General features: G+C 36.8%; 7 protein-coding genes and 1 pseudogene across 10 annotated transcripts; 5 read left to right on the forward strand and 3 right to left on the reverse strand.

Moving 5' to 3' along the window:
• Positions 1-3,237: 3,237 nt before the first annotated feature.
• On the forward strand, positions 3,238-19,438 carry LOC109096824 (phospholipid phosphatase 1-like). 2 transcript variants are annotated; one of them, XM_042764811.1, is made up of 6 exons: positions 3,238-3,612; positions 8,693-8,847; positions 14,359-14,639; positions 16,371-16,428; positions 17,843-18,019; positions 18,922-19,438. In XM_042764811.1, exons 1-6 carry the CDS (start codon positions 3,555-3,557, stop codon positions 19,039-19,041), a joined length of 849 nt encoding a protein of 282 aa, XP_042620745.1. In that variant the 5' UTR covers positions 3,238-3,554; the 3' UTR covers positions 19,042-19,438. The 2 variants fall into 2 exon arrangements, with proteins under 2 accessions (XP_042620745.1, XP_042620746.1); XM_042764812.1 differs by lacking the exon at positions 8,693-8,847 and adding an exon at positions 11,712-11,863 and having other exon boundaries at positions 3,239-3,612.
• LOC109096825 (Mtr4 exosome RNA helicase) lies at positions 19,146-44,339 on the reverse strand. Its single transcript, XM_042764813.1, is given in 26 exon segments — positions 19,146-19,556; positions 20,334-20,438; positions 21,246-21,408; positions 21,960-22,016; positions 24,259-24,364; positions 25,922-26,085; positions 28,794-28,904; positions 30,915-31,043; positions 31,400-31,468; positions 31,604-31,776; positions 31,863-32,013; positions 32,525-32,650; positions 34,656-34,757; positions 35,344-35,454; positions 36,660-36,739; positions 38,735-38,866; positions 39,829-39,946; positions 40,283-40,381; positions 40,559-40,683; positions 41,280-41,370; positions 41,460-41,638; positions 41,703-41,808; positions 41,887-41,949; positions 42,019-42,085; positions 43,018-43,155; positions 44,219-44,339. Coding segments are annotated over 26 exon segments (2,916 nt in total). The 5' UTR covers positions 44,317-44,339; the 3' UTR covers positions 19,146-19,503.
• A 475-nt stretch (positions 44,340-44,814) lies between these two features.
• On the forward strand, positions 44,815-58,175 carry LOC109096376 (DEAH (Asp-Glu-Ala-His) box polypeptide 29). The gene is made up of 27 exons (XM_042764810.1): positions 44,815-45,078; positions 45,303-45,376; positions 45,869-45,982; positions 46,088-46,217; positions 46,307-46,449; positions 46,567-46,707; positions 46,780-46,906; positions 47,015-47,170; positions 48,007-48,178; positions 48,263-48,383; positions 48,475-49,074; positions 50,337-50,480; positions 50,567-50,743; positions 50,962-51,102; positions 51,215-51,359; positions 51,553-51,673; positions 52,603-52,687; positions 52,805-52,893; positions 52,984-53,112; positions 53,570-53,645; positions 55,052-55,276; positions 55,429-55,565; positions 55,642-55,732; positions 57,083-57,400; positions 57,514-57,645; positions 57,816-57,912; positions 57,998-58,175. Exons 1-27 carry the CDS (start codon positions 44,970-44,972, stop codon positions 58,051-58,053), a joined length of 4,050 nt encoding a protein of 1,349 aa, XP_042620744.1. The 5' UTR covers positions 44,815-44,969; the 3' UTR covers positions 58,054-58,175.
• Positions 58,176-63,086: 4,911 nt separating this feature from the next.
• On the reverse strand, positions 63,087-72,826 carry LOC109096821 (proline-serine-threonine phosphatase-interacting protein 2-like). Its single transcript, XM_019110479.2, has 15 exons — positions 72,577-72,826; positions 71,801-71,901; positions 70,790-70,864; positions 69,995-70,029; positions 69,809-69,915; positions 69,117-69,179; positions 68,253-68,351; positions 66,677-66,722; positions 65,980-66,059; positions 65,596-65,694; positions 65,425-65,521; positions 64,313-64,385; positions 64,166-64,200; positions 63,999-64,069; positions 63,087-63,850 (listed from the first exon to the last, which is right to left on the reverse strand). Exons 1-14 carry the CDS (start codon positions 72,607-72,609, stop codon positions 64,014-64,016), a joined length of 999 nt encoding a protein of 332 aa, XP_018966024.1. The 5' UTR covers positions 72,610-72,826; the 3' UTR covers positions 63,087-63,850; positions 63,999-64,013.
• A 5,159-nt stretch (positions 72,827-77,985) lies between these two features.
• LOC109096830 (activated RNA polymerase II transcriptional coactivator p15-like) lies at positions 77,986-80,978 on the reverse strand. 2 transcript variants are annotated; one of them, XM_042764814.1, is made up of 5 exons: positions 80,827-80,978; positions 80,300-80,369; positions 79,981-80,103; positions 78,936-79,044; positions 77,986-78,433 (listed from the first exon to the last, which is right to left on the reverse strand). In XM_042764814.1, the coding sequence occupies exons 2-5, from the start codon at positions 80,366-80,368 to the stop codon at positions 78,354-78,356; spliced, it is 381 nt and encodes a 126-aa protein (XP_042620748.1). In that variant the 5' UTR covers position 80,369; positions 80,827-80,978; the 3' UTR covers positions 77,986-78,353. The 2 variants fall into 2 exon arrangements, with proteins under 2 accessions (XP_042620748.1, XP_042620749.1); XM_042764815.1 differs by lacking the exon at positions 80,827-80,978 and adding an exon at positions 80,575-80,724.
• A 3,584-nt stretch (positions 80,979-84,562) lies between these two features.
• Positions 84,563-91,874, forward strand: LOC109096377 (annotated as a pseudogene).
• A 9,242-nt stretch (positions 91,875-101,116) lies between these two features.
• LOC109101521 (fish-egg lectin-like) lies at positions 101,117-113,877 on the forward strand. 2 transcript variants are annotated; one of them, XM_042764816.1, is made up of 7 exons: positions 101,117-101,225; positions 101,310-101,397; positions 101,485-101,712; positions 101,859-102,070; positions 102,244-102,371; positions 102,500-102,639; positions 113,740-113,877. In XM_042764816.1, exons 2-7 carry the CDS (start codon positions 101,340-101,342, stop codon positions 113,781-113,783), a joined length of 810 nt encoding a protein of 269 aa, XP_042620750.1. In that variant the 5' UTR covers positions 101,117-101,225; positions 101,310-101,339; the 3' UTR covers positions 113,784-113,877. The 2 variants fall into 2 exon arrangements, with proteins under 2 accessions (XP_042620750.1, XP_018970428.1); XM_019114883.2 differs by lacking the exon at positions 113,740-113,877 and having other exon boundaries at positions 101,118-101,225; positions 102,500-102,806.
• Positions 111,973-113,877, forward strand: LOC109101845 (fish-egg lectin). Its single transcript, XM_019115226.2, has 6 exons — positions 111,973-112,133; positions 112,425-112,512; positions 112,622-112,849; positions 112,983-113,194; positions 113,368-113,495; positions 113,596-113,877. The coding sequence occupies exons 2-6, from the start codon at positions 112,455-112,457 to the stop codon at positions 113,744-113,746; spliced, it is 777 nt and encodes a 258-aa protein (XP_018970771.2). The 5' UTR covers positions 111,973-112,133; positions 112,425-112,454; the 3' UTR covers positions 113,747-113,877.
• Positions 113,878-123,892: the final 10,015 nt, after the last annotated feature.

Here is a 123,892-nt window from a genome sequence, read left to right on the forward strand (position 1 = left end):
ATATTTTTATATTTTTAATATAATCTTTTATTGATTATATATGACATTGTTTGTGAAGAACGCCTCTTAACAAACTAAAGATGTGTGTTGTGATTTTAGACTAAGACTTAAAAGAGTAACGATACAGCTGTATAATTTTGACAGCACACTCAGGTTGTGTTATGAATGCCATTTGAGTGTTCATGATTAGCATTTTTAATTTAAAAATTACATATGCTCAATAGCCTATATAAATTACTTTTCCTGTTATCCTGTTATTAAATCATCACTACATTATTTATTGTTCCATACTTTAAACATTGTAAACATAAGATCTTACTGCTCGCTATTTATATTTCTTACAAACTTTTACACTCGTTACAATAAACTAGAGAGACACGCGATTGGCTGTAATGAGCCTCAGCTGATGTCCATCATGACCGTCAGCAGGAGCTCATCAGTGTGTGGTCCGAAGACACTCGAGTCTACATCGTAGGCTATTCTGGTATTACGAGATTTTCTGTTTCAGTGGGTTTCAGATCATTCATGAATACAAACAAATGCACAAACTACATTTGTTTATCATTTTGCAACCATTTATAATGTTTTAATTAGTTTACAGTGCAGTCGCACCTGACTGAATGATTGCAGACATTCTTTGTGTAATGTTAGGATAAAGCACAGCAAACTTCAGCTAGTTGTATAGCTACATTGATTTCAGTTCTTTGTGCTCTTCATTTGTAGCTTTTGATGTTTTAAAACTGTCTGTTATTAGTTGTTATTACATGAATTACTATATTACTATATGAATAAACGAATACATCACTGCCTGCAACAAATGAAATAAACCCAGCCTATATAAACGTATCTGTAGGCATGTTTTGTACACTTGTGTGATGTCTTAATTTACCCTGTTCAACATTCTCCATGCTGTCTGGTGGTGAATTGTCTGCTGTCTGGTCGTAAACTCTTATAAAATCATACACTGCTGCAAAAACATGTTGCTAATTTATTTATTTATTTTTCCTGATTCTAGTGTTAATTGTTAAACATTTTTACAAACAAATATAAATTTACAAATTAAGATTATCACAAGGTTCAAGGTTCCATCCTCACAGTGAAACCAAAAATCCCAGGACACCTGGATGATTACAGCTACAGGTTTCCAATAGTAGTGCAGATCCAACTACCATTTCAATTGTTTATTTTTATGCTCTTCTGTTACCTTTTAAGTTTTAAAACTGGCATCTGGCAATGAATGAAATAACGTTCACCACCATATCAGTGGTCTAATAAACATTTTGCAACATACACTGATGTTATTCTCTGTCATCTGTTCTTGCATGTGTTGCACTGTACCTGTATGATACACAATGATCATTGATATAAATCTATAGGCTAAGTCATAAAGTTTCATGAAAGTATATGTTCTTAATTAGGTTTCTTTTCTTTCTTTTTTACATAAACTGTTCCCTTTTGGTGGAATGACCTGCCCAACTCAGTTCGAGCAGCTGAGTCCTTGGCCATCTTCCATCTTTATTTAACCCTCTAACTACTCGCTATTCTAATTCTATTTTATCTATTTGTTGACTTGACCCCCGAACACTTGCACTCTCTATTCATTTTCCAACTGCTTGTTTTCTTTTTTTTAAAGGCCACTAACACTTGCTTTCTCTGTTCTTTTTCTATTCTACCTTCTTGTTTTTATGTGTAAAGCATCTGCTAAATGACTACAAACATACATAATTAAATAAAAAAATAAAATAAAAAGGGCCTCTAATTATAAAAAAAGAAAAGTGGAATAAAGATTTGATTGTGGCCTTGATTAGCTTTTGGTTGGTTTAGATGTTGGTAAAATGTGTGTTGGTGTGGATGTTTGATATTATGTGAGACAGTGGCATTTTGTTTTTAAAATATGAATTCAATAGTCATTCACACTCAAAATCCAGGAAAATGATAGTCATGGAGGATGCGATTAATAAAGTTAAGTATTCCTGAAATTTGAGCATTAATCACTATTGAATACTTGTTACAAACTAAAAACATTTATGCACCAAAACAACACCGGAGACAAGAGAGTGTGATGTTAACGTCCTTGTAGAATCTGCAGTATAAAAATATGACATAAAGCTTAAAAAAAAGACATTTCTTAACTTGATTCTGGCATTTGATACATGATATTACCATTCAAAAGTTTGGGATTACTATGACTTTTTTTAAGAAATGTATACTTTTGTTCTTCAATGATGCATTAATTTAATAAAAATGACAGTAAAGATTTATATTTCAAATAAATGTTGTTCTTCTGAACTTTCTATTCGTCGCTGTATAATGATTTCCACACTTCATTAAGCAGTACAACCATTTTCCACACTGATAATAATCAGAAATGTATCTTGTCCAGCAAATCAACATATTAGAATGATTTCGGAAGGATCACGAGACACCGAAGAGAAGCTGAGATCTGACATCACATGGGGGAAAAAAATGTAAAATTATTTCACAATATTAATGTTTTCCAATATTTTAATCTGATCATGAACAAATCTTTTTAATCACATTTTTAATCTGAACATGAACAAAGAACATTACTAATACAAATCCTTATTATCCAAATTATTTTTTAACATGAAGTTGCTTATTCCATTCCATAAAATGCAGTGAAGTATTTGTTTTCTCATTTACAGTGTACCAAATGTAAGCTACTTTTAAACTTTTGTCCATACAATTTTGTTTAATCCAAAATGTTACTTATTACAGGAACACTTTCGTCCTAGTGTGTGTGTGTGTGTGTGTGTGTGTGTGTGTGGCCTTAGATTCCTATTCATTTTGTAAATATATCCTAAACCTAACAGTTTAAGAACAATCACACCAGCATAGATAAAAAAGTGATTAGTCCTCAAATACAAGTTTATTTAAGCTGTTGTACTCAAATGATAAAAACTCACAACATACATAGTTTTAAAGCATTGCAAGCTACAGCACAGCAAACTGAAATCAAAGTAATTTAAACAACTAGCTTAAGTGTGCTGAATGTCTTAAATCGTTCAGTGACGACTGCACTAATAAAAACATTATAACCTGTTACAAAATGATGAACAAATGTAGTTTAGGCAGAGGTTTGTGCAACGCTGTAAATATAGTTACTTTTTTTTTATTATTTTTCCATTAAACCTGCTGAAATACAAGAAGCGTGAACTGAAATTCTCAGTTCATCTTGGTTGCACGCGCATGTCCGGGAAACTCATGAATATTCATATATGCTCCGCCCACTGAAACAGAAAATCTCGAAACACCGGATCGCTAATTCTTAACCTCGTGCGTTGAAATGGTGATCTTATCTAAGGAGCTACAACCAAGCGGCTCGCTCCGTCTCCTCTCCGGCTGATTATTAGTTGTCATTACGCGGTCAATGTTATTAAGAGTGTTTGCGCTCGCGTTGGTGCGCGTCTCTGCAGCTCATTTCTCTTCCAGTACACCACTAGAGGTGGACGCTCCCTCCGTCTGTTTACACTGAGGACGCCTTAAATAAAGCCTTTATCTCCGTTACTGACCCACAGAAGGACACTGGCACGATGTTTGAAAGCAGAGGAATCCCCTTTATATTGCTTGACATCGCTTGCCTAATACTCGGTAAGCATTATTTTCAGTAACGAGTCTCGCTTGTATTTAAGAATTGTTATAAATAGATGTTGCCTTGATTGTGATGAGTCTTAAAACGAAGTGAGAGTCGTTTATAAGGCAGGCGTTAATAAGTGTTATACAGAGAGCTATTAATATATAAACCTAGACTTGTCAGTTGTTTTAGATACATGTTGCCATGCACGTTATTTAATTGCATGGGATTCAACATTGCAACAATGGTATACACATATTAACCTCATACGACACCCATATAGTGTGCGTCATAGTACGTACTGGAGGCGACTTTGAAATCATCATGCGTTATCAAAATTTCCGTAATAACAGGGCGTTACCTTTATGCAGAGAGATTATAAGGCAAAACAATGAATCTCGGTATAAGGGAAAATCATTAAAAATCCCACGAGAAACACACACACATATATACATACATATACATATATCGTTTTCTTTTTATTTATTATACGTTTTAAAAAATAATTGCTACGTGTACTGCATTAAAGCTAAGACTTGTTATAGCACTTGCATATTATTGCTCTTTTGTGGATTTCGATTGCTTCCATTGTCCTCATTTGTAAGTCGTTTTGGATAAAAGTGTCTGCTAAATGATTAAATGTGTGTGTATATATATATATATATATATATATATATAGTACGTGGGGCTAGTTGTTACAGTTTGTAACCCAACAATTCTTTTTAGAATTGATTTATTTATATAAAATGTGTTTCTGTATAATGTCATAAATTAAAGACTTGGTTTACAGAATTATTGTCTAGAACAAAGATACAATTCATTGAACACACACCTGCTGTGACAACATGCCCCGACAGCAGAGCATGTTTTCTCACTATAATGGGGTAAGTTGTCACAATGCACCCTAACAGATTGAAAAAATATAAAAGGTAACAAAATAATGATACATTCAAAATGATGATATAATTGTTTTAGCTTACAGATATTATAGTCAGAATTTCTAACATTTAAAATACTTGTGACAACTTCCTTGGGGCATTTACGAAAATATCCCCATGTGACAACTAGCCCCACTCTCCTTTATAATGCATAATAATGTGATTTATTCCTGTGAAATAATAATAATAATAATAATAATAATTATTATTATTATTATTATTATTATTATTATTATTATATAAATCCTCATCCAAATAATGACTGAAGAAGTCATGGAAATTTCACTTATGATGAAAGTTTTGATCTGTATTTATCTAGGAATTTTTCCGTACACTGGGGGAATGTTTTTAATGTTTTCATGTTTTTACACGGGGAACAAACAGATTGGACTTTCCACAAAGTAACCATCTGAGTCACTTTCATATGATGGCTATTTGTTCTTGTTCTTTGATAAATGTGCCAAGATGGTGGAATTATTTTACCGGAATTTTAGCGTTTTAGAAGTATTTTAAGTGTAATGAAGTATATTATCCTAAATAAAATAGTAGTATAGTATAGTAGTATTGACAACATGCTGGTAATTTCTCTCATATTCAAAAGTAATTCACAACCATGACTGTCAAGCAGATACTCATATGTCACTTGCCTTTCTGTATTTTACTGAGATGCCATTCTTGTTTTTCATTCGCAAATGCATATTTACATGATACTGATACCATCTAAAATCAAACTATGAGAATATAAAGAAGAGTAGAGCCATACTGATGGTTTGAACCCTTCCTGATTGTGTTTGTTTTGCCATTTGAATTACAACGGGGCTTCATTGGAGCAAAGAGCAATTCAGCGTCGCCTCAGCACAGCTCTTCCTACTTTCAGGCTTGAGCAGCCAGCTTTAACTATATGTGACCCATGGTCTTTTCCTGGGAGAAGAGCCTCAGGCTCTATGAATGAGGGTTTTTGTTGTTTTTCCATAATGCTTTGCAACAGCAGCAACAATAGGCTAAGGCTATAGAGGATTCAAAGTTTACATACAAGCTCTCATGTTAGACTTTAAACCATCATTAGTGCAATATGGGATAGATAAAGACACATTAGGGTCAGCTAAAATTTAAGAGGCTTTATGAGACAAAACCATTGCGTCTGTTATGAGCACTAAGAAAGGATGACAATAAGTATAATTAAGTGTTTGAAGCGTGATTAATTTGGGGAGATGGATGATGATAGTGCTCATTTCTTTAGTCCTGTCTATTAGTTTTCAAAATTCAAAAATACATAAAACAATATCATTTATAATGACTTAAAGACACCCCTTCTGAATTAAAATTAATTTTGATATTTTTCGAGTGGCATGAAGAAGAAAAAAGTAAGAGTGACAATTGTTTTGATATTGTAATTTACAAAAAAAAAAAGCATAAACTTTAATCATTTTTATTATGGGAGACATTTAAGGTTGTAATAAGGGGAGAAACAATATCGTACTCTGCCTTACGTAATAAAGACAGAAAGAAAAAACCCCGGAGAAACTCATTGAGTCTATACAGAAAACTGACCGTCAGTACGGGAGAACTATATAAAAAAAAACTTAGTCTTAAGACAAAATATGATTTACTATCAACAGAAAAAAACAGAACGGACTTGGTTTTTGCCCGTGCCAGGTTTTACGAACATGGTGCAAAGGCAGGCTGTCTTCTTGCTAAACAGTTAAAAAGTAAATCAACATCCCGGCTTATTCCAAAGATTAGGAAAACATCGCAAGAAATTACAGTAGATCCCCAGGAAATTAATTCTTTTTTCCATAAATATTATTCAGATCTGTACAATTCAGAATTTCCACATGATGACTCTTTCCTGTCAATATTTTTGGCTAATGTTAACCTGCCCACAGTTAATATAGACCAAAAGAATGATCTTGATAAACCTCTACAACTTAAAGAGATAGAGGATTCAATCAGAGCCATGCAAAGTGGTAAAGCCTTTGTCTTTAACTGGTAAAATCAATTGTGTTAAAATGAATGTTACCCAGATTATTGTATTCATTTCAGAGCCTTCCAGTTTTCTTGCCAAAGCCCTTTTTTCAGTCAGATTCAGATTCAGATTGGTTTCAGTCCCCACGTATAGAATGGTGTAAAGCGGAGGCTAAATCTTGCAAATCAACATCACTGTCGGTGCTGATTACAATGAAGTCGCCATTCTCACCATTGCAGTTTTCCTCAAATCCAGTTGTAATTTCGACTCTCAAAATATATAATCAGTTTAGACAAGGATTTCAACTCACAGACTTTTCCTTGGAAACCCCATATGTAATAATCATCTTTTCCCAGCTGCCAAGCTAGATGCTACTTTCAAGCAATGGCAGGACTTGGGCATAGTTAAAAGCAGTGACTTTTTCGTTGACAATATTTTTGCTAATTATAATGATCTGTTTCAAAAATGTAAACTTCAAAAGTCCGATTTTTTTCGTTATCTCCAGGTTTGACACTTTATTCAGGCCCATTGCTCTGTGTTTCCTCAAATGCCCACTGAATCAGGGTTAGACTTAGTTCTTAAAGGGATACTCCACCCCAAAATGAAAATTTTGTCATTAATCACTTACCCCCATGTCGTTCCAAACCCGTAAAAGCTTTGTTTGTCTTCGGAACACAATTTAAGATATTTTGGATGAAAACCGGGAGGCCTGTCACTGTCCCATTGACTGCCAAGTAAATAACAGTGTCAAGGTCCATAAAAGATATGAAAGTCATCATCAGAATACTCCATCTGCCATCAGACGTGCAATCTGGGTTATATGAAGTGAGGTTTTATAGGTTTTGGGGTAAGTTTTGGGGTAAGTGATTAATGACAAAATTTTCATTTTGGGGTGGAGTATCCCTTTAAGACCCCTACACACCTCAAGGGCCTCATTTCCAAAATATATAACTTAATTATGACATTCCAAAATAGATCACTAGATAAAGTCAAAATAGAATGGATAGGAGAGTTGGGAATTGACATATCTGAAGACACTTGGGACAAAGCTGTTGACAGAATAAATAGGACTTCATCTTGTGCATGACTCAATCTGATTCAGATGAAAGTTCTCTACCGTATTCACTACAGTAAAACCAAACTGACTAAACTATACCCAAATATAGATGAAACGTGATCGTTGCAATGCATTTAAGGCAGATCTAACCCATATGTTCTGGTCATGTACTAAACTGAGACAATTTTGGTCTTCAATATTTGACATTTTAAACTCAGCATTTAATTTAAGAATTCAGCCTAACCCAATAATGGCTTTGTTTGGAGTTACAGGTGACAACATTCACATAACTAAAGATAAAGAGAATGCCTTGGCATTTGCAACATTAATAGCTAGAAGAAGAATTCTTTTAGAGTGGAAATCACCAATGCCACCTAAATTGTCACTATGGCTTAGTGATAATGTTTTTTCTAAAAACTGAAAAAAATATAATATTTTCTCAGAGGATCAACCAGAACATTTTTCAAAACATGGGATCCTTTAATAATCTATATCGAGAAGAATGTACTCCTCCAACTTTGAGCCAACTCACTCCACCCCACATCCTCTCCCCTTTTTTTTTTGGTTTTGTTTTGTTTTATGTTGTGGGTAGAAAAAGTAAAAATTAATGCCTTTGAAAGTGCCTCTGTCACTGAATAATTTCAATGTACCTTGTTCTGATAAAAATATAATAATATTTATATATATATATATATTTATGTTTTTAAAATGTTATTTTACCTGATGATTACTCCACATGAGTCATTAAACTTTTTCTGGGTTTTTCAAAACCACATAAAAGCAACATGAAAACAGAGTACATTTCTAAGAACTCGACACATTTTAAACTAGATTTTTCCTTCTCTTTATCACGGACACTCACGTGTCATGGACCCTTTGTAAAACTGTCATCAGACACCGTACACTTTACATACGTCACTTTAAAGTAACAATTAATTCTATAATTCTATGGCACCACCTATCAGGTGTCCTTTCTAAACAAGCTTTGTCATTATAAACCCACAGCAGTTATGTAATTTTTATCTCTTAGGTGGCAGCAGCCATTCATCAACATTGGAAATCAGCCCTTGCATTTGATTGGTTGGTAGACCCTTTATCAAGTTGTTAACCCATTGTTAACCCTTCTTCACCTACAGCTGGCCTCCCGCTTGCAGCGTTTAACCTGGGTAAAATCAAACCGTATCAGCGGGGATTTTTTTGTAATGATGAGAGCATCAGCTATCCCTTCCACACCAGCACAGTCACCTCCACTGTGCTCTACACAGTGGGCTTCACACTTCCCATATGTAGTGTAAGTAATCCTAGAGAGCATCCATACAAGACATGCCCAGCGTCTTCCCTCACAAGTCTGTAGTGCGCTCAAGCTTGTTTTAAAGGATATTTGGCAATTCATCTTGAGAGTTTAATGGGCTGTTGCAGTCACAGTAAGTGACATTTCATTTTGAATGAACGAACAGACAAATTAACACAGAAAAGCAGCTGTTTCAACATGCCTCCTGACCACTGAACAGGTGCAAAATGCAGTTTCAATAGAGCTTTATTAGGTGGATAGAAAGCAGCTGTCCAAGTCCCTCATCTGGGATCACATTAGGCGATCTAACATTGTCTACACTGTCGCCCCAGGAATAGTACACCCAAAAATGAAAATTGCCATCATTTACACACCCTAATGTTTCACACCCATAAGATTTTTGTTAATCCTCAAAAAACAAATTAACTTTTTTAATAAAACATTTCAGTGGAGGGACCGTTTCTGTCTAGGTAACCAAAGATCAAAGAAGATCTAAAAAGGTCATAAAGGCACTTTAAAATGAGTCCATATAAGTTAAGTGGTTTAATCAAAATCTTGTGAAGAGATATGATCGTGTTACATGATGAATGTTAAATTTAGTCTTTTATTTACATCTAAACAATGATCGAAACATAAACATAGAGCACATCAGGTCGACTTTAAACCATTTCATCGCAAGAAGAGTTGAAATAACTTGTGTGCAGTTTCCTGCGCGCACACAGAGGTGCGTTTCTGACAGCTCGCATACACACAGTTCAGTCCTTGTGTATTTGTTCTTGTTTTTTTTACTGACCTATTGACTTTGTTTGAACTTAGGCTAGTAGTTTTTGCTGTGTTTTTGAAGAAGTACATAAAGTGTGCTTTAAGTAATAAATGGAAAGCAAAGTTACATTGATATAAAATATCTATTTTTATATTTTAGATACGAAAAACGATCCAATCCTGCTATATTATCCAAACATACAGTATATATATAGCTCTGTGGCATGCCAAAAATAGAAACCATCCCTCGACTGAAAATGTGATAAGACGCTTTCTTTACAGACTACAGTCCAGCTGTGCAGATGGGGATGCACTGCATCTGTTTGATTTCGGCAGCTCTGTTGCACCCAGGCAGTGTTTTTGTTCCTTTGTGTAGGGATACTCTGGGCATGTTGCTTCTTCAGAAAGGATGTCCACCAAGTACAAGAAATGTCCTCAATAGCTGTTTTAGATTAGCTCAGATTTGAGGTATTTCAGGCTGGAAATGTATTTAAACGCACCCTCCTTCAATCTGCTCCTGCTGCTTTTTTTAGAAGCAAACTGCAAATTGGGCAGAGTTTGTTGTTTTCATCATGAGAGGATTGTTGGGTTTACCAACTAAACCACAGAAACTTCCTGAATATGTTTAGGAAGGGTCACTGATTGGTCACATCTCAAGTACCCATGTTCATGCGGCTTGATTATTGACATTGTTAACTGCATAAATATTTGTGTCAAAACTGTTTTAACAAAATTCTGCAAAAAAAGAAATCTAGACCTGATGGAAGGCGTATCTAGGATATTGTGATCCGCCTGGAATGTGATAAGAGTGGATAGTTGATATCTTCTGGAGCACAGATGGCATACTCTCTCCAAAAGTTTTAGCATTCCTTACCATGGATAACCCTGTATGACTTCTATCCCATAACCTACAGGCCTGAAAAAAGCTAAATTTTCCCATAGTGCGTTTGAACACTATGTAAGCAACCCCTAGCTTCCACTTGCCTGTCCAGTCCAGGCATCGTGCAAGTGATGATCGAAATGACCAATCCATGCGGCGTTAACGTTACACTAGTGTCCCCGACGTCTCTGAAATCCCATACGTTCAGTCAGCACATCACAGACCATGACAATGCAGCTTTCACTGGAGATAGAGAGAAGATACGGTGTCATTGTAGGGGACTTCGATTGGTGCTGGGTAACCTGCTTTGATCCACATGGCAGATATCAGCTCTTAGCGGATTGACCGGTTCATGGACTTTACACACACAAACATCTCAGCAGAGCATATTCACTGCATGTTGGGTAAACGTCTTAATCCCTACCACATGCTTTGCTGCCTCGCTTGAGTAACCTTTTTCTCCCCAACAGGCTTTTTTTGCTGGTGGCATTTTACAACAGTTACCTTTCCTACACCTTTGTGATGTTTATATTGACACTTTAATGTTTCAAACTGTGGCGAAGATCTCTTTTATAACATAACGGTGTGATAAAAACCACGGAAAATGCATTTTTTAGAAACTATAAAGCCTTGTTCACACAGACCAAAATCAATGAGAGTTGACTATCCAGTATGGATGTGTTCAGCAAATGTGGCGTCTACCAATGGGGGACAGTGGAGTTTCCTGAAAAAATAGTATTACTGTGAGTGTTTACAGTGTTCTATATGATTCCCAGATACAATGATAAAATAAAATGACGCAAAACCAGATGGAAAAAATTATGGTAAACCATGTCAGCAATAAGATTGTTGTCAATTGTGAACGGGGCTTGAAAGGCAGGGAGAAAAAAAAAAGGAATTCACACCATCTTCCCTTGTTGACCTCAAAACCACTGGAGAATGAAAACAAAGCAATAAAATGCACTTTAACAAGAATATCCTACATTTATCTTTTAGCTAAATTCAGACAGGGCTGCCTTACCACCTAATTGCTAACCCTTCATTCATTATGTGTTAAAGAAGAAGATTGAACGTCTGTCTATCGCACAGCTTTTCTTTCTGTATGAACACCTTCCAGTGGAGAACAACCTTTACTTGAATTGGGGAGAATAGGGTATGAGACACTTTGCTAACCTCTATTTTTTTTTTTCTTTTTTTTCCCTCTCACTGCTTTTTTTGCTAGTTGGACTCCCATTTGCAATACTCACAATACAACACAAATCATTCAAACGAGGATTTTTCTGTAATGATGACTCTATCAACTACCCATATAAAGAAGACACCATTTCTTATCCGTTATTAGGAGGAGTAATGATTCCTGTCACTGTGCTTACTGTAAGTGCCCATCTGTTTGTTACACTAGCAGCTCTCACCCCCTTCCTGTAACTCTTTCCTTCTCTCATTATGTCTATGTTTGTCACGTGCTTCTCTGGTCAGTACGTCTGTTCTCATGCCAGCTTGAGAAACAGGACTTTGAGATCTAATCACAGTTCAAAGGAGATACTGTCCTGTAGATACATGTTTAAAGGGATAGTTCATTCAAATCAAATCTGAACGTTCTGTCATTAATTATGCACCTTTATGCTGTTCCAGACCTGTATGATGTACTTTCTTCTGTTAAACACAAAAGGAGATGCCATGAAAAAAATTTCATACAGTCATTACTGTCAAATCTCTTTTGAACTTCCACTTATTCCAACTGCTGGACACATTTGTAATGAGAAGTTGTTATGCGCAAATTAAAATCATAGTCATATGGACTTCTTTTATGGTACTTTTTGAGTCTTGCCAGTTTCCATGTGCTTTTAGTGTGGGAAAAGATTAACAAATATTCTTGAAAATTTCTCAAATTGTGTTCCTTAAAAGAAAAAAAGTTAAATGTGTTGAAATGACATTGAAAATTATGTTTTTGGGTGAACTATTCCTTAAAAATGAACATTTTGCTAGTATTTGAACGATTTTGAACAGCAGTCAACTCTTACAGAGAGTTTTAAGAGACAAAGCCAACCAATAGAGTGGAAACAATGTCTTCTGGTCTTCTACCCACATATATTTTCCCATAAAAGTCCATATACCACAGACAGTCTTGTGGTGAGACGTTTTGACTAGGAGTCTCTCTCTGTGGTTACATCTCATAACTGTTTCTTTACTGCAGGGTTTTTATCTTGTGTGATAGCATCTACAATTCACGACTATCCTTTCAAGAGCATTAGAAACATCATTTCATTTAAAATGTTTAAAATGAGCTTACCCATTATGGATAACATTTCCTATCAGAGCTGGGTAGTAACGGATTACATGTAATCTGGATTACGTAATCAGATTCCAGATTCCAAGTACTTGTAATTAGAGTAAACTACTTTTTAAAATACTCGTAATCAGACTACAGTTACTTTTTTATGGATTACATGATTACATATTATTTACACAATGGTAATAAGTTGTTTACAAATCATTGATTCTCCTAAATTTCCTTATTTTTAACGTTTATATTTTTTCATAATAAACCTGCCGCTAAAATACGTTCGTGATTCTTCGAAAATTGGAAAAATGTCACTGTTCAGTGTAAGATCTGCCTACCAAGGATTAATTTGCTGTTCACTGAAATCTTTGACCTAGCAAAGTTATTGCTGGGAATTTCATGTTCTTTAATATATTTTTTGTAATGTTGATTTTTCTTCATTGTTACTACCTTATGCACTTCAGGTGTTTTGAGATGAAATATTTGACTTAGAAATGGTCCATACATTGCACTTGAAAAAGAAGCTATTGTGGCTCTTGTTGGTGAATTAAATATATTTTTTCTTTGTATTTGTCAAAATAGTACAATATTAGGCTAATTCAATTTATGTGATATCAAATAAGGGTTAGCACAAATGTAATCTAAATGTAATCCAAAAGTAATCAGATTACGTTACCAAAAATGTGTAATCTAAGAGATTATATTACTGACTACAAATTTTGTCATGTAATCTGTAATCAGTAACTTATTACAATTCATAAGTAATCTACCCAGCTCTGTTTCCTATATATATATATATATATATATATATATATATATAAATATACACACACACACACACAGACATACACATCTATATAACCTCACAGTCACCCATGTGAGCTCAAAGCACATATACCTCTGCCTAAATGTTATTAAAATGCTTGATTTAGGTTACTGCTAATGTATATTTGAAAATATACAGCATTTTATGCATTTTAACTTGCATATTTTATTAAAGCAAAAGTAAAAAGTAAGAATTGTATCATTTTAATATACATTACCCAAGCTTTATAATTGATAATTGAGAGAGAGAGAAGGTAATACAGTATTGTAGTCACTACTAGTCAGTGTAAACACATTATGAGATTAGAAATGGAAGTACAGTCCATTCAGTATGTTGTACTGGTGTGTACTTAATTCTTGATTGTTCAGTTGAAATAAAAAGTCATCAGAAGGAAAAAAAAAACAAGTAAAACATAAACCAGGGATCCTATACGACTTGTAGAATGAACTGTAGTTAATGTCAAAATATGGAGTCTACTCTGATGAAGGCCATTAGGGGTACTCTCTAAAGGAGGTAATGCTAACATGGTTAACTGTGATGTTAGGGACATTTCAGGGAAATCCTTGTGATGGCTGCATTGTTAAGTGCTTTTACTGTTTGATCTTGTCTTCTATACTTGTACTTGTGGACATCCTTATTAGATTCAGAAACAGTCCTCAGATATTTTCATATCACAAACACATGACTGGCTGTAACAAATGTTTTGACCATCTTACCAGAAAAAAGAAAAGTAATGATTCTTTGCTTCCTCTTCCATCACAGATGATCATAGGGGAGTGCCTTTCAGTCTATCTAAACCGCATCAAATCAAAGTCTTTCTGTAACAGTTATGTGGCCAGTGTCTATAAGGCCATTGGCACCTTCTTGTTTGGTGCCGGCATGAGCCAATCGCTCACTGACATTGCCAAGTATTCCATCGGCCGGCTGCGGCCACACTTCCTGGAAGTGTGCAAACCGGACTGGAAGCAGATCAACTGCACAGGAGGGGCTTACATTGAGGACTTCATCTGCACTGGGGATCCAGACATGGTCAATGAGGGAAGGTAGGTAAAACTCCCTTATAGGTCACCAGTTGTTACTCTTTAACTTAACACGGAGGTGTCCAACCTAGATTCTGGAGGGCCACCGTCCTGCAGAGTTTAGCTCTAGTCCTAAATCAGGGCCTTCAGGTTCACTCAAAACTTCTAGTTAGGTGTAGCGCTAAACACTGCAGGTGCTCAAGGAGCAGAACTGGACACCCCTGCACTACTGGGTGTCCTGCTCTGGATGGATGGAAGAGTTGCAAGAAAGGTTTTTTCCTTGGGATGGGAAATAGGAATCCCTCAGATTTGTTCTTTAATGTGGTTCCATCCTGGAAACTTCCTACCCAGTCGAACCTGCATCTGCATTCATTATTAGACAAGCCTGTGCCTCGAAATAACTTTGCTTCTGAACCTTTTCAGATGAATGATTTACAGGAAAGTGTCCAATTAGCAGAACCAGTTCTATTGTGACCATAAGTATGTTATATCTGGCATTGACACAGGAAACTCCATAATTAAAACTGAAATGAATGCTTCTTCCAATGGGAACCCTTTTTTGGATCAGTTGTCCACACTGCTGGCCACCCAAGCTCTTGGTGGCAATCTGTGGTTCACACGCAGTAGTGGTCTCTAATCCTGTGGTTAGCCGTTTAGGTTTTCGGGCCAGACTCAAGGCCAGCAGTATCCCATGCCCTCTCAGAATGCTCTCATTTAACATAGGTGTGGTTCCCATCTGTCTCTCTGAGAAGAGCACCTCTTTGGTGGTGGTCTAGTGTTCACCTAGGAGACGATGCCATTTATAGAACAAATAAGAGCAGTTGGGGGTTTGAGCCCAGAATAACCCAGATAACCTTTCACACGAGTGATCTCCTCAGGAAAATGGAGTCTTTTTGATAGGCAAGCAAGTGTATTTGCTTGTTAAAGGGTGAGAGAGTCATCCAGGTCTAGTTCAAACAGTCCAGTCATAAATCATTTAAACATCTGAAGTAGGTCTTCATTTCTTTGAGTCCGTGTTGCCCTTTCATTCAGTTTTATCCTCATGGAGTTCAGGCACACTTAGAATATGCATCTGCAGTGTTTTATTTGAGCTGCTCCACCTCACAGATAATTCACGGTAGCTCTGCTTGGTCTCGTCTCATGACCGGATCTGTAATTCAATCAGCAAACAATGACATGAAGATCTAGGCCTCATTATAATTTGCACACTGCCCAGATCTGGTTAAACTCTGCTTTTAAGTAGATTGATATCAAAGGAACATGTTCGCAGTGGTTGAGTGTATGGCAGTTGTGCTACTTGAATGATTCAAGTTTTATTTGGCATCAGTCACTAGGCGGATGCTCCTTGTCGACAAGTGGCCAAAGCTTAAGTAAACAGGAACACAAAAGCCTGCCGGATAGCCAGACCACCCTCCCTCTCTGGCGCTTTCCGTGCTTCCCCTATCCCGACCCCCGCCGGTCAGCACGCGTCTCCCCCGAGCATGCCTTCACCATCCGGAAAAGGGTGTGTGTTTGTGCTTTTTAAAGGGAGTGTTTAATGGGAGCAAATGGGACAATGCAAATCTTTGCCTTGCGTGGGGTTGAGTGTTACGATTCCATCCTGCCAATTTGTCCAAGTAATTCTTAGTTTGTTTACAGATTTGCAAAACAAATATCAGCTTTAACTGAAGGCTTAATTACATGTCTGAAGGTAGTAAGTAATTTAGCAGCCCTTCTGTGTTGCCCACATTGATTCTTCAATTGTTTTTGTTGCAGACTCTCATTCTACTCGGGACACACGTCATTCTCCATGTACTGTATGCTGTTCCTGGCAGTAAGTGGGTTTTATTTATGCTTTACCCCATTTGTTAAGGGGATAGCCCACCTGAAATACAATATTCTTTTGTCATTTACTTACCCTCATGTCATTCCAAACCTGACTTACTTTTTGGTACTGTATACAGTACTGATGTTCTTGAATAATAAGTTAACAAAGTAACTACAATCAGCATTACATAAACTAATAACATACCAGAACCAAACTGGTCTGGTGAATACAACCAATGTTTCTAAGTGATAAGGAAAAGGGATAAATGTCTGTAGATTTATACAATTTACTTAATTGATTTTTCCATTAGCAAATACCCATTATCTGTCACGCTGAGGTATATTGACTCAGCAGCAGAGTAATCTTAAGGAGTCTTATGTCATTCCAGTCTTGTTAGCAAACACAACCTACCATAATCTTATCATGAGGGCACAAACTTTAAGGACATGCGGCTAAAGTTCACAGCACATTTGGACCCTGAAATAAACACGTCAGATACGGAGTCAGTGTTCAGCAAAACTCAAAGACAACACTGAATTATTTTATTTAACTGCTACCCTATCAAAATTATTTGACTCCTGATTCTGAAAAAAACTGTTCAATTCAGATTCAGATAAGAGTACAAGCATTAACCAGATAAATTTAACCTAGCAATGATTCTTAAGTTTGTGTGCTTTTAGAGGGGGTATTTTTAGGGACTCCCAATGATTTCTGGGAATCTTTGCCCAGCGTGGGGTTGAGTGTTAGGATTTCTTCCCATTAGCTTGCCAAAGTAATTCTTTGTGTTTACAGAGATTCAAAACAAATGTCAGCTTTGATTTTAGGGTTGCATACTGTTGCACAAGCACACGTCTAACATGCAGTGGAAGTTAAACAGAACTTGTTTTGCCCACATTGATTCCTTGTTGGAAACTATCTTTCTACTCGGGTCACTCTATCAAACCTTTAAATAAGTAATGATTTGACAACAAGACCTGTAAGGTGATAGCGTGATGATTAATATTTTAAGCATAATTTAGATTTCTCAGAGGCTCAGCAGAGTGCCGGCTAAATGAACTTCAGTCGGTTGCTGTAAAAGGAAGTCTCTACATTGTTGGGAATGTGGAGCGGTTGCCTGTGGGGGCTTTGACGCATCAAGCCAAAATTGTTAAAATATTTTTGGTGCATTTCCTCAGGCATGAGATAACATGAAAAACGAGCCACTTTGTAAACAGGAAGAATAAACTACAAATACACCCATATCAACATGAAAACCCTGTAGACACAAATCAGAGTGTAGTGAAGCCAACATCACTGTGTGTTCGTGAGATCATCATGTGAGGATCAGCTGAGTCACATGTGCGGTACGAGTTCAGCAGGCAGCATATTTTAAACCTCTCTCACATACAATGAGTTTGAACAGGTTTTTCCTTTTTCAAAGCTTTATCTTCAAGCACGAATGCAAGCTGAATGGGCAAGGCTCCTTCGCCCCATGCTCCAATTCTTCCTGATCGCCGCCTCCATCTATACAGGACTGTCCCGTGTCTCAGACTATAAACACCACTGGAGTGATGTACTCACAGGACTAATACAAGGAGCCATCGTGGCTTTACTAGTGGTGAGTTATGCATTCAAAAGCACACAGATCATGTATGCTTGCAGAAAGTCAGAAGAAAAGGAATTTCACCCAAAAAGAAGTCATTTACATCTCATTACTTCCTGTTCATTCCAAACCCATATGACTGTCTGATGTTCATGGAATAATAGAATCAGTATGATTTTAACTATATAGTGTTCATCAGGATTACCTTTAGAACTAAAATTTAAAAAAAAAAATTTAAGTGCATAGGTTTTTAGTTAATGCATCATTTCCTATTTTCTTTAAGATTAACTTGAAGTACTAAAATTGAAATAAAAATAAGAACTTTATCTATAGACATTTTTTTTAAACAAAAACCACAATTATATAATTTTAATGTTTTTAATGTTTAATGTTAGTCAAACTAATAGTATATCAAATGATACTAAACGAACACTGCTAAATATATAGCAAATAGCAAATTTTGTTTTTATTTTTAAGAATTCCATTAATTTTTTATTTCAGTTTTAATTTGTTTTTAATTTTTTAGCTTTATTATTTACATTTAAAAAAAAATGTTTAATAGTTTTAGCTAACAGCACTCAATAGAATTGTGAACAGAATATTTTAAATTGAAAAAGCATTGTCAGTCTGAAATTCTTCAGCTAAACTAACATTTCATTAACACCCAAAACAACATCAAAATCTTTTAAAAATCTGTCACATTTCTGGATTTTTCCCCTCCCATCAGCCCCAGCCCCTTTTAATGCACATTTGTTTATGTTCCACATGAGAAATAAGTAGGGGTTTGAGTGACTTATATTTTCTACTGTACAGTATAAGCACTGAAGTAAGTTGCTAAATATGAAAAACACTGACATTTCAGGCCGGCCCCTGTGACTATAAACTTCCAATATATTACTTCCTCTCACACAATACAGGTTTTCTGTGTGTCGGGTTTCTTCAAAAAGAAAGTTGAACCACAGAGAGATGCAGAGATCCCACACACCACCTTTCAAGAGACACCCACGAATGGAAATCATTATGGAAACCCAAACTGAACTGTCATGAGCCTCTGTGGATGGAAGGGGTTTCAGCGTGCACCCACTACGAGGGCAGACCACTACGGTGGGAACCTGTGAATGTAACCTTGCTTTCTATGTTCTCCAGACTCTCTATGGATGCAGTCCCACGTGCCTTGGCTGGACTGCCTCTGCTGCTACCACAGCTTCCTCTGTATCTCCAAAAACTAATATAAGTGTACCTCTATTAAGCCACAAAAGAAAAACTTTTTTTATCTGTATAAAAAAAAAAAATCGCTATACAGACTGTTTTAAAAAAAACATTTTTTTGTAATTAAAATTGTTAAAACTATGTGCAAAATGTTGCGCTTTTATGATGGAAACCAAAACCCATTATGCTCGTTGACAAACAAATAAAAATAATGTTTCATTTAAATTCTGTCCTTCAGTGTTTTGATGCAAAATGGAAAAAATAGCAAACAAATATATAAACCTCTGGATTCACAGGTAAAGACTGGCAGCAAACACGATATCCCTCTTAATCTTCGTTATACCTGTAAATAACAAGAAAATGTGTTTGAGTAATAAAACAAAACCCTGTCAACCTCAAAGCTGTGTTTCAAAATCTAGTGTGCTGCCTATCCATGTAGATCCATGTATTTGTTAGCTAATCTAATACTGTGTAATTAGCTTAGCAACATGCTAAAGAGTCTCCCATGTGCTTCACGTGTGGAAATGCTGATGCTTCTAGATTCACAAGCTTTGTTTTATGCATTGTTTCATTACAAAAAGTGTCAGCTGTCAAGTCGTAATGTAACAAGTGTACGATGGAATGAGACAAACGTTAACTCTATGGTTTTCCCCCTGTGTGGTAATTATGAGCAATTTAGTTGAAACGCACATTTCGAAACTAGTTACTTGAATAACACCGCATCTGATTTAAGGGAACAGACATTTGAACGGAACTATAGCGCCCCCTTGAGTACGGAGGTCTGTAATAACAACATTAATGGAAAACACAATCATTCAGACCACATACTACTTTCTGGCCTTAGAAGGCAGCTCGCTGGGTTTTAAATGGGGATAAAACAAATCAACTGTTGTACTGTAATTTAAATCACGAGTCAAAATACAGAACTGCAAAAATACGACTGAGATATTAAGATACTGGGACACTGGATTATGGATTTGTTTGTTATCTTACATCTCACATCCACAGCTTCTCAGAATGTTTACCAGTCAAGTGCTCAACGCTTCCCACAATAAAAACTCTTTGCACGTGGCTCTCTTCAGCTGAATGAGTCACACCACGAGTCTAGAGCATGTCCTACCCGTGGCAAACTTGTTCTCCAGCTCTGTGTTTCCAATGGCCTTGGCTGCCTGGCACATCTGCCTCAAGAGCTCCTCCAATCTACGCATGCAGCGGATAATACTGCCTGAGAAAGAGAGAGAGAGTTAGTCGTCCTCGCACTTACTGCATACCAACCACATAAGGTCATTTTCAGTGCTTGTAACCCTTAGTTTCAATGTCCAGTTGTATTAGTGATGTTTATGAAACTTTTCTTGGCACATGTGGTTTTGCTGGCATGATGATCTAAGATCGTCACGGAGACCGATTCAGTTTTAGGTGAAAGAGAATAGGGGAACTTCTCCCTTTTTCATAACATCTCTCCCTCACTGCAATTTATCACTGTTTGCTAATGCACATGAACGCAGCCAAAATCTCACTCAGGAGCCGGAGCACGGACAGATGGGGGATTTTCTTGACAAGACATGAGATCTGCGTTACAAAAACACACGTCATGCTGCGGACAAGGCCAAATCTCAGAGCAGAGGCTTCTGGGAGAAGATGTGCTGAAAATACATTTCAAATCCTTTTATTTCACAACAGGCCCCATGCTGCACTTGTGAAGTCAGTTCCTAATAGTTTCACAAACTAACTACATTTGGTCAGTTCTGGGAAACAGGAATTATATGAAAATAGTCATTTTTATAGTAGAATTAAATAGAAGCCAGTGTCGGGATTTAGGGCTGGGCGATACGGGGAAAAAACCATCAATCAACCATCTATCATGTAAGCAAGTGCATTAAATGTAATGTATTGCCCCTCCTCAATCAGAGGAGCCATAACATGAACTAAACAACCACTATTAGATTGCAGATTCAAAATCTTTAAAGTGTAAGATAAATCTGATACATCAATTTGCAGCGTGATATGATATTTATTGCGAGAGAACTAGTACCTTCAAACACGTCTGTCATTTAGCATATCTGAGAAAATGAGGAGCCGTTGGCCCAGGTGTAGACCACATCCATCAGGTGCGGGCGGAACTGGTTCAGGTAAGTGTCCTCATCCACGTCCAGCTTGGCCTCCGCAGACACCTTAGCAATACGCTTGGCACATTCCTACAACCACAGCAGAGCGCGAGTCATTCGTGACGATACGGGATCAGTTAAGACACGATTCTAGATGCTTTGAGAGCTGACATTTCTCAGACAACATCACTTCAGAAGACTTATGGGGAGCAAGATAAAGAAAAGGGCACCTTGGACATTCTGTAAAATATCTTCTTTTGTGCTTTACAGGCTCAAAAATATGTATTAAAAAAAAAAAAAAAAAAAATTGTGAGCAGACTATTTCTTCTTAGTTTTATGCTTTAGTAGTGGTTTGTTCTAACTGTGAACAGTTTACCATCACGGCACCTGAAGCTGTGAAATGAGGCCATCAAACTGACCTACATGTGCCCACACACAAACACTTCACACAGAGCTAAAACACAGTCAAACTGTTCCAAACCGCGTCTTTGGAGGATCAGACTGACCTATCCGCTTAACACAAGAATGGAAACAGAGGCGGGAGTTGAAGTGTTATTTGGTAAATAGTGCATGTAATAGTGAGCCTGTAATCTGAAGAATTTCAAGGTGGCTGAGTGAGTCTTCCCTCCCGAACATTGTACCTGCATCTGTCGCAGCGGTCCGGCCAGCTGCTCCGTCAGTTTGGGCATCTCGTTAGCCTGTGGATGGAGAGAAGCTGATAAAACAACACACAACTGAACACCTTGCACTTTCACTTTCTAAACCATGCGTAAAGGGAATAAATTCTGCCAGGCTTCGTGGAAGAGGCTTTAAAGTCAGCATGGATGACGTCAAATAACTGTTAAAAATGTGGTCTGACTTCTCAACAAAAGTGCAACCAGTATTTTCTGGTAATGATGCACAATTATTGACATTGTTGGCAACCATAAACAGATAAAACTCTGCATCATGTGACAAAAATGTACTTTTGTTATTAATGCATTAATGACAAATAAAAGTCATGTAAAAAAATTTCCTGTGAATGCTTTTGTAAGTTTTTTTTTTTTTTTCAGCATGTTTCTGTATGATGGTTGTACCATGTGAGGCAAAAAGTTATTAAAAAATTAATAAGCAGTAAAGCATTTGTTGTAATATTATTTTGTCATAATTAAGAGGATTATGCCAAACTATAGTTTTCTTTTCAAGAATTCCATCCTTTTTTAAATGATTATGATTTCAGGACACTTGTAGTAGATTTCTGACAGTGCAAAAAAAATAAAAATAATAATAATAATAATAATTTGGAAATAAAAGGGGTGTATTTTCATTTTATGAACTGAATTTTTAATGTATTTAATTAACAGACCTGGACCAAAAAAAAAAAAAAAACACTTTCAAAACCTTTACCATCACACAGTATTTACAATCATATTACTCCAGCCCTGAACACTAACTAAAGATGACTCACTAGTTCAATCATTATCATATCTATATTTTTACATGCAAAATCTCTAATAGTTTGAAAACTGCATTATCCAAACCACATGACTCTTTTAACATCCATATTTTAATGATTTTGGATTATGAAAGTGTCTGTTTTTAATCTATACGGGGGTTCATGGCCCGAGGCGACACTCTTTCACCCAGTTTCACGGCTCTAAACTGACAGTTGACTAAAGAGAAGAAACAGCTGAACTATGACAAACACAATCCATGCACAACACAAACAGCATGACACAGATGGCACAACGGGGTCAGACATAACACTGGGTCAACAAATGGTCTGTTTCTACAGAATATGGCCACTAAGGTGAAGTATATAACGCCTGTGCCAACAAAAAGTGTGAGTAAAATGCCATTAGTCATATAAACAGATAGTCTCACCCAAACACACCATTTGGCAATATGACTAAAAATTTTATCAATTTTTTTCCATATCATATAAATATTTATTACTATATTAATTTTCCATTAATGGGGAAAGAAATGCATTCTACATGTTTGTTAAAGCTTAAAAAAAATTAATGAACAACTTGTTTGTTCACGATTAAACTCGTGTTTAATCGTACCTAATAATAATTTAGGGCCCCTATGAAATCAAGTTTATTTTTTCCTGTATTATGTTTTCCATTTAGTTTTTTCTGGATTGTGTGTTTTATGATTTAATACCAATTAATCATCTAAAACTGTGTCTAATGACATGAATTCATCAACCTTCTCAAAGGAAAACAATATAATTAAACAATTATTTACAGCTAATTGTTTGCATTTTGTCCGTCTAAATATATAAACTAATATAAACTGAAACATATTATAAAATGGATGTATAGATTTAAACTCAAAATATTTTTTATCATATTTTTATTTTTTATTTATTTTGTTATTATTATCATTTGAGAGGTACATTTATTATAATAGTAATATATATGTCATAATTTCTTCAAGTTAAATCGAACTTTAATTTTGGTGGTTTGTCATTAAGATCTTTGAGTTTGATTGTATATTTTTTGGTAGTTTTTCCTCAAATTGTGAAGTGACTCTGTATGTAAATGACCTCTTCTGATTGGCTAAACTAATTTCTCAAAAGCATTCAGATATTTTTACACCACAGCATTGTTTAACTTTTGATTCTGACTCCGTATGAAATTGGAAAGCGTCTAAATTAATGAAACTTTTCTTACAAAATGGCTTTCAATATTTATAGTATCAAATGTATGGCATATTACTGATATTCATTTTTGCTGACTAATTTGCATGTACGATTGAATGAGCATGGCACATGCGTCACAAGTCTCAAATAGAAGCTGGGCCTTTGAATAACCTCATTCCCTGCATTCATGACCATTTCAAGCCAAACACAACAGGTTATTTCGGCCCATAACTGTCATAAGCCATAGACATTCCTCTTATATTACATCCCAACCACATTTCAGCAAGTGCATGACGACATTTTGGCCTTACGTTTTCCTGGAAGACAAAGCAGCTGAGAAGCGCGGTGGCCTGCTCCGCCGTCAGGTCGTTGAACAGCCCGTTAAACACCATCTCTGTCAGCAGCAGCTCATCTGCACTGTGAACACACAACAACACCACATGGTTTAGAAACGAGCCCGAGTGTTGAAAATAAGAGCTGTTTGAGAGTAAGATTTTGTTTTCTTTGTTTTTAATCAGGGATTCCCATTTTTTCATGAACAGCAGATTCAAGGACTTTTTAAAGCAGCATTTATTTTATATCAAGCACCTATCAAATTCACACCCCAGCATATGAAAGACCTCTTACATTACTTAACACTTCACTTACACTTAACATGTACATGAAACATTTCAGAGTAATGAGGTTTTGAATGTGTAGGTTTCATAAGTTTAGACCATGTTGAGCAGTCACGTTTAAAGGAATTTTGAATTTCTCATATATTGATAAAAATATAAATTCTTGCATCAAACTGGTTTTTGCTGTAAGATGATATTTGACTCCTTAAAGTGATTTACAGGGAATTTTGATTTTACCTTTGTAATGGAGTTTTTCTAACTTTATTAAAAGTGCCATCTTTTGTCAAATTCAAAAAATTATATTTATAAGCTTATTTATAATTATATTTATAAATTTCTAATTAAAACAACAGAATAAAAACAAGTGGAATAAGTTACCAATCAAATGAAACCAGTATTAAAAAAAATTATTTGTACTACAGAAGTGGCACAGAAGAAAATAACACAAAAGTGGACTGTCGGTGTATTTTCATGAGTGCAGTTAAATTCATAACTTCATGCTGAGTTAAATGTTTTAAATCTAAAATTTTGAATATAGAAATATTAAATGATTAAATAACAGATTTTTTTTTTACTATTCTAACCATAGTTTATTAGTTACTTTATTATTAGTGTAAAAATGGTATTTTTACAACTGTGGTTATACAAATGTAATCAATAAGCCAAAAAAAAAAAAAAAAAAACATGGTTAATTTTTTGTTTTGTTGGAGTAATTTTGTTTGTGTTGTGAGTATTTGCAGCACGTGTGCTGTCAAAATGATGATGTTTTCTTAATTTGTGTTTTGTGAAGTTGCAGCGCGTTGAGCTCACCTTAAAAAACACATTGTAAGTATGTTAGAAACCTTAGACGTTCCCTTCAGTGCAAACACAAATATGCTGATTGGGTCATTTGCACTGGTGCTTACTGCTCCTAAATATTTTTTCATAGTCACACGCAGTAGTGTTCAGTCGCAAATGCACTGCTTCTCCATAGGTTCATGCAGGGCTGCGCATCAGCTCACATGCTAAGATTTTTTCTCACGCTACCCCATCTCCACTCCAATCATTACAGCGGTTTCGTTTCTTCTTTGACAGCGCATATAGGAAAAATTTTGAAATAGCACCATCCTACTAAACAAAATTTATTTCAAATTAATTTCAAGCACTTTCAAGGACTTATATTTCTTTTCAAGTGCTTTCCAGGCCTTGAATCCATGTGTCTGATATTCAAGTACTTTCAAGTGTTTCAAGAAGCGTGGGAACCCTGTTTAATGCATGTCTGTTACCTAGAATTCTTCAGAACAAGGACAAGAGTCATGAACACAAAATAGAAGTGAACGACCTTCGTGCTTATTTTTGGTATTTTTTGGTAACCGACCTGCTGATCTCACAGGCCACACGGCCTTTCATCTCGATGACATCAGAGGAAGTGGCGAATCCCAGGCGCCGTAGCACACGCTTCCTGCACTTCAGCTCATCCATCTGCAGCACGGTGCGTGCTTTCTTTAGCTCGTGCTTCGCCGCTTTAATGTCACCTGCAATCTGAATCACACAAGCACACTGACTGTGAGAAAAGACACACTTCCTGTTTTAAATGTCGCACACACATGTGTACACACTTTAGGGTCTCAACATACAAACCACATGTAAAAATGCACTTGAAAGTGTTTTCATAATCATATTTAAATAGTTTGTGTGTAACGCATCAATAAACTTGATGAAGGCATCACATAGAAAACATGCCTTAAGCGTAATGTATTAACACACTGAATTTAGTCACAACACCATACAAAACCAGTGTATGCAGAGCGCGACCATCTGTCTAAAGTGCACAAAACATGGCAAAAATTAGTCTAATTTAGGAATAACTTAGCCAAGTCATGTGACTTTGTTCAATGTATTTCTTGGGACTGCAGAACACTGTTTTTACTCAAGATCATTCATTATCCTTAATGAATTTTAATGAAAAACAAATTAATTTAGAATAGATCACGTGAAATTACTACTCTTTCTTTAAATGAAAAAAAAACTTAACTGGTCTTATTGTATAACAGCTCTGGCAATTTCATTTGGATGTTTATGGAGATGATAATGACAAACAGGAAGTGGGTATCCATTTCGAAAACACTCAAAACATTTGTCATTAGTATTTAGTGGTGTTATTTTAGTATTATTTATATAAAATTCTAGTATTTAATACTTTAATGTTTATTTTTAGATTTTCAGTTTTCATTCAATCCTTTTCAATAAATGTTTTCATTAATTTCAATAATTTATGTGCTTGTCATTTTCATTAGTTTGTCTTAAAAAAAATCACTTTAGCTTTTATTTCAGTTTTAGTAATTTTATTATTTCAACTTAAGCTTAAAAATGAAATTTTCATCCTATATTTTTTTAACTTCAGCTTTAAATTAAATCAAAGTAAATTCAAATTAAATAAATAATGGTTTTAGTAAACAATAACACTGAAAATGCCACTCACACACTTGATTGCAGCATTACGTACTACTCAAAAGTTATAAATGCTGTATTAAATCAGTCTCCAAAACCACTTAATCCCATTACCATTGGTGTGCTATATTTTTTCATTCCTTTAACTACTAGAGTAACGACAATCGCATTATTCAGAATGACACCACTGACCTGTAATGATAGAGAGGATTACATAGCTCATTGTCTGAGTGGCTCTAATGCCATTATCCACTTTAAGGCTTATCTGAGATCTTTCTAAAGTGATTCAGACACAGACTGAAAACAGGACACTGAGAAGAGCTGAATTGTTTTCGTGCAAAAAAGGCAAGAATCTCTCACTCCTCCAGAAACCACATCCAACGATCAACAATACATACTTCAGCATTAAATAATCATGCTGTATTGTACATTACTAAAGCTAATGTGTGGTCTAAATGGCATGACCTACATTCATGCAAACGAGGGCATGAGCTCAATGAACACAAACCAGAAACTATTTTCATATCCTGCAAAAGACTCAAATGCATTCAAATCAAAAGCATTTCGTTTTACAATAGACGACAAATATTAGGCTATATTTTAAATGATTTAATTACATTCTAAAAATTCAGTACATAATCCCAGCATAAAATATTTTGGTAACAATTTAGAGTAAGGTCTCATTTGTTAACATTTGTTAATGTATTAAGTAACATGAACTAATAATGAGCAATACATTTGTTACAGTATTTATTAATCTTTGTTAATGTTAATGAAAATACAGTTATTCATTGTTTGTTCATGTTAGTTCACAGTACAATATCTAATCTTAATACAACTTTTGATTTTAATAATGTAGTAGTAAATGTTGAAATTAACATTAACTAAGATCATTAAATGCTGTAGAAGTATTGTTCATGTTAACTAATACAGCTAACTACTGTTAACTAATGAACCTTATTTGTAAAGTGTTACCAATATTTTAAATAAAGCAAATTATTAAGGATAATTTAAGGAATAAACTGAATTGTTGCTAATAAAGACACATTTAGAGACCATACTGACATAGTGTTCCACTCTTAGTATAAACAGCAATTTAGAATAGATCAAGTACTTTATAATTAATTTTACAGGGAAAAAAATTAAAATAAAATATATATTAGGCATGTAACAATGCATATATGTGGGGGTAGGAGTTTATATGAATGTATCTCTATGTTTATATGTATACAGTGGTTGCCTCTAACTGAATGGAATGAGCACAAAGCCTTAGTTTGTGTTTATGAAGAGGTTTATTTTTATGTGTTATTTATTTGATTTGGGGTTTGTTTTAAAATTTCATATTTCAGTTTCACAAAGAAACGTTCAGCATGTTGTCCAAGCAATAATAAAGGGACATCTTTTATGAAAAAAAAAAAAGCATGTGGGACAGAGGTTGCATAAGAACATTTATTCAGCAACCACAATCGCAAACAACATAATCAAGATGTTTAGACTTATTACAGTTTGTCACGGAGAAGGTTTGATGGCAGATTTACACGAAAGGCAGGTCATGTGAAGGAACACAGACTGACAGTAATACACATTCAAGCAGAAGATCACTAAACTTAGATGTTTGTTGATGTCTTCTGATCATCAGCGCTAGCAGGAAGGTTGTGAAGACAGATGTTGGGGAGGTGATCACATTTTTAATTGACTTATGTAATTATAAAAACATAACTTGTGACATTTTTTTTTTTAAATAAGTAGTATGAATAGTATATCATTACAAATCTACCATTGTGTGTGTGTGTGCTGACCTGTATGGATTTGAGCATGCTCTGCCGGTTTTCATACGGCCGCAGGTCTTTGGGGATGTAGAGGCGCACAGAGCTAATGGAGGTGATGAGATGAAGAATCACAGGAACAACCTGAAAGACAAACAAACAGTTCTGATTGGACAAACCTCCTTTGGCTGCCTCTGCATGAAGGACTTATATGACCAAAACCACAGCGAGAAGTTGAAGGGTCGATCTAAACACATTTAGCAGGACCGGCATCGACATAAAGCAGAGTTTACAAGCCCACAGAGATGAGGAAGAAAAACAAGTCATCCAGCCTCAAACCTCTGGAGCTCCAGCTAAATCGCTTAACGTTTGAGGAAAGGAACAAGGACAAAAACACTGCAATCACAGTTGTAACAAGGTGCTTTGTGACACAGACAAATTTCTCTAGTAGATCATGCTGTAAAAATGCAATAAGAACCATAATTTTGAGCTCCGGCCAACTGACATCTGTTCAAAAAAAAAAAAAAAACAAGCTGGTGGAGGAAGTCCCCATATTCCACAAATCAGGGTCAGTCTGCTGAATTTGAATTAAACTAAGACTGTCAACATGATTACAGGCCTCCCAAAAAATTAATATTCCCTGGTAGCCCTTCAGGAAGGCATTCTTAAGATTTTGGTAGACCAAAATTAATTTAACCACCAGAATAAAATATTAAAAAAAAAAAAACCTTTATCTAAGATTATTATCTAAACATTATCTAAGAACACTTTACTTCCACACCACAGCAAACACTAGTAGCATACAGGGATGTAACGATTCATTCAACTCATAATGTGATATGATTCATGACACTGATTTCACTATATAATTTTCTCACAAATGTTTTTTTTCAACAAAATGAGATTTAAGAAAAATTATAAATGGAAAGGTGTACTTTTATTATTTCAGACAAAATGCCACATAATTCTATGTGAAATTGAAATGTATACTAATAAAACTAACTTGAAATTTTAACCCTTTAACTGTCACCCCCCATTTTTAAAAGTGCACTATCCAAACTTAAATTGTTGTAATTTATGAACCCTTTGGAATATAGACCTAAGGTTGGTCTCTTTTTAAAGAAGAAAATTTTGGCAAAAGTGGAATTTTTTCAAAAAAATTTAAGTATCAAAAAGTTATAGAAGTTTAAATGTACTGTTATTATATTTTATTTATTATAAATATTTTACATAAGTTTTACTCTAAAACTGGTATAGAATTAAAGCCTTGTGTCTAAATAAGTTATGTTCCAAATTTGAAGTTGATATGAAAAAAATTGAGGTTCCTGTGAGATTTTATTTAGGGGCGTCATACCACAAACAGCCACTGGGAGCCATCAAAACTCCTTTGAATTTTGTTTAATGAATTTAGGAAATGAGCGCCAAGCGTCCCACAGGTGGGACGGTGAAATAAATAATACAAATAAAAGAAATCTCTTCATAAAAACAAAGGCTATGCCTGTGCTCTTTCCATTTAAAATCATAGGCAACCACTGCATTTTAATTACAATCCAAACAAAGATGCTGAATACATGTCATTTCGATAGTAATTAGATCATAAAATTGCGAAGTGGAGGGTAAGTAAATAATGACAGAATTTTCATTCTGGAAGTGAACTACTCATTTAACAAAAAAATAAATAATAATATATTTTAAATGAAGCTGAAATAAAGTAATATTAGGTGAAAAACTTACATTTGAAATGTTACCTAGGCAATCAAGTGAAAATTAGAAGCACATGACATGTACATCTCATAACATTACAAAAACTGAAATAAAAATAAGGCTATATAGAAAAAACAATCACATAAGCACAAAACACAATTAATTACAAAAAAGTTTCATGGCCATTAGATTTTCTTAACATCAGCGGTATGTGTGGCACAAAGTTAATAGTGGACGTCATTAAAACACAAATTAAACTGCCTACATATATATGTGTGTGTGTGTGTGTGTGTGTGTGTTCAGATGGCATGTTTTATATCTCTGGTCTCTGATCTGTCTACTTTGGTGGTTTCCTGTACATGAGTTAAGCTATGTTTCTACATAAAATCTAAGCTGGAGTGGCGTTTCAGGGTCATGTTTGCTATCAAGTTCCCAGTGTCACTCTCTCACCTGCATCTCGCCCTTTTCTCCTGGGCCTGGCGGTTTGGCTGCCTCCGTGGCCGCGTTCTTCACACTGTCTTTGCTGCAGTGAAGCAGAACCTCCACCACAAACAATGGGTCAGCATCACCACCTGCAGCCTACAACAACACAGACATTACACAGTTTTTCTCCACCAAACACTCTATCTATGATGTTTATAAAGAAAGTATTTCAGGGTTTTTTGTTTTGTTTAGTTTTTTTGCTGCTAGCCATTTAAGAAACAAGCGTTGATGTATTTATATGTCATCATGACTGATGTCAGAAAGCTGCAGGAGAAGGCATTTTTGCAGCTTAGTTTCAGAAAACTTTTTTTTTTCTCACTTGGCAATCAGGAGTTCTCAAAGTCACAATGTTTATATAGGAACATCTATCTCATAAGATCAAGTCAAATCTGATTCCTCATGATTTATGACCTCTTGTATTAGAGTTGGGGAGTATGAGCATACGGCAATACCTTGACATTTGTCTTCTTGTGGAAACTGACGACTATACCCCAACCAAAATCCAGATCTTCTTTTTTCACCTGGATATGAAAAACCCAGCATTTTCAGCGTCTCAACAAATCAACAAATGCAAGTCTGTGACCGCTACAATTTGTTTGAACTGGATGAAACATTAACTGTATTTGCGTGTACAGCGAGAGCCGTTGGACTTTTACCATGACCAGTCTGCCCGGCTGCAGGAAGGGCAGGCAATATCTAGGTTTGTGAATAAACTCCTCGATTTCTTTGCTTAGTTTGGCAAGCTGTTGACGGATCTTGTAGTAGGTCACCATGCTCTCTTCGTTAGGGATTCGTATTGCATTATACTCCTCCTCCAGCTTTTTCATCTCTGTGGGAATCACAAAAAACAGTAATGAAGAAAGGAGTTCTATTTTAACTATGAGAAACATTCCTTTAAATCATAATAGTTCTTACTCTCCACAACACCAGGCACAGCTCTATAGTGCTGGAACTGGTAGAAGGATTTCTCCAGCATGTACTCGGGGTTGATCTCCTCCACACGCAGTAGATTGAGCACCATGTTGTAGGTCAGGTGGAACGCACTGTTCAGAGGATCCGCCGAACCCTACAAGAATAAAAGATGCTACTGAATAAATCATGAATATGACATGAATCCAACACAATCCACTGACACCCATGAAAACAGAGAAGGCACTACTGGGGTGCCAGTCTATTCATTTTAATGCCACTGCTTTCCTAGTATACTCCTGGAAGCTTTACAGCAGAACTATGATGAAATGCAATTCGAATTCAGTCAGGAAGCATTGAGCAATACTTCAGTGGACCGCAAACAGAGATGGGATGTGGCAATGCAAGCTTCAGAGGGGGGATCGGGAGTCCGCAGGGATGAATCTTGGCAGGCCGGAGTGTGAGACCAACAGCGCTTATGGACTTCAAGTTAAAGAGTGTATTAATGACAGCCCCTTACAGAGAGTGCCAAGGCTTAGAGGGGGATAAGGGAGTTTTAGGATCAGAGAGTTTTTGCGTAAGTGTGTTGGCCGTCACCTGAACAAAACGTCTGGAGGAATGCTTTACTCATGCAGCTCACCCACAATTTAAATCAATCAGTGTGATACCTTTAGTAACTGTTTGCCCACCGCAGGGCTCATCTTCTCATCCACCATGAATATGACTATTCCCCTCTCGTCCATTCCTCTTCTGCCAGCACGTCCTGACATCTGGATATACTCTCCAGAGGTGATCTAATGTGGAGGGTTGGAAAAAAAATCACTTTACTGTAGTGTTAGGAAAAAAATAAAGAAAGAAAAACTGTTTGTACTTTTAATAGAATGTAAAAAAAAAAAAAAAACGCAAAAACATGTTAATTAGTTAAACATTTTTTTTTTTTTTTAACAGTATAGTATGCATAATTTTACAGTAAACACTATTTTTGAACATTATCTACAAAAATCTATTAAATTATACTGAACAAGGCAATATATGCAGTTAACAGTAAGATTGAGTTATTTACAGTAAACCAACAGTAAAAGAACAAACCCAAGTGTGGCGCATCACATTTATTAGATTTTATTTAAATATTGTTTCTTATTTTTGTTATCGGTTATTCCTGGCTTGTTCCATTTTATGTTTAATGTTTATAGAAATCTTGTAGTTAATGAAATATATGGTTATGAAACTCTAAAATTACCAGGGATGAGTATTAAAAAAAAAAAAAATGTCATGTCATGTCATGCATTTCAAGTCACTCTCCCTACATTTAAAAAAAAATGTTTTTAAAAGATGTCTCCTGACTGCAATTAGATCAAAAATACATTAAAAGGGTATTAGTGAAGTATAATTACATGTTTTCCAGTTTTCAGTGTCACACGATCCTCCAGAAATCATTCTAATATGCTGATTTGCTGCTCAATTATTATACAGGGTTTCCCACACATTGATTTATTTGTGGCGGGCCGCCACAATATCAAAACTGACCGCCACAAATAGATTTTCCAAAAGGCTTTGACTTCATTGAATAAACATGAGCACTGCACGTTTCAAAATCAAAAACCAATGCGGGTGTTTTTATATCACTGTATTTCAGAAGGAAACCGACTGTATTTAGAAAAATTTCGATTTCATTTTCATTTCATTTCATAAGGCAGCGTTTGTGAGCTCAGCGCTGCTTTGCAGCCGTCACCGGAGAATCCTGTATCTCTCCCGCTCTTAAAGCGCCTCCTGCTGGCAGAAAATTAATTTGCATATATATGTATATATGGGGGCGGGGGAGTGCCGCCACAAATAGAGTGTAACGCTGTGGGAAACACTGTATCATTGTTGAAAACAGTTGTGCTGCTTAATATTTTTATGGAAACTGTGATACCCTTTTGCTGACTCATGAATATAAAGTTCAAAAGAAAAGCATATTTGAACTATAATTTTTTTGCAACAAGCATTTACTGTCATTTCTGATCAATTTAATACATCCTTTCTGGAAAAAAAAAGTTTTTTTTTGTTTTTTTTTTTTTAATCTTACCGAGCCTAAACTTTTAAACATCATGTATAATTCATCTTCTATGTTTCTCTGTATTGATTTTCATGTTTTCCATTGATCAGGACGTTGGCCGCTCTGTTGACATGCATGATGGTGGTAAAATCACCACAAGATGTGGTTGTTAATAGATTTTGCTCTGGGGAAACATCTGCAGTTGCCCAAACGATAAGGTTTCCATCTGAAAGTTTCTTACTGGTATGGCTCTGATAAATCACAGTCTGGAACCAGCCTCAAACAATGTACATTATCAGCACATTCGTTTCGCAAACATTGTTTTTGCCTGATAACCCCTCCTAACGTCCCGCCACTATTTTACAGCAACCCGCCGCTGACCCCAAATCAGTTTTATCTGCTATTAACTGCTAAACGTCCCAGAGAGGGGTTCAGTGCCTGCGAACAGTTAACCAAAACCTCGAGTGTTCGTTTTCTGGCAGACTCATGCATACCAGATGTTTCTTACAAAATGTTTTAGATGGCAGCTTCCATCGCTCACTCGCTCTCTGCCGAAGTATAAAAGCCAAGGGCCTCTTTTATTCACAACAGCTTGAGTCATTGCCTCACACTCACGCAATACGTGGCAGCTTGGACAGCACTGTTGCTCGACCCCGTGTCCTCTCTATGCAACGATGGACGAAGAGGCAAGGACATGCATTTGGAAATTTGATTAGTGATTACTGTGAGAAGCAGGACAGAGGATAACATTTGAGATTTACCCAGCGGAAGTCTTTGCCGTCAAATTTGCGTGCACTGGTGAAGAGTACGGTTCTCGCAGGCATGTTGATTCCCATGGCAAACGTTTCTGTAGCAAACAAGGCCTAAAGAACGACAGAGAGACAGATGTTGAAAATGTTGAAGATGATGAAAACTTTGGCAAAGATACCAGTGAGGTGTCTTAAAGATGCAGTTCACCCAAAAACCAAAACGTTTTTATAATAACTTATATGACTTTTTCTTCCATGAATCACAAAACAACTTTTTTGAAGAATCACCTGGATGCTCTTAGGTGGCCAGTATAACCTAAATCTTTTACCACAGCAAATGATTATAATGCAAACTCAACCATAATGTATTTAAATACACATATCTGAAGCCAAGCGATCAATTTGTGTGGGGAACACAAATATTCACTGTATTGAATAAATTTGATGTCAATGATGTCTGGACAAAAAATATGCAAACCCCTAATCAAATAACATTAAAATGGCATTTTTCATGGAGCTTCTGCAGAGTAAATAATGACTTTATTTTCTTGCTCCTCACACAAAGCTGACATGCGACGCAAGAAGACTTGGAATATAGATCATGAGTTGTATGGACTATATTTATTGGTTTTCAGTGTCTGCTTCATTCCTCATTTACCTTAAATAAATGTAAACAGGAATGAGGGTGAGTGAATCTCACCTTTATCAGCCCCTCAGAGAACAGGATCTCAATGGTCTCTTTCAGGATCGGGAGGAGGCCGCCATGATGAATTCCAATTCCTCTCTTCAGCAACGGCAGAACATGCTCCACCTGTTGAGAAACAATCCCAATTAATCACACACGGCTTCAGGACTCTTCCAGGTCATGCTGTGTCACGTTATCACTGCGTTTAATCACAGCTCAGTCAGATAAGCATAGTGTAGCTAATCAAGACCTGCTTGAAGCCCTATTAACACCAAGACCTGAATTTTTCAAGGCATGAACAAAAAGTACAACGTAGTACCCAGGAATGGGTCACCTAAAAATGACAACTCAGAAGCATAAGGAGCCCAGAATAAGCTTGCAAAATATATAATTGAGAACAAACAGACAGAGGTCAAGTTGAAGGATGGTCTGTTCCTCATAAAGGCAGCATTAACACAAATGGCATATTTGAACTAACAGCAGCAGGATTTCTGATGGAGGATCGGTTTATCTTCACACTGACAGAGCAGCGTCCATGAAGACCATCTGACCTGAGATCAGCTCCTCTACTACATGAGTACGAGCCAAATACTGCTCTCCTGCAATGTGAGAATGGATGGCAGCATTGTTGAGATGTAGAAGTGGAGGAAATATGGAGTAGGAGTAACAGGACTCGAAGAGAGAGTGGAAAGTTTTACAAGCCTCTTTAAACCATTTTGGGATTTGTTGGTGAAAACACCCAGTCACCTCAAACAAGTTTAACACTTTCTGCCTGACTTTACTGTGGTTTGTGCGGCAGACCTTCAATTACCAAAGCAACAGCTTACATGTGAGAAACAATTTAGGGTATTCAACTAGATGAAAATAGATTTATAAGCAATTTTATGTTTGGTGTAATTTACTACCATTTCATTTAAAAATGTCACCCAAAAATTTCAATTCTTATTAATATATCTGGCTTGTTAAAATACATCCCACTGGACAATGACTTGCATTCCACAGTGTCCCTGTGCTGCTGTTAAAAGACGTAAAACTTTTTCATAGTTCATTTTTCTTTTAAAGGAAAGCATGGGCTGTTGAAGTTAGCTTGTTTTAAAAACATTTATGGAATGACTATAAATTAATATTTTATATAAAAAATTACTTAATGTTAATTTGAGCAATCCACAACCAACTTTTGTTGAAATACTCACCATGCAATGATATTCAGGGAACCAAGTAAAGTTATCAGCTTATGTTGGTAACTTAAATAAATTAGGTAATTTATATTAACATAGACAAAGACACTTAATACAACATTGTACAGAACAGAAGTCTATGCCAAGAATTACCTGAGGCAGCTTTTTGTCTTCGTCAGACAGGCAGTCTGTGGCGTTGTTGAACACTTCTTCCACCAGTTTCTTCTCGTCATCTGGAGTTAGATAGAGAAGTTAGAAATCAAACATCAGATTCACACTGAAGTACTTCAGACTAAATATAAAGCAGCAGTTCTCAACTGGCTTTGCTTTAGGACATCAAATGGTGATCCAACACAATGCCAAAATTGTCAACAATGGAAAAAAAGGCTTTAAAATAAATTGAAGTTTAATAAAACCATGGCAATAACAGCTGACAAATTTTATGCAATTAAATAAATGTATTTAACTTTTTTAACAATATTAATGCATATATTCCAAGGTTATTAGACTTGTTATTTTGTTATTTAAAATAAAATTAAACATAAAACTTTTATTTATTTTATAAAGCAACATTTCTCATTTTAATTCAGTTTAAATTGATTTACTAATTTAAAACAGAATATTTAATAAAAAAGTGGCATATAAAAAAAATTTACAAAACAAAAAATGAATTATTCAAAATATTAATAAAGATATAGTATCTGAATGACACCAAACACTGATATGTTCATTTTCACAATATAATAATTGCATTCGGTCCAGTGTGACATTACTTAAAAATTGATCATTAATAAATCAAACACTGCCAGACGTTTAACACAAGTTGACTTGCATTCTAGGCAGTGAAATTAACCATAAAAGTCTTAAGATGTTATGTTTTATATACAACAAATATTTTTTAGCAAAATTCATGAATTAACATATGTATTAAATATTAACTGACAAATAATACATTTTTGCGAAGTCATACCAAATGACATTTTTTAAACCTGACTTAGCCTTTCCAAGTCACAAAGTAACGAAGTCAAACTGTCTGATATTTTAAGAGACTGAATAAGCTCATGAGGGTCTGCAGGGCTCCTGTTTTTTCCTTTTGTTTCTGCATATTGGTTGCACCACATGACACACTGACATTTCTTTACTTCATTCTCCATCCAAGTTTATTTAACTATCTTATACATGACCATGGTGCTTTTTTATTTGCATTTAGCATTGTTCCATCAACAAAATAGCAGACCAACCAGTTGAGATCCTACATATAGACCAATACAAGAGTCTGAATATCCCAACATGGCCACAACATTACTTCAGACCACAATATCTCTGCATAAGCAACTCCTCAAAAGATTAGAAAACCATCTCCACTTGTGCATGCTGGAAATGATGAAAATGTTCTGGAAACCCTCTATAAAATCACACTTGAGCTGGAACGCACTTATGATGACATGTGCTCCGATAGAGCCAATGAAAACACTCTCCCCACCTCAAGAAAGACTCGCAAAACAGTAACAGCTGTGCGGATGACTGCTAGTGCGGTCCGAAGTGCTCACCCATACACCATCAAAGGCCAAAGACTTCAGGTCTTAAGTGCACGCTATTTCAAAACATGCTTAAAAATCCAAAATAATGCAACACTTCTGTGTGCACCAAATCAGTCACTTTAAAAACAAAATCTAATTAGGCCTTGCAAATCGAAGCAGTATGGGAAGTGGTGACCCTTTTGAAGATCGTTAAAGGTTGTGCATGCTGTCCGTTTCCCACAAGAGAGAACAGAAGACTTGACACGTCAATAGGGCCACGTTCATGCGTTTGGCTCTGTAACAAATTCTGTTTCAAACAAACGAATACTTGATGAACTCCCGGTAACCGTTTCAGAAATGAAAAATTCTCCAAAAGCAGCCCAAAGCTGAGCTCATTTCTTTTACGGACGTTTTTTGGCCATGATTTGCATTCTCTCTTTGTAATTAATATGAGAGATAAATCATCATTGCGTCCATATTTGAGCAATAAGAGTGAGATAACCTATTCTAAAATGAAAAACAAGCAAATATTTCTACAAAGAAGAAAAATGACATTGCTCCTCTTTTCAAGGATTAGTTTAAGCTAAGAATCAGTACTTGCAAGTGTGACTCAAAGATAAAAAGATAGCCATTTAGAACCTTAACTCAAGTAAGAACAACAGTAATAGTCTAAGCAAGAAGCATTATTAATTATTATAACATTAATACCTGTGTTGAAATCCAGTTTGGCCACCTGCAGTGCGTAAGCCTCACATTCTTTCTTACTGAAGCTAAAGATGATCACCGGCTGGAAGTTCCTTTCCATGATCATCTTCACAATCTTAAAGACATTGGATGGACCTAAGAGAAAAAACAAACAAACAATTATTAAATACATCAGCCTGCATGTTCCCAACACTTAATATTAATATCCATCATGCAAGTGGACAGTGCCAAAAATAAAAAGCATAAATGTGTGCCACTGAACACTAATAGTTTATTAACAGTTAAATGTAATCTCAAAAGGAATGTGCCTTTTAAATACTGCACATAAATTCATGTTGCATTTAAAATAACTTTCATTTAAAATGCTTTTATGTGTTTTTTTTTTTACATCCACTGTGAATCCCCAACTGTTGATATGCCTGACCGCAAAATCCAGAAGAGGAAGTTCATTTAAATCAAGCTGAACTTCAGTTTCAGCATAACCTCAAATTGCAGTGATAGGAAGTTCATTTAATTTTAATCAAGATGAACTTCAGCTTGATTGAAATAATGAGAGTTATGCTCAGAACATCATATTTGTGGTGAGTTAAGATGAAGTTTGGGAGTAATTGCTTCAGACTGTTTTGTGCGGTTTATTTTAGCACAAGCGGTCAACAACAATCTGTCTCAGCTGACTATTTGTGACCAGCTCACACAAAACGGATGTTAATATTTGGTGTAAACCGTGCCATATTGATGATGCGGATCAGTCAATATGCAAGATTCACAGCAAATCAATGGAAGTCCATTTGAGGTTAACCGTTTATCTGAACTAGTGACCGAATTGTGGGTTTGGGGGCAGTCACTGCACAATATTACACAATATAACCTTAAAATGAACAAGAATAATATCAGATTACTTACATAACATGATTTCATTTCCATGTAAAACAGGATATTAAACAAATTAAAAGAACAAAATGTTGGATCAAATTTACTTTTAATCCTCAGAAATGGATTGGATCTTGAAAGTGGGTGTCAGATGCTGGACTTTTTTCCTTGGAAATCACTGTTATTTTTGATTTATTTTGATTTCATGTTGACTGTTGAATACTAACCTTTGGTTCCACCCTTTCTGCCTTTGGGGTCCCATTTGCCCCCAGCATTGCCTCCCGTGTCCCCCGCGTCCCTCAGGACCTGCATTGCCGTGTTAAAATTGTCTTCTCTGAACTCTCCCTGACAAGAAAAAACAAAAAAATTATTACATAACTGCAATGATAATGGGAATATTTTCTTAAACTTGATCAGCTTGTTGCGTGTTTGTGGCTTGGAAGTTATGCAACACACACACAGATAGTCCAACTTTCATTATCAGTGTTGAATTACATCTAGATGTGCCACTCTTGAAATGACAGCTCCAACACCACACCCATGACAGATAATAGAACACAAATTCCATTCAGTAGCACAGAGGAGGGCACACACCCGAAATCATTCAAGTGTGCATAACTTTCATCTCTGATGACGCAATAAAGGTGTTAATGCAGCTACACAAAGCATTCAGCTACTTACGTTCTCATCCACAACAAGGTGGAGTCCATCGCCCCCTGCTGGAAAGATGTAGTGCTGCAGTGGAGTGGGGCGGTAGTCTGTGTACACCACGTGGCAGGGCTGCAAGTAAACACAAGCAACTCACAATCATCCTGCAGGAATTATGGATGCATTATAGCAGTGACATTAGATCTACCTTTAAACCGAGCATTTAAACTGAGCATTTGCTAAGGCATTCTAGGCTGTTGTTAGGTGGTCACTAAAGTGTTCTGAGTGGTTGCTAAGGTGATGATCCACCTGTTTGTGGAGGTGACAAATCCACTCAGCGAACTGTCGAGCGTTGGGAATGGTGGCAGACAGGAAGACATGATGCACGTTGTCTGGCAGTAAGATGATGGTTTCCTCCCAGACCACTCCACGCTCTGTGGGTCATGTGACCAGAAAGACACAAAGTCAATGACAGCTGAATGAAATCGCAACATTTTTCCATCTTCAGTGTTTGGTACCTGCTATTATTAACCAAAGTAATGTTAAAGCAATCAAACAGAGCCATCGTGTTTTGTTTATGTTTGGAAGGCTGCTTGGCAGAGCGTGCTCTTGAAGGGTTGCCATGTCCACCTGTTAGAAGCAACACTTTTTAAGCGTCTTTGGGCTTGTTGTTTAGGCTCATCTCATAAAGCGATCCAATAAAGAAGAAGTATTTCCAAGATAACGTATTTGGATTTAAGTTTATTATGGGTTTGATCTTATTTGCAGATTTTTTTGTAGCAAGATCTGGCAACACCAATGAGTCAAACTGTAACTGATTCACTGTGATTTCTTGCACCGCACATACAGAAGACAGACACATCTGATAAGCATTTAAATACATCATTAACAACTAGTTGGTCCATTCAGTTCTGTACACACTGCGTAGAATTTCTGCAAACGCCTGATTGAAAATAATGAGATCTGATTTTTTCGGGAGTCATTACGGTTATAGAATGCGGTTGCCAATATAACATTAACTACATCCCACCTGAGTCTCTCATGTAATGGATCTCATCAAAGATGACCCATGCCACCTCCCTCATAACCTCTGACCCTCTGTATAGCATGCTCCTCAAAATCTGAAAGAAAAAAAAACCACCCAACAAAACAATAAATGACTAAAGAACCAGTCGTTGGTGTTCCAGCGGATAACAGGCTGCGGTCTCACCTCGGTGGTCATAACCAGGCAGGAAGCCGTGGGGTTAATGGTGACATCACCGGTCATCAGACCCACATCCTGGAACTCTTCGTACATCTCTCTGTACTTCTGATTGCTCAGAGCTTTGATGGGGCTGGTGAAGATCACTCGCTGCTTTTCTCGGAGAGCCAGAGCAATGGCGTACCTGCGTGCAGAAGAAAAAAGTCTCAAATTTCAGCACAAACTCACTTGGATCAAAATAATCGACCATATATATGGTCTTTCCTGCCGATGTGTGGGCCGACACAAGCACAGACTGGTTGTTATCGAGGCACAGGATGGCCTCACGCTGGAAAGAGTCGAGTATGAAGGGGTACTCCTGCAAAGCAAAACCTGTTTAAACGAAGGCAAAGCATCGATGGTGTCTGAGGATGTTCAGTAAGCTTGATCAGATTACCTTAGCTGCCTTTCCAACGCGTGGTTTCAGTGGCGTGTATTCCTCGTCTGCAGGAAGAACCACCTGAGAAAGGAAGATGGGGTCACAACATGGACATTACACAGAGATGTATTTTATCCTCTGTGTGTTTACCTCATGAGTGCAGCCCTCCACCGTCTCCACCTGCTCCGCCTTCACTTTAGGCATGAGCTCTGACAGACTGAAGGACGACGCAGACGCAAATGATATGAATTACTACAGGTCAACCAAGAGTGGACTGTGTCCATAGAGACAACTAAGCATGGAAAACCCAAAACTCGGCTGATAAGTTTAATAAATAAATTGTAAAATATTCCATTCAATCTTTATTACAAAATTAACAACAATAATAATAACAATGATGATGATGATGACCAAAAAAAAAAGTTTTAGTAATTGTTAAATATATTAAAATAAATAAAAATAGCTGTTTCATGAACAACTGACAGATCATTTATTATTTTATAATATTTTTATATTTTATATTTGCTTCTTAAAGTAAAATAATAATAATTTTCAGAAGTAACAATAATGATTATGGAAATGTTTTGTAAATATTAAATAAAATGTATTAAAATAAATAAAAACAGCTTTGCTTGTACTCCTGACAAAGACCTTTTTTAATTATATTTTACAATTGTTATTTTTATTTTCTGAAAAACTGAAACAGGCTGTTCTTGTGGATTGTAAATTCTTCCTGCCAAATGAATATATACACACACATATTTTGTTTAAATAATAATGAAAAATGTACAATAAATACTTATAAATTAATATTTTATGATATTTGTAAATAAAAATGCCTGTCAGTTACTGACAAATTTATTATTTTTATTTTATTACACTTTTATATTTTACCATGCTATTATTTTTCTTTTAGCTTCAAAAAGTTCAGTTAAAAAAAACTATAAAACAGACATAACATATATATATATATATATATATATATATATATATATATATATATATCTTAATATATATATTTTTTTAATTGCCAACTATTGGTGCAAATGAATCTGTAAAACCAATATATCAATCCACCTGTTCAGGCACACTGAGAAGTATTTCAGACATTCATCAGAAGCAGTATGAAGGCAAAAGTAGAGATCTTACTTGATCTCCTCAGCTGACACTGTTTCCAGCTTCTGTCTCTTCCCAAGCAGCAGCTCATCTGGAGCATCACTGTCAGCATCTCTTTTGCGGCCAGCTGCTGAATCAGCCTGCTGTTTCCCTGCTTGATCAGGACTCTTACTGCTACAGGGAAAGACAACACGACTCACTCGCCATCTGGACATTCCCAGAACAACATCAGGTGGTCTCCAGGGCAGTGTTAAGGCTGATTTATACTTCTGCGTCGGACCTACGCCGTAGCCTTTACGCCGTAGGCTATGCGTCAGTTTTAATTTATACTTCTGCGTCGTTGTCCGCGTCGACGTGCAGTACACATGCAAACCGCTAGTCTGCGGTGTCCACGGGCATGTTGCTGGTGTAACCCGCAGTACCATGACAAAAGCCGAAGAAGAAGCGGCTCGGCGGAGAAAGCATTATTATAGCCATGACGGCGACAAATAAATATTAAATCAGTATTTAAAACGACAAAAGGAGACAACAACGGAACAGGAGAAGATGGCATTCTTTCAATCTCCACAAGGACTTGTACCACATCAGATCATTGTTTGTCGCGGACAACTACTGATGTATTATGCTATGTAGTATAATAAATGATAAGACACTTGTTCTTTGCTGTGTTTTATTTTATATAAGAAGGTGCAACAATAAAATATATTAAAGTGCACATTATAAACACACACCAAACTCAAGTACATACGGAGGAAGGGGTTCTAGCAGACCAATCACAGCGCTTGCGGTCCGCGTAGAATTGACGCGCTGTTAGATTTTTTTGGAGAGGTGCACGTCAGGTCACGGCGTTGGCTACGGCGTAGGGTGTGTGTCTATGCGTAGGCTACGGCGTAGGTCCGACGCAGAAGTATAAATCAGCCTTTAGTGTGATCAGACAGACAGAACAACAAAGGCAGTGTGTGTGTGTGTTTTTACACGAGTTTTTTGAACATATATAAGTCTATGGGATCTTAGTGAGGCAAGCTCGTTTATTACATCCTGCACAAAAAAAACCGCAGCATCGGTGCACGTCATGAAGGACTGACGCGGCGTCATCACTGAGTTTCTGTGAGCGCGCATCACGTGTGTTCAGTGCAGCCCTGTTTTTATACAGTCTATGGTGCAGCCAGACAAACACTGCAGTATCTGCAGATCAGTGGTGCGAAACAATCCAATATCCGGTGCGTTTACCCACCCTGCCTGAGCGGCCGACTTTGGAGCAGCTTTTTTGCTAGAACCGGCCTGTTCTTCATCAAACACGCTGAACAAATCGTCTCCAAAGGCGTCCGCCATGACTTCAAACAAACACGGCGGAAATGACGTGCGGCGCCTCAAACGTGTGAAATGAGCGACGGTAAAAGACAGACAAACAAAAGACTTTTCTCTAAAATAATCATAATAATAAAAATAAAAAAATCCATAATTTAAGTAAATTGACGTAGTTTGAGTTAGGTTTAAACACTTTTCAATCGAGAGATTTTAATAAATAAAACCACACAGTTTTTTCTTAGTACTGTTAGTCTTCGTAAATAAGGAACTTTAATATTGTTATTTATTAAATGTTTGTACATTTACTTTGTATGTAAAACGAATAGTTCAGTCATTCTTAATAATTCAACAATTATTTTGTCTAAATAGTGTTTAAAGAAATCGTCTTAACAATCTATTGTTATTTCCAAAATAAATCCTAATCGATTTAAAAGTCATTATATTCTCACCATTTACATAAACATAGCACTGTACTCGTGCATAAAGTAAAAATCCGACGTTTTCAAGAGTATCCGCTGAACTTTTATTTTGAAAGACGCTTCAGTAGTTTCAGTCTTCACAGACTCTTAGCTGAGTCTTCTTCATTTCCCCGCTACAAACGTTTACGTTATACGTGTTTTTGTTTTATAGCCATGTGGATTATTTTGTGTGTTGATCAGTAACACACACTTGAACTGATGGGTGGGAAGAAGAAGAAGAAGTCTGCAGCAGGTCTCGCTGTTACTGCAGCGTCTGAATCCACCGGCAAACACAAACCACACCACGAGAAGGAAAACAAACCCAGGGGTCAGGCTTTATTTTAAAGGTTGCTTCTAATGTGTGAAAAGAAACGTTATGTGATTAAATATGACAATATACGAATACAAAAAAAAATATTTATTTGAATTCAGATGCACGGTGTAATGTAATGTAATAATCAATGAATTATTATTCAGTAAGTGTTGCATATGTTTCACGTCTTGAGAGCTGAGCTGCAACTGTCTTTAATATTTGATTTTTTTTTCTTTTAGTTCCCAAAACATACAGTCTTAACACTAATGCACAGACTGACTCCAGCAGTGTGTCTGATAAATCAATACTGAAGGTGAGTCAGTAAAAACATACTCTATCTTCCAGTCTAAAATAACATTTGTGAAAATGGATCTACATAAACCACTTTTAATTTATGTGGTTATGTAACTTTCTGACATGCGAATGCACACATAAATGCTCAAATGTACACTACCATTGAGAAAAGATTAGCACGGACTCATTCAATTGATCAAATGTGACAATAAACACATTTATAATATTGCAAACGATTTATATTTTAAATAAATGCTGTTCTTTTGAACTGAAAAATTGAGAAATTGTGTTTGTAACACTGATAATATTAAGAATTGTTTCTTGAGCTGTGAATCAGAAACTATCATTTTAATTTAATATTTGAAAAATGATATTTCAGTGTATTTCTTGGTTTAGTAGAAGAGACTTACTGACCCCGAATTTTGAACATTTGTGTAAACATCAACGTCTTTTATTGACAATATCTGTCTTCGCCTTGCCTTACTAAACTAATTGTTTTTTGCATGTTTGGGTTGTTATCCAACCAGAACTGGAGAAGAAGGTGATCAAGTTGATTAATGATTACAGACAAGAACATGCTGATAAAGGACCGATATCTGGCAGACTCACCTCCAAAAAGCTGCTGGTAAGTCTTTTCTGTTTCCTCTTTAATTGCACAAAATAAATAATATACTTTGTTATTTATAATCGAAGATTATCTAAAGGCCATCTATCATATATTGTTTGGCAGGATCTGTATACAGCTCTGCAGATGTTCCGGTTTAAGACCGAGCACATCGAGGAGGCCATGAAGAGCAGTATGCTGTATGGAGGCGACCTGCACTCGGCGCTCGACTGGCTCTGTCTGAACCTCAGAGACGGTAAAAGGTTCAGATTGTAGTCAGAAAACCTAAGTTCTGCTCCTCAAGCATAAACCCTGGTTTTGTTTTTCGCTTTTCCATCATTAAAGATGAGCTACCGGAAGGATTCAGCCAAAAGATGCAGGAGGAGAAACAGAAGACTCGCCCCAAGTTTCAGGCTCCTAAAGAGGACGAGAAACAAACAGTGGCCAAGAAAGAGGCATCTAAAGAGGACGAGAAACCAAAGGCAAAGGTGTGTTAAAGTGTCATGAGAATCTCATTCTCCTGAAAGGAGTAGTTCACCTAAAAATGAAACTTCACTTAATCTTTTGAGATTTCAGAAAGTTAAAAAACATTTTTTTAATGCCAGACTTGTGTAAAAGACAGCGGTGGCAGTATGAAGGAGTGGATACTGCGCTACGCTGAACAGTCTGAAGATCAGAGCAGTGAAGACGATGAAATCAAGGACTCGAGTGTGATTAACCCAGAGCTGGAGGAGAAGTTTGATCCTGTGAGTCTGGTCTCCACATTACTTCACTATTACATCAGCAGCTTCCCGTAAGTTCTCATGCTGTTCCTGCAGAATGACAGATACCTGCTGCTGAGCGCTCAGCTGTATGACGCGAAGGAGATGGCTGCAGAATCTAAAGCCAAGAAAGACAAAGCAGGGCAGAGGACAGCGCAGGACCGGATCAGAGTCATCCAGCAAGGTCTCCGTGCCTGCAGTGTTTTCTATCTTTCAGGGTATCTGTTCATTGTAGATCATGAGAAAATGTTATCATGAATTTGTTTCTCAACGGTGTTTGTTTACATTGCAGAAATGAAGTCTTTGGAGAGTCATCCGATGTTTAACTCGGCTATCAAAGTTAAAGACACTCCCAAAGAGGAAAAGAAGCCAGTTACACTCACTGATGGCAAGGAGGACCTCAACTTCAACATCTTTGAGCAAGCAGACACACCGCCAGCAGAAAAAAGTAAGAGAACTTTTGTAAAATAATTACAATGTATCATTTAAAAAAAAAAAAAAAAATTACATTTTTTATGATGTTTATTTTTATTTTATGATATTTATGATATATGTGTTGCTTTGTTTCTTTACGTTGTTTTTAATGCTTTGTTATGCTGTTATATTTTTTTATTTTATTGTTTGTGACAATATAACAATATAAAATAATATATTGTTATTTTGCATGATTTTTTTATTTATTTTTAATTTTATTGAATGTTATGTTATTATTTTAATGTTTGACATTTTTTTTTTTTTATGCTGATATTTTCAGTTTACTTTATTTTATGTCATTGTTTTTTATTTTTTTATACATTTTTATAAAACAAATAAAACATTTTTATAACATTTGTTTTTTTTTTAATATTTTTATATGATTCTATTTTGTTATTTTACATTATTGTTTGTGTAGGGTTTTATTTATATTTTATTCTGTTACTTTATATTGTTACATTTTTGTATTCAGTTTTTTTTTTTTTTTTTTTTTGTGCTGTTGTACTATTTTATGTTTTGTTATATTGTGATTTTTTTTTACAGCATTTTAATGTACATTTATTATGTTACTTTAATATTTTACTTCTTTGTTTAGTTTATTTCTTTATGCTATATGTCATGATTTTTAATGTTTTTTAATTAATTATTTATTTATTTATTTTTATATATCATTAAATTTAATAATTGTTTTGTGCTGTGCTGTGATTGTGCCTATGTAGTGCGGTGTCAGATATGAGTGTTTTTATTTTCTAATGTCTTGACAGTTATTTTTAACCGTGTCATTCTGATTTGTCATTGTTGATGCTGTAGCTGAGAAACAGGAGAACGAGCCCAAAGATATTCGTAACTTTGACTACACGTCAAGGAGCTGGACTGGCAAGTCTCCAAAACAGTTTCTGATTGATTGGTGCAGGAAGAACCTCCCGAAGAGCCCTCCGCCATCCTTCCAGAAAGTTGCAGTCGGAAGATATTGGAAATGCAGGTATGTTGCGTTAAAATTGCATCTTGATTCTGGTTGTATAGTGAATGCAGATTTGATTGTCCCATTATGTGTCATTCCTGTCAGAGTTCGGATTCAGAGGCCTAATGATGTTTTGGAGGTTTGTCCCACTATCCTGACTGAGGACGGCATGCAGGCCCAGCACTTAGGAGCCACGCTTGCCCTTTTTAACCTAGTCAAAGGACAGGTGAGTTTTAAAGCACTACATTCACATATTAGACAAATGGTTGCTTGCTTTATGTATTTCATTCATTTTATCCACCTTTGTTCTCCATTAGTCGGTGCATCAGCTTCTGCCGCTCACCTACCGTGAGGTGTGGCTTGAGTGGAGAGACAGCGAACAAAAAGAAGAGGAGCAAACCCGCTCCGCCATCAACAAACCACGTGACCAGTTCATCGCACATCTTCTCACCCGCCTCAAACAGCAACAGACCCTTCAACCGCAGGCCGAGCAGCAGGGTCTTCAGGATGCTGAACTGGAAGACTCCTGGGAAAACCTAGACATGCAGGAGGACCACGAGCCCCAGTGCAAAGGAGGCTTCATGGCGGAGGAGATGTCCCGGAGACTGTTCCTCAAACTGCGGAGCTCGGCTCTGGCTCGCAGGCTGCTAGTCGAGAGGGAGCAGCTGCCAGTCTTCCAGCAGCGTCAGATGGTGCTCGAGGCTCTGCGGTGTCACCGTGTGCTGGTGATCGCTGGGGAGACGGGGAGCGGGAAGAGCACACAGATTCCTCAGTTGATCCTGGAGGAGCTCCTGGCTAATGGGGAGGCCGCGCAGCCTTGCAATGTGGTGGTGACGCAGCCCAGAAGGATTTCAGCCATGAGTCTGGCCAGCAGGGTGTCGCAGGAGCTGGGGTGCGAGGACGGACCGGGAGCCAAGGTTAGATCTCAGGAAGTTAACTTTTGAAACAGTTTATGTGGAAAAACATAAACCTTGTTTTTAATGGTGTTCATCCTAATATGTGAGGAGGTATAAGATGCAAGTTAAACTTCTGGGCTGATAACCACAAAAGAGACACATGAGACTTACGCTAACACTCTTTAAGGCTCAAAAAAAAAATTTTTTTTTGAAAAAAAGAAAAGGAAAAAAATCTATGTATTAAGTTTTTTTTTTTTTTTTTTTTGAATAAATGTAAAGTTAAGTATTAATAATATATGTATTATTAATTTGTATTAAGTAATCATTTCATGAAATGGGTCAGTGACTACGCTCATTATTTTTGTCTGGATCTATTAATTTATTCAACAATGCAGTTACATGCATATAATGACTTGAATACCCCTCTTGAACTGTCCTCATTATAATAAAGAAATAAAACTCATTAAAAGGATGAAATTCTTGAAAAGCTTAATTTTTATCAAATTAATCCTTTTTAAACATTTGGACATTATTATTTATTATTTCTTCTTATTATTATTTTTATATAAATATTATATATTTTATACAAAATATATATATATATATATATATATATATATATATATATATACATATACATATATATATATATATATATATATATATATACATATATATATATATATATATATATATATATATATATATATATATATATATATATAATAAAAGATAATTATATCCAAACCAATTATATTCACCAAATCAAAATCATGACATGGTGTGTGACCACCCCCCAAAAAAAAGTACATTATATGGAGTTTATACAGAATTAAATATGAAACTATATCACAGACTATCAAGGTCAGATAGAATCTAAAAATTTCTTCTTCTTTTTTCTTTTTTTTGGGGGGGTGTAAAATGTCATGTGGTGCGACTCTCCAAAAACGTAATGATATTTTTGAATTAATAATTAATGATATTTGGGAACATAAAATTTAGAGTGTAAGTAAAAAAAAAAATTATATCTATCTATCTATCTATCTATCTATATATATATATATATATATATATATATATATATATATATATATATATATATATATATATATATATAACTTTAGTTAAATTTAGAGTTATTAAAATTAGATTTTTCTTTTTGGTTTTTCAAAATCATTTCTAAGAACTTGAAAAATGTCAAAAGAACTGCAGTAAAAGTGTCATAATGGTAGTTTAAGGCAGAGACACCATAGTAATAATATCATGGAATATTTGCATTACAGAGTTCACTGTGTGGATACCAAATCCGGATGGAGAACCGCTCTGGGGACGCCACACGACTGCTGTACTGCACCACTGGAGTCCTGCTGCGCAAACTACAGCAGGACCGGCTCCTCAGCTCCCTCACACACATCATCGTGGACGAGGTGAAGCTCACATATAACTATGAATACACTTACAGTGCACACTTAACGCTGGACCGTTTAACCCCAAAATCGTCTCAATATTGTAGGTTCATGAGCGGAGCGTACAGTCAGATTTTCTCCTCACCATACTGAAAGAAGTGGTTCATAAGCGCTCAGATCTGCATTTGATATTGATGAGCGCTACAGTGGACTGTCAAAAGTTTGCCAACTACTTCAACCGCTGTCCTGTGGTCACCATACCTGGCAGAACTTTCCCTGTGGAGGCAAGATCATATCTCAATATATATTAACAAACTGTAACTATATATATATATATATATATATATATATATATATATATATATATATATATATATATATATATATATATACTAATATTAGTATTTTCATTACTTGATTTTTGTATATGCATCATTTGTCATAAATTATTTTATTTTATGTAATGCAAATAAGTAAAAATAATGACAAATTGTGGTGGCAGGTGTTTCACCTGGAGGATATTGTGGAGGAGACGGGTTACGTTCTGGAGAAGGACTCGGAGTACAGTCAGAAGTTTGTGGAGGAGGAAGAGGAAGTCAGCATCAACATCACACAGAAAGGAGGAAAGACTTTTCAGCACCAGGTTAGGACAGAAATCCAGAAGAATCTGTCTGTATCATGCGTAAGGCTGTTCTGGGGCGGTTCATTGCAGGCGTGTATTGTTTTGTAAATGTGTGTTCTTTTGTTGTGTTCAGGAGCTGATCATGAGGGACTCCGGCTCAGGCTTGGATCTGGGCCCTGAGCTGGATCATTTCAGCAAACGGACGCGACACGTCCTGCAGTATATGAACCCCAATAAGATAAATATGGATCTGATATTAGACATACTGGAATACCTGGGTAATATAAGACACATACTGTACTGTAAGCACAGAGTCAGCAGTTATAGTGACTGAATATGTAGCTTATTAGGATCCATGCTGTATTATTAGAAATGTTTGCCAATGCAAACAGCACTCATGACTTCCTCAGATAAATCTACTTTTCAAAGGTTTTAATGAGTAAATAAAGTATCTCTGGTTGTTCTTCTCAGATAAATCGCCTCAGTTTCGTGATGTGGATGGTGCGGTTCTGATCTTCCTCCCAGGCCTGGCTCATATTCAACAGCTATATGATCTAGTGACCACCGACAAGAGGTTCAGCTCAAAGGACAGGTAACTCCAGCCTAAATATACTTTAAAGGAATAGTTCACCCAAAAAAGAAAATTTATTCTTAAGCTGTACAAGATGTAATGTAGATGAGTTTGTTTCTTCATCAGAACAGATTTGGATAAATTTAGCTTTACATCACTTGTTCACCAATGGATGCTCTGCAGTGAATGGGTGCCGTCAGAATGAGAGTCCAAACAGCTGATAAAAACATCACAATAATCCACTCCAGTCCATCAATTACTGTCTTGTGAAGTGAAAATCTGCGTGTTTGTAAGAAACAAATCCATCAAGACATTTTTAACTTCAAACTGTTGCCTCTGGCTAAAATATAATTCCTCACTGGAGCTTTCTCAAGTGAAAAATTCATCATTATTTGTTATTGTGGCGTTTGAGCATACATGAGTGCTATGTTAGGGGTGAAACGGGTTTTTACCAATTGCCTCATTGAAACTGAGGTTTATTTATGTTTGTGTGCTGTTATGATATAGAATTTAAAAAGGGATTGTATTATTATTCTGATTTGTCATCTCAATTACAGCACTGTGGTCAACATTTGTTGTATTACAAATAAAGTGAACATTGAACATTAGGACTCTCATTCTGACGGCACCCATTCACTGCAGAGGATCCACTGGTGAGCAAGTGATGTGATGCTACATTTCTCCAAATCTGATGAAGAAACAAACTCATCTACAACTTGAATGGCCTGAGAGTGCTAAATGTTTCACTTTTCAATACTTTCATTTTTGGGTGATTCCTTTAACTTTGGATATTAGTCAGAGAAGATGCCATATTTAAGTTGACAAGAAAAAAAAGTTCTGAGGGACAGAAATGCAGTCCATTCATTTTTTTGTAATTTTTGTCTAATTGAATACGGCATAAAACTTTTTAAATGTTTTATTTATACTGTACTGTGTTTGTTTGCTTCTAGATATAAGCTGGTTGCCCTCCACTCCACTCTGTCATCTCAGGACCAGTCTTCTGCTTTTACAGTGCCCCCTCCTGGAGTCAGAAAGGTACTGCAGTATGTTAGTGTTAATAGGGCTTCATTCAGAACAGCATACTACATACTATTACTATTTCTGCAGTATGTAATATGTATACCACTCTCACATCTTCATATTCTCTTGAAGATTGTTCTGTCCACAAACATCGCTGAGACTGGCGTCACCATTCCTGACGTGGTCTTCGTCATCGACACAGGAAAAACTAAAGAGAATCGGTGAGCCGGGCCAGATCATGTCTGAAATGTAATCTGTCTGTGATCTGATGGTTGTAAATGTTAGCGTTGATCTTCTGTTTCTGGTTTCAGGTATCATGAAAGCAGTCAGATGAGCTCTCTGGTGGAGACCTTTGTGAGTAAAGCCAGCGCTCTGCAGAGGCAGGGGAGGGCAGGACGTGTTCAAGAGGGCTTCTGTTTCCGCCTTTACCCCAAATTCAGGTACAACGCCACAGATTGTGGCTCATAGAGTAACAACCTTCCATCTGGTGGTCAACAAAGATATTTTAGGGAGGAAATTTAATAAGAGTACATTTTAAATCACTATATAGTTATTTGGTAACAATTTACAATATGTTTTTACTTGTCATTAGTTAACTACATTGGTTTAAAAAAAAAAAAAAGTTTGAACTAACATGTTTTAATATTATATTATGGATCTGAGTTAACGGGAACTAGCAATGAACAGCTGTAATTTTATTAACTAACATTAACAAAGATTAATAAATAAATACTGTTACAAATGTATTGTTTTTTTTTATGTGTCCTTAGGGTTAAATGTTAAAAGCATGTAGAGTGCAAAAAGGGATAGATTTCTAAATTCTGATTTATATGTGTATTTTATAAATGTACAGTGTATATACTGTCATACCGCACATGTCTGTTTTTCCTACACCAGATTTAAGAGCTTCATTGACTACTCCATTCCTGAGATTCTCAGAGTGCCTTTGGAGGAGCTTTGTCTTCATATTATGTTAAGTACCAACTTTGTCTTTTGAAACTACTTTAGTGTTAAAGTTTGTGGTTGATTAAATTTTTTTTTTTTTTTACTGTTTTTGCAATAGGTCTCTTAGGCTCACCAAGGCTGTATTTATTTGATCAAAAACAGTAAAAAGCAGTAATATTGTGAAATACTATTACAATTTAAAATAACTGTTTTCTATGTGAATATATTTTAAAATGTAATTTATTCCTAGGGATGTAACGATTAACCGCGAGCCGGTTGAAAATAGATTCAAATATGTGACAATTCAAATCGGTTGAGATGCTAAACAAATCGTGATTCATTTAGTTGTAGGAGTTTATATGAATGTATGTCTGAAGGGAACTTCTGTATAATGCATATTAAAGTTCATAAGTGCAGCGCTGCTTTGTTTACAGTGGAAACCATGGAAACGCTTTAAGCGCCCCCTGCTGGCAGAGAGTGAATCTGCATCTCGTTCAGCTCGTCTGCTGTTTCGGTTTCATACAGATATTTTTATGTATAGTTTCACAAAACTGAAGTCAAATCATTCTATTTTTGCTTCAAATTTTGAAATTATACAATCTAATTTAAATTAAAAACTGCTCATGTTGCATGAATGCAGCATCTTTGTTTGGATCTTGATTAAATGCAGTGGTTGCCTCTCATTTTAAATGGAAAGAGCACAGACAAAGCTTTAATTTGTTTATATGAGGAGATTTATTTTGTTTGTGTTACTTATTAGACTTGTGGCTTGTTTTAAAATTTCAATTTAGTTTTGTTATTTACATTTACATTATATTAAAATTTTGCCATTTAGCAGACGCTTTTTTCCAAATCAACTTACAAATAAGTACAATAGAAGCAATCAAAACCAAAAAAAGCGATGATATGCAAGTACTATATGAGTATATTATTATAGTGTTATATTCCAATTTCATAAAGAAACATCCAGCATTTTCTCCAAGCAATAATAAAAGGACACATTTGATTTATAATTTGTCTTAAATTTCAATTTGTGAATCGTTACATCCCTACCTGTGATGCAAAAGCTGAATTTCCAGCATCATTAATCCAGTATTCACTAACACATGATCCATCAGAAATCATTCTAAAATGCCGATTTGCTGCTCAAGAAACATTTCTGATTATTAAGTTGTGCTTCATATTTGTGTGAAAATCGTGATCATTTTTTTTTCCACGATTCTTTGATGAATAGAATGCTCAAAAGGATAGCATTTACTTGAAATAGCAAATGCTATAATATTGTTAAAAAGATTTGTCACTTTTAATCAATTTAACACATTTAAAAAAAAAAGTCTGACCTCACACTTATGAATAATAGTGTTAGTGTACCCAAAGCGTTTTTTTCCACTGGTAATAAACTGACTTCTGTCACCTTTCTCTATGTGTGAACAGAAGTGTGAATATGGTTCTCCAGAGGATTTCCTGTGTCAAGCTCTCGATGCACCTCAGCAGCAGGCTGTGTGTAATGCTGTCAGTCTGCTGAGGAAGATCGGCGCCTGTCAGCAAGATAGCTACACCCTCACACCACTCGGCCATCACTTGGCCGCCCTTCCTGTCAACGTCAAGATCGGGAAAATGCTCATTTTTGGTGCCATCTTTGGCTGCCTGGAACCCATTGTGAGCGTTTTTTGCAGCATGTTACTAAATTTCTGTCATCATTTCTCACCCTCATGTCGTTCCAAGCATGCTGACTTACTTTCTTCTGTGTAATATTGGTAAAGGATGTACTGAACAACAAGCAAATCTTTCTTTGTTTTGTTTATATTCAGGCCACCATCGCAGCGGCCATGTCTGAGAAGTCCCCCTTTGTTACTCCTATGAACAGGAAGGAGGAGGCCAACCTGGCTAAATCTGCTCTAGCAGTCGCAAACTCAGATCACATGACCATCTACAATGCTTACCTTAGGTGATCACACATGTTCAAGAGAACAGCACTGTATGGCGGTATAGTGAAATCATTGTAATGAAGTTACTGCTCACAGGTGGAAGAGCTCTCGGAGCGAGGGAACGCGTGCTGAGATGGCTTTCTGCCAGAGACACTTCCTGAGCCGCAACGCTCTCCTGACCATTGAGGTGACGTCCTCTTACAGCTCCTAACACACTTGCTGATTCATTAACAGTCAGGATGATTAATTGCCGAATGTATGTCTGATCATCTAGAGCTTGCATTGGTTGAGCTGCGTGTGTGCAAATAGGATTTTTTCAAATGTTTATTTTAAGGGATGATGATAAATTGAAGAGAACAAAAGGAGAAAGCTTTCAAAAAAAATGACATGTTTTAAAAATGTGTTCTTGTTGGTTTCATACATTTTTGAAATACGGTTATATCATTTATACCATGAAAGATTTTAGATTCAATGTCATGTGGGGTAACCATCCGGAGTTAATGCAGTGAAATCTATATACTTCAGATTTAGTAGTTTTGTTACATGCTTTTGTAATCATTTTTCTATCTTCAATTCATTTTGATTTTAGTTTTTAGTAATTTGGTACTTAAACGCATTTATTTGCATTTTCAGTTTTCTAATATTTATATTTTAATATCTTTAAAATATTAAAGGATTAATGTCTCTAAAATGTCATGTGGTGTAACCATCCAGAGTTATTATAGTATTATTTATATACTTTTAAAGAATTTTTGTGTGTGTGTGTATGTCTCTCTCTCTCTCTCTCTCTCTCTCTCTCTCTCTATATATATATATATATATATATATATATATATATATACACACACACACACACATATATACATATTACAATTATAAAGACTGTGTGTGTGTGTATATATATATCTATATTTGCATGTGTGTGTATCAGTCTTTATTTTCATTTTAATTTGTGTTTTGGTCATTTTATACATGCTTTTGTCATTTTTAATTAGTTTTTTTTAATATTCCTATATTGCTTTATTTTGATTTCACTTTTAGTTTTAGTACTTCAGTTAAATTTAGTATTTGAATTTAAGTATATATTTAAGTATATATTAAAATTTTTATTCTTGAGCTATCATTTATATTTTTTCATTTCAGCCTTATTTCAATTACTGAAAACATTTGTATTATTTTAATATTTAGTTTATCCACCAAGTGAAAAGTTTAGAATACACATTTTTAAAATATCATGTTTTTCTAGATAAAAGGTCTAAGATATGTGATATTATTTCCTGTTTTGTGTTTTTCATATGTAGCTGTCTTCGTCGGAGAACGGTTTTCAAATGCTAATAATACTAAAACAAAAAATTGGACTTTTTTGTAATCTCTATATACACAGATACACTTTTTTATATCAAAATTACTGAATTCACAAATTAAAGTGTGTTCAAGTAAATGCAGGAATTTTGAATGCATTTTAGAATAATTAGAGGCAATACGTTAAACCGACCCATTACCATTTGGTGTTTAACAAGGTATTTAACCTCCTCAGGATGTGAAGCGGGAGCTCATTAGGATGGTGGAGCAGGCCGGTTTCACTGCTTCCAAGCCCAGCCGAACTCCTCGCTCTCGGCCCGGCGCTGAACCCAAAGCCCTCGGCTCGCTCTCCCAGCAGGACGTCTCTGTCCTCAAAGCCGTGTTGACTGCGGGTCTGTATGACAGCGTGGGCCGTATCCTCTGCACTCCCTCTCTGGACGTTCAGGAGCGGGTGGTGTGTGTGGCTGAGACGGCTCAGGGAAAGGCCCACGTTCACCCCTCCTCAGTCAACCGCTTCCTACAGACACACGGTTGGCTGCTCTTCCAGGAAAAGGTGTGTTGGACTAGCTTTAATATATAACTGTGACCTTTCCTGACACTTTCTGAAAGAAGTCTCTTATTACCCTGATCACTCATACAACCACTATTTACTCGTCTTGCCTGCAGGTGAAGTACACTAAGGTGTTTCTAAGAGACACTACGTTGATCTCTCCTTTATCAATGCTGCTGTTTGGAGGTGATATTGATGTGCAGCACAGGGAGAGACTCATCTCTCTGGATGGATGGATCTGTTTCCAGGTGAGGGGAAGTTTTTGAATGCGTGTCTTGTTTCTCATCGGTTATCTATGCATGGTTGATTGCCTGATTTGCATTGATCGCTTTATTGAGCACTGATGCATCATAAAATGGTTGTCAAACTGTAAGATAACTCTAATAATAACAGTTTATACTGTTTTATTTCCCACCAGGCTCCAGTCAGAATTGGCGTGATCTTCAAACACCTTCGCAAACTGATCGACTCCCTCCTGGAGAGGAAACTGGCCAACCCCAAAATGAATTTGGAAGGTAACTTATTGTTGAATAAATCTTTATTATATTTATTTTATCATTATGTATTTGTATGATCCCTTTTATTTTTTATCCTTTTCAGATGAGAAAACCATACAAATCATCACAGAACTGATCAAGTCAGAAAACATGCTCTGAGGAAGTGCCTGCTTGTGCTCAATCATGAATTACTGAAATGCTGACGATCCTCACTGAGGGCTGAGAACGTAAATGATATTGCCAAACCAGAATAAAAATATTTTAAGACAAATAAAATGAAATAAATGTTTGTGGTATTTGTTAAATCCATTATCGTAATAGACTGACAGTTGTTTTGTTTTAGTTTTTTTTCCTTTACGTCAGTAGGAATGCAGACAAACAGTCTTGTGGGTCTAACGTAATTGTTTTGTTATTGATAGAAGTGAATGCAATATCAAATTATGGTCTTGTAAATGTAACATTATATATAACTGGTTAAGATTCGTGTCTCAAGTTTGACGTATAATTATTACAGATGAATAATGACAGACATTAACACTTTGACTTGGGTGATTTCCCTGACACAGTGGACTTTGAGAATGGAATTTTGTTGATGTTATTTATTTAGAACAAAAAAGGGCCTCAAAAAGCATTATGTCTCAGTATATTAATGGTAGTCTGATACTCTTTTAAAGATTTAATTGAGTAACATTATTTATGGTTCCAAATGAATGTCTAAAAAGCCAATATAACTGAATAATCAATAACTACATTAGCGTTCTTCCTGACAAACCCATCAACAACATGGTTGTTTCCAGCAGGGAAAGCTCTTCAAGCACAAAGTGATCAGTGCTTCACCCCTAGACTAGACGAATAGAAACAAATAGAATAGAATAGAATAGAATAGAATAAGCATCTTTTAGTGCTGTTATTGTTAACTAAAACTAAATCTATATATATATAAATATATATATATATATATATATATATATATATATATATATATAGAAAAAAATATGTATATATATATATATATACAGTACAGACCAAAAGTTTGGAAACATTACTATTTTTAATGATTCTGAAAGAAGTTTCTTCTGCTCATCAAGCCTGCATTTATTTGATCAAAAATACAGAAAAAAAAAATTAATATTGTGATATATTATTACAATTTAAAATAATTGTTTTTAAATTTATTATACTTTAAATTATCATTTATTTCTGTGATGCAAAGCTGAATTTTTAGGATCATTATCACATGATCCTTTAGAAATCATTCTAATATGATGATTCATTATCAAAGTTGGAAACAGTTCTGCTGCTTAATATTTTTCAGAACATGTGATACTTTTTTAGGATACTTTGATGAATAAAAAGTAAAAAAAATAAAAATAAAAAAAAGAAGCTATGTTTTTAAAATATCAATATTTTGTAATAACAATATACACTACTGGTCAGTAATTTGGGGTCAGTAATTTTTTTTCTTTTTTAAAATAAAATCAATACTTTTATTCAGCAAGGATGTGTTAAATTGCTAAAAAGTGATAGTAAAGAAAATATATTATTAGAATATATATTATTAGAATTGTTTTTTATTTTGAATAAATGCAGTTCTTTTTAACCTTTTATTCATCAAATATATTAGACAGCAGAACTGTTTCCAACACTCATAATAAATCAGAATATTAGAATGATTTCTAAATGATCATGTGATAGACTGGATGTTACATGTGACACTGAAGGCTGGAGTAATGGTGCTGAAAATTCAGCTTTGCATCACAGGAATAAATTATTTTTTTTTAAAGTATATTCAAATAGAAAACTATTATTTTAAGTTGTAATAATATTTCACAATATTACTGTTTTTTCTGTATTTTTGACAGAAGAGACTTCTTTCAAAAAACAATAAAAAAATTAATTCAAAAAAAATTAAAAATAGTAATGTTTCCAAACTTTTGGTCTGTACTGTATATATACAAATTTAGATCATTTAAATATGAAATAAACATTAGATGTAAAAATTTTGCCTTGGTAACTAAATACAACTAAATATATATTTTTAGTAAACTAAACTAAATATATGTTTTTTAATAATTATGTCTGAAGTACTAAAAAGCTAAGTGAAATATTAAAGCTAAATAAAATATTTTAATTTTATTTTATTTCTTATTCAAATGAAAATGGAATGAAATTTTTATATATATATAATAACTACAATACTAACATTTTAATAATAAAAATCACTCTGGTCTGAAAAACTCAAATCAACATTTTATTTATTTGGCAATAGAATAGATTAGAATAGACTAGAATAGAAAGGCGAGATGGAAACTGTTGACAAGCAGAGACCATCTCGGGAGGTGGTCTGAATATGGTTCGCTAAAAACTAAAAATCGGCCCGGGCTCACTTGATTTTTCCATTCGTGAATTCCGATGTAGTTTAGTCGTCAGATGTCTCCGAACAAATCACCTGTTCATAATAGCTGCTGCTTCTGGCAGATCTCTAAAAATTATTCGCTCACAACATACACTCGTTTATTTTAATTTCAACAGCTTCCAAACGAGATTCGCTTCTGAGGGGTCCGAGATCATTTGGAGTGTTCACATATGGGCCAAAAATCACGTGATTCCCCTGAAAAGGACCAGGTGTGAAAACACCCTTATTCACAGGGAAGTATCAATCCACTGACACAGGAAGACCACACAGATCTGGATCTCTCTCTAGATCTGAATAGACAGGTGGGTTTAATGCAGAAGCAGTTCATTTCTGTTTTCATTTGACAAATTTAAAGGTCATTGGCTGAAAGCAGACTTGCTGGGCCAAGTTTCCAAGGTTTATCCAACCTTTTGACCAAAAAATGGAAGAAAGTAGGTTGCACATAATACCAAAGTTCGACTAAAGGTTGTTCAAGGCCATGATCCATTATTTATTCCAAGATATGTGATAAATGAAGATGAACATATCCTTTCTTTGATGTCAAAAACAGCCCTAGCCCAAGAATCAGCCAAAATACCCCCCTTTTGAGCTCATTTACTCCTAATCATCCTCAGATAGGCGACTACGTGTATTTTACTCCTTGGATTTGCCAAAGAAACATTTGAAACTGAAACTGCTTGGCTTTTCTAAAAAAAAAAAAAAAAAAAAAAGCTTCTAAGAAGTTATTCAAAGTGTGGTTTTTTTCTTGGTCACAATTGTAACCAGTGGGAAATTACAGAGTCAACACATGCTCAGTTCCCAGCAAAAACCAAATATATCTACAAAGCTGCACACACTAAAGTAACAATACATTTTAAAAGCTAAATGTATATATATATTTTCACATTTTACTCTGTTTTCATTTAATGTAACAAAACAGGCAATTTTTAGAGGCAAACTAGCTTCATTCATGTAAAAACTAGAGTTTCACTCTCAGATGTAACCTGTGGGATTAAATTAGTTTAAAACATTTTCGAGAACTAGAATGAAAGAATATTCACACACTGCAGCTGCTGATTTCCACATAAAACTGTCCTATGTGACATAAATGTCGACCACTTCTCTTTTTGGTGCGTTATATTGCTTAGTGACTCAGAAATGATTATCTTGCCTTAGCAAGTGCCGTTCAGACCACGGTTTGTCAGTGCATCCTTTATTTGTAATTCAAATAATTCAGCAATCTATTCAGATTATGCTGCATGTGGTCCGATACATTATTTCTTATGGAAATATATGAGCGTGATAATGATTCTTCACTTGTGCAGGTATGCAAACTGAATGACGGTGAATGAGCTCATTCTGCACATGATGTTTTGAGGGCACATGTTTGACTAGATCACCATGTGAACCACATTATCTCTGATGCTCACATACTTCACTAACTGTATTAGTGAATAATAATCATGCGTCTCTCTCTGCAGCTTCATGCCACACTCAGGAGAAAGCAAGAGGAAACATCTGCCCTGAAGAAGACAAATGCCCAGCTGAGAAATCTGGCTACACAATACTAGATGTAAAGCATTTTTTTTTTTTTTTTAACTTTGCTTCCATAGGTTACAGTGATTATGAAAAATAAAATAAAATTCCAGGCCTTGAAATCCCAACAAAAATTCAGCATAAAATCAAAATCAAATAAAAAAATTCTAAAGTTATTTAACTTCTTACTGCACATTCCTGGTTTTGTGAAAGCTTCACCTGTGCATGTTATTACAATAGGGGGAAAAAATGATTGTCTTTGCCCATTACAGTATGTAACTCTCACTTTCACCATTCAGTTAATTCCCAACCATTTTTTCTAACTGAATATGCTGGTTTACCCTGAAATTCACCATATTTTGAAATAAAATACATAGAGAACAGCATTTTATTTATTTTAAATTTTTTCATTAAATGTATAATTTTTATATTTATATATATTAAACAGTTTAAGGGTGAAATGGGAATTATTTGCAGGTTTCGCATTATAAATATTACTATATCTTTGATGTTATAATTGAGACAAAAAATGCTGAATTGACCATTCAGAAGTCAGAACTGCAACTATCTGTTTTATAAACTGTTACATTACAATGCACAGAAATCTGTGAAACTTCAGCAGCCAGAGGGCAGTAAGACCTCCACATTTTCAGTGTCACACCCTCGAATGACCGTTTGTCAGTTTCACTTCCTGTCTACTAGGCCCTGACAACATCGAGGGACTCAGTATCTCACCGCACTCCAGTGAGGCCAACAGAGGATCAGTCTTCTGAACACTTCTGCATCTCTCTTCCACAGCTTTAACTAACTCCACCACTGACACAGAAAGGCTGACAGGGCTTAAGCGGCGGCTCTGGTCCAGATGTGCATCAGGTTCCAAGCAGCCCAGGCTTGAAAATGAACTTGGACAGATAGACTTGGAGCATCTGAAGGCCCAGCTGGACCCGGATGAACGGGGGCTCCTCAGCAACTGAGAGAAGATTCAGGCCTGACTCAGAATCAAAGCCTTGAGATGTCTTCTGAAGGTTTGAATGCACAGAGGGTGAACATATTCGGGAAATCTTTCAGTAAACTTAAAAGTAAAGGTTCTTTATTGGCTTCCGTGAAGAACCTTTAAAAACCATGGAACGTTCCAATGCACAAAAGGTTCTTTATAGTAGAACAGCAAGACAAAATGGTTTTCTCTGAACGACTTAAAGGGGCATTCCTCAACAGAGGGATAAAGCTGGCATACCACAATGTTTATCACAGGACAAGGAGATCAAATCGTATATACATTTATTGAAGCAATATATCCAGTGATGCAGGACTGTATATTGACAGTGTGCAGAATTTTACAACAGAAATAAATTAGATTTTTGTGGCCTTTATAAAGTGAAACGTGTCATTTCTACACAACTAGCTGCACCAAACAGAATTTAAAATATTATGACAAAAAAAATTTTATATTTATATTCCTCTTCTATTTTACATTGGTTGGCCAAATGGGTAGCCCCGCCCCCAAACTCTACTCATTGGTTGTGCCCAATCAAGCTGCTCTAACACATTCCTTTGGTGCCACTAGTGGTGCAAAATTGTACATTTCACCTTTAAATTTCTTAATCTATATAAGTCAAACTTTTTTTTACAGTAAATAAAATACAAATATTTATACAACGTTTTTCTGTTGATGTCATCAGTGTAGTGAGAACTTCAGGATTTGACTTTTATGACTATGCAACAGTGTCAAAGCTCACTGTGTTTGCAAGGGTGGTTTTTAGGTTTGCAAGTTAATGATTGTGACGAGTGGCGCGGGGCCGAGAGCCGTGGAAACGGAGCGATAATGAGCATCACCAGCCTTGCTCCGTTCCCACAGCTCTCGGCCCCGCCAAGCTCATCACAACAATGTTTTTTTATTAAAAGACAAGGACACTCTTCATGTCAGGCAACAATATGTTCTCACCACATGGTATGAGGAAGCTGGCAAAAAAAGGTCACTAATGCCTTCACTATATTCCTATTGAGCAGCAGAAGGGCTTGCAAAGACTGAAAAAGAAAAAAACAAACAAATAAACACCATTTCCTCATTCAAGGGATTTACAGACAACATTATTAACTGTGTAATACTTGGAGCAATATTAATATTACTGTTCGTAAATTTACGTCAAGGTTACATTCCTGGGAGTATTCTTACCGAGTCACGATCTTATTAGTATCGTATTAGGCTGTAACCAGGCTCTGCTGCGGTTGAGTATAAAGGATCATCTGAAGGATAAAAGATGCAACAAGAATTGGGGATTGAAAAAACATGCAGAAGAGAATGTAAAAACACATTGCTATATGCATATTATATTTTCATACTTCCTGCAGTTGGTGGTGGAGGTGCTGCTGCTCTCCTGAAATAATACACAGCAAGACGTAAGGTAATATTAAAGCTGATGGTCATATTTACATAAGAAATGAAAAACTAATAATTGAACGGTAAATCTGCGAGGAGAGAGGGCTCACCTGCCAACTGTGGGAAGTGAACGAGTGGGAGCCGATCTATGATTGTTGTAGAAGTTTTCATATGGAACAGGTGCTGAGAAAAGATCAGTTTCATAAAGATTACAGGAAAGTTCAACCCAACATAAAACGTCATCAGACTCATATTTGATTGGAACTCAAGACATAAAGTTCACGCAGTTCTTGTCTTTACAACAGACCGTCAAGCTCTGATAAGGACAAAAAGGCAGCATAAAAGCAGGGTTATTAGAGTTATACTAAAACTAAAAATGAAACTTAAATTAAAACCATTTTTTAAAAAAATTGTTACTTAAAATAAAACTTTGACCGAAATAAAAAAAAATACAAAAAAAGCTAAATGCCAAGGCAACATTTCTCGTTTTAATTTAGTTTCACTTGATGTACTAAAATACTAAAACTGGAATAAAATGAAAACGGAAAATTGAAAAATTAAAACTGATTAAAAATAGTATTTTAAACTATAATAGTACCTCAGTGATGCTAAAATAATGCTGCATAAAAGTACAAGACATATGAAGAACCACAAATGTAAATCATTATTCATCGGAAATCCCCGCCCCCCCACTACCTCAAATCTCATTTGTGCATGAGCATATTTTAGTTTGGAGTGGTCTAGGTTTGACATCAATGTCTTGTAATCAAACACAATGCATCAAATCGGAACATGTGGAATCATAAATGAGATTTTCAGTTAATTGCACCTTTTAACTTTTCATGGACAAAGCCATATGGAGTAATTTTACAGTGCTTTTATGATGCTTTTTGTCATTTCAGAAAAAAAACTTTTATAATAAAAGTAACCATATTTAAATTTCTATTCAAATTAGAGCTAAAAATGCACAGTAAAGGTGTGTTCACATTAGAGAAATTTCTGCAAAATTCTGCACTGTAAAGATCCATTGTCAGTAGTATTGCAATGAAGCACAGCACACAAAAAATGCACTTTCATACCAAGGAACTTTCTGCTGGTTCATGTAACCAGCTTCATGCAAAATCTGTGTGGGGAAATCTTTCGCCCTCATTCAAAATTCCATTTAAAAAGACTGGATTTCATCAGTGAACGTGACCACACCTTTATCTTCTTCTGAGAGTACCTGGTGGTTTGTCTCCGGTTCTTCTGAGGTTGATGAAATGCTCAATGTCTTCTTGAATGTTACATTGCTCCAGTGACTTCCTCACGTCCTCATAGAGCTGTGTGACACAGATACACATGGTGAGGCGGGTTCCACATGTGCATCCTACATGATGCCACACAGTCAGGTTACCTCATCACTGGTGACACACTGCTGGGAGAGATGGTTGAGATGGGTCCACACGCCGTTTCTCAGGGTGTTGATCCTCTCCATTTCCTGTTTCTCAAAAAACTGTAGAGACATGCACATGAGATGTCAAAGTAGAAAGATCATAATAGCCCCATAAAATGTCTACTCATTCAGTTCAACTTGTTAAAGCATGTTTTAATTCAGGCATTTTATGTGTAATTGACTAGTTTTGTTTGACCTTTAATAGTTTTAAAATCAATATGAAAGGCCATTTACAACCCATTTTCAAGAGGTACGCGAGCTTCACATGATCTGACATGATCACGTTTGATTTGTCATCATCATTGGTGTTGGGGTGTGTGATGCAGGCCGGGGCGCAGAGCTCACCTCACAGGCTTTGACATGCTCGTTCAGCCACTCCTCTCTCATCTTGCCCAACAAGGACACATTCTGACTATACACCCTGTCTATTATGGAGTTGAACAAACAAAGGACATTAAAATTAGAAATGGAATAGAAGAGTTATGTGGTGTTTAGGGCTGGGCAATACAGCTAAATAGTCACATCGCAATATTTTTCAGCCTTTTAAATGCAGTCCAATAATTGACCTTATAAATATATTAAACGATACTAATAATACTAAACAACCATATTTCATTAATTCATTTACTGACAAAACTGATATAGCCTATCTGGTACTACACATATACTCATACACAAGCTTTGAGACTCATTGCACAAGCCATAAGAGTCATTCGAATGGGAATCAGACTTTACTGATTGAGCAGTATGTTGCTGATTCACTAAAAAGAGCCGACTCACAAGACTCAATCATTTAGGAATCCGACTACACTGACAGAACTATACATTTTTTTGCGCTGTAGATTTGGTAGCAGAGTTCAAAATGGCCAAATATCAGCGGATTAATTCGCCTGAACGAACTGTATAAGTCTATCATATTTAATATTGCTTAGTTGTATATTGCCAACAGAATCCTCTTAAATATTCAATACATTGCCCAGTCCTATTTAAAGTATATTATTATAAGTGAACATATTATTATTGTGTCTGATGACATTCTTACCAGCTTCTTCTGCCGTCTGCTTGGCTTGCTGTGTTTTGGCATACAGTGAAATATAAGAGAGTGACATTATTTATACAAAAGAATCTCTTTGTGCAGTCATTCACATCTTACAACAATAATACATAACACTAATAGCTAAAGAGTATGTACATACTCTAAAAACAGCTCTGACTCTGAAGAGATGAAGACTGATAGTTGACTCGCTACAAAAGGTTTATAGCCTTTCAACAGCTCCAAAGTCTTGTCCTCAGGGGATTACAAATACTTCCAACATACTTGCGGCCATGTTTTACAATGATTCACAGTGCTGTACATGCTCTGGAAGTCATCTGTACCCATGCACAGCCTTCATGGTTTGTTCTGCATGCTGCTTTGCTGTACTAACTCATTTGCCTCCTCTCAAGAGACGCAGCTCTATGGAATTTAGGCCTGAATTTTTTGCTTTTCTCTCCATTTATAAAAAAAGTGTTTCAGGTAAACATGATGTTCTATAATGTTTTTTTTATATATATAAAAACCTGAATTAATATTAATTGCATGAAGGACATATGAGTGCTTGTAAGGCAGCGAAAGAATAGTGTTACAGTTTTAGGTAGGCATTATATTTTCAAGGGATTGATCTTTGAAAAATAAGATCACCATTCTGTTCTGGCTACAACATAGCAAATATCCAAAAGTCAAGTCAGTGAAGTCACCTTTTATTATTTACAGAAAGCACTCTATTTTTTTCCTGTTTTCACACTCACCCACACACACTCGTACACACAGATCTTATCAGCACTGCCCTGCAAATTTATCAATTCGATTCCATACTAAAGGTCTACATTTCCTTGTAGCAAGGTGTTAGCACTATTTATTTTTTGTAGTTAAACATTGCTTTACCATTAGTAGAACATTAATGAGCACAAACTTCGCACACGCTTAATCTGTCTCTCTCTCTCACACATACACATAGCAACGTCTTAAAGGGATAGTTCAACAAAAAAAGTAAATTCTGTCATCATTTACTCACCCTCAGTGTGAGTTTCTTCCATCTGGTGAAGAAAAAAGATATTTTGAAGAATGTTGGTGACTAAACAGTTGCCGGTAGCCACTGACTTCCATAGTATTTTTTTCCATACAATGGAAGTCAATGGCTACCGGCAACTGTTTGGTTACCAGCCTTCTTCAAAATATCTTAGTTTGTGTTTAGCATATGAAAGAAAGTCACTCAGGTTTGGAACAACTTGAGGGTGAGCAAATGATGGCAAAATGTTCATTTTTGGCTGAACTTTTTTTTTTTCAAGAGTGTTTTAAAACCTAAAAAAAATATGTCTCCAGGTGTAATAACTACGGCAGTCTATGAATAAGTGCATGTGTCTGGTAGCACTATTTGGAGACTGACATTTTATCAATCGATGTGATTGGAAGATTTTTAAACTGTAATCTTAAAGTTCTTAAAAAGTATGAAATTTACAAAATGTCTATAAGTAAATCAGTTTAGGCTGAATGTGAAGTGCAATTAAAGGTCATGGTCATGCAGGACAGAAAGAAAAGAAAAAAAAAAACATTCAATGTCACAGTTTTACTTACGAACCTTTTCTTGCTGCTTGGAACTGCTAGTGGTAGCGTTTCTGTTCATATTCTGTTCTGCTTCCTCTTTATCTCGACACTTTTGCTCATAAGTCTTCTTCGCCTTAAAAAAAAAAAAAAAAACACCAGTTGGCATTTAAAGTGTGACCAATACAACTTATGTCTAAATTTAACTATAATCTATATTCTGTACGAGCTACAATATGCCAATATACTACACAACCGGCTAAAAGTGCACACATTTCACTGAACATTTCCCTCAAAAACACTGTAATTTAAAGTAAAGACATATAAATGCAGACAATTATAATTCATTCATAGCTATTAATCTCTTTCTAATTTATTTAAACATATGAGCAGATACTGAAGAAAAAGCAACCGAGTGCCCAACTCCTTAAAAACATTTTGGTCACAACTTCAATTTGTCAAGTCAAATTTATTTCAGATAATTAGTGCACAAATTTGTTTCTGCAAGAGCTGTGTGCAACATCAGATGTGGTACTACAAAGTTTCAGTTCTTAACTAATAAATACTGATGCATCATGGGACACCTCGATGCTAATAAACTTAAGGGAAACAGTTTATTTTTCAACCTAAAATCACCACTTTCAAGAATTCTTTATTTAAGCTTGAATGAGAAGCTGTCTTTTTAATGAACAATGCCATTCAGCACAGATCACTTCCCATTTCGTGCAGCTAAAATCAGGTGCACTTATTCACTTCCCTCCTGCCACTGAATCAGAACATATACTTCCCATAAGAAAATAAGGTACAATAGAAAAGTGGGCAGCTAAACCACCTATTATAGCAACAGCACTGCAAAACAATATACAAACTGAGGACACTTTGCTCTCTCTTTTATACTTACCTCAGTCGTTTTCTTATATTGAGCGGCCTTCTGCTTATGAAGAACATCCATTTGCTGTTCTACCTGAAAAAAGCAAAGCATTTCAATTCATTTCTTATATTCATCATTTTGTACTGTAGAAAATTAAATTACTTTTTTTTTTTTTTTTTTAATAAGACTTTTTTTCTAAGTTGATTTGTGCTATTTGTTTTGAGAATTCTGACCAGCCAGCATAGCTCAACCAATGGTGTAAGTTTTGGGCGGGGCTATCTGTCTGTATGACCAATAGCAGACAGGGGGAGTTTTGTTCCAAAAACCTACTGAATATAATGCTAATATTTAATTTAACTACAGTAGATGATTTACCTGTACTCTTTCCTGTCAGTTATTTTTGATGTCACAGCTTAGAATATTTTTAAAAAGTGAAGTGTTTGAGATGGTGCGTGATTTTGTACTGCCAGTCAGTGATGTAATTTCCTTGCAATTAGTCACATTTACACCTACACAAACACAACTGTGTCCAGAAATGGACACTTATAAGCATATAATCACTTCCAAGAGGTCCTGCGTCAGCCGAGCAACTACCATTGAATTGAAAGCTAACCGATAACAAGGTATGAAAAGATTGAAAAGTCTTTCCTTTTGGGGACATCGGCAACACAACATTTCAATCAGTAAATAACAAAGTATGAAATGCTGTTTGTATGTCTTACCTTCTTTCGGGTCTCTTTCTGTTTCTCTCTGAAGTCTTCTAATTTTTTTGCTTCCTCCCTCATGGTTTGGGCCAAATGCAGATGGGACAAACTCACATTTTCTGTTTCTAAACACACATTTTAACCATAAAATTTCAACCACGATGAATTGCAATCATTAATCGTTTGCAGACAGTATTTACTTACGTAATTTGAAAACGTCAAGCGATCGTTTCAGGGTGCTAAAAACAGAAAACCAAAAACGTTGATGAGTAACCAATGTCCATTTTGTGCAATAAACCCATTGTAAAATTGCTGACATCAGTCACTGGAATAGGACTCGGTTAAACGTTGGTGTTTTTTTCCCTCACCCCATAGTAAGAGGAAAAGCACTAACCACAAACCAACTACAAACATGTTACCAACCCAGAGACTACTTAGGTTTGTACTTTGAAATTATCTATACAGCATATCAATACCGCATTGTTGTACTGTTATCTTTTTAAAGAGGATCAGTATCCAACCAGAAAAACACAATAACCTCATATTCACTAAAGAACCATCTTGCTAAAGAAATCATAGAATTTAACCTCCACTGCATTAAAAATGTAAGTAATGCTTGCCCAGGTTGTTGTGGGCGGTTATACAGCCTTCCTACACATTTGCTAAAGTGTTTTTAGAACAGAGTAATTGTGGTTGCTAGGTTATGGTTTACTGGCTCAGCCCAAAACTGCCAGCCTCCAAGTATATGATATGGTTTAGGTTCCTCCACCTATAGTCTGATTGCTTAAAATATTAATGGCACACTTCTCAACTAGAGAACACACGATTTGATGTCCTTAGCACATATGCTCAGTTTAACACTTAAGAGTTATAGGTTTACTGCAAATGAACCCCAAAAATAATAATAATGCACCTTTAAAATCCTTTCAAGAAATAGTAATTTGTAAAATATAACCATAATGTTAACTGTAACAACTGTAATCATACATTGGTACTTACTTCATTTCACTGCTTCCACACACTTTTTTGGACAAAGCCAGAAGCTCCTTGCCATACTTTTCTTCTATCACAGCTCTGAAAATAAGTGTTTTTATATTTTAGATCAATGTTTTATACATAATGACATAATGAGTTAATCTGTTAATTTGCATGCCTGAAATGTATTCATTATTAAATCAAATATTAAACTAATTGTGTAAGGCTTGACTATTGAGATTTGTAACATTTGTAACTCTACAACACTATCAAGACACTTAATTGTTTGTTTGAGTATCCGTGCCAGTCTGGTAGGATTATTAGATTTTAAGAAATTAGACCATAAATCAACTGTAGTCAGGGCATTCACATTTGTTTAAGAATTTTAAAGTTAAAAAAAAACAAACAAAAAAAACATTATTTAATCATTTTTACTCGTGCATTAATAGGATAGTTCACCCAAAGGTGAACTTATTTACTCACCCTAAAGTTGTTCCATTCCTGTATGAGTTTCTTTCTTCTGATGAACACAAAAAATGTAATTTAAAAGAATGTTGGAAATCGATCGGTTTCTGGTCCCCATTGACTTTCCGTATAAATCAACTGTTTGGCTACCAGCATTCTTCAAAATATCTTCCTTTGCATTCAGCAGAAGAAAGAAACTCAGGTTTGGACCAACTTAAGGGTGAGTAAATAAAGACAGATGTTTAATTTCCTAGTAAACTATCCCTTTAAGAAAGAAAAAGATCATGTTGACCTTAACTCCCAGTATTTGTTGCCGTATCTCGTTGATTTAAAACAGTGGCGCATGGGAAAAATTATAACTGTAAATCATTTTCACGTCAATAACAGGAAATCTTGCAACAATGCTCGTCATGAGGCATTATTTCTCTTTTTTTTAAAGACTTCAGTTACTGTAACTTTCCTTCAGTTATATACGAATGCACTAAGAAGGTTTCACATGGATTTATAGCTGTGAAACCATCAAGAGCTTGAGGTGAAAGTGTCAAACTAAGGGGTGACTCGACATCTCACCTGGCCTTCATGAAGTCCTCGATTTCTTTGCACGTCCTCTTGCCGTCATTCAAGTGCTGGATGATGCTGTCATATCCAGCTGTGCTGGTGACATCCGTGTTCTGAAATCACAATTGAAGAATAAGATAGAAAAAGCAATACACAAAACACAGGCAAATGTTAAAATCACACAGGTTTTTCGTAATCTGAAAGCGCAAGCCGGTAATCCACAAAGTGCCACATGTATCACCAATTCCTCATTGTAGCCTTGAGAAACATGGTGGTTTGTACTGTTGACTATCATTACCCATGAGAGCTCAGCCGCTGTAATTTATAAATCTGAGGGGCAGACATAGCATCAAACCCAAAGCCACAGTCAACATGAAATACCTCTCAAAATAAAAGCATAGAAAACAAAACCAAATGGTACCTTATTGCCTACTTTGCCTAATAAGGTCTCAGAGTTCTCAGGCTGCCATAGCCAACAGTCAAATAACATGAAGACATTGAGATACACTTATTTATAATATATTATTTTATAAGAAAGTAACTATTTAGGTTGTTTGATGGAGGACCTGGCTATTCAGTGAGTGCTGACCAAACTTCCTTTAAAGGAAATCAGCCCTGTTTCGATATGTGACAGAGGAGCTCAAAATAAAAGGTTTAACTATTTGTTAAACTTATACCAAATCAGAGCAAGTAGGTTATCATTTTGTGTTACACACACACCAGAAGCCCACTATATTTTCCCTAATCACTGACTGTATTCCAAACAAAATAAAATAAAAAAACCTTACCCAAAAATTATCCTTGAAATGCAGTTCTCTCATTGTGTCAGCTGCTGTTTGCTCACTCAGAAAGTGACTGTGAGGTTCCGTATCAGGCTGTAATAATGCGTGATGATGTGCACACCGAGCGTTGAAATAACACGCCTCAGGGTCCTAAACGCGCGTCTTACACGCCTGTCCAGAGAGCGAAAGTTGCCGTTGAACAGAAAACGGACCCGCAAGCTTTTAGTGGACTTTCCCACCATCTAGTGAGCGACCTGAGAAGTTGCAATTCTTGTGAAGAAGTCAAATAAACATGGGCTTCTTGCAACCGGAGATATATAATATAATATAATATAATATAATATAATATAATATAATATAATATAATATAATATAATATAATATAATATAATAGATCATTGTGTAGAGTGATCAGATACATTTTAAATAATTACTTAAAGCTTCATTGGCCAAAAAATTATTTTCACCAAAAAAAAAAAAAAAAAAAAAAAAGTTTTTTGATCCTGACAAAAAATGACCAGCTAACCTTAATTGACTAATTATATCAGCAGCACATGTGTAAGTGTGAATGAGTACTAGTCAGGTGAAATCACTATCGTACTAATTAGCTTGTTAAGAGCAGACTGATTGGTATAAAAGTAGATAAGTAGTGCTTCCATTTGTGTTCTTGTTAACAATGTTTACCTCCAAAGAAACACGTGTAGCAATCATCGCGGTGCAGCAAACTAGCCTCACACGCACGGAAATTGCTACAAAGAATGTTGCACTTGAAAGAAACATTTATCTGATCATCAAGAACTTCACGGAGAGCAGTTTTGTCACTGGCATTAAGTTGGCTTGACGTTGGACATTCGATATTCGCAAATCTAGGGACCGTCTCTAAAGTTACATGCGAAACTACTATCCACTTCTCTAACGTCAACAGCATGCAAGGAGAATGAGTAACAGTCATGAAAACAACTGTTAACTGTTCATCCAGGTGTCAACTATAATGCACACCTTTTTTTTTTTTTTTTTGATAATTATTCAAATAAACTGTAAATCATATGGAAAACAATTACTATCTTTCATTACCGAATGTGCTCAAATGTAAAATATGCTTCAAATGATGGCATATTTTACATTTGAGCCCATTTGGTAATGAAAAGTAGCAATATTTTACATATGATTTACAGTTTATTTGAATAATTATGAAAAATATAAAAGGAGTGCATTATAGTTGACACCTAGATAAACACTTTACAGTATGTTTTATGAAAGTGAGTCATTGTGTTCAAATGCTATTGAGCTTCAAATTATGGCATATTTTACATTTGAGCCCATTTAATAATGAAAAGTAGCAATATTTTACATATGATTTACAGTTTATTTGAATAATTATGAAAAATATAAAAGGTGTGCATTATAGTTGACACCTGGATGAACAGTTAACAGTTGTTTTCATGACTGTTAGTCATTCTCCTTGCATGCTATTGACGTTAGAGAAGTGTATAGTAGTTTCGCATGTAACTTTAGAGACGGTCCCTAGATTTGCGAATATCGAATGTCCAACGTCAAGCCAAATTTATGCCAGGTTACTACGCAGTGAAGACGTCTTCTTCTTGTTATATTTATTTGTATATTTAATAAACATGTCATCAGCAAGATGGTGGCGCGTGTGTGCGCAGTGATAGAGTTTCCAAATTTCATTGTTTTTTGCACAATACGATGACAAAGACATTCTGTTCCTCATTTGTACTCACATCACGCTTATGTCTTTCCCCTTCGATATATAGCCTAATGTTTAATATGCTAATAAATTAGGCCTGTGTGTGAATTTATTTTTTCATTGCACCATTTTTGTGTTCCTTACAAAACATCACAAACATGCAAATTATGAAATACAAAAAGGTGTTTTAATTTATATTCCGACAACAGACATTCATTGTTTTTAAAAGTAATACTTTTAACAATAATACACCACATAAAAAACGGCGTGGCATGATTTGTATTGATGGATACGCGCTTGGTGTTTGAGCCCGGCGTGACGTGTCAGTGAGGTTAAGCTTCATTTCCACAGGTCACGTGACAGACTCATTTCAAGCAATGCTCAGGAACACTGTTTCGAAGCACTAGTGTGTCGATGTACCCATCCCTAGCAGCAGGTTGGTGTGAGAGCATCTGCACGCACAGGGAGGCCAAGACTTTTGGACAACGGCCTGGTGTCAAGAAGGGCAGCAAAGAACCACTTCTCTCCAAGAAAACGTCAAGGACAGACTGACATTCTGCAGGAAGTACAAGGATTGGACAGCAGAAGACTGGTGCAATGTTATTTTCAATGAAGCTTCCTTCTGACTTTTTGGGACATCTGGGAAATCGATTGTTCAGAGAAGAAAAGGTGTTGTGCCAACACTGAAGCATCCTGAGACCATCCATGAGTTATAAAGAAGTTGCTCGAAGACCATTACGTTGATTATTTTGGATATGTGAACAGGCAAATCCCCGGATCTCAATCCCATTGAGAACCTGTTGTCAGTGCTCAAAAGGCGAGTGGACAAGCTAAGCCCAAAAATTGTTATCAACTCTGAGAACTAAGGCAAGAATGGATCGCCATCAGTCAGGATTTGACCCAGAAGCTAATATCCAGCATGCCAGAGCGAATTGCAGAGGTTGTTAAGAAAAAGGGTTAACACTGTAAATACTGACTCATTTATTTATTTATTTTATTTTATTTTTTTGCCAATAAAAGCCTTTGAGACTTATATGCTCATTGTTTTTCAGTATACCATAGAAAGGTTCTACAAATACTGAAGCAGCAAACTTTGCAAAACACAATTTATGTCACTGCCAAAACATTTGGCCACGACTGTACAAAGTTCTAGATGGCACAGGCTGATAGGTTCTAACTCAATCTGATATCTTCACATTATTATTCACATGGTGCAGCTTATTGGTTTCTTTTCACATCAGCAGCCAATGAGCTTACTGCTCGATATTCATATACTCTGCTAGTGTTCATTGTAGCATGCTTCAGAAAGCATCTGACTGAAATCTAAGATAAGCGAATGCTCTTATTCCGTTTTTACTGTGCAATGTGTGCATATTGCGTGGTCTGCTTTATCTGAGCAACCACAAACTAGTTTAAGAGTTATGTTTAACAGCCTTGCATTCATATGCAGGAGCAAAATACTATAAGCAGTGGCATTTACGCGACTGCAGCAACAAGTAGTCTAGCTTATGTAGCTAGTCCTGCTGAAAAAAAAAAAACTGGTTTAGTTGGCAAAGCTGGTCTCCCAGCCGGTCTCCCAGCCTGACCAGCTAAAGAAGTGGTCAAAACCCCTCTAAAACTAGCTGACTAGCTATGGCCAGGCTCGATGACCAGCTTAGGCTGGTTTTAGCTGTTTGTTTGTTTTTTCTTTGTGAGAACACACTGACAAGTTATGGAGATGAGAACAGGTTTAAATGAAATAAGCATGTCAACGTTTTCATTAGCTTTGCTGAGCAGTTGATTTCAGCTGCATGCAATGTCAGAGTCATGCTCTTTTTATGGTCTTAACAACTTTACTATATGATGAGTGCATAAAAGTTATGCTAGTGACAATTTTCAAATGACTTCAAGTTATGATTTTTGCTTCAAGTGCTTGCTGGTTTCTTATCTTATCAGCTTGCAATGTATCTTTTTGTTAACTACACATTATTCACGTGGCGCAGGCTAGTGCTTGCTGTAGCAGTTGCAGTGTGCTTCAGAAACACTCCACCTTCCCCAGCTCCACCTGTATAGATTTGCTATGCATTAAATTTATGTAGTTATATATGGGGGTTATTTCATGTGTTATATGTGCAGCAGCATTTCCTACATGCTCACAGCAGCATGCCTGTGGATGTGTTGGCAGTAGTCTCAGTATTTCGGTTCTGCCACAGCAGGAGCATAGCAGATCTATTCCGCCAAGACCATGCATATTAAAGGTAGGGTAGGTGATTTCGGAGAGGCTAGCAATAGCAAACTAGCTTTGAATGCATGAGATCCCACCCTCCCAGTAAATCACTCTCCAAAGCCACTCCTCCTCGACACAGGCAGACAAGAGGCTAACCAGCGACACAATAAAGGACGGCATTGGTGGAGGGTTGAATGCAATGCTGTCAGATTACCTCACGTCTCATTCACCGGTTAGAAAACATGAGTACAAAGCGGATAATACCACGCTGATGACCCATCAGGTCCATGCGAACAGGGAGCACAGAGGTATGCAAATGCATACATTGACAGGCAGATAGGACAGCCTATTGTAGCCCCAGGACTGAGGGATATGATTTGACATTTTATGGTTCTACATCTTCAACAGATGATATAAATACATATTAGTAATTTTAGACCACTTAACTTAGTGATTGTTACCAGGATGTGAAGAGACTTTCAACCAGTATAAGAAAAAATGTTTTTGAACCAAATCCTGCAGTTGTCATGATCATGTACATTAATATGCTGCTGAACTCTCCAAGAGTTGTCCTGACAGAACAATATAAATGTCTCATAGATCAGGTTGGAAACGGATTGTTAAATACTTAAACGTTGACTTGCAAGTTTCTTATTAATCGTTCATGCATATGTTTGGCGAATTGTGTTCAGTGTATCTGTCCAGCTCTACTTTGCAGGTGTTACTACAATTCTTTTTTTACCCAATGAATTAAGCATTGATTTCTGTATGAACAAACAAACATCTTCAGAATTCAGTTATGGCACACACCTGGTAAATAATCAGTTCACAAGCTGCTTAATAGCATAATAATTTAAGATATATTAACACTACATTAACTATGGTTAGGGTTACTAATTAACAATTAATGCATTTCTTTTGGAATGTTATGGTATTTAGAACAAACTGACCAAAATAACCAGTAGATGGCTGCAGTGGTCCACACATTCTGCTATAGACCAGTAGTTCTAAACTTGGGGGGCCTTAAAATGATTTCAAATTAAATTAAAATCTAATTTTAAAATGATATTTATATATATAATATATATAAAAATATTCTAACCTGCTCTAATGGACATAGCTGTCAGAGAAATACAGCCTTTACAGATAACAATAAACAGTAACATCTATTAAACTGGAAAAAAATAAAAATAAAGTAAATTGCAGTCATTCGCTTTACAAATTTGACTCCTAACCCTTACGGTTTTTATTGTTGTAATTAAATACAATGAAATATTTCCTCTATTTATATATATATATATATATATATATATATATATATATATATATACACAAACACACACACACACAAAATTCTACTCCAGTCTTCAGTCACTGAATAAACTTTTTTTTTTTTTTAAATAGTACAGTATCTATTCTCAATACTTTATCAGTTTTTCTCTACCTTTATAGTTGTTTGTAAGAAACTTGTAACACAAAATAAAACAAGGACTTTATTGTGTGCATTTCTATCATCTTTATTTAAAATTAAGGACACAAACACCCTGTGTCTCTCTAGCCAACCCCAACCATGAAAATCTCAAATATAAAAAGACAAATACAATGAACAGCTACTTCAATAAAACCTAATCTAACATATACATACAAAGTGTCCTGGTCACCACATTTGCTTTGTGAAGCATGCCGCTCTACAAAGGCATTACACATTTGTCAAACTTATGACAGGTCTCTAAGACCGTGATCGGTCCCTTGGCTGATTCAGAGAAGATGTAGATACTGTGTTTGGGCTTTGGAGGGCAAAATAAGCAGAACTGCAGAGCAATCGGTTTTAAAAAAGCATCCAGGCTACTAGTGAACTGCAGGCAGGTCTTATATTCTCCTCACAGCGTCGTCAATCTCACTTATCTGTTCTTTTAGTTGGTTCCACTGCTCTGGGTTCAGTGAAATACCTGTAATAAACACATCAGACAGAACTCTGAGAAATAAACAACTCTGCTCATTTATACACAAGACAGCTCAATACCCTTTTTTTTTGAACATTAGAGTTGGTACGTTTGATTCATTCCAAATTAATTTGTTCACATCACTCAATTTTATCTGTAGAGTACATGAAAGTCCATATAGGCATAATCCATGTTACACAAATCTGTTTTAAAAAATAAACATGTTCAAAATAATATTATAATTGGATATTCAATATTACCAAAAATGCCTAGACAAACAGAAGCATAAACAAACAACATGACCATCTCAGTATATTGTACGTGTGTGCATCTATATTTGTGTAGTACATTTCACTGTAGTTATTTTTTTGGTCTTTGTTTCCTCTTAGATGTGGATTTTTCAAATTCAAACCCCCATAAAGCAGCAATTTCCCACTGATTTCAAACAAGCAGCACAATCTCTACCAGGTGGCATTTCTACTGTCACATTTAAACCCATAGCACCTACCTTTGCGGCCTGGTTTCATTTCACCTTCCTGGTCCATCCAGTATTCCCGGATATCAATCAGCACTTTTCCCTTGAAATCCCGAACACTCACATACCTCATCTTTCCTATTAAAAAAAGAAAACAATACAATACAATATAATATAATACAATATGTATAATACAGACACACACTATTTAATACTGTACATACATCAATGGTGAATGGTGGTATTAAGAGATGAGGAGGCAAACTGCCCAGTTTCTTTTTTCTTTTAAATCAAATGTAAATTCATGTCCCAGTCACAGACAAGATGATGGCGGAAACAAAATGCAAAAGTGCCTAGCTGTTTGGTAATATTTTGGATTTTGAAAAGGACTTTTGCCATTTATCTAAGATGATTTTGTACATTTATTTGCTTCCACAGTGTTTGTTGATTTTACTTGATATAAACTTTGTGTGATTTATTTATTTTACCTCAAGGAGTATGCCGTGCCGCCAAGCTTTCTTTTGCTCGTTTTGTTAATAAACGTTCTATGTTTCTTATTTATTTGGTTTTATTTTATTTAATAACTGTGTGAGTTTGTGTATTTATTTTTATATTAGGCCTATAGCATGGTGTATTTTTGTTCGGTTTGTTAACAAAAGTTCTGTTTAATATGAGTGAGTTTGTCGTTGTGCTGTTTTGTTGTTGTTCAGTCGAGCAATTGACGCTGAATTGCTGCATATTCGAAAGTAAGTGAAAGTAAAATGTGCATGGCCATTTACAAGCTATTTAAAAGCAAAGGAAAGCCAGGAAAAGAGGGAAATCCCCTACGAACTCCACCCAACGAATTTCCTCACAACCCTACTTTCCACCATTCATTCTCAATTACCAGCCACCGCACTCTTCAGAGGGTCTGTTAAAACTCAATGGGCTTAGGGGAGGCGAGAGAGATGCAGACTGGTGTCCTGTTGGACACGGTTTCTTTAAAAAAAACGAGTGACTTATTCACTGTTACGTGTGTGTGTGTGTTAATTCTGTATCAAGTAAAGCTAAATATACATGCTGTCAAAGTATTCTTCACCTGGAACATATTGTCATTTTTGCTGCTGCTGCTGCTTTTGGATGCAGATGACACTGTTGAGGTTTCTCCACTTTTTTGTTTCTTTGATGGCTTCTCTGGTGTTGCATGCTTCTTCCGCTTGGGCTGAAATTCAGAATTTTACATTGAATACAAAGCATGTAACATAGGGAGAGTGTATTTTGCATGATAGTTGTACTGTTCTGGCAACACAAAACAGTTTGATTATTCTGAATTAATGTACAAATTTGAGATGTAAATATTCTTGGTTGTGACGTGCCTTCCTTTAGTTAGCACACAGTGTAATGTGAGGTTTTCATACCTTCGTATCAACTTCACTGTCAGAGTCACTGCCCGAGGTAGAAGACAACATTTCCTTTGACTTTGGCATTCTGAAAAGGACGGCAACAATTGAACAATTGAAAACAATTGTGAAAAGCATTAATCCCATTTAGGCTAATACATTTAGGGCTACGTTACTTGAAGCTAATTTTGAAACAAAAATATACAAAATCTGCGTGCAGGTAACAACTTGATGGTTGCATCCTCGTGCTTTGCAATAATAATAATAATAATAATAAAAAAAAAAACATTTACTTTCCAAAGAAGCAATGCTTGCGCTTTAAATTGTTGCGTTTTGCTTGTATTAAACAGAAAAGAATCAATGGCGTCACTCGTTTATAACTAAGTTACTATAAGAACCAAAAGGGCCGAACGCATGAACGCGCAGCAAGAGGGCCGTTTGCCAACAGTTTCCTTTTAGTGAAACAATATGTTATTGCAACACATCTGCTGATATTATAGTCTTGCTCGAAAATTATAAACAACTGCATGTTTGAAATGACTTACGTGATGTCGTAAGGTAAGCGAGTTTAAACAGAAGCTCATTCAGTGCGCGCGAACATCCGTTTCTGCAAAGCACGAAAGCAGCGAGTGTTTGCGGGGACGCGGGCAGGAAGCGCCCTTGAAGAACTGGATTATGGGAAGTGTAGTTTTCTTCTTCTTTAAATTTTATTGGCGGTTCACAAACAACAAAATGGAATAATTCCGCCACCAGCTGGTATGGAGTGTGGATCAACATGACTTAATCCCCCCCTCCCCTTTTTTATATTCTCTCCCACAAATTAGTTATTTTAAGGTACTGAAAAATAAAACTATAGCATTCATTCCATGAATTATTTAGTAAATATATCTCAGTGTAAACTGCCTTTTTATTTTTCTAAATGTTGCATTATAGAATCCTTCTTTCAGTCTCATATTTCCGACAATACAGTATAACATGTACCCGTTTTATAAAGTGTACTATTTAATCTTGTGCGTCCAAATCTCATCCTTGATACTCTCTCATCTCTCCTGTTTTTCCTGCACTTTTCCTCTCTCTCATTTCCTTTGAATGTTTTCCCCTTACCCCATTGTTTTTGCCCTTTCTTTCAGTCTGTTCTTAATACTCTTGATTTAATTCTTACTTAAATTAACAATTAAGTTAATGTCATTGTTTTTAGCTGCTTCTTTTGCTTCTTTATCTGCAGTATCCCATAAAAATACTACTGTAATCCCCATCATTTGAATTCTATATAACGTTTGCATTATTTCCATTAAAATGTTGGTCTACCTTCCAAATCATGATGAACATGAATCTGACAATGTAGAATCTACTGTAGCATCTGAAAGTAACCAAGGTTTTATTACAGGTAGCAGTACATTTGGACTAAGATTTAACTGATTAACTTTAAGTTCTGTTGCTCTCTGTCTCACTGTCCATCCAAAACTTTTAATTTTCCTCCTCTCTTTTTCCCAACAAGGCTTTAAAGCATCTAGTGTTGTATGCTCTTGACTATCTAGAGATTAACCCAATAATTGACTGATTTCTGTACCCTTCTCATTTCTAATGACATTTCTTCCATTTCTACCTTAAGTGCTATAATTGGTAGTTTCTATAGCTCCTGTACATAATCTCAATACCTGATGCTATATATTATCTAACTTTAGACGTTTCTGCTGCTGTTCCAACCATAATCTAAAACAGATCTAACCAATCCACTACATGGCCTTTAATGCTGCCCCCATTCACTGCCAACTAAACACCTCATTGTATTGATTATTTTCTTACATTTGTTCACTATTCTGAATATGCACCAACTCTTTCATCAAACCATAACTTTAAATATTTCACTCTTTCCAGTTCTTGATTATATAATTTTAGTTTTACCTCACTTCCAATTTTTTTCCTTGTAAAAAACATTGTCTTTGTTTTGCCAACTGAGAATTTAAAACCCATTTATATGACTATTCTTCAACTATTGCAAGAGCCTCCTGTAATTTTTTAACAATAATTACCAACTTTGTGGTAATTTTCCTTCCTCACAAATTTTATTTTACGTAATATTTTATTAAAACATCTTTGGATAATTCAGTATCAAGATATGATTTATCACTGAATAGTGAATAGCGATAAAGATCTGTTATTTTATAAACATAATCTGGCATTACATGGTTATGCTCATGAGTCCATCACTTCCTCGTAGTTTTTAAATAAGCACGACTTACTGTATTCTAGTGACTCCTTTCTAGTCTAGAGGATTTGTGAGAAGCATAACAAAGAAAATATGAAAATGGATTAAAGTAATGTTAAAATGAAAAAGAGAACAAGAACACAGTTCAGTCCTCAGCCCCAGAGTGAAAACTTGACACGATTCTTTAAAAGGAAAAGATAACATTTATTAAGTATAGAGCATTAGTTGTGACAGAAAACAGGGTCTCAGTCAAGTGAAGTATAGCTTAAAATAACAAACAAAACACAACTAACTAAGAATTAGAGATGACTAACCTATACACAAAACAAAGATGAAAACCAAAACATAAACATCCTTCCTCTCTTAATAACCAGGGGCCCGTACTTGTTTTAAGTGCTTAAATTGTAAACATGCATTTATTCAGTTATTTTATTTAGTGCATTTGTAGGCTATTTTGTTGTTTTTGTATATAGTTTTGCAATAAAAGCGTATTAACCAGGTTCTAGAAATAATCACTAAGGTTGCTTCTGAAATGAGTTAAGGTGCTTGTAATGAATCCGGTCCATGGACTTCGATCTGTACACCACTAGAGGTCACTAAGGCCTCATTTACACTGCAGGGCTTGGTGCCCAATTCTGATTTGTTGCCTATATCCGATTTTTTTTTTTTGTCTATCCGTTTACACGTTCTTTGCCACCAAGTGACCAATATCCGATTAATGTGTTTACACTTGCCATAGCACCTGAAACAACATGCGTTGTTGTCATTTACCGCCTACACATGTGCTTTCTCATGAGAATACTGTGACCTGTGCTGACAAAACGAGTCACAATGAAATGAAATTCTCAATTAAAAGACCTTTAAAATGATTTATGATTTGTTGGAATCGGACAAAAATGACCGAGGCACACCCATTTGAAGTCTATAGTGAAGTCCTCCGTCTTTTCTTATTATTAATTACTATATTAATAATCACAATACAGCTGTTTTTTTAATCTTTGCTATTATAAATAGGAACAGATGCAAAAACAAAAAACAAAACAAACAAAACAAAAAACAACAACAACAACAACAACAAAAAACGGTAGAACATAGAAACAAATAATGCATTAGCTACCTTTATCATTTTATATCTAAACTAAAGCATTCATGTACGAAAAAAAAAGTAAAAATAAATTAAGTGTGTTCATTACAAATAAATCGATTATTAAATCTACAAATGCAGTTAAATGAAGTGCAGCGAGTGATTCCCTCTTTTCTTTTATTGTTAGATTAACATTATTCTATTTAAAAATATGTCTGAGAACAACTTTAAACCATTTTGTTTCTATGGATATTTTCATATATTTTTTATAAAACATAACAAGGATACTGGATAATTTTTAGCAATCAAAATTAATGTGTATGGCACAAATAGCTTAGTCTTCATCTCATATTTCCTTAATGTCTCGGTGTTAAACATGGTGTCACGTGCATGGGAATATGCATGGAAATGATATGCAGATGAGGTTATGCATAGTAAAACAAGGCGTTGTAAGCTCCACATATGGTGATTTCGGGGAGGAGACGAGGTGGAGATGCACGTACGCACAATCTTCCCTGACTGGGATTTATAAAGGAATTTATACACATTTTCTGCCTAACGCATGGTTTTTTAAATCTGAAAACTTTTGTGCGTACGCAAAATCTAGCTTACGTACACTTTTAGGATGAAATCTACGGAGAGTTTTACAAATGAGACCCCTGGGCTGTGTTTAGACGGCTAATATACGTCTTTTAAACGCAAAACTGCTTGCTGGGAATATATAGTTTGTTCAAACACAAAAAGCCAAATACATAAGTTACATCTGTTTAATAATCAAACTAACCTAAAATCTGTTGACGCTGGCGCTGTTTTTATCTGCTCCCTGTCCACTGTCCACTTGCTGTTCCATAACTTCTAGATCATCAGCTTTACTAAAATAACCTGATAGCTGGGGATTTTACTGACTAGCCTATGTTTGATCTGCCTTTTACGGTTTTCTTTTTTTGAGACCTCTCTCTCAACTTTTTAAATAGAATAAATACATTGGATGGGTAAACCAAATTCAAACGTGACGTTTCAATCTCTAATACATGGAATTTACGGCAAAACTCCACTAAATAATAGCGCTAATAAGGGGGCGTGGTTGGGTGTTTTCGCGATTGGCGCTCCAGTCAATCTACTCCACAGCCAATCACGGGACCCCTCCATGCTTGGGCCCTGGGGCTTCAGCCCCACCCTTTTGTTAATCTGGCCCTTGTTGCATCTGCTTTTTTTTATGCTCACGCTGTGATCAGCGGCAGCTGGATGCAGTCATCGTCAATGTCCATTGTCTCGTTTAGTTCACACTCGAAGTAGATTGGGCTCTCGAAGCGAAATCCCAATTCGTCGGTCACCGACGTGACATGTAGTGACCGGCTGGAAGGGCTAAATAAGCTCTCCCTCAACAACATTTACATATACTGAATGCAAGTTTCTAGTGCATCTCATAAGAGGAGAAAACCCAGTGACTACTGATTCCTGAGCTCTTGATTATTCCTGGCGATCATTATTATTTTTCACAGCTTTAAACTGTATCACGATGGATGGTAACCTGAAGCAGATAGATGCTGGATCTGGTTCAGTGGTTGGAGTGAACAATCTTAATGAGACATTCATCCTGATTGATAATGTCTTCACAAAGATCAGTGGGTCTCTAAAGCACTTCAGTGTTGGTCCTGCTGGTCAGCTGGGGGTTAATACAGCAAACAACATCTTTAAGTATCAGAGTGGTTCCTTCATTCAGTTTCTAGGTGAAGAGTTACAATGAACAAAATTAAGACAAAAGACAAGTTTAAGCAGTCATGAATTTACATGTTGTAAAATAGCCAAAGTACCGAAGACATCATTTTATGATTCTTATTAAATTGACTAATCTTTCATCGGACCTGTTGACTGTGGTGTTAGGGCTTCTCAAACAGGTGGATGCTGGTGGTGATCAGATCATTGCGGGTGTCAATATGCATGAAGACATATACTGTTTAAATATGGATGCTAACAACAAATGGCTATCCAGTAACACTCCTTGGGTTCAACTTAATGGAAAGCTGAAGTACTACAGCTGTGGTCCATACAGCTGTTCACGAGTTCACACTAACATATAATATGGTAGAGCAATTAGTAGCATATTTGGCATGCTGTCTGGAGGGAGGGAGGGAGGGCTCCGAGTTCAGGATAGAGCCCGAACCCAGAGAACCCCCCGGCCCCTTTTTGTCTTTGGCAGAACTGGAGTCACTCGCTCCAAACCCGATGGCACAGACTGGATCTCAATGGTTGCCTGTCCCAATGGCCACAAACATGTGAGCTTTGACCTGGGAGTGCTGTGGGTCGTGTGTGTTGATGGCTCCGTCCGTAAATGTACTTTATCTGTCATTGCAGCAAATGGCAAATGGACACTATTTAAAAAAAGACATTTATTCAGATTGTTCATGTCTTATTTCTAATGTCTGATTAGAATTTTAATACATGTTTGTCTATCTATTAATCTAATGTATAGCCTGCATTGTTTAGAGCTTTTAATTCAAAATGTTGTGTTAGATCCCGCTGACGTGAGGAATGTTGGCTTCAATCACTTTAGCAGATCCTGTCAAAGATACCCTCTGATATCCAAAACCAGTTAACACTGCATTTTCTCTGACATACTGGTTATGAACTGACTTTCCTATTAAACAAGAGGGAAAACCAACCAGGAGAAGAACAGGAAACAGGAGAAAAATGATTGTGCATCTTTCTCAGACTTGGTCTGAGCAGCAAATTCAAAAACTATTACTTTTCCAAAGTGAAAGCAATGGGAAATTACTGCTTCACAACACCATCCTGTAACATTAAAATCCTTTAAATGGAGAAATTCTCATACCTCCAGCGTACAGTAAATCATATAAAATGATTCAACTGAGTGTATATATACATATATAGAAACATGAAAAAAAAGGTGTGCAATTAAAAAATATATAAAATTAAGTCCTTAAACCAGCATTTTCACCCTTGAAGCTGCGCACACACAAATTGCTATGAAGAATCTTTAGATCCTTCAGAACTTGACAAGAACGGAAAACATCTCAGGTTACGCATGTAACTATGGTTCCCTGTGACTAGGGAACGAGACGCTGCATTCCCTAGGAGGAGCTATGGGGAATTCTTAAGAGTGGATGTCTCATCTTAACAACTCTCTAAAGAGAGGACACCTCCGGCTGTTTGTATAAAATCACTCAGATTAAGTGTGTCAAAATTCTAATACTTAATTCTTAGACTTAAGAATACAAGTGGCCAAAAGATTAAAAGATTTTGCAAGCATATTGCATAGTTGCTTAGAGTCAGTTGTTTTATTTGTGATAATGCAGTGAAACATGCCAAATTGTGTGGTCATAATTTTTGGCCATGCTGTCATAAGAAATTATGAACATATGCAAAAACAAGAGAGAACCAACAAAATATTAATAACTGATTATGTTGTCAGTGTTGTTGATTTAGAGATTTTTGTCACTAGATTTAGTGACTTCCTCACCCCTTTTGAGATTTTTTTTGAAAAGCCTAGCAACAAATCAAATTCTTGGAGCAAATTTATCTAGATTCCGAGTCTCTCCCACTGATCTATATTTATATTTAAATAGATCAGTTAAACTCGCCGTTATGATGTCATCTCGCAACATTTAGTGACCTGTCTTAGCTACCTTCAGTTGAAAGCATTTGGCAACACTGGTCAGTGATTTTTTTTCCTCATATTTTGATGGTTTAAGCGTAATGTAGAGTCATAAAAAAATCTTTCGAACATCACTTTTGGCCACTGTTGTGTTTTGTGGGGTTAGTGCCAGAAAAGTGCTATTTAAAACCATGCTTAATGTATCATCAGTGCATTGCTGCATTTTCAAGTTTTCCAGCCAAAAAATGTAATTACTACTTTCATTTCTTCAGTTAAAGCATTGATTTAAGAAGTTATTATTTCTTACTTGATCACAGTTACAAAAAGAATTGACTTGACGAACACTTTAGCAGTTGTGGTTTTTATGTTTGGTAAAAAAAAATGGAAACAGTTTTATGTTTTAAGCCCAGGACACACTCCAAAATATTTGGCTGTCCAAGATGAAAGATTGGCATTGTGAAACAATTGTGGCAATTTCTGTGATCATGGCTCCTAAACGGTGGTCCTATGTCGTACATGTGAGAGAGGTTCAAAGACGGCTGTTTTCACGGACTTGGGACCAAAGATAGCCTTCGATCATTTTCTGACAATGTCAGAAATTCAGCATGATCATCGCACAATATGTTTGCTGCTACAAACCATGTCTACTGACCAGCAAATAAATATGCAACCTGGGACAGCCAAAAATCATGCAATGTGTACAAGGCTTTAAAGGGACTTTAGGGGGAAAACAAATTAAATGTGAAGTGATTGACACAATTGACCTGAGGTCGAATCCGCATTTTACCAAACTCATTCTTCTCCTTTTCCCATCACATATCAGATCGGAAAGGCATTTGTTTTTAACAAAAATAAAATAAATATTTGTAAAGAGGAAATAAAACACCTAATTAATAATACCGTGTTATTGGGTATGATAGGTGTAGGAAGGGCTTTATTGTCCCAGTAAGGTGGCATCCATCTAATAATATTAATAAATATGAATTTGCACTCAATATGTATAAACTGTTTTATAATGCACTACAGTACTGAAATATAAATATCTGTCACCTTACTACTATCTACATTTAGCCTAAAGAAAATACTGCTATTTTAGTGTAAAAAAATCATTATTTGCACTTGGTGTAACTAGAATATGTAACTTTTTAAACTTAGTATAACTGCCAAAAAGAAAATAATAGGCCTATCATTGTTCAGTTAAAGACAGCTCAGTGTTGATTCAGTTCTGTTCAGTATGTGAAGTTAATTAATCATGAAATGAGTTCAACTGGGCAATATAGCATTATTTACTACTATGAATCCTTATTAACAAGTCTTTGTATAAAGAATGGTTAGCACATTTATTTGTTGGTTACAGCCTCGACAGCTTTGCTGAAAAAATGTTCAGTGTTTGTCATATGACAACACTGTAGCATACTACTCTGAAACATTTTGTTGCTTATTGTATACTGTTTCACACAGTATTCAGGTAGGCAGTATACACTGTGTACTGGGCAGTAAGCAGTAAGCTAGAGTGCCATTTCGAACACAGCCCATATGTCACTTTGAAATATTAACACACTCAATGTTCCAGATACTGAATATTTTTGGTTAAGTACATAATATAGACATATAGGCCTATTACTACAGTGAAATTTAACACATCCATAAAATTGCTTAAATTGGAAATAATTGAGCTTTTTGGGGTGTTCATGGTCTGTTGTAGTAATTTGTTAATGCTTTTAGCCTTTTAAATTTCCTTTTAATGTTTGATGGTTAAAGGGAGAGTATAATGTCACCTGAATGTCACTAGAATAGTGCATCTTTAGAGAGCGTCATGTTTGCTGAGAATAAAGAAAGGCTTTAAAGGAAAGGTTGTGCGGAAAGCCCTTATATATGCAGATGGATTTGGTCATGTTTTATGTTACCGTAATTCATTTCAGGCATGTGGATGGTCGTTTAGAATGAATGATTATTAATGAACCAGACTAAAACTCTTTACAACAACAAAGGTGCCGGATTTCTATTAAACAAATCAAGGAAGCAACCCTTGCACACCACAAAACAAATCATTCAGGATGTTCACCATGAACAGAAGAAGCAGAGCTTTCAAGTTATATCCCAGAAAGTACATGTAGCCTACATCTGCAAGATGTCTGTTAAAGATCACTTAATCTGAAAAGAATCTGCTGTTTACAAACATATGATTGACTTCTTTAAGAGGTCAGTTTTACATTCATTCTAAGTCATAAACATCTTAAAAACATTTTCTAAATGTCTATTTGACATCTGATAGGAAACGTCCTACAGACATATTGCAGATGAGCAAACACTAATAAATGCGGATGTCAAATAGATGTTTCCGTGATGTAAGTGTGTTGTCAGGGATCAAAAGTTTGGAGCGAGATTACATCTGTTAGGGGAGGAGTCACTCAAATATTTGCAGCAGCGCCCCACGGCACCGCCCAGCTATCTCAAGTTTTTTGCAGCTCAATTTTACCTATTGGTCATAACTGACCTGCACAAATAGAAATTATAACAGTTGGTAAATATACTAAAAGACAAATTAATCCAAATAAAATAAATGGTTTTATATATTTAAAAAATACAAACGAATGGAGACAGAGTTAAATGAGAATGAATGTTTACAAACCAGTGGCGTAGCCACGTCACGTGATGACGTGAAAGTGATGTGACATACAGCCAAAAGGGCTGGGGGTTGGGGGTTCTCCAGGACCAGGATTGGGAACCACTGCTTCAGGGGGATGATCCATATTGGTTATTCTATGGTCAAATAGCAATGTTAGAGGATATTTAGGATGTTAACAGAATGTTTTCATGTTGAATGTTTCAAATGTTTTCCATGTCAGATAGGGATGTTTCATTCAGGACTGTTCCTCACCCATATGGAAACATTGGTTAAGAAGCACCCATTTCACCTATAATAATAATAAATAAATTACAATCAAATAGTAAATCCTCACTATCTGTCATTTCCCTATATTTGTGGACCATTGGATACCCAGCGTTTTAAATCAATCGCAAAGTTCCAGGGTGGCGTATTGGGTATAGTTATTAACAGCATCTGTTAAAGGGATAGTTAACCCAAAAATGAAAATTACCCCATAATTTACTCATCCTTACGACATCAGGTGTGTATGACTGTCTTCTTTCAAATTCAATCGGAGTTATATTAAAAATGTTCTGGCTCTTCCAAGCTTTATAATGGCAGTGAATGGGTGTTATTTTTCAGTAGTCCAAAAGATGTCTTCTCTATAACCACTGGGTGTATAATTATATGTATAAACATAATGTATGAAGTATTGATATTATGAGTTAAGAATCTTGGAATTCCAAAGGTTAGGGAGATTTTATCTCACAATGTTCACTTTTTCACTTGCAATTTTATATATGCTCATCACTTCCTCATAGTCTTTAAATAAGCATTACTCTTGTCAAATACTAAGTTTTGTTTGTTCAGCTCGATGCAAGAGATTCTCAACAGTGCTTACGCCCTCCTTTCTAGTCTAGAGGATTTGTGGGAAGCATAACAAAGAAAAGTACATTAAAATGGATTAAAGTAATATTAAAATGAAAAAGAGAACTAGGAGAACACAGTTCAGTCCTCAGCCCCAGAGTGAAAACTTGACACGATTCTTTAAAAGGAAAAGATAACATAATAATAATAATTAGTTGTGACAGAAAACTGGGTCTCAGTCAAGTGAAGTATATGTGGTGGGGAAGCCCATTACTTTCCCTAATAATTATGTGGGTCGTAAGCCAATTGGCTGTCATTATGGGGATATAAAGGGCGGTAGACCTGTGCTTGAGGTCAGCGTCATTGTCAACGTCACTAACGCGTCGCGAACGCTGTACTGTGGCTGCTTCCGGCATCAGGTGTGGACATTGGAGAGAGTAAGCTCCGATTGCATGATTGCCTTTCCCTCGCGTATCGTTCGAATCAGCTGTTCTGTTTCTCGTGCGGGTCTCGCACTGCTGCTGTGGCTGCCGTTGTTGTGTGTGACTATGCATACATCAGATGCGTCATCGGTGCTCCCCTTGAAATATTGAAAGTGTTGACTGCTAGTCCGGGCGCGTTTCACGTCCTGCCCACGGATAACACTGCTGTTTTGTTTTGTGTTGATTTTGCTTTATAGTTTGTTTTGTTTGTTATCTTTATTTATATTTGGTTAAAAGTGATATTCTCTGCTCTTCTTTGTCTTCGTATTTTCTATTAGTTTTCTGTGTATTTATTTTTAGTTGATTCCTATTTTCCAAAGAACCTTATCCTCGTTCTTGGGTTTATTTTGCAGCTCATCATTTTGTTGGCTGTTTGATTAATTGTATATTGTGTTAAATGTGATCTTTTTCTCCTTTTGTATTTTTCTAGTTGTATTTTTGTTTTGCTGTTTTCTTTTTTTTGTAAACTGTTAAAAACTAACTGTTTCTATTGTGCATCCTCTTGATTTTTTTGAACTTATTCGTTGTTATTTGAGGGCAAATAGGCCTTGTCTATTTCTTTTGCAGTTTGGTTAATTCTTATTGTTTGTGTTTTGTCAATTAGTTTAAATTAACATGAGGGCAGTTCAGTGTCATGTTTAATAATTCTGTGTGTATCTTAGTGATACTTTATTGAGATTGCTCTGTTTTTGTGTCACAGGATCTGGGTGCCAAAGGCAGGGAGGCCGGCTCTATTCCCTTCTAGTGGTGGTGGTGTTATTCACAGTGTGCTGTGTGCATCTTTGGAAAGTGGTGTGTGTGTGTGTGTGTGTGTGTGTGTGTGTGTGTGTGTGTGTTTGCGTGCACTGGTAAAAGGAATGATTTCTGACAGCCTGACCCTGCTGGTAAGCCCCAGTTAGCTGGTGTTCCTGTGACATTTGTAGAGCTAAACTTTTATGATGCGCTGTGCTTTGGCTGAGGCCGATATGTTTTAATGATTGTTTTAAAGGGACTCTGATTTAATGAAGTAAATGGTTTTGTATTGTTGCCCATGTCTCTGAGCGTTTATTTGGTGGACGAACTTGCGTGTCCTTTAGAGGGACCAATTTCTCTGGGTGGGATTTCCAGAGTGGCGTAGTTTGGCAAAATTATCCTCTACATACACCCGTGGGTTGCCACATATAGCTTAAAATAACAAACAAGACACAACTAACTAAGAATTAGAGATGATAAACCTATACACAAAACAAAGATGAAAACCAAATCAAACTTCCTTCCTCTCTTACCAATAACCAGGGGCTTGTTCTTCGTACATGGATTACTCAGTTAGCTGGATTTGATTGTTGATGATTTGACATGATCCAGGATTGTTAGGTTCTTCCAAGGTCATCCCGGAGTTGCTGTCATAGCAACAGGTCCGTGAGCTCAAACCTGCTCAGGTGCAAGCTTAAACGTAAACAGGATTAGATTGTACCATTTTAAGTGAAGATGATACTGAAAGTCTGTCCCAGCCACTGCTAATTTTTTACAAGTGTACCTTATTAAAATGGGAAAATGTGTTTTAAAAGTTTATAATTTTTACATTTTGAAAAAAATTAAAATGTTGCATATCTATAATAATAGTCATAGTTTTAATTACTGAGAGATTTATTAGTGAAGGAATAATTCTCTTAATTTTATTGCAGTTTGTCTGAGCTGTGCATTCATTTGAATGGTGAGCTTTAATACGTCACAGGAGATGCAGACTCACTTCTCAAATTTCAAAAAGCTTTTGATGCACCAACAGTCAGTTATATTTTAATAGATTATTATGGGTTAAGAAACTTTAATGCTGTCATGTAACCTATAACTGTCACAGATCAAGCCGGAGACAACAGGTAGTCAAGGGTAAGCAGATTTATTGGCAGGAATCGCAGAAGTAGAATAACTGGACCAATGAATCATGACTATCCAACTCAAAAGACAGTTCTGTGAATCTTAGAATGGTAAAGTAGATGGTTTTCCTCTTGTAGGTTTGTGAGTATGGGCAGAGGTGGAATGTAACGAATTACATTTACTCGCGTTACTGTAATTGAGTAGCTTTTTTGTGTACTTCTACTTTTTAAAGTAATTTTTTAAATCTGTAATTTTACTTTTACTTAAGTATATTTTGTTTGAAGTATTGTACTTCGTTACATTTTAAAACACATTAATTACTGAGTAAAAAAAAAAATTAAATAAAAATCGCTCCCTGGAAACTACTTAGGTAAATAATGGGCAGAAGAGCAAACTGGCGCTAAAATCACAAGAAAGATGCAGCTGGAAAAAAACAGGCGTTAGTGGTGCAGACACCGCTGAAAACGAAACGCCGTCATATTGAACTCGAAGGAAATGAAGTGAACCCCTGGCCATATTTATGCTTTTATATGCAGCGTAAGCTGTGCTTGCCTAGGGAGACCAAACCAGCAGCTTATAAAATCTCGACAACACATCAACCTTTCGCAAGCATGTAGAGGTAAGCTAAATAATTGCATCGCTGCATTGGTGGTTAAAATGAAGCTTCGACATTTTAGCAAGAGGTTTTGCACAAATTAGCCAAAAAGACAGTGGTGCGGAGTGTGCAATATATGTCGTATGCGATAATATCATAATTGTTGTGATGTGCGCGTGCATTTATAGTGCGTTCTTTCACTGTGTGATTCAGTCTGTTGAAATGCATTTAGAATGATCACAAAATTGAAGATATAGGGGTAGAAAATTTACATACTTATATAATTTCATATAGTAAAGCAAAATCACACAAAGAATGCTGTCTTTTCCTCCAAAAATCATCATGATTAAATATATGTATGTATATATATATATATATATATATATATATATATATATATATATATATATATTATATATATTACAACAGGTCAGTAAACAAGTTAATTAAGAGACTTGCGTTTTAGACACCATATTGCCTGTTTTTGCTCTATTTCTACAACAAAGCACAGTTTTGCGTCTCTGAGCAACATGACAGTGTTTCGTTCCTGAATGAATCAGCTGTTTAAATGATTCGGTTCAATCGCAATGACTCACTTATTAACAGTGACTTGCTGACACATACTGGCCATTTTAATTTCACATTTAAAGTATCTTTTTATTTTATTTTTATTTTGAGTATTCAACATTTTATGTTTTGTATATAAAAACAATATTCATGCATTTGTAACTGCAGGTTAAATGCATTCTTGTCCTGCACTAAACAGTCTGTAAATACATTTAAATGCCACTTCCGATGAATCTTCTGCATTTCGTCTGCATCGAAAAGATGAGTTTGTTGATACTGATTTGCCTGGTAACAGCCCAAATGTCTTATTATTCTAAATAACTGATTCCTTTCATTAAAAACAACTAGTTTGAGATTAATAGGCCTATCCCAGGGGTGTCAAACTCAGTTCCTGGAGGGCCGTAGCCCTGCAGAGTTTAGTTCCAACCCTGCTCTAGCACACATATCATGTAGTTTTCAAATAAGCCTAAATGATTAGATAAGCTGGATCAGGTGTGTTTAATTAGGGTTATATCTAAACTGTGCAGGGCTATAGCCCTCCAGGAACTGAGTTCGACACCCTTGGCCTGTCCCATTTTTGACTCCCTCCCACTGTTAAAATGTAACTAAGTAACTTTTACTCTGAGTAAACTTTAAATGAGCTACTTTTTACTTTTACTTGAGTAGATTTTTAGACTGGTACTTTTACTTGTACTTAAGTAAAATTTCATTAATGTAATGGTACTTTTACTTGACTAGAATATTTTTGTACTCTTTCCACCTCTGAGTATGGGATCCAGGAACAAAGGAGCTCAACAAAGGAGGAACCTCTGGAATCTAAGAGTAGCCTAAGCAGACATAGCCCAATAGCACAGAGAGAGCATCTGGGAAGTTCAGTGTAGTGAACAATAGACCAGACAGTGAGTGACTGGAAGGAGCGTGCTTTTGAATGTGGGCTTGATTGCAGATGACAGTTGCGGGGAATTAGAACTCGGGTGAGCGTGATCTGGTGTAAGTAGTGGCAGGTGATTGTGGTGACTCACTGACAATAACAAATCCACTTCAGAATTAAATGAATTGTTAAAGGGTCATATGATGCTGCTAAAAAGAACATTATTTGGTGTATTTGGTGTAATGAAATTTGTTTATGCGGTTTAAGGTTAAAAAAGAACATTATTTTCCACATACTGTACATTATTATTTCTCCTCTATGCCCCGCCTTCTAAAACGCGTCGATTTTTACAAGGCTCATCGCTCTGAAAAGCAAGGTGTGCTGTGACTGGCCAGCTATCCAGCACGTTGTGATTGGCCGGAGCAACGAGACATAAACATAAAACCCATTATAAACGTGATATAAACATGATTTCTAGTTGTGTTTTCTTTTGGAAAGCAAAAACAAAGTAGTTTCACTTACTCAACGAAACAGCGTCACACACCGCGGCCTTGAGTGAGCAGAGGCCGGAGGCCTAGAGTGAGCCGCGGTCTAGAGTGAGCCGCGGCTGGCTTGAGTGAGCAGAGGCGGGCGGTTTGAGAATGGCGTGGCCGGCGGATTCTACGAAGGAGGCGATCCACAGTGCAAAGTTGATGTATTTCCTCAGCGACCAGCACGGATCAGCCCCAGGCATGATGAAGTGGATATCGTCCTCTTTTGGAAGGCCAAATAAAGTAGTTGCGCTTTCACAGTGAAACACACAGCATCTATACGACATGGCGGCGGCAACAACAATACTACAACGAGAATAAAAGGTATGCCTTCAATCTTCCCACATACTGACGTAGAGATGTGGGGCCGTGTTAGAACGAGCCGTTTCTGGGGGCGTGGATGAGTCTTAACTTTTATAAAGAATATCTCTTTGGATTTGAGACTTTTTGAAACTCTTTATGCAACAAGAGCTTGTAACACTCCAAAGAGAAAGGAAAAATTTAAATTGCATCATATGACCCCTTTAATTACAATGCTCTTGACATTGAAGCTTTGCAAGTAGTAGAAGAAAACTTTAATAGAAGAAGACTATTAGTAATGGCTATCCCTCTGGAAACAATGTGAATTCAATGTGAGGTATCTTGTACCTACTTACATTACATGTATGTTTATTATTCAAAAAAGCCCATGAAACAGTACTGCACATGTAAAGCAAGATTTACCATAAACGGACATCTCAACCATATGGTAGAGTTTTATATCGTTTAGATAAAAACATATTTTAACAAAAAAAAAAAACAGCTTGAGGTAATTTTTTATGTCCATTAATAAGAATTTAAAGAATTTTTTTATTGACTCCTTTTAGGAGTGAAAGTTGCATGGGCTAACATGCCAACCATCACAAGCAAGAGAAACAGTCGAGCAACAGAAAAGGACAGCAGTTTGTAAGTGTTTTGGCTTGTTTTCTCATTAGACTACAGCGCGGATCGTCGTTGCTAGGAAACTTTGTTTCATTTACTGTGTTTTTTACCGTGGTAAATACGTGCTGAAGTGGCATTTGTTCTCGCATTTGCCTATCGCGGGACTCCCCAGTTTCGGTCTGCTAAATAGTAAGGCGTGGCCAGCTGACTTCAATAACAGGTACTCAGGCAAATATAAAAGTGGGTAGTTCACCGCGGCAGCGGTCGCGGCAGCCCTTGTGTGAAGCCTCCTCGTGTGTAAAGACCATTGACTCTACCTGCGCGACTCCACCGAGCAAGGACACTGACAAGGCACTTGAGTATTGCTTTTCTTCCCTTTCTTTTGTTTTTGTACAGCTTGTTCTCAACTACTTATTTCACTTGTCACTTGTACTCACTATGTGCTTTCAGATCTCTACTATTACTACGAACACTCGGCGAGCACGCACTGTACGTCGGAGGCAGGCCTATCCCAAAAATCTACAGCCTGTCCCTCTGACCTCTACTACTTTACTCTCTATTCCAGTTGGTCTCTGGAACTGCCAGTCTGCTGTTAACAAAGCAGACTTAATTTCTTCTATTGCTACTCATTCCAGTCTCAACCTCATGGCCCTAACTGAGACTTGGATCAAACCTGAAGTCACTGCCACTCCCGCAGCCCTCTCCACTAATATCACTTGTTCCCACACCCCCCGTACGACCGGGAGGGGTTGAGGTATTGGTTTCCTTATCTCAAAAGAATGGAAATTTGATCTTCAACCATCTCTTACAGGTAACTGTTCATTTGAATCACATGCAATTACTATTACCCACCCTGTTAACATCCACTTTGTGGTCGTTTATCGTCCCCCAGGTCAACTGGGAAACTTCTTAGAGGAGTTGGATGTGTTACTATCAAACTTTCCTGAGGATGGTACTCCTCTGGTACTGCTTGGTGACTTCAACATCCACCTAGATAAACCCCAGGCTGCTGACTTTAACACTCTGTTCGCCTCATTTGATCTCAAGCGAGCGTCTACTACAGCGACTCACAAATCAGGCAACCAACTGGACCTCATCTACACGCGCTGTTGCTCCATGGACAACACTTTAGTTGTTCTAGTGCACACCTCAGACCACTTCCTCATAACTGCTAATCTCGCACTTACTCCTGAAGTGGCACACACTCCACCGCAGGTCACCTTTCGACGGAATCTAGGCTCACTCTCTCCATCTCACCTATCCTCTTTGGTTTCATCCTCACTTCCTTCACTCGCTCAGTTTTCAGCTCTGGACACGAACAGTGTTACTGACACTCTTTGCTCCACTCTGACCTCTTGCTTGGACAACTTTTGCACACTGTCATCCAGACCAGCACGCACCACCCCATCTGCCCCCGGCTGTCCGATGTTCTCCGTGAACATCGCTCTAAACTCAGGGCTGCAGAGAGGAAATGGCATAAACTCAAGAAACTCTACCAACCTCAGTGTGTTTCAGTCTCTCCTCTCTTCCTTCTCTGCAAATGTCTTCACTGCTAAAACATCATACTACCACAACAAAATTAACAACTGTTCTGACTCTCGCACACTTTTCAAAACTTTCTCTTCTCTTCTTAGTCCGCCTCCACCTCCATCAAATCTTACAGCTGACGACTTTGCAGTTTTCTTCACAAATAAGACAAGAACCATCAGTGACCAATTCTCCACACCGCAGACTGAGGATAACTTCACAACGACTAATTCACACTCTCTCTCCTCCTTCTCTCCACTCTCAGAGACGGACGTTTGCAAACTTATCCTGTCCAGTCATCCTACTACTTGTCCACTTGATCCTATTCCCACTCACCTCCTTCAAGCATTTCTTCTTCAGTAATACCTTCACTTACTCACATTATCAACACCTCTCTTCACTCTGGTACAGTTCCCTCAGTGTTTAAGCAGGCTTGGGTAAGCCCACTGCTTAAGAAACCATCTCTAAATCCAGCACTTCTAGAAAACTACAGACCATTCAAAACCTACTTCCATTCATTGCAAAGACACTTGAGCGAGTTGTGTTCAACCAATTCTCTATGTTTCTTGTACAGAACAACCTCCTGGACGGCAACCAATCTGGCTTCAAAAGTGGCCACTCAACTGAGACTGCCCTGCTCTCGGTTACTGAAGCCCTGCGACTGGCAAGAGCAGCTTCCAAATCCTCAGTACTCATCTTGCTGAATCTGTCTGCTGCTTTTGACACCGTTAATCACCAGATTCTACTGTCCACCCTCAGAAAGATGGGCATCTCTGGAACCGCACTCCTGTGGTTTAAGTCCTACCTCTCAGATAGATCCTTCAGGGTGTCTTGGAGGAGTGAAGTTTCTAAGTCACAACTTCTTGCTACTGGGGTTCCTCAAGGCTCAGTGCTTGGACCACTTCTCTTCTCCATCTACATGACGTCATTAGGATCCGTCATTCAGAAGCAAGGCTTTTCCTATCACTGCTATGCTGATGACACTCAACTCTACTTCTCATTCCAACCAGATGATCCGACGGTAGCTGCTCGCATTGCAGCCTGTCTGAGTGACATTTCAAGCTGGATGAATGACCATCACCTTCAGCTCAACCTTACTAAGACAGAACTGCTGGTGGTTCCAGCTAACCCATTGTTACAGCTGGGTTCGTCAACCATAACTCCTTCCAGGACAGCCAGAATGGATGGATCATCAGTTAAGCTTCACAGACCATATTGCTACAATGACCCGGTCCTGCAGATTTGCCCTATACAACATTAGGAAGATTAGACTCTTCCTGTCAGAGCAAGCCACCCAACTTCTTGTCCAAGCTCTTGTTCTCTCCAGACTGGACTATTGTAATGCTCTCCTGACGGGCCTTCCAGCATGTACTATCAAGCCTCTACAACTGATCCTGAATTCAGCAGCGAGGGTTGTCTTCAATGAGCCAAAAAAAGCTCACGTTACTCCTCTCCTCATCAGGTTACACTGGCTACCAGTAGCCACTCGCATCAAATTCAAGGTACTGATGCTTGCCTACAGGACGACCACTGGCATGGCACCGATATACCTAAACTCACTAGTTCAAACTTTTGCGCCCTCCAGAAGCTTGCATTCTGCAAGTGAACGGCGCCTTGTGGAGCCATCCCAAAGAGGTTCAAAATCACTCTCACGAACCTTTTCCTGGACTGTGCCCGGCTGGTGGAATGACCTCCCAATCTCAATTCGAACACCCGAGTCTTTTCTCATTTTCAAAAAACATCTAAAGACTCATCTTTTTTGCCAGCACTTGACCAACTAATTCTAGCACTTACCTTTTTCTTTTCTTGTCTATCCTATTCTTGAAAAAAACAAACAAACAAAAAACCTTGCTACGAGTTCTGTGCTAGACTAACTGAGACTTGTCATGGCTGTTGTGTACTGTTGTTGTTTTCTCGTTGGTCTGATAACTTCTATTGTTCTCATTTGTAAGTCGCTTTGGATAAACACGTCTGCTAAATGATTCAATGTAAATGTAAATGTAAGATAAGAAACTCCATAAACCACCTGAAGCAAAATATCATAATTGAAAGTAATTTGATCATTGTCATTGACAGGACTTTTATTTGCATAGTGACATGACTCTTATTTGTATAGTAAAGCCATTAGGAGTGATGAAAGAGCGTGACTCTGATGCTGTGTGCATCTGAAATAAGGTGACTGCTTGTTGCTGCAGCTGTATAAATACAGTTTTGTAAACGCTACTGCTTATATTCTTATTATTACTTTGGAGATTGTTTTGTTGATTTATTCCAAATAAATACAGTATACAGGTGCATCTCAATAAATTAGAATGTTGTGGAAAAGTTCATTTATTTCAGTAATTCAACTCAAATTGTGAAACTCGTGTATTAAATAAATTCAATGCACACAGACTGAAGTAGTTTAAGTCTTTGGTTCTTTTAGTTGTGATGATTTTGGCTCACATTTAACAAAAAACCATCTCAACAAATTAGAATACTTCATAAGCATAAACATTTTTAGTGAATTGTTGGCCTTCTGGAAAGTATGTTCATTTACTGTTCATGTACTCAATACTTGGTAGGGCCTCCTTTTGCTTTAATTACTGCCTCAGTTCGGCGTGGCATGGAGGTGATCAGTTTGTGGCACTGCTGCCTAAATGAACTTTTCCACGACATTCTAATTTATTGAGAATGCACCTGTATGTATAGTGTATATAGTATGTATGGCCCATGTGTGCCCCTTGTCTTTAATCCAGTTTTGGGCCACTTCAGGGCCGTCATTCTTTGCGGCACTTGGGCCGATTGTCTGGGCAAGAAAACATTTGCTATGTGGACTGTATTTGCTATCCCCTTACCATAACCCTACCCCTAAACTCACCCTTCAAACAAAACTTTCTGCATTTTTTGATTTTCAAAATACTTCATTCATATTGCATTCCCATGTATTTGTGCCCATCTCTGTTTATATTTTATCAAACATACTGGAATACTCAACTTGTTTGGTGTCATATTTTAGAGACATGAGAAAAGTCAACAGAGTTAAGAAAGCAGAGATCCAGAAAAACAAGTTCCCGTTCGTCATTTAATTTTCATAATGCTTAGTAAATTTTCCCCCAGTCTAATCAGGAAACCCATTTCAGCTATATAAGTCCTTCCTCAATAACATTTACACACTGTATTCAAGTTTCTAGTGCATTTCGTAAGAGGAGAATCCCCAGTGACTGCTGAATCCTGAACTAACAAGATAAGGTTGTCTATTTAATTACTGTCACTTGATATTGATCATGTATTATCCTTACTTCACTTATATAAATGAATTTTGGTTATGAACAGATTAAAAGCAACAAACTGTGTTGCGGAGCAATGAAGGTTTATCAGGGCGTCCTGCTACTCTTCTGCTGCCAGTTCCTTCACACTCTGGGTAAACAATGTTTTTGTATTTTTAAAATTCATATTTTAAAGTCTCTGTATTTGCAATCACTGATTAATTTGCACCATGTTTTCACAGCTTTAGACTGTACTGTGATTGATGGTAACCTGAAGCAGATAGATGCTGGATCTGGTTCAGTGGTTGGAGTGAACAATCTTAATGAGATATTCATCCTGATTGATAATGTCTTCACAAAGATCAGTGGGTCTCTAAAGCACTTCAGTGTTGGTCCTGCTGGTCAGCTGGGGGTTAATACAGCGAACAACATCTTTAAGTATCAGAGTGGCGGTTTCATTCAGTTTCCAGGTGAAGAATTACAGAGAAAATTTTTTTAACCAGACAAGTTTAAGCAGTCATGAATTTACATGTTGTAAAATATCCAAAGTCCCAAAGACATCATCTTATTATGGTTATGGACTAATCTTTCATCCAACTGTTGACTGTGGTGTTAGGGCTTCTCAAACAGGTGGATGCTGGAGGTGATCAGATCATTGCAGGTGTCAATATGTATGATGACATATACTGTTTAAATATGGATGCTAACAACAAATGGCCATCCAGTAACACTCCTTGGGTTCAACTTAATGGAAAGCTGAAGTACTACAGCTGTGGTCCATACAGCTGTTGGGGAGTGAACAGCATTGATCAAATCTTCATCATGAAGGTAATGTCACAATGTTAAATACAAGAGCTTTAATACACCAGGTTTTTATAAAGTAGATATCATGCAAAGGTTTGAGCTTCTGACAAAACTGAAGACACTAGGGAAAAAGCAGCAAAATCATTTTCTTGATGTGACTGTATGATGACTGGATTGTCTCTTTTGGTCTTGTGCAGGATGTGTCGTCTAATGTCTGTTCTGGGTCCGGCAGCTTCATTAATATTCCTGGACTTCTGTCCATGATTGAAGTAGCAACTGATGGCAGTGTCTTTGGTGTCAACTCTCAAGGAAACTTATACCAAAGGTAAGCTGAACAGTCATAATATTACAAGTTTTATGAACAAAATGATTAACTTGTCAAGCACAATTTAAAATTTTTTTAATAGAAACCAAATGCTGCATTCAAGAAGACATCATCTTTGTCTGTTGCAGAACCGGAGTCACTCGCTCCAAACCCGATGGCACAGACTGGATCTCAATGGTTGCCTGTCCCAATGGCCACAAGCATGTGAGCTTTGACCTGGGAGTGCTGTGGGTCGTGTGTGTTGATGGCTCCATCCGTAAATGTACTTTATAATCTATCACTGCAGCAAGAGGAGCTCAATCACTAACAGAAACCTCAAAGTAATCAGTCAAAGTGATTGTAATCAGTTATTATTAACAGAAAACTAATGGCTTGACTGTACTTTCTTTTCTTCTCTTTTTCTTGCCGTTGAACCAATAAAGCATTATGAAAGCATCTCTCATTAGTGTTGTGTTTCTTTTGTGTATTATTTGGTTCTGTGGAAAAGTTTCAAATGATACACAGCACAACCATGGCAAATGGACACTATTAAATTTTTTTTAATTTTTTCAGATTGTTCATGTCTTATTTCTAATGTCCGATTAGAATTTTAATACATGTTTGTCTATCTATTAATCTAATGTATAGCCTGTGTTTTTAGAGATTTTAATACAAAATGTTGTGTTAGATCCCGCTGACGTGAGGAATGTTGGCTTCAATCACTTTAGCAGATCCTGTCAAAGATACCCTCTGATATCCAAAACCAGTTAACACTGCATTTTCTCTGACATACTGGTTATGAATTGACTTTCCTATTAAACAAGAGGGAAAACCAACCAGAAGAAGAACAGGAAACAGGAGATGAAATGATGGTAAAAATGATTGTGCATCTTTCTCAGCAATTTCAAAAACTTTTACTTTTCCAAAGTAAAAGGATTGGAAAATTACTGCTTCACAACATCATCCTGTAACATTAAAATCCTTGAAATGGAGAAATTCTCCAGCTTACAGTAAGAGTGAATCATGTAAAATTATTCAACTGAGTGTATATATATATATATATATATATATATATATACACACATACAGAAAAATGAAAAAGGGTGTACAGTTAAAATATATAAAATTAAGTACACGAGCCAGTGCTTTCACCCTTGAAGCTGCACACAGAGACACACACACACACAAAAACACACACACACACACACACACACACACACACACACACACACACACACACACACACACACACACACACACACACACACACACACAAATTGCATTGAAGAATCCTTAGATCCTTCAGAACTTGACAAGAACTGAAAACATCTCAGGTTACGCATGCAACTATGGTTCCCTGTGAATAGGGAACGAGACGCTGCATTCCCTAGGGGGCGCTATGGGGAATACCTTCAGTATGACCAGTGTCTCAAGCTTGAATATAAAATGACAATGAACTTGACACTGGCAGGTGGCAGCCTATGACGTAACTAATGGAGTGACTGCGGGAATAAAAGGGCAGCTGTGGCATACTTCATTCACTTCTTTGTCTGAAGGAGACGCAGGCAGGAATGCCCGAAGCATGCAAAGGTACACAGCGCCTCGTTCCCTATTCCCAGAGAACCATGGTTACATGCATAACCTGAGGCGTTCCCTTTCGAAAGCGAACTCCACACTGCGTCCCTTAGGGAGCGCTATTGGAAATGGAATACCCACGCCGCCATGCTCAGTCAAATTCTCAGAGGAACATCATCCCTAAGGCCCCAGCAATAACCTCTGCGGCCAGAGCCTGAGCTACAAAGCATATTACAGGCAGGCTCAAAAGCTCGGCCAACAAAATAGACCAGAGCTCCTAAAAACAGAGGTTTCAACAAGGCCAACCATGTTCCAGAGCCCTGCCAAGTGGAGGCCGCAATATAAAAACACCTAATAACACTCCACAGTAAGATTAGTAGCTAAGGAGGATCCCAGAGAGTCTATACCTAGCACACCAATCTACTCTCCAGCCAAAGATATTGAGCTCTAAGAGTGGAGGTCTCAGTATAACAACTCTCTAAAGCGAGAGATGACCTGACTACACTCAATGCCAGAAACAGTAGCGAAGCTCATTAGAACAGGAGTTTCAACCAGGGGCTTGAGCATCAGTTAATTCAGAGACGTTCCCTTGAGGATTTATGGATATGAGTTAGCAAATCTTTAGCCATCCACTAGGGGGCAATCTGACTCCCTCTGCTAGTCAGCAGTTAGAGCAGAGTTGGCTCCAGTATCAGTCATGCTTATTGACAGTGTAAGATGATTTACGGTTAGTTGTGTCAGATTGGCATGTTGTTATCCCAGAAACACGCTCACCCATTACATTGTATCAGGTAAACTGGTTATATATTTATGTTTCAGTATAATTAAGCACGCTATGTAAACCCTAAACCCTTTTAAGGTGGGTTTCAGCCCACTATCTGTCACCTTAGCCCCCCAAAACGATCTTACCAATCAGGCCAGTGCTGCTTCCTCAAGAAAGTTTTTCATTCCCACGTGTTTTAAAGGATTAGTTCACCCAAAAATGCTCACCCCCGAGGAATCCTAGGTGTATATGACTTTCTTTCAGATGAATTTAGTCTGAGTTATATAAAAAATTGTCTATGATCTTTCAAGCTCTATCATTGCAATCAGTGGGTGTTGCATTGCTTCAGTCCAAAAGAAATGAAATAAAAAGCGCCCTTCCATTAAAAAAGTGTTTCACATGGGGAGTCCCTCTGGTGTGGTGGATCCAGCCTTGACAAGTCAGCACCCTAAAGTTGTAGTCTTGCAATTCTACACAATATTCTCTTCCACTCTCCTATTGCTGTTCTTTTAAACTTTTCAACTGATTATGATGGCCATAGAGAATCTGCTCAAATTAGGTTGAACTCTTTGTCCTGCCTCTGTCATTCCACACACAAGAACATGGTCTATCACAGTAACTCTGATTTCATCTGAAATAAGTGTTCTTGGTCTTGCTCTTCCTCGTCCTCCTCTTCCTCCACCTCTATACACACTCTACCTTACCGCTCAGATTGATGGATGCACCCATGCCATGTGTGCACTTTGAACTGGCTTATATTTTGTACATTCACATATTTAGAAACAAGTATGAACAGTTTAATGACAACCATGTTGCAGTTGTGCTTAACTTTTGCTTTCTTGTGTTTAGGGTTTTGCATCACAAGTTTATCACGGTGCAAACTTCGTTTTAGTGAGTGAGAATGTGTTAAGAGTTTTGCAAAATAGTGCATGAGATCTGCAAACAGTGTCTAAACTGCCTGAACTTGTTTAAGGTTTTGAAGAAAGAGTGATTTATTTGATTGGTTGGTTTAGGCTATTGAGAATTTGGTTCAGAGAATGGGGTTTAGTGTCTTAACATATGTGAAAAACTGTAACATGTTGATTCCTTTTTTACATTTATCTATTATTTTCTTTATGTGCCTGTTTTTATGCGGGCAGTCGTGGCCTAATGGTTAGAGAGTTGGACTTGTATCCCGAAGGTTGTGGGTTTGAGTCTCAGGTCCAGCAGAGATTGTAGGTGGGGGGAGTGAATAACCAGCGCTCTCTTGAGACCCTTGAGCAAGGCACCGAACCCCCAGCTGCTCCCTGGGTGTGTGTGTGTTCACTACTGTGTGTGTGCACTAGGATGGGTTAAAAACAGACACCTCACTCACTCAAAAATCTAATTACTGATACTTCTACTGTTTTTATAGAGCCCACAAATAAACTTATTTGTGGGCTCCTGTTCTTTTTGGAGAAACAGATAACTTGTGACATTTTGAAACCCCAGTGTATATAGGAATTTTCCCATGCCTTGTCCTTCCTTAAAAAATATGTCATTAATCATTATGTTAAAAAAAAAAATGGGGCTACAGACACTGCCTTGAGAAGTGCCATTATCTACAATGTATATATTTGAATAACATGATCTGAGCTTGACTTGTATTGTTCGATTAAATAGGAAATCCATTATCCAACTGACCCTTCGCAGGGAGTTTGATTGACAGGTGATCTGACCAAACGTAACGCATAATCTGATAAACAAACCAGACAGAAGATTAGATTAAAATCAGTGGACTTGAACTTTAAAAATGGTGTATATTGACGTCTTTCCGCAGTTGAAGCAAGATAGGCCTACCTGTTTCATTTCATGCTATAACTAGTAAAGAGGAAGAGATGATCAGTTCACATGCCGTGATCTGTGACGACACATTAAAAGCCACAAAACGGTATTTATTGTTAGAATTTCTTAAAAAATTTAACAATTTGAAAGCTGAGGCTTTGTTTCAAGTAACCTGCTCTGTAGACGTGTTGTCAGTGTCCTCTATTTTCTCCGCAATGTATTTGAGAACATGTTGTGTGGCGTGAGAGTGCCATGGCTTGTCGGACATTGCAACAGTAATGAAGGGGTGTGGGTCTTTGCGAAATGTCAATTACATAACCTTCCTTTAACATCCATTTTATTCAATTTAGCCAAAAAAAGTCCTTCCTTCTACAAAATAAAACAATATAAATATTGTATAAGGCTCCTAACACTTCTGTATTCATAAATACTTTTCTGATTCTAAGTTTATGATAGAATCAGTTGTATTGCGACCTTTTCTTAAACTGTTTTGATGTGACCATAAACAACTTTTAATTTCTGTAATGTAACTAAGTCTAGCTGTAACCGTTCTATCCATTATTTTACATAAGTTGGATGTTAGTTAGTGCAATTAGTTTATAGTAATAGTCTTTCCCGGGCTAACTATTGGAACAATTACTTTATGTTTCCAGAAATAAAGAAGCTTTGATGCCCATTTATTTAGAAGATGTAATATGATATTCAATGATTCAATGATTATCGAACCTGTCAACACCTGTTTGAGTTCATGCAAGATAAAATATTCATTCAGAGTACATTCAGAAGACCTTCTTGCTATTTCCATGTACACTGATATGAATCTTCACAAATGCTTTTGCCAACACCTCTGCATTTTTGCTGTGAAGTGTTACATATTTGCCTTTTATTACAGGTATATTTCTATAGATTTTAACCCATCCCATTTTCCTAATCATGCCTCATAATTCACTTATTGCATATCTACTCTTTCACCAATTCTGTTGCAGAATTGTTTCCAATAGTTTCTTTTAGCAGATCTAATAATTACTTTTCTAACCACTGCCTGAGATCTGTTTTGAGCGATTACATCCTGAAAGGAATAGGTTTTATTTACCTTCCTAAATGCTCTGTTTTTAATTAAGATTACCTTACTGTATTTCTCTGGCTACAAATTTTCCCTTTTCTTTCCCCTGAGCTTTTCCCAATTACCTCTTCAGCTGTACTACAAAGGATTTCATTCATTGTCTTGTTTACCTTGTCAGTTTGCTCTATATAATTTTCCATTCCTAACATAGTCTAATGTTTTAAATTTTCACCTGGGAATATTTTGTTTCATACATTGTTCTGCTTCAATACCTATTACACACATGATAGTGTAATGATCTCTACCTATTGTAGTTTGATCAAGCTCTTCCCATTTGCATTGTCTAGCCGAACTTTGAGAGATATCTGCTGCTGACTGATGACCTCATGCAACATCTATCCTTGTTGCTTTTCCATTATTTCAGTACACTAGAAAATTGCCATCTTTCCACATTTCTTTTCTAGATAAAAAGTTGCAATTAATTTTTTTATTTTTTCATGCTGTGGTGGAAACAGGCTTCCAGTCGGATCAGTTGTGTTTTTATTGAAGGTTTTTTTTCCCTAATTGAGCTACCAATCAGTTTCTTAAATCAAAGTGTTACTTGTAGCCTAGTCTCGTGTATCCAGATCTTCAGGCTGGTGGCAGAATGGCAGAACATCTGTGGAAGCCAGTCCATTATACACAAAAACATTTTATGATTGTGGTTCATTCTACAGTAATTGTTGCCTACCATGTCAGGGCAATTTTACTTTTCATAAATATTAAATATATTAATAATAATAATAATAATAATAATAATAATAATAATAATTCTATATACTTTACTATAATATATTATAGTACTTTATTATATTATTATATTGTTGTCATGATTATTAAATGCTGCTTTTTATTTTTTACAAGGACAGTATGTATTTTTTACAATGTAAGATATATCTTTTAATGTGCTACAATATATATTTTTAATATTGAGTGCTGGGGGTGTGACTTGTGGGCGTGGCTTGGGGTGTGGTCAGATTTTCCTTCTTTTTTGTCTCTAGCTGATCACATGCCAGCTTTTGGTCATGTGCAGAATGTGTCTACTAATGTCTGTTCTGGGTCTGGCGAATTTGAGACTATTTCTGGACTTCTGTCCATGATTGAAGTAGCAACTGATGGCAGTGTGTTTGGTGTCAACTATCAAGGGAACTTATACCAAAGGTAAGCTGAACAGGCATAATAGTTACAAATTTGTATCAATAAAATGACTTGTCATGCAATTTTTTTTATGTAAATCAAATTCAGCATTCAAGAAACCTTCATTTTTGTTAATAGGGCTTGGGCGCCGCGTTGCATTCTGGGACGTGGCGGCCATGTTGATGGTGAATGTAAACATACAGCAAGTCGAACGAGAAGAAACAGAGTTGGGAGAAAGAAAAAATATGTTAAAATCGCGAAAAGGTTGTGGGATTTACAGGGATACGCTAAGTAGGGATGCCAGGGATCGGTATGTGGACAAAATCGGCACTATTAACGGTTTGGATCAATATGAAAATCCCAACAAAGAGTGGAGCACCGACGACGAGTTGCTGCCGCACTTTTGCATTACAGATATCTTCGGCTAACTTGTTTGTTTTGTGAGCGCCTACACTTCAGAACAGTTCCGAAGCTACAAGTCATTGGAGTCTCATGTGCAGTTCACAAATGGATGGGTTAGGGAGCTGCAGATCATAAAGCCGGCAAACAGTATACAGTAATCCGGACAAAGGTAAACTGCACTCCGCCTAGTTGCTAGTAACCGTTAGTGCTAACAACCATTCACATGTACTTTTAACTAACTTATGTGTTTCAAAAGTTTAGTTAGTAGCTGTCAACCCTCCCGTTTTTTTTCCGGGGTTCTCATGTATTTGAGCTCTTTTCCCCGCTGTCTTCCCGTTGTAGTATTTTCCTGTAAAATATCCCGTTAGCCCTTCCATCGGACCTGTCAGTCTCTGTGCTGTTGTCCTGTTGCTACTTAGTTGCCCTTCCAGCAAAACAGATATTTTCAAACCATCGTTTTGCTTAACGTTACTTGAAAGCAACCTTAGCGTGATATTGGCCTTTTTAAGATAACGGCGTGGTTGTTGTGAGAGCACGATTTCACACCAATGTAAGCAAAGTCACGTTAGACATAGCTTCACAATCTCGCTTAGTTAATGCAGCAGTTTTGTAGTACGAATTTTTGCTGTCAGCAGAGGGACAGCAACAGAAAGATGAATGTAGAAATTTTCCGTTTTTTTGGATGAGTAGCCCAGGAAATTTCACTTATTTGCAGTGTTTACTTGAGCTATATAAATTAATATTCAGATATTATACCTCACTTGGTCTCCGTGGTCGCGCCTCCAAGCAGGAAAGCAGTGGCAAGTTAATCCATTTTTTTTTCAAAGGGCGATTATGTGTTGCGCTATTACACCCCACAATACAGCAACGGTTTACCATGGTTGAAATAGATTTTTAATTAATCAAATTAAGACACACGGCTGAGGGGGAGTATGTCTAAACACTGCGCAGTAGTCCGAGTAGCAGTAAAGGAGGCCATCAGCATGGCGGCCACGCCAAGTAATGACGTCACGACGCCCAAGCCCTATTGCAGAGCTGGCATCACTCGCTCCAATGCTGCTGGCGTAAGGTGGATCCAAATAATTGCCTGTCCCGATAGCCACCAGCATGTGTGTTGACGGCTCCATCCGTAAATGTACTTTATAATCTGTCAGCAACAGAGGAGCTCAATAATCAATTATACCTGATTCTCTTTTTCTTGCTGTTGCACCAATAAAGCATTATGAAAGCATCCCATCACTGATGTGTCTTAGCACCCCCCTTAGCACCGATAGAGAAAACATTCTGGCGCCGTTCTTGTCGTCAGCTTCAGTGTTGCAGATGGTAAAACCTGTGTCATGTGCATTTTGACGCAATCGACCTGGGTTCGAATCTGCCTAATGTGAACTTATTTCTCCCTTTTTAAATTACATCAGAAATGCATTTATTTTCAATGAAAATGAAGGGGGAAAAAATCAAAAAGTTAAAAATAAAGTATTGGGTAGGATTAGGGTAGGTGTGGGAGGGGTTTATTGTCCCAATAAGGTGGCATCCATTTAATATTTTGAATTAAAATTACAATTTACACTAAGTTATTATTGCATACTGTTTTATAATGTACTACAATACTGAGGTGCAGATATTGCCACTACTTGCAATAAGTAGTATAAATAGCAGAAAATCCTGCTATTTTAACATAGTGTATTAGAATCTGTAGCTATTTGCACTTAGTGTAAAAAACATCTATCGCTAAGAAAATGTGCTATTTTCATTGAGTGTCAATAGCATCTATCGCTATTTAAACTTATATTAGTGCAAATAGCCGCGCCTTTTTTTCTGCTGCGTCGAAAGCTCTAAAATGCAGAATTGCATTCCAAGGCAGGAAGGCATGTCCAAATCCAAATTCTGCTTTACTTCCTGTCTCCGGAGGTACCTTCTTCTGATCGAATTTTGAAGGCAGCATGTATCCTTCGCCATCTTTAATCGATCAGAAGAATTCGTCACAAAATTGAAACTACAAAACATGATAACCTTGTTTGAAATCATTAATATCATGTTTTGTAGTTTCAATTTTGTGACGAATGTCAAACTTAAATTTAACTTACATTTTTTCCTTTGTCTTTTAATTTTTATTTTATAATGAATATGTTGAGGAGAGAGTAAACCAGTTACCTACACAATGTGTGATTTACGTGAATAAAATCTGTCAACATATTATGTTTGAAAGGTTGTTTTCTCTGTTATTATTATCGATAAGCATGATATGGCAATATAAAATTGATAATACATCACAATTTTGCTTTTTCAGCAGCTGTTCAACATTTGTATCCTTATACAAATTGTTGTCAGAATTTATTAAATTATTGTTACAATAATTTATACATATTTGCATATTATTATAAAAAGTGTATTTAAGAAGTTCTCACTTTTAGTTGCTTATTGGCATGCCTATTATTACTGACATATTGTCTGTTTATTAGTAATTATAAAGCTTTTATTCTACGTACATGACATCTACTTCCTAAATAAATAAACTTAACTACCTTACTTACAATTAATAAGCATTTTATCAGGAGTTTATTGAGACAAAAGTCGTAGTTAATGGTTTGTTAATAGCGAGATTTGGACCTTAAAATATAGGGTGACCAAATGCTCAACATAAGATTGGTCCCTCTGTATAACTGTGCCCCCCAGTTAAAAAATTCTTAGAATCGCCCCTGCTCGACTCCGAAGCGAAAAACTAGTCCACACTAGACCATTTTTATGCTCACGCTGTGATCAGCGGCAGCTGGATGCAATCATCGCATGCCAATGTCAGCTGGCTCGTTTAGCTCATACTTGAAGTAGATGGGTCTCTCAAAACGAAATCCCAATTTACTGGTCACCGACGTGACTCGTAGTGAGACTGGAAGGGCTATATAAGCTCTCCCTCAACAACATTTACACACATGCTGAATACAGGTTTCTAGTGCGTCTCATAAGAGAAGACTCCCCAGTGACTGCTGAATCCTGCACTAACAAGGTAAGTTGTCTATTTAATTCAGGGGTGCCCAAACTCGGTCCTGGAGGGCCGGTGGCCTGCAGAGTTTAGCTCTACCTTGCTCCAACACAGCTGCCTGGAAGTTTCTAGTATGCCGTAAGAGCTTGATTAGCTGGTTCAGGTGTGTCTAAATGGGGTTGGAGCTAAACTCTTCAGGACACCGGCCCTTTAGGACTGAGATTGGGCATCCCTGATTTAATTATTGTTACTGTGATTGATCATGTTTTGTCCATACTTCACTTATATAAATGAATGAATTCTGGTTATAAACAGACTAAAAGCAACAAACTGTATTGTGGAGCAATGAAGGTTTATCAGAGCGTCCTGCTACTCTTCTGCTGCCAGTTCCTTCACACGCTGGGTAAACAATGTTTTTGTTTTGGCTTATTTTTATTTAAAAATAAGTTCTAAAAAAATTATTCCATATTAAAGTCTCTGTATTTGCAATCATTTATATTATGTTTTCACAGCTTTAGACTGTACTGTGATTGATGGTAACCTGAAGCAGATAGATGCTGGATCTGGTTCAGTGGTTGGAGTGAACAATCTTAATGAGACATTCGTCCTGATTGATAATGTCTTCACAAAGATCAGTGGGTCTCTAAAGCACTTCAGTGTTGGTCCTGCTGGTCAGCTGGGGGTTAATACAGCAAACAACATCTTTAAGTATCAGAGTGGCGGTTTCGTTCAGCTTGCAGGTGAAGAGTTAGAGAACAAAATTAAGACAAAAGACAAGTTTAAGCAGTCATAAAATAGCCGAAGTCCCGAAGACCTCTTATTGTGGTTCTTATTAAACAGACTAATCTTTCATCCAGCTGTTGATTGTGTTAGGGCTTCTCAAACAGGTGGATGCTGGTGGTGATCAGATCATTGCAGGTGTCAATATGTATGATGACATATACTGTTTAAATATGGATGCTAACAACAAATGGCCATCCAGTAACACTCCTTGGGTTCAACTTAATGGAAAGCTGAAGTACTACAGCTGTGGTCCATACAGCTGTTGGGGAGTGAACAGCAATGACCAAATCTTCATCATGAAGGTAATGTCACAATGTTAAATACAAGAGCTTTAGTACACCAGGTTTTTATAAAGTAGATATCATGCAAGGGTTTGAGTTTCTGACAAAACTGAAGACACTAGGGAGAAAGCAGCAAACTCATTTTCTTGATGTGACTGTATGATGACTGGATTGTGTCTTTTGGTCTTGTGCAGGATGTGTCATCTAATGTCTGTTCTGGGTCCGGCAGCTTCATTAATATTCCTGGACTTCTGTCCATGATTGAAGTAGCAACTGATGGCAGTGTCTTTGGTGTCAACTCTCAAGGAAACTTATACCAAAGGTAAGCTGAGTAGTCCTAATATAAGTTAAGGACCAAATGATCGGCTTGTCAAGTGCTGTGGGTTTTTTTTTTTTTTTTTTTTTTTTTTTTTTTGTTACAGAACTGGAGTCACTCGCTCCAAACCCGATGGCACAGACTGGATCTCAATGGTTGCCTGTCCCAATGGCCACAAGCATGTGAGCTTTGACCTGGGAGTGCTGTGGCTCGTGTGTGTTGATGGCTCCATCCGTAAATGTATTTTGACTGACTAATTCCAGTCCCTTTCAGATTTTTGTTAATCTGATGTAATCCTTATTAACAGAAAACTAAAAGCCTGATTTATACTTTTCTTCTTTCTTGCTGCTGAACCAATAAAGCAAGTCAAGTCACTTTTTTCACATCACTATATAGCACATGTGACTTGGTGAGTGAAATTTTTGGGAGTGTGCTCCAGAAATTGCAGAAACTATTTACATCTAACCATACAGATGATAATGTGCAATATACATATAGTCAGTACACATAGTGTACTATTAGACATACTTACGGTTAGCACTACACATTACAGTCGTGGCCAAAAGTTTTGATAATTACATAAATATTGGAAAAGTTGCTGCTTCAGTTTTTATAATAGCAATTTGCATATACTCCAGAATGTTATGAAGAGTGATCAGATTAATTGCATAGTCCTCTTTTGCCATGAAAATTAACTTAATCCCAAAAAAACCTTTCCACTGCATTCCATTGCTGTCATTAAAGGACCTGCTGAGATAATTTCAGTAATCATATTGTTAACTCAGGTGAGAATGTTGACGAGCACAAGGCTGGAGATCATTATGTCAGGCTGATTGGGTTAGAATGGCAGACTTGACATGTTAAAAAGAAGGGTGATGCTTGAAATCATTGTTCTTCCATTGTTAACCATGGTGACCTGCAAAGAAACGCGTGCAGCCATCATTGCGTTGCATAAAAATGGCTTCACAGGCAAGGATATTGTGGCTACTACGATTGCACCTAAATCAACAATTTATAGGTTCATCAAGAACTTCAAGGAAAGAGGTTCAATTCTTGTAAAGAAGGCTTCAGGGCGTCCAAGAAAGTCCATCAAGTGCCAGGATCGTCTCCTAAAGAGGATTCAGCTGCGGGATCGGAGTGCCACCAGTGCAGAGCTTGCTCAGGAATGGCAGCAGGCAGGTGTGAGCGCATCTGCACGCACAGTGAGGCGAAGACTTTTGGAAGATGGCCTGGTGTCAAGAAGGGCAGCAAAGAAGCCACTTCTCTCCAAAAAAAACATCAGGGACAGATTGATCTTCTGCAGAAAGTATAGTGAATGGACTGCTGAGGACTGGGGCAAAGTCATATTCTCCGATGAAGCCTCTTTCCGATTGTTTGGGGCATCTGGAAAAAGGCTTGTCCTGCCAACAGTAAAGCATCCTGACACCATTCATGTGTGGGGTTGCTTCTCATCCAAGGGAGTGGGCTCACTCACAATTCTGCCCAAAAACACAGCCATGAATAAAGAATGGTACCAAAACACCCTCCAACAACACCTTCTTCCAACAACCCAACAACAGTTTGGTGAAGAACAATGCATTTTCCAGCACGATGGAGCACCGTGCCATAAGGCAAAAGTGATAACTAAGTGGCTCGGGGACCAGAATGTTGAAATTTTGGGTCCATGGCCTGGAAACTCCCCAGATCCTAATCCCATTGAGAACTTGTGGTCAATCCTCAAGAGGCGGGTGGACAAACAAAAACCCACTAATTCTGACAAACTCCAAGAAGTTATTATGAAAGAATGGGTTGCTATCAGTCAGGATTTGGCCCAGAAGTTGATTGAGAGCATGCCCAGTCGAATTGCAGAGGTCCTGAAAAAGAAGGGCCAACACTGCAAATACTGACTCTTTGTATAAATGTCATGTAATTGTCGATAAAAGCCTTTGAAACGTATGAAGTGCTTGTAATTATATTTCAGTACATCACAGAAACAACTGAAACAAATATCTAAAAGCAGTTTAGCAGCAAACTTTTTGAAAACTAATATTTATGTAATTCTCAAAACTTTTGGCCACGACTGTACATGCAGTATGTATACATTTAGACATATATGCACATAAGATATGCTAAGGTGCAACAGATTATACATGAACTGGGTGCACAAAATGTCATGGGTGTGCATTGGATGGTATCCAGTGGTAGATTATAGTATTAAATGCAGTGTAGTATAGTCCAGTATTGAACTGTTGATGTTAAAAAGTGCATTATCAAAGCATCTTTCAGTGTGTCTTTTGTGTATTATTTGGTTCTCTGGAAAAGTTTCAAGTGATACCCAGCACAACCATGGCAAACGGACACTTAAAAAATATTTATTCAAATTGTTCATGTCTTATTTCTAATGTCTGAATTTTAACATATTCGTCTAGCTATTAATCTAATCTATAGCCTGCATTGTTTAGAGCTTTTAATTCAAAATGTTGTTTTAGATCCCGCTGACATGTGAGGAATGTTAGCTTCAATCACTTTAGCAGATCCTGTCGAAGATACCCTCTGATATCCAAAACCAGTTAACAATGCATTTTGTCTGACATACTGGTTATGAACTGACTTTCCTGTTAACCAGAAGGGAAAGATAATCAGGGGAAACAGTAGCTGAAATGATGGTAAAAATTATTGTGCATCTTTCTCAGACTTGGTCTGAGCAGCAAATTCAAAAACTATTACTTTTCCAAAGTGAAAGCAATGGGAAATTACTACTTCACAACATCATCCTGTCACATTAAAATCCTTGAAATGGAGACGTTCTCTTATCTCCAGAGTACAGTAAGAGTAAATCATATAAAATGATTCAATTGAGTGTATATATACATATATAGAAATATGAAAAAATGTAAAAAAAAATATATAAAATTAAGTACATAAGCCAGCATTTTCACCCTTGAAGCTGCACACACACACACACACACACACACACACAATTTGCTATGAAGAATCCTTAGATCCTTCAGAACTGAAAACATCTCAGGTTACACATGTAACTATGGTTCCCTGTGAATAGGGAATGAGACGCTATGGGGAATACCTTCACTATGACCAGCTTGAATATAAAATGACAATGAACTTGACACTGGCAGGTGGCAGCCTATGACGTAACTAATGGAGACGTCATTCACTTCTTTGTCTGAAGGAGACGCAGGCAGGAATGCCCAAAGCATGGCAAAGGGACACAGCATCTCGTTCCCTATTCCCAGAGAACCATGGTTACATGCGTAACCTGAGGCGTTCCCTTTCAAAGGGAAATCCACACTGCGTCCCTTAGGGAGCGATATTAAGAATAGAATACCCACACCGCCATACTGAGGGATGAGTGCCCAAATAACTGGCTTCCCCAAGTCAGAGTCTCAGAGGAACATCATCCCTGAGGCCCCAGCAATAATCTCTGCAGCCAGAGCCTGAGCTACAAAGCCTATTACAGGCAGGCTCAAAAGCTCGGCCAACGTGATAGACCAGAGCTCCTAAAAACAGAGGCTTCAACAAGGCCAACCATGTTCCAGAACCCTGCTGAGTGGAGGCCCCAATATAAAAACACCTGTAGTAAGAGAAGGCGTAACAACACTCCACAGTAAGATTAGTAAATGAGAAGGCTCGCCTATACCTAGCACACCAATCTACTCTCCAGCCAAAGATATGGAGCTCTAAGAGTGGAGGTCTCAGTATAACTACTCTCTAAAGCGAGAGATGACCTGACTACACTCAATGCCAGAAACAGTAGCGAAGCTCATTAGAGCAGGGGTTTTCAAGCAGGGGGGCGCGAGCATCAGTTAATTCAGAGACGTTCCCTTGAGGATTTATGAATATGAGTTAGCAAATCTTTAGCCATCCACTAGGGGGCAATCTGACTCCCTCTACTAGTCATCAGTTAGAGCAGAGTTGGCTCGAGTATCAGTCATGCTTATTGACAGTGTAAGATGATTGACGGTTGTCAGATTGTTGTTATCTCAGAAACACACTCAGCCATCACACTGAATCAGGTAAACTGGTTATATATTTATGTTTCAGTATAATTAAGCATGCTATACCAGGGGTGGTTCTAAAACCTTTTAAAGTGGGTTTCAGCCCACTATCTGTCACCTTAGCCCCCCAAAACGATCTTACCGATCAGGCCAGTGCTGCTTCCTCAAGAAAGTTTTTCATTCCCACGTGTTTTAAAGGGTTAGTTCACCCAAAAATGAAAATTAGTTAATATATTTCACCTTCTTGTTTGTTTTTTTACTGCGAGTCTAAATCATTCTCATTCGTTTGTACTATATATATTCCACAAAAACACCAAACAAAAAAACCAAAGGAATAACAAATACACTGCTCAAAAAAATTAAAGGAACACTTTGAAAACACATCAGATCTCAATGGGGAAAAATATCATGCAGGATATCTACACTCATATTATGGGATCAGAATCCCGCCAAATGTATTGCAGTCATAGATCGAAAAATAATAAGCATAAATAAAATATTTAAAAACACATGTAAAATAATAAAGCACAAAACTGAAAAACAAATGCAATTTTTTTTTTAAATAACAAACAACGCGGTCATTGATCGAAAAATAATAAGCGTGAATCAAAAATGTAAACACATTTAAAATTATATTGCACAAAACTGAAACATGAATTTAAAATTTTCCAAATCGCAAACAAAATCAGGTTTCCTGCTCATATGTTATTTTTTGTGTGCTTATGGTCTTTTCCCCTTTGCTCTTGTTTCCACGTTCCGCGCTTGCGTTTCTAAATGTTGCAGTTAGAGTTTCATGTAAATCAGGGCGGGCTTCAGCGTCACCATTGGGCCACAAGTTCTAGATTGACAGCTGCTCCTCTAGCCAATCATTCCAAGGGGGAGTTGACGTCACTCCAATGCGACTCGTGGCTGCTGTGGTGGCAGGTGTGTGAATCTGGATAACCAGCTTCAGCAGGCAAATCACGTACTACCACAAGTAATTAGCCATAAATATTTTGTTAATGGGTGACAGAAACATTCCCTTTGTGTGTTATGATATTTTCTGCAAGCTCTATGTTGTCCGAGTAGGCCGATATGTAGCCCGCTAACACGTGTCTTGTTAGTTTGGTTTAGTGAGCAATACTTTATATTTTAGGCAGTAGGGCTGCACTATAAATCGCACGATATTTGATGCGCAGCTTGTCAGTAAAGCCGGTTCTGTAATCAGCGGTAAATCTCCATCACCTGCGCACTTTCATGGAGCAGCATTTACTAGCCGTTTTGCTGCTCCATTTGAAAGCGCGCAGGTGATGGAGAATTACCGCTGATTACAGAAACGGAATGCAAATACGGTATTTTATGTGTTATATTTGTGGTTGTAGCTTGAAGGGATACAGCTACAGGAAACCAACATTAAATATTTTTTTCTTACAATTAGATTGTGTTTTTATTAAAGTTTACACCTAAACCTACCCTTACAGTAATGCATATACATTAAAAATCATTGTTTAGCACGAGAAAAAGGACGCGATATTGATGTGCGCATGCGCAGTAAACCCTGGTAGGAAATGTCAGGACACCGCCTTTACTGACAAGACGCGCATATCGCGTGCAATTTATCGTGCAGCTCTACAATGCCTAAAATATAAAGTATTGCTTACTAAACCAAACTAACAAGACACCTGTTAACGAGCTAGATCGGCCTAGTCGGACTACATCCAAAAGCCCAGCTATCATTCATAGACCTCAAATATAGCTTTTCATCTAAAATATGTATGTAGTCATAACTTTACATGGCCGCTCAATCTAATGTTAACCCACAGAAATGTGCGCTATTGAAGTGTGTGCGCAAACTGAACAGCAGCGCGCTCACAGCAGGACAGTGGTGCTCTCACTGGCTCTTAAAATACTCCGTAATCTTTGTTCATACAGATAAAAGTAATAAATCTTTCGAATCCGTATACGTTCATTTGTGTGCACTTAGAATAATAACGGAATGTGCTTCTGTAATAATTAAAGCAAACGATTCGGTTTCTGTCGTCTCGGTCATGTGAACTTGAGCGAGAAACTTCGAAACTCTGTGTATTAAAAATAAATCTATAGACAGTGAAATGTCTACGCTCAAATGAAAAAAAATAAATAAAATAGAAAACGTGTGTGTTAGCATGGATGTTTTTACATTAAATTTAATGTGTGTGCAATGCACAATGTGCATTAAGATGGCTTTCAGTTCAATGAAATAACAAAAAAACTACATTTTGAATTTTTATTTAACTAAAGTGGGCATGCTGTGATCTGTACTGCATTTTATTTTTATTTTTTTGTGACAGATTCCGGCCAAAAAGAAATACAACATGGGAGGGAACGTGAGTCATTCTTCCGGGATTGAAACGGGACGGGATTTTCCCCCAGTATTTTTTTGTGTGATTGGGACGGGATGGGATCTTTTTTGCGGGAGTGGGACGGGAGAGATTTGAAAATCCACTCCCGTGTCACCCTCTACTTCACACCAGAGCATGTGAGCGGAGTGGAGCGGTGAGAATCTCCGCTCATCGCTCACGGAACTGTTCACCCCTCCGCTCCCCCGCTCAAAGCTACATCAGGCCGCTCCGCTCATTATCGCTCAGCGCTCAACGCAGTTTGCTTCGCGCTCCACTCAAATCGCCCCCAGCTGCTCCAAAAAAGAAAAAAAAAATCTATATATGACTTTTAGCTTAGACCACAGCCTTACCTCCTAAACACTAATGAGCAACAACAACATTTTTCAAATAGAAATGTTTTATTTCAAATTACAAATGACAAATTAGTCACAAAAATTCCTGTAAAATTAAACGAATAAAATGGGCCTAATAATATGAATAAAAATTATATAAACAAAAATATACATAAACGTTTTAAAAGTAAATTAACTATTAGGCCAACATTCTTATAGCTAAATGAACTTTTGCGCAGCGCGCAGGATAAAAATTTAAATTGGCTTATATCAATTGTACAAAAAAAAAAAAAAATGCTGAAAAATTAAACGAATAAATGGGCCTAATAATATAAATAAAAATTATATAAACAAAAATATACATAAACGTTTTAAAAGTAAATTAACTTTTAGGCCAACATTCTTATAACCGAACTTTTGCGCAGCGCACAGGATTAAAATTTGAATTGGCTTATATCAATTGTAGCTACGAAAAAAAAAAACTGCTGTAAAATTAAACGAATAAATGTGCCTAATAATATAAATAAAAATTATATAAACAAAAACATACATAAACGTTTTAAAAGTAAATTAACTATTAGGCCAACATTCTTATAAATTAACTTTTGCGCAGCGCACAGGATTAAATTTTAAATTGGCTTATATCAATTGTACAAAAAAAACTGCTGTAAAATTAAACGAATTAATGGGCCTAATTATATAAATAAATCACTGTTAGTTCCTTTTTTAATAGTACACCTGTATGATTTCTCGTTTTCTTTTTTGAAGTAGGCTACTTTTTGAACTCCATTATTAAGCCAAGTTTTGAATGAAAATAGTCTGTTGATGACAGTAAAAGACAGATGGATTCTGGGTCAGGCTTGACTGAGCATGCTTCAGACTCGTGGTGAGCGGAGCAAATAGGAGCAGGAAATAGAGCGACGCTCTGTCCTTTTAAAAATGCCGCTCTGCGCTAAGACCCGCCCGCTCGCTCCCACTCCACTCCGCTCACATGCTCTGCTTCACACACCTGCCACCACAGCAGCCAGGAGTCGCATCGGAGTGACGTCAACTCCCCCTTGGACTGATTGGCTAGAGGAGCAGCTGTCAATCTAGAACTTGTGGCCCAATGGTGACGCTGAAGCCCGTCCTGATTTACATGAAACTCTAACTGCAACATTTAGAAACGCAAGCGCAGAACGTGGAAACGAGCAAAGGGGAAAAGACCATAAGCCCCCAAAAAAATAACATATGAGCAGGAAACCTGATTTTGCTTTGTTGTTTGTTATTTTTAAAAAAAAAATGCATTTGTTTTTCAGTTTTGTGCGTTATTATTTTACAATGTACCATTCACCTACTGGACTGGAGTGTGGGCAGTAGCGTAACAAGCAGAGAAATTACTAGAGGGGGAGCTGTTCCCATACAATATGGACTGGGTAATTTGTTAGGAATGAAAAGATGCCACATTGTTTAATGGAAATGAAAAAAAGACTTCAAAATTAAAGTGAAAAACGGATGCAGCAGGCTAGTCCATTAAGCTGAAATTTCGTTGCAGCAACTCAAAATGGTACTCAGTAGTTTGTATGGCCCCCACGTGCTTGTATGCATGCCTGACAACGTCAGGGCATGCTCCTAATGAGACGAAGGATGGTGTCCTGGGGTATTCCCTCCCAGATCTGGACCAGGGCATCACTGAGCTCCTGGACAGTCTGAGGTGCAACCTGGCGACGTCAGATGGACCGAAAACATAATGTCCCAGAGGTGTTCTATTGGATTTAGGTCAGGCGAGCGTGGGGGACATTCAATGGTATCAATTCCTTCATCCTCCTGGAACTGACTGCATACTCTCGCCACATGAGGCCGGGCATTGTCGTGCACCAGGAGGAACAAGCACCCAATGCACCAGCGTAGGATCTGACAACGGGTCCAAGGACTCCGTCCCGATACCTAATTGCAGTAAGTGTGCCATTGTCTAGCCTGTAGAGGTCTCTGTGTTCCTCCATGGATATGCCTTCCCAGACCATCACTGACCCACCACCAAACCAGTCATGCTGAACAATGTTACAGGCAGCATAACATTCTCCACCGCTTTTCCAGACTTTTTACATCTGTCACACGTGCTCAGGGTGACCCTGCTCTCATCTGTGAAAAGCACAAATGTCAGGGTCGACACAGCATTGCAAGAGAAATGGTCTATGTCTACACACCAGTCAGAAAAACAGGCCATCTAAGAGCATAATGCCAGCTAGTAGAAGGCACTCTGGCCTCTGCAATGGTGTTTATACCATGTGAAAGGTGCACAGATCCCTATTAAGGGGCCATAGATGAAGGCTCCACAACTTGGGTTGGGGGTGCCAAATCGTTCATTCCACTTGGGACAGAAGGTCCTTCCTCAGAGGGTATGGACAGGGTGCTGCTGACAACAGCTTTACCAACTCTGGGGACAAGCTAGGTTCTGCCAGAGTGGAGCCACTAAAAGTATCAAGCATCTGTCCTCCCTGATTCATCTGATGTCCTGGGGGAACAAAACTGCTGGGGAAAAGGCAAAAGGATACAAGTATGGCCAATCGTGGGTTAGTGGGTCCATTCCCTGGAAATGAACACTGGGTAGTGAGAGTTCTCTTCTGAGGCAAAAAGGTTGACTTCCACTTGCTCGAAGATGCTACAAATCTTCTGAACTGCCTGAGGATGGAGTCTCCATTCTCCTCTAGATACTCCACTCTGGGACAACATGTTCACTCACTGGTTCAGTGTGCCTGGCATGTGCACTGCCCTCAGAAAGTGGACATTGTGCTGTGCAAACAATAGGATGTGCCTCGCTAACTCATAAAACAAGTGTAACCTGAGATTGGTCCAAAACCAGCCAGTCGCTGAGATTATTCAGGACGCACACTCCCCTCTGTCACAGGAGGGAGAGGGCTGCGTCCACACACTTTGTAAATTTGCAAGGTGCCAGAGACAGTCCAAACTGAAGGACAGTATATTGGTAAGCCACCCCCTCGAACATGAATCTCACGAGTTTGTGATTGGGGGCTGTGAATATGAAAATAAGCATCTTTCAGATCCACAAAGAAAATACAGTCCCCTGGGTAAATTTGAGAGAGGATTTGCTTCAATGTTAGCATTTTGAAAAGCCATTTCATTAAGGCATGGTTCAGATGTCTCAGGTCGAGGATGGGTCTGGGACAACCATCCTTCTTCGGAACAAAGAAGTAGAGGTTGTAGAAGCTTAACTTGCTGTGGGCTGCGGGACCTTCTCTACGGTGCCCCTTACTGGTAAACACTCAACTCATGACTAAAGGATACAGGCTTCTCTGTCTTAGACCAAAGTTTGGAACATGCCCCCAAAATGGGCGGCGAGCACTAACGTACTTTCGTCTTCATACGTAACCTTAACTTGTGCATCGATTGTAATGGAGGTAAAGACGATTACAGTGACATACAGGAGTCTGTAATATGCGCGAGTCTGTTATTATTAGTGTGCTAATAAACAAACAGTGTCTGTGCGCTCTCTGATAGCTTTTTGCACTAGCACATTTCAGTATGGTTGCATGTCTGGCAAGTGTTTTATAATGGACACTCGCTGAATAAATGTGTTTTCATAGCAGTTTGTCAGTGGTGTTTATATGGGCATATATTCACTGGTGATGTCAAACTGCCTTCAGATCGCAATTTCATAATGCTTTTATTTGCTTTTTTAATTTGCGTTTTGCTCTGTTTAATAATTCTGAATGGAT

This window comes from Cyprinus carpio, chromosome A10, assembly GCF_018340385.1.
Source record: "Cyprinus carpio isolate SPL01 chromosome A10, ASM1834038v1, whole genome shotgun sequence".
Classification (NCBI taxonomy): Eukaryota; Metazoa; Chordata; class Actinopteri; order Cypriniformes; family Cyprinidae; genus Cyprinus; species Cyprinus carpio.

Excerpts from the sequence above, each read along its gene's own strand:
- LOC109096376 (XM_042764810.1), top strand. The coding sequence starts at position 44,970 with ATGGGTGGGAAGAAGAAGAAGAAGTCTGCAGCAGGTCTCGCTGTTACT. Across the intron at positions 45,377-45,868 it reads CTGATAAATCAATACTGAAG|GTTGTTATCCAACCAGAACT; the intron begins GTGAGTCAGTAA and ends TTGCATGTTTGG. Across the intron at positions 57,646-57,815 it reads ATGGATGGATCTGTTTCCAG|GCTCCAGTCAGAATTGGCGT; the intron begins GTGAGGGGAAGT and ends ATTTCCCACCAG.
- LOC109096824 (XM_042764811.1), top strand. The coding sequence starts at position 3,555 with ATGTTTGAAAGCAGAGGAATCCCCTTTATATTGCTTGACATCGCTTGC. Across the intron at positions 3,613-8,692 it reads CATCGCTTGCCTAATACTCG|CTGGCCTCCCGCTTGCAGCG; the intron begins GTAAGCATTATT and ends CTTCACCTACAG. Across the intron at positions 18,020-18,921 it reads CCATCGTGGCTTTACTAGTG|GTTTTCTGTGTGTCGGGTTT; the intron begins GTGAGTTATGCA and ends CACACAATACAG.
- LOC109101521 (XM_042764816.1), top strand. The coding sequence starts at position 101,340 with ATGAAGGTTTATCAGGGCGTCCTGCTACTCTTCTGCTGCCAGTTCCTT. Across the intron at positions 101,398-101,484 it reads CCAGTTCCTTCACACTCTGG|CTTTAGACTGTACTGTGATT; the intron begins GTAAACAATGTT and ends ATGTTTTCACAG. Across the intron at positions 102,640-113,739 it reads CTCCATCCGTAAATGTACTT|TGACTAATTCCAGTCCCTTT; the intron begins TATAATCTATCA and ends ATGTATTTTGAC.
- LOC109096830 (XM_042764814.1), bottom strand. The coding sequence starts at position 80,368 with ATGCCAAAGTCAAAGGAAATGTTGTCTTCTACCTCGGGCAGTGACTCT. Across the intron at positions 79,045-79,980 it reads AAAATGACAATATGTTCCAG|ATAGGAAAGATGAGGTATGT; the intron begins GTGAAGAATACT and ends TTTCTTTTTTTA. Across the intron at positions 78,434-78,935 it reads AATGAAACCAGGCCGCAAAG|GTATTTCACTGAACCCAGAG; the intron begins GTAGGTGCTATG and ends TGTTTATTACAG.
- LOC109096821 (XM_019110479.2), bottom strand. The coding sequence starts at position 72,609 with ATGAGAGAACTGCATTTCAAGGATAATTTTTGG. Across the intron at positions 71,902-72,576 it reads ATTTCAAGGATAATTTTTGG|AACACGGATGTCACCAGCAC; the intron begins GTAAGGTTTTTT and ends TTGTGATTTCAG. Across the intron at positions 64,201-64,312 it reads TCACTTCCCACAGTTGGCAG|GAGAGCAGCAGCACCTCCAC; the intron begins GTGAGCCCTCTC and ends GTATTATTTCAG.
- LOC109101845 (XM_019115226.2), top strand. The coding sequence starts at position 112,455 with ATGAAGGTTTATCAGAGCGTCCTGCTACTCTTCTGCTGCCAGTTCCTT. Across the intron at positions 113,195-113,367 it reads ACCAAATCTTCATCATGAAG|GATGTGTCATCTAATGTCTG; the intron begins GTAATGTCACAA and ends GGTCTTGTGCAG. Across the intron at positions 113,496-113,595 it reads CAAGGAAACTTATACCAAAG|AACTGGAGTCACTCGCTCCA; the intron begins GTAAGCTGAGTA and ends TTTTTGTTACAG.